Raw genomic sequence first — 144,179 nt, forward strand, 5'->3', positions numbered from 1 at the left:
AAAAGTCATGACAACAATATTATCATCTCTGTAATTAGCACTTGTGTGATCCTCTAAGATAAACTGATTTAAGATCACTACTTGGTGTTATGTTGACATTTTCTGTTTATTTGCTTAGTATTTTTGGAAGGAGTCTCCAGTGCCAGTGCTTTTGTCACATGATAGATTTAAGGGCAGGCTGCTTTATTAATAGTGTAAACAAACAAATACCAAGACAAAGAAACTTTGAGAGGATTAGCATAACCCTAAACATAGTGTCAACAATCCAGAAAGACAAAAGCAAGACAGTGAATGAGGTTCATGATGTGACTTCAATCCTAGTATTAATACTCATTACCAGAATACATGGCACAGTCACATGACAACAATCATGGGCAATCACGGCTCTCATGGAAAACATAGTCCAATGGCAAATTTCCCCTACAGCTTAGTAAGAATCTACAATAAAGCTGTAATCGTTTATAGGTTTTTCTCACATTTTCTGCCACAGGAAAGTTTTCAGGATGCTGTGGTTTGTGGTTTTGATGTACGTAGTGGTGTATTTTGGATTTTTTACTTCAAGTGAAAATTATCTGTCTGTAGTGTCTCTGGGTTTCCCCTTAACAGACTTAAAAAAAAAATTGTTATTTTATAAAATTTCGTTTTATTTTTTTCAGACACCTGACAGCCATATGATGTTCATCCCCAAAGAGTTACCACAAAGTTGGAGACCAGCAATTTTACCGGATGTCTTTGAAAATAGTAGCATGAAATTGTCCCTTCAATTAAACTAGGATACCAAAACATATTCCAGCATGACAATAACCCCTTGCACAAAGCCAGGTCCATGAAGAACTGCTTTACATGTAATAGAATAGAAGATCTCTCACTTAAGAGCTCCAATCCTATTGAACACCACTGGGATGATTTGAAATGCTCACTGCACACCAGGCCTCCTCACCTCACCTACATCAGTACCTGACCTTACCAACACCCTTGTGGCTGAATGAGCACAAATCTCCACAGAATCTAGTGGAACATCTTCTCAGAAGAGTGGAGGTTATTCAAACAGCAAATGAGGAAAAGTGTGAAATGGGATGTTATAAAAGCACATAAAATCGCATGATCAGGTGTCCACAAACTTTTGTCCATATACTGTATATATACACTAGTTGAGTGTTGGCTTGACTTGCTTTTTGACTGTCTGCCTTATGCTAATAGCCACTCTCCCAAGGCCTTGTCTGTTTTTTTTTGTTTTTTTTTAAGATTGTATTCAAATTGTTGCCGGATCATTGCAAATAACTCTTACTTGTCCTGATTTGTTGACAGTTAAATAAAAAGATTTGCGTGAAGGTATTCAGATTCACAGCTCTGTGGAAAAGCCTCTAGAGGAGCAGACCACAGAGTGTATTCACAGATAAATGTGCCTTAGGTAAGACATTCCTTCAGTTTTGGATGGGTCCATACGGTACACAATGTTTTCCCTTACAATAGATTTGGATAAAGAAGATGGTTGATAACCTGGAACCATTGGCCATTATGATGGAGGATCATCATTTGTTCAGCTTCATCCCATGTGGAACAGCCGGATTTAAAACTCGAATATAACTCTTGTGTAACTCATGCGTTGCATGGAACCTTCACAGACTAAATTATGTGTAAATGCACTTGACTTATTTTACAACCACTGGCAATACTTCTGCTTTAGAAACTCAGTCAATCCTTTCTGACCATTCACAGTTTATAGAAATATCCATTTCAGGATTCTCTTGATTTTTGGACCATGGCATTGAAATGCCAGTGATCTACCAGTCGCTTCAGCAGGACCACTCTGAACAAGAAGTGATTTGTTCTTGGGCTCGACCATCCTTACGTATGTTTCCGTATGTTTCCTGGTTACTATAGTAAATGAAACGTTGGCCTGAAAAATATCCACCAAAGAACTGCAAAACAGATTATGTGGTCGAGGTGATGAACACTGAAGCCGTTTAAGCACGCAGACTTCCAGACACATGTTTTGTGCTCCAAATAAATTTTTTGTGTAATATTGGGGAAAGTCTACGAGGACATCCTGTGTAGTATGTTTTACTCGAGCTAATTGGTTTTCCTGACGTTTTAAGTCTTTAAGTCGAATGTTCACTCGCTTACAGGCTTTCAGGATTCTGCCAATGATTTCAATAAGAACAATGTGTTAATCGATTGCAGCCAGTAAAATATGATGGTCGGCAAAACAGGAGACAAACAGAGTGTAATGTGACATGAGATGTCTGGAGTGGAGCATCCATGTTGGACAAAAACATGAATCCTCACCATGAACTTTAGCATATCAGATATGCATATGGCTGGTTTTATTATTATTATTATTTATTTGTTTATTTTTTTTACCTCGGGGAAAAGACTGAAGAAAGACCTTCTCAGCATTAAGAGAAATAATGAGTATTGTTAGGAAGGAGGGACTAAACATAATTCCTTTCACAAAATGGACTAATGAAACGATGAAATGTTTCTAAATGGTCAACTTTTTTTTCCAAATAATGTGTTAACTCTTATCCAAGAGTGGCATCCATTGTTGTTTTTATTATTGTTGTTATTATTATTTTATCATTATTATTATTATTATTATTATTTTATTTTTTACATCATAGAATAAAACTAGATTACGTCTTTGAGACTTATCTTTCCAGCCACCTTTATGGAATCATCTGGAGAACAGACAAACACAGAAATGTATCTTTGTGATAATAAAGCATTGAAAGAAAAGAAAAAGGGGGTCAAGACAACGGCTATCTCACACATTTTAAGCGTGTATATGTCTGTCGGATATGACAGTTGTAGTTTGCTTCTATTGTTTGATGCAGGGATTAAAACCATTTGTGGTTCTTCCCCAGATTTACCACAACGCTCAAGAAAAACAACTGTATAGGTTGTCTTGTGATGCAGTGGCATGAAATCTTTCCAAAACCTGTTCCACAAAGCCAGCTTCATGAAGATATGGTTTACATGGTTTGGATTGGAAGATCTTAAATGGCCTGATATTGAACCCTATTGAACATTTTTGGAATGAATTAGAACACTGACAGCACCCCAGGCCTCTTCACTTCATCTTCATTAGTACCTGACTTTACACTCTCGTGGCTGAATTAATCTCCACAAATCTCCACTAGTACAGTCCAAAATCTAGTGAAAAGCATAGGAAATAATAAAAAAGGAAACTTGAATGGCTTGGAGCTATTTTGCCTTTACAAAGCCTTGCTAATTAAGGACTATCACGCACTTCTGACATCTTTGCTATGGCCTCATGGTCGAGTGGTTTTGGCTCTTTCTGGATGATGATGTGATAGTGGCCACATCAGAGTAACTATAACCCAACTAAAGGGCCTTAAAGCCATGTGGTATCCAGCATTCACTTAATGTTAGATAGAAATAAACGAACCGCCATCGGATGAAATTTGGATTCAATTTAATACAGAAGCCCATGGAACTTTTATGAAGATTTATTAATATTCAGGAAGACCTGCAAACCAGGATAGGAATAATGAGCATGGTTGGGACCATACAGTAGGTTTTTGGGTATTTTCCCAGTGGTGGATGAAGTAGACAAAACATGTAGTTGAGTTAAAGGATAGATAAACTCTGTAAAATAAGACTCCAGTAAAAGTAAAAGTGTCCCTTTAAACTTCCACTTGAGTAAAAGTACCAAAGTATTTGCTTAAAATGTACTGAAGTATCCAAGGTAATATTATTTATTATGACTATAATATGATATAATTTTTATCACAGGACTCTTTACAACTCAGTTTATGCGAAAAGACTCGAATGTGACTCTCAGCACACTGATCTATTAATAGTATCATATTAATGACTCAAACACTGATTGATTTCTATAACAATTATTATGAACCCGAAATCTTTTTTTTTCCAACTATTACATTTTTTTTTTTTTCCGAAATCAGTTCACTTGTGTTGTGGCGAGTTCGAGTCTGGAGTTTCATCATTATTTATTCCTCTTTAAATGTTCTGCTTGATGTTAAACTGATGCGCCAATCAAAACAAGTGTAAAACAGAGCGTGCGCTCGACCCTGATTGGTGATTTGCTGCTTGTTTTACCAGTTAAATTTTTATCCTCAAAAATAAAAAGTAACGACTGATTTCACAAAATGTAGTTAAGTAAAAAAAATACGATATTTAACTTAGAAATTTAGTGAAGTTACAGTAAAAGTCTCCCTAAATGGAAATATTCAGTAAAGTACAGATACACGAATATAGCTACGTAACAACATTTACTTTATTATTGTCCACCACTGTTCTATTGCATTCACAAAATGGACCAATAAAACCATGAAATGTTTCTAAATGGTCAACTTTCTTTTCTATTAACGTATGTTAACTGTACGTCTCTCGTCTTAGCTAAATCAGACATACTATGATAGATTTTATTCTGCATTTTTACCTGAATGAATTCTCAGTTTTTCTCATGGGATTGAATTTCAAGCAGGAAAAATGTTTCAAGACGAGAACACCAAGACAAATCTCTAATAATTTCAGTTTGGCGTAAACACGGGGGTTAATCTTAGATAATAGTTTTTCATCGACTGCTGATTCAAAGGTCAAATGAGCCCTATGGGAATTTTGTTATTTGTGTGCATGAATTTTTATAAAAATATCAACTAATAGCAGCGTATTCCAGTGTTAAATAGAGGGGCTCCAAAACAAATTGTATAAAGGTTATTAAGTCTGTATGAGTTTTTAACATTTTAGACTTAACCTACGTACAGTATCTGGTTCCTTCATTAGATAATCAAACAGTCAAACTAGAAGAACTTCTAATAATGTGATTCTATACTGTGCTTCTCCGGCTTTCCTTCACTTGCGATATAGTTAAAAAGTAAAGGTTAATGGAAAAATATAGATGCACAGTTGAGTCACTGGTGTTAAATGCACTCCTACATAGTTCACTGAGATCACAGAGTGGGCTTCTAGAGGAGATCATTCATTACTTCGTGCTGCAAAATTAGCTGTCTGCTTTAGACAAGCTCTCTGCACAGCACACGTCTATAATAAGAATATATTGCGTGTGACATCAGCTCCGTTCACGACCCGTAACCACGCATGCATATGATCTCAACATCCTGACGAAAGATATTCTGAAGACAATATGAAAGATAATGTACTGGATTTGATCGTGTTTATTGTTTCTGGAAGTGTCTATAGGTGTGTGTATAGAGCTTTAAGCTGAAGGTTTTGTGGCTGTGTTTGTCTTTGTGTTCGAAAAAAAGCCGTGGTGATGCAGCGTCTAGTGTATAGCACGGGTCAGCTGTGATTGTGATTCTGGTGTCTCATGGCATCTGAGTGTTTGTTGTTTGTTGGATGAGTCACTGGCTAAGTTTCATTTAAGAAACGTCTCCGAAAGAACAGAACAATTCCTGCCCTTAGCCCCCTTATTAAAGCACATATGCTTACTTTGCAAAAGTGGATACGGCTAATTGGGATTCTTTTGATACTTGGGACTTGTTTATGGGGCAGTTTACAGCTGCAAATGACACACTTTTAGCCTTGGAATGCTAAAAAAAAACATCATTAGGCTTAGTTGACATGTTGTTACATTGGAACATGTTGGAGACAAGTGATTTTGTTTTTTTGTGGGTTTTTGTTTTTGGACAAACACCTTAAGGAATTTACTCACAGGTACTCAAATATAATTCAGGTCCTGCTATTTTATATAAAGAATAAAACATGCCAGGGTGTACTCATATAAATGATCAAAGTGTTACCAGCCCAAAATAAATACTGTACTATGAGTTCCAGTTTCATCTTATTCTGTTTATACCACAGTAATTAGGCATTTTGCAGTTTATAAAATGTTTTCTTTTTACATTTTTGCTTACAAAAAAAACTACATTTTCATGTAGTGGCAGCTACATTAGTTTTCTCACTTATCTTTTTTTTTTATTTTATTTTATAGTCTATAGCCTGTCATGTTACAAAGAACCTGGGGTGGTGGAACGGTTCGGTAATTTGGGCGTGATGATCGCCGGAGAACGTTCCACATGATCTCACTTCCACACCCACCCAACTCACCAGATTTGTCTCCTGTGGACTTCGCCCTCTTCACAAAGATGAAGATCGAGCTTGAAGGTTTGCCATTTTTACACCTTTGCCGAGATCCTATTCAAGAAGGACACATTGCCGAGGACACATCCAAGATGTGGCAGGAACGCTGGGAACACTGTATTGCTGTACAAGGGGACTGTTTTGAAGGTGAGAGTGTGTAAATGTAGATAAATGAAGTACATTCTTAGTACTTTTCTAGCCAGTCGCTAAACTTTTTTTAAAACCACCATGTAGTCTTGGAGCAGCATTTTCAAAACTGGATCACAACAACCTTATTACTTTACTCAATTATAAAGTTTTTATTTTTAGCATTTTACTTATTGTATTGTTGTCCTTGAAAGTATTGTTCAATTGTTTTTCTTGCAAAAAAGTAAAAAAATTTCTTGCAAAAAAGTGAGCAACCTAAAATTAATTGAGGAAAAAATTGTGGGAGGAGAAAATTTTAGCCCTTCTAGCATTAGAAAATGTCCAGGGTTGAGCAAAGATCCATCAAAATGTATTTTTAAATTAAATGCCAAATACCGTAACTTTAAGTGTATTAAAATTATCTACTAAATACAGAAGCTACACCAAAATTAACTACTGTATTATTGTATTTTAAAAATACAAAAAAATGCTTTTACAAGGCAGCATGAAATTATTTCGCAAACCTTCCATTAATTGGTCTATTTGAACTCTTTTCCATTACACCGACTCAGATGACTAATTAAACAATAATTGTTAGCAACAGCATGCAATAAATCTGATATATGCAACCAGTTAACAGATCAAATATTCACATACAATATCCCTGTGAAGGCAAGTTTTAAAGTAATCAACAGTTTAATGTTTAACAGTTTGCAAATGACTCATATTTGTATCGTAATTTATTTAATTGGTGTTTGGTAACGAAGGGCTGCTTTACATCAGCAACACCAACTCAATAACAAACAAGTCGTTCATAATAAAACTGATGGCACCTGCATTCAGAGCAACTAGTTTATAACTAATGAATCATTTGATTGTAATCATAAATATAATAATATATTATGTGTCAGACAGTCATTCATGTAATGGTGTGCAAAATCTTTATTCTACTAAACAGCTACTTCAATTAGGGTACAATATTCAGCAGCCAAATATTTATGTATCAATCGTTGATTTGACTATTTGAAAGCTGGCAGCCTGCAGGTTTCTTACCTTCACCACCTTCTTCCATATGGATAAATTTTCTGTTCTGACAACAAGTCTGGGCAAAATACCGAGTAAGCACCAATCAGAGGCTGCGTTTTTCTGATGTCGTCATGTAAAATTTGTACAAAATATTTTACAGTATTTTAAAACTTCAAAAATACAAAACACAAGTGTTTTGATACAAAAAACAAAGCCATTTTCATCAACCCTCTCAAATTAAAATTACAAAATAGTATTTTATATTTGAAATACGTATTTGTAATACATGTATCATCAATACTGGCCATCCCTGCAGATGGCAATGAGTAGGATTTAAGAGCTCTTTCGGGAATGTTGTCCGATTAGTTTATTCCTGCTGAAAAATGCAGCTCGGTCTGACCGGCTGCCAAAAACACAGGCCGAGCTGGTCAAGCTGGTAGACCAGCTGGTAAGTGAAAGAAAATAATTTTTGAATCTACAAAAGCTACAGTGGAGTAAGTTATTTTTAAGTGACACTACGGGAAATTGAAAATCTCAAAACATTATTGATGTATGTATCATGACCAGTAAGAAATAATCCGATCCAAATCATTGGCAGCATCAGTTTTTTACAACTAAGTGTACATCATATTTGCCCTTTAATAAATAATCAATAGAAATAACCCCAGGTATTAAACCCAAACCTGTTCGAGCATGACAATGCCCCTGTGCACAGAGTCAGTTCCATAAAGATATGCTTTACATGGTTTGGAGTGGAAGATCTCCTGCTATCCTGCTTCTGACCTCAACCTTCGGGATGAATGTGAACACTGACTGCACCTCAGGCCTCCTCATTTCACCTTCATCAGTACCTGAATTTACTAAAACCCTTGTTTCTCAATGAGCACAAATCTCTACAAGCACATGGCAAAATCTAGTGGAACGTCTTCTCAGAAGTGTAGAGAAAATTATAAGAGCAAATTTGGTCTAAATGTGGAATCCGATGCTCAAAAAGCACAAACGGTACTTATGACCAGGTGTCTGCAAACCTTTGAAAATATAGTGTACACATTTTCTTTAGTTCCATTATTAACCGTTTTGAGCAGAAAAGCATCTCAGAACTTGCAATCTTTCAAGGAGAATGAGCTACAGTAAGATGTTTCTCACCGAAATCGTACAGGTGTCTAAAGCAAAAAGATCAGATCAAGTTTTTGCCCCACTTTTGTATAGATACTTCCCTTGTGTGAGCAGTTCTAAAGATACACCTCAGGGCTCCCTCCATAAGGAACTGTAAAAACAGATTTCTTCTGAGGATGTGGTTCGTGTGTGAGCCAGAGGGTATATTCAGGGAACAGATGAATCACTAGAAACAGAGACTTGGTCCTCAAAAAGGCCACGAGGGCTGTGGGCAGCAAATCTGAGGGGGAACATGTTTCGTTAATTAAAAGTGTGTCTCAGGCGAATCATTACTATTTCTGTCCCTATTTACTGATTTTTACTGCACTTTATTTATTTATTTATTTTATTTATTTAATTTTTTTGTGTTCAGCGTTATGACCAATCTTCCCAGTGTGACGTGTGAAAAACGGTGGTGTTCTCCATCAACACCTTCATTACTTCGCCTGCGTGATGCGTCCGCCCACCTGCCAGGCCTCGGTGAGTGACTCTGATTGGTGAGGAACAGGCCATGTGTGGGCGCAGAGGTGTCATTCTCATATTAGTGGCTCTCACACTGTGTGTACCTACACCCCGTGGACTATTCCATCACTCACAGAGGATGATGATGATGATGATATTGATGCCCACTTTGAGTGGTGATTTTATTCATATTCTATGAATAACATTAAACCAGAGATTGAAGTTACAAGCAGTTTTTCTCTGTCATAGATCCGTCACACACACTCTCATAATGAAGACATGCGTTATGTAAAGTCACGCACTACCGCACACGCACACACACACACACACACACACACACACACACACACACACACACACACACACATGCATAATACACTATACACAAATTTCAAACTCTTGCACACACACACATACACTCAAATATTTGTACGCACAATACTCATAATAAAAACAGGAAATTTGTTTGCGTGCACACACACACACACACACACACACACACACATACACACACACACATACACACACCTGCTCTAACTTTAATATTCACTAATTTTTCTCATTAATCAAACAAGTGTATGCTTTGGTCCACAGTGGTTCACACTGTCATAACTTCACATCCAGACTCAGATGTGCTACTGATCAGCACTTTTACGGATCATAAATATAGTTTATATTTTATTAGAACTGATAATAGACCACGAAATTGGCAACTTTACCCGGCATTGTGCCAGGGGGTGGCAACAGCACAACAGCCCCTTTGCAGTGTGTCCTGATGAATAATGTGTTATATATATATATATAATTTTGTACAGTTGTACATACATTGTACATCTCCCATAATATAAATTGTATATTGTAAATATCCTACATTCTCTACACATTTTGCACATATTGTACCTTACGCACATCCTGCACTAATATAACTTCTCTTATTTTTTTATTTTTATGTTTATTGTTTATAGGTTTATATATATTACATGATGTCCATATACTTGCATATTTATATCATACAATTGCTATCTATCTATCTATCTATCTATCTATCTATCTATCTATCTATCTATCTATCTATCTATCTATCTATCTATCTATCTATCTATCTATCTATCTATCTATCTATCTATCTATCTATCTAGTAGTATAGTAGATAAATCTGTCATCAGTCTTCTGAGGTTTTTATATCTTTTTTTCTCCACACTAAAAAGGCTTTTAATTTCCTCAACTGACCACAACCTTCCTTTTACCCCACAGTTGTAAAACTTGAAACAGGACATTACGTGTTGTTCATCCATTGTTCATTATGTCATTCGCCTCAGGGGCAGATAGCTCTTACAGATGATGCTGTCCACAGCACCAAGTCTCTTTGAAATAAAACCCAGAAAGGAATGTTCAGGTGGGCCAGACTCCGGCTCTCTTCAGAACTGCAAGCTGGGTTTGAAAACTCACACTCGACCAACATGCAAAATCTGGGGGAAGATTTATGTGTGAAAATCAAATAAACGATTTTTCATAACATTCCTCAGGTTCTCCAGTTCACAAAGTATCTGTATCAAGGAAACCTTCCTGAGTGCCTGGATTGATTGGGTGTAGAGTAGAAACCTTAACAAAGACAAGTTCAGGAAAATAAATACTAAACATAGGTCAAGTTTGCCACCATATGTGTGTGTGTGTGTGTGTGTGTGTGTGTGTGTGTGTGTGTGTGTGTGTGTGTGTGTGTGTGTGTGTGTGTGTGTGTGTCAGAACAAAACAAACATTAGGTTGAAGACCAACTGAGCTTCAAAATAAAATATGAACCCTGGTTATATAATTAGTATAAGTATATACTAATTATATAATAAGTATTTTGCATCAGGGAATCTATGATTCTGGGTCTTAGTCAAAGCTATCAGTTGGTGTGAATGGTGTGAATGTGCAAGTGTTTTTTTAGGACCAAATCATTCAGGACCAGTTCTTCTGTAGGTAAATATGTAGACACCAAACCATCACACCCAAACTCTTCAAAGTGTTTCTCCTCAGTGGAACTAAGAGACACATTTCCTCTTCCAGCATCACAATGCTTCTGTACACAAAGCGACAGTGTGTAAAGTTTGGAGTAGATGAGTTTGTGTGGTCTGCGCAGACCAGTTCTCATCACCTGAACACCTCTGGGGTAAATATGGTGGGGGAGAACTGATGTAAGACTTTCTGAGAGCTCTGAGTCGGCTTTGTTTCGTTAAAAAAGCAAATACACAACCCATACACTGCCCAGTTCAGGGTTCTGAGAACCTACCCCCAGGGCTGGAGAAGTGGTGTTCACAGCCGAGTTCCTGGTAATCAGCTGGCACTAGCGTCTTGTGTGCTCACCAGCTGCAGAATGAAGGGTTGGAAAGCATGTACATGTGATGGGAATTTATCTCATATTAGAAAATTATGATTAAAATTGGTGGCCATGCATTTTAGTAATTCAATATTTTTTCATTATTTCTATTGTTTCTATTTTATAACGGAGAGATGACTAGGATTAAAGTTTATGCTTTGAATGCTTCTTTCCTATGTCTAGTGTTGTATAAAACATTTCAATTCCACCTGTTCTCCATCAATTTTTTCATTACATCTGTATCAATCATCTATATAACCTAAGAGGATATAAACAACAGCTGGGAGGGTCAAAGATGTGGAACCTAGCCATTTTAAAGACCATTAGAACACACTTTAATCATACACACATTCCTAAAACTACGCATCACTCGTTCATTCCTCGTGCTTCTTTCCAGCAGCACGAACATCCTGAGCGTTCTTTACTGAAGACATCTTTAACCCACAAACACAGTAATTACTGCACTGCACAGTGAGCTCCAAAAGTGTCCAGGTGCCGTGATTGATCGCTAACGTCCGCCAGTTTAGGGAGGTATCCCACAATGCAACTGGGAGCTCTACTCGGTCCATGGACATAGTTCTTTAATAATTCCCTGAATTCCCATCTGGAGCTATTGGCAGGAGATGTTCACTCTTCAAGATGTGGTAAATGTTGATCAAACGTGTGATGGATGCAGAGTTCTTATAAACAAGCTGCCTTCTTAATGTTCTTGGTGCTGTTTATTGCTCAACACTTCATAAATCAGGTTCATTAAAAGACACTCGTATTTTATTTTCACAATTACAAGGGAATTAAAATAAGGCAAAACCTAATACCTACAATGAATAACTGTCATTAATACACTAAATAGACAAAAGTATTGGGACACCTGACACCTGCTGCCACATAAATAAAGGTACACAAAATGTAGAAGACGTCTTTAGATGTAGTAGCATTACATTTTCATTTTACGTGAACTAGGAGACCCAAACATGTTCCATAATCACACAAGGCCCTGTGCACAAATTCAGTTCAATACAAATAAAAATGAATTGTGTGAACCAGTGATGACTGTGTGTGTGAAAAACCTGCTGAGATGGCATGAGGAAAACCCTTGAAAGGAACCAGACCCAAGTGGGGGCCCATCTTCATCTGGGGGTCACCAAATGTCCATTTATTACAGTTCATCTTTGTTGCATCTTTGGTGTGCAGTGATAAGTAATTAAATGCAACTTGTAATCCTGAATGGTATGCTTTACATGGATTAGAGTCGAAGATCTTGAGTGGTTGAAGTGGATCGCTGACTTTTGCGACTGAATGAGCCCAGATCTCCACAAGCACACTCCAAAATCAAGTGGAACATCTTCCCAGAAGAGTGTAGGTTATTATAACAGCAAATGGAAACTAAATGTTGAATGGGATGTTAAAAAAGCACAAATAACCTTTTGTTCATATAGTTTATGATACATTACAGTTTTACTAGTGGTCCTAAAAAAAGGGACAAAATTAGTATCTTGTGATGAAAAATGCCGTCTGTTCGGGTCACTGCACAAAAGTAAGCACTAATTCGACCCTTCTGAAGTGAACACATATGATGACGTGAGCACCAGCAAAGAAGGGGTTCATGCCCTGGAGGTCACCTTGATGTTGCAGTCAGCGTGTTGCCCGTTGGCAGCAGTATGCCACATGAAAAAGCTTCTTACCCCAAAGAACCTCATTTGATGCCTCTCTGAATCATTCCAGGGAGGAGGAGAGCAACAGGAGCCACATCAGATCAAGGAGAATACAAACACACCATGAAACCAACGGCCACAGGGCAGGCTTTAGTTGTGGCTGTCCAATCAGACGCTTCTGATCCAAACCATTAAAATGGTGCTAAGCAATAAAAACTACACAGGAGGAAAATACATCAAGTAAATCATTTACAGGCTCATAATTAAAAAGTACTAATTCCCCAGAATAATAAGTGCAATACCCCAGATTTCCTTTGAAGTGGACTCCAGGTGTGCGGCGAGCTGTATATTTCCTGCATATGATGGAACCTGGGGTAACAAGAGAACGAGGAATGGGACAACCTGGGAAAACCCTCACATCTCAAAGTTTGGAATTTTCTCATATGTTCCACAAATTACACTTAAAGTTGGAGTCTTACTTATGTATATACATCTAAATCTAGCTGCAGTATGGTGTTGAGCTCTATAGCAGAAGATCTTCTACTGCAACCCATTTCATCATGGAGCTGGCTTTTGTGCACAGAGGTATTGTCAAGCTGGAACAGTTCAACTGAAGTATATATTAAATGCTCCCATTTCCAAAGACATTCTATACAATTGTGTGAGTTCAACTTTTACAGTTTGGTGAAAAACCACATATGGCTGGAAAAGTCAGGTACTTTTGTTAATATAGTGTATGAGTATTAGAGCAAAATAATTATTGTAATTAAACCAATCCAAAAAATCAGCACGTTATTCCCCATACCCCTAAATAAAAAAATGAGTAAAATAAAGAGAAATAAATAAATTGCGTAAAAACAATAAATGAATTAATCATTGTTAAAGATCGCGTGAAAATAAAGGATTTGAAGATCAAATGATAATGCATGAATATTAGATTATATTATTTACAAAAAAAATGTGATAAATGAAACACTTAAAAATGAAACAAAATAAAATAAAATCTGAATAAAAAGGACATTTAATAAAATTAAATTAAATCACTTTAATTGAAATATGGATTATTTTTAAAGATACTTGAAAAATAAAGAAAAATGTAGCATCAGTAAAATCAAATGGTGCAATAAATAAATTATGCGTGAATATTAAGAGAAAAAAAAACTTTAATCAAAATAAATAATTAAAATAATAGTCAAAATAAAAACTTGTAAATAAAAAATTTTAAAGGTCACATGATAAAAAATATAACACCCCCCCCCCACACACACACACACAAAAACCCAAATAAAAAGAAAAAAATGTGAAACATCACGTGACGTGCCTTAAAACACCATGTGATTCTTTTATAAGAGCCTTTATATATTTATTACTCTTTTTCATCAAATAAAGAAAAGTCTTTGAAAGTGCAGAGTTTGCAATTTAATCACAGACTGTAGGCCATATATGCTGTAACGTATTCTCAGGTCCAAATTTACCCGGAAACTCAGATGGATGTTGACTTTCTCAGGCCTTTTCTGTGCAGCATATGTAAAAACTGCCAAATCTGACCATCAGACATGTGGTTTCAGTCAGGCCAAAGTATGCGCATTGTCCGTGTTTTTTATTTTTTTTTTGAAGCACTATCCTGAGCGGAAATGTCATTTCCATCCCAAATCCATCCACCATTCTTCTTCCACAGGACAATAAAATTCTTCAGCTTGTATGATTAAATTTCCCATTCCAGAGAAATACTTTAATAGGGTTTCTATTTTTTCTTAAGGTGCAGTCTGTGTTTTTAAAGTGAGGGGAGTACGAGTGTTATCCCTGACATATCATTTACTCTTTAACCCTACACTGAAATTGCCCCTTACAGCAGTCTGTAAGCAAAATAACCAGATGAAACATGTTTGTAAGCTTTAACTACTTTGTTTGTACAGTAATAATATATATCAGGTGTGAGCCAATGTGGGCCTTAATTAGGAAAAGTATGTACTGCTGTCTCGTGACTTTCTGACAGAGTGAGCTGATTTACTGCACTTTGGGATTTTAATTTTTAATGTGAAAAATCATTTTATCATTTTGTATTCCATGGCAAAAAAAAACAAAACATGACAGTCCAATCATTATAATAGGGGGCGTCAGGTGAACAATGTGTAATGTAAACCACCTATAAAAGATATAAAAGATGAACTAATGAATGAGAATTAATTTGTAATTAAGGTACAAAACAAATCACTTGTAAAATCACACAAGAAAATGACTGAATTTGTCGGCAAAACTCATAACAGAACTCATATTAATAACTTATTATACTCTCTAAATGTGACAAAGCAAATTGTGTCTAAAAACCACATGGAGCACATGGAACCTTCCCATTTCACGGCATTATCCACGTCAAATTCACGACTTTCCTATAAGGTCACAACACACTATCTGAGTGTTAATGTTTAGTTTCCTGAACAACTCAACAGTGTCAGTCAGACGACCCGTGAAACTTAAAAGACTGGTGAATGTATCTGAACATCTGTATGCCTAAACAAAATGTGGTATTCATGAGAACTGGTGAGCATCGACAGCCTCTGTGAACTTTCTGACAGCAAAATACTTTCCGTCATATCGCTGTAGAAAACCTGTTTTGTGTTGGAAATCAAGCATGTGAGCGCTTTTAAAACAAATAAGAATGCCACCTTGTGGTTAAAATAAAGCACTGGGTTTTGGGTTTTTAAACTTTTGAAAAGTTGTGAAAAGCGATTTTTTTATTTGAATTCAGAAGCGAAATGAGAATCATCTTCATTGATTTATTGGTTCATATATAATATTAGCGATGGACACTAATGGAAAGTGTATTTAAAGGTTTGGCAACTCTGTAAAACTCTTACTTCATTAAAAGTTGGAGTATTTAGCAAGTTCATTTGCGCAACCTATAATAAATCTTGTTAATATGCAAAACTTAAACAGATGATATATTCAACAAGCCAATTTACAAAACCTTCGCTAGTTAGCTAAAGTAGCAAGCTAATTCACGAAACCAGACTAAACAGTACAAACAGTAACTGACTAGCTGATTTTACAATAAAAAAACATTTACAGTATTCAGCTAGCTAGCTAATAAAATATTGGACATAACCTGACTTAAGTAGTTGTTATAACAAGCTAATGTACAAAACCTGTGAAATAAAACCAGCTAGCTGATGTTGTAACAAAGTAATTTCCGAAACGTAGTTTGCTAATTTCATGTGTAATTTGCAACAAAAACCTAACTAGCAAGTCAATTTAACAAGCTAATTTATAACTAGTTTAATTAAAACACGCCGAAACCTAACAAGCAAAACTTAATGTGAATTGAAGGTGAATTTTATAATCTCACTGCATAAGGAGTACAAGTTTTTTTTTATTATCATGAATCAGTATCATGAAAATTTACTTTAGTATGAGTAAAATATTTGATATTAGACTAGCATTACATTTTTGCTAAATTAATATATTATCACATAATATCATGGACATTCCACAGATTTTTTTATGTAATGAACTGTAATAAACTATTCCATCCTGTAACAGGGTTTTAGTTAGCCAATAAAATCTCTTAATGCTTATAAACATTTCTGTGACGCAGATAAATATAAATGTTCGAACACTATTATTTGGATGCACCATGTTTTTCATCAGTGTTCACCTGGAGAAGGAAGAGAAAAGTGGAAAACAATGCGCAGTGAACTCTAACACCATCTGCGAGTTTGGTTTACAGGGAGGTTTGGTTTACTTTGACTACAGGGAGTCATAGAGGAGAGAAAACTCCAGAGCTAAAAGTGCAGCTGACACAAGAACTATGAGGTCGGCCATTTAAGGACTCGGGTGTGTGATCTGTTTCCTGCAAGAGAGGAAATTACAGGTCTGTTTGGAATGTCAATGATGTGGCTTTATTTTGCTTTATTCTTAAGATGTCTTTCCCATAAGGTGCTGCTGTGGATAATGATGAGGATGATGATGATGATGATGATGATGAAGAGGACGTGGTGGTGACTATAGTTTAATGGGTTAAGCTTAAAATGTCTACTGATTTGATTAAATAATTTATCTAAGATTTCTGACACTATTCAGAGAATCGCAATAAATTCTGGTCACGAACATGAATCTATTGTTTTGTGTTCGTGGACACGAATTTCCGTCACTCCGCACGACTGCCTTCGTCTGGCTCCGTCTCCATTGCAATGGAAGCAGAGAATCATGGGTAATGCTGACAGAAATGCAAATGGTCATCTTTTCTCCCCATCTTTATCAGAGAATAAGGCAGAAAATATATGGTAAGGGTTAGGGTTAGGTTCAGGGTAAGAGTTGGGGTTATACTGTAATAAATGTGTGTGTCTCTAATTAACGCAGTCTCCTTAATTAACTGGGAGAATATATTTAATGTGTTTTGACCAGCTAATGTATTTCAATTAGTTTACCGAATATAAAGCAATAAAAACAAGGATAAAAAAAACTCCTGCTTAAATGTTGAGTAATAGTGAATGAAGATGAAAAAAATCAATAACAAGCGAGAAATAAAAAACAATACAGTGTCTGTGGTATCCAGTGGCAGAAAGAAAAATTTGGCCGTGGCACCAAAAATGCTTTCTATTAAATGCATTATAGAGAAATTCATCTTCTGTGACACGAAATAAAGAGGGAAATTCGTGTTTATGAACATGAATCAATAGACGTGTGACTACATCACGAAATGCCGTGAGACCGGGCTGACAGTGTAGTCCACATTTTTGAGATTGCATTATAAATGTTTTTACCAAATATATGATTTTATTTTAACAGAATTTTAAGGACATTGAACAAATAATGAAAATGTTCAGTGTACAGCAATATTATACAACAAACATTTTCCTTCTATGGCGCCCAGAGAACTTTTTCCTGAAAAATTAAAAACAAAGTCACATGTGCACTGATTAAACTGTCATACAAGCATTTTAGTTCCAATTCATTCCAGCTGCTTTATATGATCATAAATGGCATGATCAATGGTGTAGTCACCATTTGAGTTTATTGAGTGAGAAAAAGCTTGGTCACATGGATGTTAAAGGTTCTTCACAAAACCATACACTTTTATAAAGATCCATTTATAAAACAGTGAAGGTCAGAAGTTTTTGTGCAAACTTCTTGTGTTCATGCTCAACATTCACATTTACATTTCCGGCATTTAGTAGAGGCCCTTATCCAGAGCGATGTACAACTGAGCAGTTGAAAGATAAGGGCCTTGCTAAAGGGCCCCACATTGGGAGCTGGTGATGGTGGGATTTTAATTTGTGACCTTCCAATCCAGAGTCCAATGCCTTAAACACTCATGTTGTTCCTGATAATATCATTTTTAAAATAAAGTATTTTGCATTTAACACGCGAATCAAAAATTATATACATCGCTTTCAGACATTTGGACCCCATCTGTATGTGCCACGTTGACGTTTTGGATCCATAATTTGGAAGATGAGAGAAATTTACTTATATAAATATCAGCTGAAAAAGATGTATATTTACTACTATATATAAGTTCAATTATTAATGAACAAGTTCGATTATAATTCCTTGACAAAAATAAATGTAAAAAATAAAATGCTTGCAATCAACTTTGAGCAGTCGTTCATGGAATTACGATTTATGAAAGGCGTCTCCAGTGTCAGTTCTTTGTAACAGTCAGATGTAAAGCTACATTTTTCCAACACAAGAAAAAAAAAGAGACCACTTTGCGCTTTCTCAGGTGCAGAAAAAGAAACAAAAAGAAAAACCTCTTACTATCTTGTTTTTCAACTCTTGATCACATTGCATTATATAACATCATGTTAATTGTTTTCCTCCAACAGCACACCCCCCGTCGTGTTTCATACCGCACTTATTGAACAATACTGGCTTCGGATGTAAAGTATAAAGTGACAAATGTTTTTCATTCATCATAACTGCTGAAATAAAAACAGGTCATTTTTCTGAATAAGAGAGGTCATTAAATCTGCAGTGTGCGGGCCAAGCACCGGGGGAGAACGGAAAACATCCACTGATCCTACAATGGAATAAAGTGTGTGTGTGTGTGTGTGTGTGTGTGTGTGTGTGTGTGTGTGTGTGTGTGTGTGTGTGTGTGTGTGTGTCTGGAATATGACATACAAGCATCTGATCCAAGACGTCTGCAGCTTTACCAAAGGCAGTTGGACAACGTTTGAGGGCTTGTCATACTCCAAAACATCTGCTGAACATCTTGCACACACACACACACACACACACACACACACACACACACACACACACTCTATATTCCTGCTGAGTTATTGCTCCTACTAATACCAGCTGGAATCATTGTTTTTATTTATTTCATCCATGTTTCAGAAAGGAAATGTCGATAATTTGAAAGAAAAAAAAAATAGTTTTTTTAATTTTTATTTTTGTATATATGCCCTGGGCGTTTGAGTAACACAAACCAGCCATGACCAGAGTGTATCAGACACTTTGCTACCACAAGAACCATCGACCTTTTAATAAAATAATGAACGCCGCCTGTGCCAGTGAAGTGGTCATGATTGAAAAGTCAGAGCTGACAGGATATAAGGATGTGAGAGGGGGATTTTTCTTTCCCGTCTAAAGCCAAACCCAGAGTCTTGGAAAACCGAATCCTCTCCACAGAGAACGTGAAGGAAGGAAGAAAATAAACCCATACAGGAAGAGATTCAGCTCTGAGTCTCGCTGAGTTACTCGCTTTCATCCGGACATGGATGAATTATGAAGGAATATGAAGCCTGAAAATGTCTTCTTCTTCAAGAAATTGTGTAGAAACATGATCCAGGTTTAGCTTTTTTTTTTTTTTTTTTTTTTTTTTTGCTCTCAGCTTTAATTTTCGTGCACAGAGTTGTTACATTAATGCTACTTGGATTTCAACTGAAAGTGGGCGTGGTCTGTACTGAAAAATAAAGCAGGGCTGCTGAACAAAAACAAAACATTTCATACCAACATAAAGCAAATTAAAGCACATTTTCAAGCATCTAACAGTTCCTCAGACTCAGCTACATTACTCAAGTTCAACAAGCTTTTTTTTTTGTGTGTGTTTCTTTATATTGGACATTTGAACCATTTTTGTTGTGTTAATGCTGGATGTTCTTATCCTTGCCTCATTTCTCCCCCCTCACAGATCCCACACCTGCGAGGCGAGGACAAGAACAAATGCAGTTCCCATGGCTTCATGGCCAGATCTATAAATCTCTCTCCGTCTCTGGCTCTCGTCCCGACTTCTCTGGTTCAACAGTGCAGGTACGGCAGCTCGGATACGTTTCCATGTGGTTTCTCTACAAAGACTATTCGTGTTGTCCAAAAGCCCTCATCCCTAGAAATGCTAAAAAGGAAAACTTGACATTATAACCATCACGGGACAGGCAGAGCTCTGGTATAATATAAGAACACGGCTGTAATATTGTATATGGGTTCCGCTACATTTAGAAAGTTCTCATTAGATTTACTGTGGGTTCCTAATTTGAGCAGAAAGTAGAAAGTTGCTCTGGGAAACAGCTGGAGGTGAAGTGATGCTTATTGTAGAGGTATGTTTGAAGTTATGGTTGGACTGAATATTATTTTTGGTATCAAAGTTTTAAGAAATAAGCCAGAAAATTGCAACATAGGGACACTAAAATACTGACACTTGTGTAATAACCTATCCAGTAGCTGTACTTTTTGCTAAAAGAAATGAAATTGTAGCACAAATCACATTCGCAAGACATGTTATCACCGGATATATAGGGTTTATGGGATTACAAGCATTACCACCCTAAAGCTGTTTTTTTTTCAGCATCTTCCAAAGTGTTTTATTTCTCTTGTACCACATTCATTTGGCAACACAGAAACACATTTTTTGATTCAATAAAGATTGAAATTACATTTTTCTTTACAGTCAAATTATAAAGTTACCTTTCATTCGGTAAAAAGTTTGTGAAACAGGTTTATGGCCCCCAGACATCATGTCGCTACAAACAGTAGTTTCCTCACAAGTTTAACTAATAAGTCAAACAATACAATTTATTACTACGAAATCATAAAGCACATAATCTTAAGGTTTTCCAATTACACCGGAGACTCTATCCAATAAGATTAAACAACCAATTTCCTTACAGCAAACATTTTCCAACAATCCAACAGAAGTGAGTGCACCCGTCACATATTAGCAATCATTTGAAAAATGGCTGGAAAACTAAATTTAATTAGCACCATTATTAATGGTCGTAAAAAGGTCTTAAAGTCGACTTGGTGAAACCAACAGAAACCCTGGACTCACAAACTAACTCCAAAGTATTTGCTATTGAATGGGTGACAATACCAAGTTTACTTTTTATATTGACTTGTTATTGATTCCTGTTATAGATATCATTAACTCCATTTGTACCTTTTAAGGATCGCCTGACCTGGTTCTGTTCTTGTTTGGTTCTTGAGTAAGACATCCATCTTTCCTCCTGTTTTTTGACACCGTTTGTTCTGACAAGACGTAAAGAATTGGACATGCTTTTAGATTTCTTCATCAATAACCCTGCATTTGCATCCAAACCCTTGTCTGTAATACAATCTCTATTTTAACAAGATATTCATGTCATTGTTTTTTTTACAATGTGCCACTCCATGAGTCCACAGAGTTCAAGCTGAATAAAAAAGAACCCATATTCAGGTATTCAGGACTTCCTGTGGTGATACCTGTCTGTTAAACTACTCTATCCTCGACTCAGCACGTGCTCTTTGTTCTTGGAGTCCGATTCATTGATCTTTCTTTGAAAGCGAAGCTCCCAAAATGGAAGCACTTTAACTCAGATGACTCTTATTTACCCCTTCATTCCCATCACTTCCTTTATGGTTTACATTGGCAGGATCACGGTGAGGACTGAAGAGAAGCAGATCCTGTGGAAGATCTGAGGTCTGAAGATCCATAACAGGACTATGTTCTCGCCTGTGCCACATCACTTTCATGTCAGTTTAGCCTTGCTTCTGCTTCTGCTTTTGCTTCTTGTTTGCTTGTTTTGTTTTGAGATATAAAAAAGTGTACACTTAGCCATTGAATATAGGAACAAAGGAGCCGCATTTGGGGAACATCCGGGTTTACACACTCTGACCAGAGCTCACATAGTGGAGATGTGGCAGAATCGGGCCGTCACGACTCGGTCAATTAGAGCTGGAACAGTCTGAGCGGGCCCAGATCTTATTGTTGTGCTCGAAATTCTTTCTTTAATTGCTGTTTTTGTGTTTGTGTGTGGATGAGTCTATAGATTTGTGTGTGGCCTCGCATGGAAGCACTTGATTGTGTGTATTTATAGAGGTTTTATATAAACAATGTGGCCGATTTGGGAACACTGAAAAGCACAGTGTCCGGAGAAAGTGCAGCTTATCAATGACTATGACAATGATCGTTTACAGTTAAATCATAGTTAAATAATGTAGTGTAAATGTATTTTATAACGATTAATAAATTACTATACTATTACTATACTACTAGACTACTATACTATTACTATAACTATAAAAAGCTTTTACCAGGTGACTCGAGGAAGCAAAACATTTTGGAACTTGAAGTTGTTCACCCTGGTTCACAATGGTTGCAAACAATTATGCACTATAAGGACATATTATTAGAGGGACAGCGCATTTAGGATGTTTTAAAGACAAGTTGAGGGAGGCATGATTGAGATGGTTTGGACATGTGCAGAAGAGGGACATGCGGTGTATCATTAGGAGAATGCTGTTGATGGAGCCACCAGGAAGGAGGAAAAGTGGAAAGGAGGTTTATGGATGTGGTGAGGGAAAACATGCAGGTAGTTGGTTTGAAAGTGGCAGATGTAGAGGACAGGGGGGTATGGAGACGGATGATCCGCTGTGGCGACCCCTAATGGAAGCAGCTGAAAGAACAAGAAGGACAAAGTATGTGGACTGTTAACGATAAGGTTGCTATGTGCTTTTTTAACATCCCATCCAACATTGCTAATCCTAGATTTTGCTAATGTGTGCTTGTGGAGATTTGTGCTCATCCAGACACAAGGGTGTTAGTAAAGTCAGGTACTGATGTAGGTGAGGTGAGGAGGCCTGGGGTACAATTCCAATTCATCCCAAAGGTGTTCAGTGGCCTGCTATAGAGCTCTGACCTCAATCTTATTGATTTTCCACTCCAACCCGTCTAAACCGTCTTCATGGACCTGACTTTGTGTACAGGGGCATTGTCATGCTGGAACATGTCTCCAAGTTTGTGGTGAAAGTTTGAGGAAGAATTACATATGGCTGGAAAAGTCAGTTGTCTCATTACTGGATTTGATTCGTATAACTAGACAAATATATGATTGACGTTCTTATAACTCAAACATTCAATTTATTCAAGCCATTTGCAATTTTTCTTCCTCTGGTTTTCTTTCTCCGGCTACTTTTCTTCACCTGCCATTTGTTTGACACCTGTTCTTACTCTTGCATCAGTACAGCTGGAATGTTTATCAGCCCAAAATGACCTTACTACTGCTGCAGGAGAAAACAAAAAAAATATATAACATTTTGGAAAAGTTGCAAACGGTTGAGGACAACATGTTGAAGCATCTCCAAGGGCTTTGTGTGTAGAACAGCCAATAAAACTGCCATCACTTATTACGATCACCGTGAGTTCTTCATGAGGTCAGGTTGCACTCTCGGTCAGGCCGAATCAAACTGTCGCAGCACATGAAGGAAAATTGGAAAAGTGGATGCTTTGGGGATGTTCTGCTCCCTGCTGGTGTGCTGATCGACCTTCCATCTCATCATCTGTTCTTCAGAGCTCTTTTTATGCAGTCGGTAATAAACAAGAGGAGATTAGATTTCTGCCTGTTTCTTTTGAGAATTCCTTCGTTCAAACGGTCTACACAGGAATGAGTGGGAAATGAAGAACAGCAGAGAGTGATTGCAAGTTAGAAGGCGCCACATGCTTGTAAAAACAAAACTGAGGACGAATTCTTGAAAAGTATTTGCAGTGTAACATCAAAGAATGTGTATATGCTGCGTAACATCCCACTTTGAGTGCTGACTGTCTGCAGCCACTGTTAATCAACTCAAATTCTCAGACTTTAAGGATATTGTGAAGGAAAACAACCTTCTTGTTGCTATAGCAATGTTAATCTCATCTGCAACACCGATCATAATAAATTATTTACAATTATGGCATTTGGCACCTGCGCTAATTCAGAGCCATTTTCATTTATGTCATTTATACAACTGAGAAGTTAAGGGTTAAGGGCCCTGTTCAAGACCCCTGAGGTAGGAGCTTAGTGGTGCTGTGATTTCATGACCTTCTGATGAAGAACGCAGTGTCATATCCACTGATCAACCACTTCCCCAGTAGCGAAGATAAGTATGCTAACACTGCGCTACCACCAGCATACTAGCAAGCTGAGATACCGCTTCCACTGGAATCTCAGATCTAATAAGCAGGCTAGGTTCATATCTTATCTGTTAAGGACATGTGGTAAAAGAGTTGTCATGGTTGAAAATGAAGCTTCAATCTCCTCAATTATCTAATAAAAATAAAAATCCAGTCATTACATGTCATTACAAATTAATTGATAAATTAAAGGTTTCAGTCTTTTCTTAAATAAAACTCCACAATTGTATACGATTTAAATAATTACTAATAAATAAATAAATAATAAAAAATGACTGAATTTATACTTATTAGATGTGTTGAAATACGACTTCATAGAAATGAAAAATTAACTCAAGTACAAAAGATTTTCAGGTACTACATTGTAAATATTGCTATTATTGTTAGTAGTAGTAGTGATATTATTTTATTATTATAATATATCATAATTTACCACATAATGTTTAAAATGCAAAATAACTGATTATATTATACAATTTTATATATATATATATTTATATATATTTATATATATATATATATATATATATATATATATATATATATATATATATATATATATATATATATATATAGTTATTAAGTTAGTTATTTATGAGTGTTTATATACAAATCTTTGGTTACACTCTACTAAAAATTTTGTCATTTTGACTACAGTGTAAATGAGAAGTATAATAATTTACATTTGCTTTACATTTCTTAGACTTCTGTCTCTAATTTGCCTATTTTTCATGTCATTTTTTCACCCTGATTTAACTCATGTATCAGCAAACATTTCACAAACGTATTAATCTATAATAACTGTTACAAATGCAATCTCTTACCAGCAGTATTGCTAATTATCCATCATTTATAAGTTGTGTCCATTTGTGCAAAGCATTATGGGTAATATTCAATTTTTGGTATGCTTCTCATGCCCCTTTTAGCACGGTCATGTCAGTACCGATGCAGAAAAAGTGGACGCCCCGTTCGTCTGTCAGATAACTCCTACAAGACATGTCCAAGGTAAACAGGGTGTGGGTGAATACAAACTTCCACAAGAGGCGTGTTTCTGTCATGCACTCGACAAAACCCCTCTAATTTCCGTCCAACAGAAACAGCCTCAGCCTGTCGGAGCGGGTAATGAGGAAGGTGAACGCGTACGTACAGGATAAACCCAGCAGACGTAATCTCTACCCTGTCTAATACGACATGAAGATTACGCCCAGGACACTGAGAAACGAACTGTTCGGAAGACAAGAGTGTGTAAGATAAAGTATTCATTCTAAAAAAGGATTTTTGAAGAAAAAAGTTGTTCATATGTATGCATATGTCTCTCAAAAACCATAAAAGACGAGGCCCGGTATAGTTTTTACAAAGCTTAAGGCATCAATAAATATAACAGTGGAACTTTTTAGGATTTTCAACTGTTCTGTGAATCATTTCACTAAACATTTAGTGAAATATGGACCTGCTATGTGGTCTAGTGGATGCCACTTTTACTCCCCCAGATGTACATAAAACTTGTAATAGTGATGGGAAGATCGGATTATTTTAGTGACTCGGCTCTTAGAAAATCGTCGATCAATAAATCTTTTTTTAGAGTCAATTAGTTAATTCCGTTCCTTTGTTTAAAAACAATATTAATTGTTTCAATATCAATAAGCAGATCCAACAACACGTCAACTCAAGTCGAGTTTATTTCTAAAGCGCTTTTCACAACAGACATTGTCTCAAAGCAGCTTTACAGAAATCAACAGTCAAGGTGAATGATGTGTATTTATCCCTGATGAGCAGCCGTGGCGACTGTGGCAAGGAAAAACTCCCTTAGATGTAATGAGGAAGAAACCTTGAGAGGAACCAGACTCAAAAGGAGAACCCATCAAATGACAATGCAGCTAAGGACAAATTATGATCATCTTCAGATTTATTTATTGAGAAACACTCAAAGCACTTTCCTACATCGCTCTGGAATGAGTAGCTTCACTTCTCATATCTTCCGGTCCGTGTCGTTTGTTCTTTTGTCACATGACTCACATAATTATTTTAACAGTAATGTCAAGATTCGTCCCAAAACAACTGCTCTATTGAGCATGAGATAAACTACTGGATTCTGTTAACTGTACATAACCTACAGAGATTTTGCGATGCTTGAACGGATCACTTTTCTAAATGACTCGTTCTTCTGAGTCAAAATGAACGATTCGTTCGTGAACTCATCACTAACTTGTAAAGGTTGGAGGTGGTAGCTAAGTGTTTAAGGCATTAGACTTTGGGTCCAAGGGTCATGAGTTTAAATCCCAACCACACCTATCTGTCACTGCTGGGCCCCTGAGCAAGGCCCTTAACCCCATACCTGCTCAGTATGTACATTTAAATGGTATGGATTTAGTAAAGCTTTTACTGAAACTTCATATGTGGTTCACTATAACACCTCCTTGTTTCAGATGTTTAATTTGAATGATTAATCAGCTTTAATAGGAACTAGAATAGGAACCAGACTCTGGCTATAGTTACTGGTGTGTGTGTGTGTGTGTGTGTGTGTGTGTAGTTCTGGCCACCTGGTGCTTTCTGAGAACACAAAGGGTTACGAAAAACTGCTTTTCCTCCGTTTTAAGCAAGAACGAGGTTTATTTTTGGAAAGGCCTTTCCATGTTTTAGTGCACCAACGCATTAATCATTCGTCCGTATGCACCGTACAAAAGCGGCCGACTTACTCACGAGCAATAAAAAAACAATTACAAACCCACAGGGTTTTCTGCATGTAAAAACACAGCGTCCTTTGTTTTCTTGACATCAGCATGTGATTAACTAAAACATGAGCTGCTGTTGGTTGACGGGCACAAAAGAGATGAAATATTAGGCAATACCACTGAGTTATTATGTACAACAATTATATGAAGAATGACAGCAATAATAAGAACAAAAAAATGCTTGTTGGTCCTTTTTGTGCTCAGTAATTATTTTGGGGATTTCTTAAAATTTCATGTAATGTTGAGGATTTGTTCCCTCAATGCTCAAAAGACAAAAGATGTGTCCGAGTAAATGGATAGAACCATTTGTCTAGCATACGCATTTATTTCTATTTGTTTGAATTTGAAGAGGTTATGACGTCTTTATCTTTCTATTAGCTAAATGTTATTACGACATTTACAAAACAAAAAGGTAATGATTATTCAGCTACTGAATTCTGGATTCTGATTGGTCAGAAGATTCATTTTCTATTACAGCAGCTATGATATGTTATTGTGTACGAGTTATTATATTGTTTATACATGTTATGATGCATTTTTTATTTAATTAAAGTCAGGCATATTTTTTATTGGAATAGTGCTTTCCTTCAGTTGAACTTGGAAACACAAACCATTAAGCAAATCATGAAGATCTGAGTTACATGGTTTGGAGAGGAAGACCTTTAGCTATAGAGCGCTGATCTCAACCCCACTGAACACCCTTGGGATAAATGTGAACGCTGACTGCACCACAGGTCTTCTCACCTTCTCACCTACATTAGTAACTGACTTCATGGGCAAAAAAAAATGTCTAAAGGCACACTCCAAAATCTAGTGGAACATCTTCCCAGAAGAGTGAGGGAATTATAAGAGGGACTAAGTGTGAAATGCGATGCTCAAACGGCACATACCGCACGTATGACCAGGTGTCTGCAAACATTTGGCAATATTGTATATAAAACAGGAGACTTCAGGAAAGTTCATTGATAAGGCAGATCAAATATGGATGTTCATGTTATGACATATTGTACTGTTTTCCCGAGTTGAAGCATTGAACCGACTCATCTTTAAGGTCATTTGGATCACAGGGTCATTTCTCTGTTTTGCTTTTCCACCTTGGAAAAAAAATGCTGTAAGTCTCCCCAATTGAATTCGCAATAGAGCTGTAGTTCAACCTCGGCTGAAGTGGGAGCGTTCGACTTCCTCCTCGGTTTGGCTAAATGATGCGTGGAGGAGAAATATTTAGCACCTTGAAAGGTCCTAAATCTCGAGCTGTCTCACGTTTGCTTCACATGTTCGTGAGTTGTTTTGCATAATAGCTACATCCATCAACTCGCTTTCTGTCCGTCAGGGAACCGTCTGAGGAAGAGGTCCTGAGCTCCACGGCTGGATCGTCATCGGCATCTGTCCGATTAAGACGAATATTTCCTTATAATGAGATTATGACATTCCTGTGTCTGATCCCCGAACAGATGTGTTTGCGCTGTGCCAGACATATGGAGATGAAATACACACCTTTGGAGTATTAAGGGAAATGAGTGCGACGTTTCCTTAATCAGTTTTCTCCACACAGCTTGAAAGGTTCGGCGCACAGCCTTCGGTGTCCTTGATGATATAATTACTGAGTAATTACACAAGCATTAAGAGTTAAGTAAGGAATAAAACAGTTGGGGGTGGGGTGGTGGGGGGGGTTCTGCTATAGGAAAATAATTAATGATGGAGTGGTGTGATGGAGCAGAGTCACTTTTTCCACCATGAAGGTAATTATATTCGTTATTTCCCTGGAGTGTTTTATTACACTTATACAACAGGGATTCTCAGCAATTACATTTGTTTATGGGCCGAAGAATGAGGAGTTGTATGTTATACATTTACGGTTCAATTTAATGCTGAAGAGCATCTGCAGAACAAGTTCCTGTTATTGGTTCTATAAACAGAACACAGCAAGACCTTCTCTCAGAATAACTGACTTACCTTTTAATTTATTCCAGTCCACAAATATGAATTAAATTATTCCAAATAATGTATTCTCTCTGTTTCATCACATTTCTCTCTGATGTGCTGTGTCTTGAAGCACAGTTTCAGTTTGAGCTTTTATCCAATCAGATTTGGATAAAGAACTGGAAACATTTCAGACTGCTGCTTTAACCAATCAGATTTCGACTTGCTGTCTCTGAGGCCCTCTAGCGTCCAAACACGTCTGCATTTTCACGTCATTTGATTATATGGTCAGAGAGCCACTAGTCAGAGCTCGCAAACCGCATCTGCTACAAACTGTACAAGTTTAATATATAAATTTTAATATATTCATGTGGATTTATTTGCTGTTTTTTTTTTTCATTCCACAATGAAGAATGAAGAAACTGATTTGGTCACAGATACTCTGTCATTTGCAAGATGGACTTTTCCAAAAAACCTGGACATCGTGAGGAAAAGTTGGCAAAACTGTTCAAAACAGTTGTTAAGCTTTTTAATGAACTGTTCATTCTTCGGCGCCTTTTATTGTCGTAATCGTTGCTACTGTTTACTTTGTACTTCTTTTTTTGCATATGTAAAATATTTGCACTATTTTTTAAATACCAATATAATATAATGATATACATCATTATGTTATACATTTTCTCGTATCTTCTCTTCTCTTTTTTCATCATATAATTTTATATTTTTATAATTATTGACCTTGAATTCATGCACAATATCTGAGCGGCCGGTCGGGTTTTCATTTTACTGCAAGTGAATTCTGTATTTAATTGTGTTTGTGACAAATAAAAATCTTGAATCTCTTTTGCTTTTTCTTTCCTGCACAAAAACACACAATTTGCCATCATTTCAAACCCCCAGGAAAACAAAAATGCAGGGAAAAAGTGCACAAAAATGCATTTAAGGTTAATATCTGCTAGAGATAACGTATGCGGGAGGTGCTGCTGTGGCTCCAGTGAAAGGAGACGTGTTGAATTGTGTTCATTGGGTTTCTTGCTTTAGTGATGACGTTCATTCTCAATGTATAAGATTCCTGTGTGTGATGCGGCGCATTGTTCTACTGCGTTTCTCTCTAATATTGTTGATTTCTATAGATGTGGATTTATAATGATAGTATTAAGAGGTGGACTGGTTCAGGTAAAACATTACTGTTAGCCGAGGAGTGAAGTGCACGACCCGGTACTGATAAATAGTCATATATTGGCCGGTCTTTCTGGACAGTGTTCATGTTCCTGCAGACACTGAAGACTCTTTCCAAGAATGTTGCTTAAACAATACTTGATCATATTATGAAATATCAGTTATACATGTTCTAATTTAAGAAATCAATAAAAGTGTGTTTGCAACAAGGAATCAGTGAATCTCACTTCAATCTGCCCAAAAGGAAAACGTGTGAAACACAGTGCTGAGTGTGAATAGCATGAGAGCAACGACGCATAAAGCCTGGTCACAAGATCTGATTATTTATTAGAGCATGACTGTGCCCAGACTCTACCCAGTTCTCTGTGCACACACACACACACACACACACACACACACACACAAATTGTTTTACGGATGGGACACTGGCTCAGGTTCATTTGATGTTTGTGTTGTATTAAAAATAAGTGAATAAAACAATGCAGTAAATAGCAAAACGCAAGAAACGGATAAAAAGCGAAAGGCCATTAGATGTTATGAAAAAAGACAGAAATTACAGAAAAATGAAAAAAGACAGAAATTACAGAAAAATTGACTCCTGGTCATATTCACATCTCCAGTTTTCTCAGTTTACCCTCCATTCAAATAAACCTCAGAATTTATAATCATAACTAAAAAGATAAACAACATGGAATTTCTACAAGGACGTGAGGAAGGTGCTCTTAAACCTGAGTTTGGTTTATAAAGTCACACCAACATGGCAGCTGATCCTCACAACCCTGTAAAATAGTGTAACGTTAAACCTCTAACATTGACCACATTCGCTCGCTGTAGTTTCTGTTAGTCTGCATCATGAACTTTGTAGGTCACTCCGGTTGTTTGTCCGTTTACGTACAAATTGATAATAAATAAGTGATTTATTTTTGTCAAATTCACGATGGAACGTGAGTAGGGTTGCAAAGGGGTGGAACATTTGGTGTAAATCATATGGCGTGACCTTCAGATGACCAGATTTCAACCCAACTGGGAGCATTCTGATGACCAGTGTTAAGTTCTGTTGGAGTATTAGGTGTCTTTCTTGTGTTTGGCAAACCCTGTTCGACTGGAAACCAAGAGAAACAGGAAAGAGGTCACTGCCTGGAACACTGATGAGATGGTAAAGCTTGTCTGTGCTGTCCATTGTTTAGACAATCAGCCCGTAATATCTTACACCTTCTTTTCTGTCCCATAAACCCCTGTGTCACATCTACAAGGAAGCCATGACAAAGCACAAATCTGAGCTGAATTGTGTCAGTGCTTTGTTTTGGGGTATTTGTGCATTTGTGGCACTGGTCATGGTCATGGTTCATGGTCATTCTCTTTTATTGAGTACAGTGATGGGAGAGAAGCTGACCTTCATATGAATAAGAACAAAATTGAATTGGGTCACTTGAGAGAGAGAGAGAGAGAGAGAGAGAGAGAGAGAGAGAGAGAGAGAGAGAGAGAGAGAGAGAGAGAGAGAGAGAGAGAGAGAGAAGATGCTTATATTGATATACAGTTAAAGCATTTTTTATGATGGGGTTTATAAGCTGCAAAATACAAATCATTCAGGGGTCCTCAGAGGTTTTTATTTTTAGTGGTGGACGAAGAACAGAAACCATGTAGTTGAGTTAAAGTAGAGATACATTCTGTAAAATGTGACTCCAGTAAAAGTAAAAGTGTCCCCTTAAACACACTCATTTGAGTAAAAGTACAAAAGTATTTGCTTTTAAATGTACTGGAGTTTATCCCAGACTGAAATTGTCATTTTTGTCACAAGACTCTTTACTTAATCAGTTTATGTGACTCGAATGTTATTCTTAACATGCCGATCTGTTAAAAGAACAATATTAATGAGTCAAAACACTAAATGATTTCTGATGCAATTATCATGAGACCAAAACCTTTGTTTCAACTAATTCAAAAAGCAATCCATAAAGATCTGGTTTACATCATGTGGAGAGGAAGATCTCCTGTTATAGAGCGCTGATCTCAACACTACTGAACACCTTTGGGATGAATATGAACACTGACTGCACCCCAGTCCTCCTCAGCTTCTCACCTACATCAATACCTGACTTTACTAACACCCTTATAGCTGATGAACACAAATGTCCACAAACACACTCCAAAATCTAGTAGAACATCTGCCCAGAAGAGTGGAGGGGAATAGACGAGCAAATGAAGGTTACTTTCTGCCATATTTCGCTTTTAAATGAGAAAAAACTACACAAGATCAATGCTGTTAACTAGCATTCATGCTAAGGACATTATTTATATGTGATTATTGTTTGTTTAAAGGTAGAGCAAGATTTGATTAGATGTTTTTTGGGGTATTAAAGCAAAGATGGTGGTAGCTTAGTGGTTAAAGAATTGAACTTGGGATGAAGCTCATGAGTTCAAGATCAAATTCATGGGCCCATGAACAAGGCCTTTAACCACTCCACTGCACAATTATATAAATTATATTAATGAGAAAAACGTAAGTCGCTCTGGTTAAGGGGGTTTGACAAATGCCCTAAATATACATTTAAAGAAAACCAGTTATTGACTATTTTAACTAAACTCACTGAAAATAATCAAATATTTTAAAACGTGAACAACAGTGGTTCCTAGTGGCGAGTATGTGGTATTGCATTAGGAATTTATTTTTATTGTATTTTTGCAACACATTTTTCTTGTTAATCATTTTGATAAAATCCAGTAAAATATTTTTGCAAATTTAAATCCCGTAGCATGGACAGAATTCAGTGTCTGATTAAAGCACAAAGGTGTGAATAGGTTGAGGTGAGAATAAGAGCCCAGGTCTGTGGCGTTCCTCTTCCTGTCTGGAGGTGATAATGGGCCTGTTAACTTTCTTCCAACAAAGAATTTTTCGAGGTGCTACCGAAATTGTGTGTGGGGTTTAATTTTCTTAACTGCTGAAACTTTTCCCAATGATTGATTTATTGAGGACATTAAATAAATAATAATAAACTATTAATTTCCCCACTTTTGGAGATAAAGTTATTTGGTCGTTTGTGAGGTTTTCTCATAGAGAGATGTTGTCAAACTTACTTGTATCTGTACCTGTTAACTGCTGCTGCACGTTTTAAACATTCATAGGACCACAAACAATTTTGAATCGTTTTTCCTCCTACAGCTGTTTTGGGGAGATTGGAAGAAACTAGGGAACATGGAGGAAACTCACAAATGACAGAAACCTGAGCCGATGAAGAAGTAAAAAAGTTTTGAGTTTTACATACTGTATATGTACTGTGTGTAGTATAGTGTGAAAAAGGGCTTTCAGTATCCTTAAACCATAATCTTTTAACTACATAAAGAATTATATTTAGTTTGATTTTCTAAATATACTCTTAATACCCTTGAGGACTCATGCCTGATTTATTTGCAGCGTAGAAACCAATTAGTAATAATACATAATCTCTATATTTACCTGTTATCTGTTGCTACATGTTTATTTTACTGGCTACAGATAGAAATAAAAAAAAGTATTATTTAATTTATTTGTATTTACATTTTAGACTAAAACTTACTCTGAGAAGGTGCAACACACAAGTACAGTAGTCTATAATTTTATTTATTTATTCTGTATTTATTCTTTTACATTTTATCTAAAAAAAAAAAAAAGAAATGTACAGTTTGGTGCCTCTTTTCTTAAGACTGCAAACAAATATACTTGTTACTGTAAAATTAATTTAGCTTATAAATAAATGTTAATGTAAATATGTTTTAATATACACTTTACTCTTTTGTAAAGAAATATGTTAATAGATTAATTTGGTACATTAATATAAAGCCAGACTTCCGCTACCCACAATGCCGTGCGGTTTCCTCGGTGTCATTTTTTTTTTTTTTTTTTTAAAAGATGTGCAGGTGAGATGTGGGGAGTTTTTGCCTTTACGCCGGGAATGTGGTCTGTGCAGGACGTGTTCTTATGGAAAGACGGCGTGGAGATGTTCTAGAAATTTACAAATACCATTTGGAGCCATTTGGATCGACTGAGGAGCGCAGAAAATAAGAACGTTTAGAACGCGGTTGGGCTGCGGAACTGATTTTACTCTTGGTTTATGTTTAGGACGGACACTTTTTGTTGTTGTACTGTATTGTAGTACAGTATCATTCGCGACAAACCCGGAAGTGTAGGAATACAGTGGGGAAAATTTTTTTATTTTTTAATTTTTCTTTATCTATTGTCTAAATGCATTTTATGGGAATTAACTGTTGAATTTGATTCGATACAGTTTTAGAAAAGATATATACGCGCTGTAATAGCATTTAGCATCACAGAACATCCAGCTAATTGTTATTGTTTCCTGTTCCGGGTCAGCGCAGTTTGTTTTCGGTCCTAAAACGGCGTGTTTCTTTATTAGACTCGTTGAGCTTTTTTGTGTGATTAAATCCGTTTTAAAGCAATTTCATCAGACACAATGCAGCGACCACATTTCCGATCCCAGCATCCATCAGGCGGTCAGAGAGGCGGAGGATTCCGGACGCCATCGCCCGCTTTGGATAGGACAGGGGGATGCAGGTTTCCCTCGCCGCCCTGGGCTTTCCAAAACGGGCCGTATGGACCCAGATTCGGGTCGTATGGCGGCTCTCCTGGAACACACACACCGCCCAGAGAGTTTAGTGGTAATAGAGGAGGAGGAGGAGGAGGTGGTGGTGGTGGAGGGATATATAACCGTAAATCCGCGGGACAAACACCGGGCGGATCGAACGGTAGTCCTAATTACAGACACTCGCCTTATCAGAGTCCCGGAGCGCACAGCGGATATCAGGTAGAGACCCGGAGCCTGAACCAGGCTTTTTAATCATTCTCGGAGAAACAGGGCACCAAACTCTAAACATTTCACAGTGATTATTTTCACTGTTTTGATTTGAATTCTGTAGGATGTAGAAGTGATGCTCTTGTAAAAGTATTCATACAATTCACGACACTAAAGAAGTACAGATCAGTACAATTTCCCCTTTTTTCGATATCAAACATACACTTATTAGTGTGTACGGTATGTACCGTCTACAATAATATCGTAATTGTTGTTGTAACGACATTATCGCACAACCCAAAACAACACACACCGACGCGTGCGTCACGTGATGAAGTCTAGTAGTTTAGATTTAGTGCGTTTTTTTAAATTCCGTTTTATATAAATGCTTTTAAATGATCACAAAATTCAACATATGCCAGAAAATGTGTACATTTTATAACATTTCATATAATTAATTATCACACACAGGGCATTTTTTTTCTCTCCAGAATTCAGCTATTAATACATTTTATATTATAAAATATTGAATTCATTTGCTTGGCCAAAAGGTCTTGTTATTCTTATTGACCAATTAAATGTAAGAATTGAAAGAATATAAAGTAGTCTCGCTGTTCACGGTTGTTCATAACACACTCAGCAAAATATCGTCTAATTATCGTTAAAAACAATTCGATTTTTTGTTCACAACCCTATAATTTGTACAACTCACGCAGAATCCTTTTTATTTATGTATTTATTTGTTTATTTATTACATGAAAAGATTCAAGCGATGTAAATTGTCTCCTAAAGGGTTCCTCGTGGACGTCGACGCCATACGGCAGGGAGAGAAGCTCGAACGATACGGATAGATATTACAAAGCGTCCATGCTTCAGGACCCATGGGCAAACCTCCAGCCCGTTTCAGTGACCCAGACCCGGTCCAAATGCAGCTTCCAGCAGGCCACACACACAGGCAGGACAGGGAGGTACTACAACAAAACCCCAAACGCTTAAAACTAAGTTTTTCTTTCCTCCTTTTTTTTTTTTTTTTTTTTTTTGGAAGAGTTTTGGCCAAACACGGCTCGTAGTTTGGACAACAAAAAAAAAAAAAAAAGATGGACACGCCAGCATCAATTACACTTCCAACATTTACTGTCTTTTATATCTCCTGGAAATCTAGATCCTGTTGTATTTTTGGTACATGCTAATTAGAATCCGGACCAGCGCATACACACATTCTGACACGTTACAATACACCAGATCTGTTAGATCCCCATTGTATTGTTTACACCACACACAGTACAAACTGAATCATATCCGAGCTTCCTCATGAGGGAATGATCCGGGATAGTTATTAACGAGGTAACGATTCTCCTGGATGATTAGCTGGAGTCTGATGGACGTGTCGCTGTGTGTAAGGAACATCCAGAGGTCTGATCTACCTCGGACCCCATGCTGTTAACCAACTCAACCAGCACAAACTTTTCTAGGAATTTTATTGTAAGTTTGTACAGTCTGTAATATTTTTGGGGGCTTTTGTTTTTAGTTTGAGTTCAGATGTCTTGTTTTATTAAGAAAGAAAAATTTAGGAATGAATTATTTTTTTTTAACACTCAGGATTTTCTAAACGTGAACGCCCCTTGAGTTTATTCGGGGGTTCATTTAAACCCTTTGGTGTTTTCAATCTGATTATAATTTAATGAATTGTTTAACTTGGAAGTGTCTTTTTGCTCCACAGAAAAAAAAAAAAGCAGACTGTCAATTTTATATCCTTAGATGTTTTTTAAAAAAGTGAGACCCGATTGCTTTCTGTATTTTTCATCATTTAATTTTTTTTATCCTTTCAGCATTGATAAATGTTAATATTTCAGTTACTCAAATCGTCTGACTTCTTTGTGGAAACAATCTGATCATTTTGGGGGGAAAAAAAAACCAACCCAGAATTCTTCATTATAAAAAACACAGCCGAATATTTGCACTAGACGGATATGCAAGAACGACACCAGCCACAAAACTTAATCATATAAACTCTTGTATTTTAATATATTGGCTCCGGGTTAACAGACGCTTTAGTTAACATCACATTTCAGAACAGAAAGTACCCAAGGGCTTCAGCAGAGCACACAGCGTTTCAGCGTCATTACCCCGTGTACCAGCGATCGCAGAGTGAAGTTAGGTATTACGCTAAAAAAAAGAATCCACAGGTTACGGGAACGATCCAGGACTGTTAGTGCATCCGAGTTAGCACGAACGATCGTTCAAATAAAAGCCGAGGTGCACATCGTGTTATAATTATATATCACACAGATAATTCATTCTAAACCACATCAGGCTGTAAAGGATGTCACCACATCTGCAGCACTTTCCTTCATTTCCTTCCTTCTTTAAAAATAAATAAAAAAATTATAATAAATGTTAATGCACTGAGAACTTTGAGAGCTTGTGAACGATTTGAGAAAAGAAAGAAAACAGCCCTTTCTAATGATATAAATAGAGAGAATATGGTTTTTAAATATAAATCATGAACAGAGGAAGTCTGATGTTGGCTGTTGGGGAAGAAGGAAAAATGTCTGATTGTTCAAACGGAACTGTGCAAAAGTCACTTAATCAAATTTAATTTTTTTGTGGTTTCATGACATGAAATTTTAGTAAAAAAAAAAAAAAAAAGAAAAGGCGAACCACTGTGTTAGAATCTCACCAGATACTGGAGCATTTTAAAAGCATAGACTGCCCACATTTTTTTTCCCTGCTCTTCACAATCTCTCTTTTTTTTAAGGAATATTTCCTCCATATTATTTTGTGTTCACCTCAGACTCATGCACAGTCCCGTGTCTCATAGCCAAACTGGAAACGACTTTCCCTTGAGCTCCTCGCTACAGATTTAGAAACCCATCGTGTTTCAGAACAAATTTTCTATTCGTTTTTGAGTTGATAATGATTCTGTGATTGTGATTTCGAGACCCACAGGTTTAGTGTTTAACTGATATATTGAATGTAATGAAGTTTACACCCATGGGGTCTCTGCCTTCAATCAAACGAGGCACTTCTTCCTCTTTATCCTCACTCTGAGTGTGCTGAGGTAAATAACGCTTCTGAATCGAAAGCTAGTGTTTGAATTGGGGGGGGGGGGGGGTGAAGTAGTGTCACATATAAAAGTGGTTTGGTGATTTAAGCCAAGGCACTCGTTTAATCACTTGCTTGAAAAGCTTGTTTTTTCCCCGGAGTTTTTTTACGATTATAAGGAGAAAGGGGTTCGTAATAAATCGAGAAATTTTTCAAAATGGAAATTGAGGGGCTTTTTTTTTGCCTTCAGTGATTGGATTTAAGGATCTTGGCAGAACAGCAAGGCCACATTTTTACTTCAATTGCATCCTTCCTGTTTATACTACAGACATGTTGCAAAAAACATGTTCCGGAAACAAGTTCAGGGAAAAAAAAATCGCGTTTTTTCTCTCTAGTATTTTTGTTGTCGGCACATCGTTAGAAAATTAAACTACTATCCATAAACTGATTATATTCCGGCATTGATCCAAACATGGATAAAGTATATTTCAGCAATAGATTCCATAACAGTAATGAATAGACCTGCTGGCTCAGGTGCTGTTGAGTTCTATTTGATTTGGTTTTTTACCCCTAGAAAAGTGTTGCTCTGTAGGACGCCGTTTTAGTGCCATGTTTAATTTTTTTTCTAAGATTACAAGAATATATTTGTAGCAATATGAGAATAAAGTGGTAATATTTTGTATGCTGTTTTGCATAAAATATATATAGAGGATTTGGTTAAATCCTACTGTAGGTTAGGATTTAGCAATAAGAAAATCTTTTCCTTTGGTGCTTCAGAGTTATAATCAGTAAACTGACACTGCGGTGGTTCTGTAGGAAACTTAATTTATTCAGAAGAAAACCAGACAGACGTTGAGGAAATTGCCTCTTTTGTGCAGTCTGACTTCAAGGATATTGTTGGTTACAGCTGCGTGCTATTCAATGAGTTTGTTGTTTCTCAAACGATTGTGAGGACGATGATGGAGAAATCCACCTCGAAGGAGTGGAACACCGCACGCTCGGCGCCTGACTTTATTCTCGTATTGCTACAACTTTAATCTCAAATTTTTTTTATCAGTGTATTTAGCGCTATTTATTTAAAATAAAAATCCGCACTGTAACCATAAAAATAACACCAGGTCCTATTTAGCATCAGCTACGTAGAGCTCAGGTGCCGGGGTAGTGGTGGGACTCTGTGTGATATGACTGACTGCACACAGAGTCTAAAATAGACGTGCCGGAATTTTACAAAGGAAATATTTCCTATTCTGTTTAATGTTATTTCCTCCTGTTTTTTTTCCCCTTTTGTTTGCCCCCTAACCTGTGACCTGGTCAAAATCGGTCATGTTTAAAACCCGTTCACATTCTTTCTACTTTGCATCCACTTCTTGTAGGAATAAACCAAAAATGTGCACTAACTGTTAGGAAAACCAGCCTGAAAGTTTTTTTTTTTTTAATGCTATAACTCTAGTAGTGACTATGTATATTTAAATAAGGAAATCGCTTCGTATCATTCCCGAGTACACACGTACATACCTGATTCTCTGTCCCTTGAGGGAAGGTCAAACAAAATGAGCTGTAATCAGACAGATATTGAAAATAGGAGGACGTGACATCACGGTGCGAAAAAAAAGAGTCAATCATTATAAAATACAACATCTCTCCCGAATCCTCTTCATTAAGCTCTTCCTTTTATTTTTCCCGTTCTCCTTGCCTTCCTCCATTTTCCTGGCTCTGATTCCTCGCATGAGGTCGAAAAACACCTGCAAGGACGCGCAAAAAGATGTTTAATATCAGAGGTCGGAGCATCTAATGCACCAAACCGCATAAAATCGCATAAATACATCGGCTCCCCCGATTTCTAAATATATCGCTATTGGTCAGAGGAAAAATCCATGTTGGTGCGACCTCTAATTAAATGAAATCCGCGAACCTTGTCGACGTTGGCCCGGGTTTTGGCGGAGGTCTCCACGTAGCTGACGCCCCACTGATCGGCTCGGTTTTTGGCTTCCTCCGCTCCCACCTGCCTCCGGTCCTCCAGGTCGGACTTATTTCCGACCAGCAGGAAGGGCACGTTTTCGTCTTCCTTCACTCGAAGGATTTGCTCTCTGCAACAAGGATGCACAGGATCATTCAGAGCATTACACGATCTGCTAAAGAACAAAGGAAAAGGCTTTTTTTATGTATTAGGTTTTCAAACTCTCGGGTGTTTTCCGAACCTGAAGTCTGCGGTGGCAGCGAAAGACTCTGATTCGGTGATTGAGAACACGCAGAGGAAGCCCTCTCCGCTACGGAAGTAGTTATCCCGAATAGCAGCGTAGTCTTCTTGCCCTGCTGTGTCCAGAATATCGATCTGCACCTCCTCTCCATCCAGTACCACTTTCTTCCTGTAGCTGTCGGCTTTAGTAGGCTCGTAGTCTTCCACAAACTGAGAGAGATTAAATACGAGAAATAAGTAGAGAAGCCAGAGTTTTCTACAAAAGCACAAGCTTGTGCACTCTATTCCTCACACATTAAACACAATATGTGGCTAAAAGTATGTAGGCACCTAACGATAACATGCATATCTGCTTGTTTGTTATTCCATTCCAGATTTATCTCCCTTTCTCTGTTAGAAGCTCCACCTTTCTGTAAAGCTGTACATTAGATTTTAGTGTGTGGCACACAAACATTATTGAGATCAAGCCCCCATGTTGTATCAGGTCTGGGGTTCAGTCGGTGTCTCAGGTAAATCCCAAAGGTGTTCACCAGGGTTGAGGTTAGGGTTTGTGCAGGACACGAATTCTTCCACTCCAGTTTGTCATTTTGTGCTTTATCGTGTTGGAGCAGATTTCAGCCTCTTACTTGCAGTGAAGTGGAATTTATAATGAATTTATTATCCGGGGTAAATATTAGTGTCCACATACTTTTTGTCATATAGAGCCTTAAAGCCACGTTAAACACTGTGTGGTTCAACATACAACATCGTTCAAATAAATAACGGCACGTATCTGCCAGAATAAAATCCTACCTCGTCGTACATGAACTGAAGCGTCAGCGCGGATTTGCCCACTCCGCCGCTGCCCACCATTATCACTTTGTGGAGGGCAAGAGAGTTTGGCGTTTTAGGTTTATTAGCTGCCATATTCCCCCCCAAAAAAAACCCAAAACAAAGAACCGGAGGAGGTCAATCGGAGAGAAGGTGGAGTTTACTGGGGCTGGGGAAGGAGATCTAAAGAAAGGGAGAAATAAACACCAAATAAACACTGTTTACACTGCATTGTGGGAACTCGATGACATGCGGCTCACGACGTGTCAGGCACTAAACAATACCACTTCTAATACAATCACTGACATCATGCAGTAAAACAGAGACACACAGCTGATTCAGGAGGAAGTGTGTGTGTGTGTGTGTGTGTGTGTGTGTGTGTCTCTCTCTCCTGGTTTATGTACCCACAGCTATTCCGTTTCATTTCATTTCGTTTGTCCGTTTAATTTGAACTTGAACTTGATTTACTAAAATGTTCTCACTCTTAATGAAGATGAAGAGAATTTCAGCTGGCGCTCTGTGAAATGTGATTACGCCTCTTCACACACGCACAGTTTTGTCCGCAAGGTCATTAAGTGAGATTTCACAAAACACAAAATCTGCCTTCAGAGGTTAAAAAAAATTAAATAAAATTAGGGATAATGTTTATTCCAGCTGTTTTATCCCGGTCATTCTATCCAGCTGCCGGATGCTGGTGGTGTGTGTTGTGAAAAATAAATCCGCCTGGAGGACTTCTGTTCGTTTCATTAGATGGACACGACACTTTTTTGCAAATCCAACAGTCTTGTTTCTCAACCTGCACGTCTGTGTTTGTGAATCGTTTTTCTAAACCGCTGAAATTCTGTAATTCGAGTTCGACGCCGGCAGCACGCAGATGTTGCACAGATGTGCCACTGAATCAAGATTTTTCTTCATCCCAACCGAACAGAGTCTGAAACGTCACCCACCAGCTGAGAAAACGTACAATAAACTCAGAACCCGATTTCACCTCATCTGTGAATTCACATTTTGAGTCTGAACACTGCAATGAGTCAAAAAAAAAAGTCTGGTTAGAAAAATGCCAGACATATAAGTTATACAAGGAAAATCATTTTTTCCGTTTTCTTTTTTAATATTAGTTAAGGACGTAAAGCCATCCAGACTGCTGTTCACTCTGGATCACTATCTTCACCAATGATTGGCTAGTGTTAGTGTGATTGTTGGAGGCATTTCCTGTTTAACCGACAAACGATTGGAAAACAGAGAAGACAAAATTACAACCCATGTTTGACATTATTTCTGAATTGTATAATATTGTAGGTGGGACACTACTGATTCTGGACAGAAAAATGTAAAAGACGCTGAAGTGCAGAATGATGTCAAAATTATTTGGGTAATAAAATTGACTGACTGAAATTAAATGTGTCTTCATCAACACTACCACATACGATGTCAAAATAGTTGCAATTGACAATATTGTGTGGGACAAACGGTTAACGAATGCATTTCAAATTGTGTCCTCTGATACAACCTACAAACTACCGTCAAGACGTTCCGTACTTTATATTAGTTTCTCTTAGAAACTGGTTAAATATGAAATGAGATCAGTTTAACGGTTTCTGTAAATTATGACCACTGTGGTGTAAAGGACAGGCGTATGTTCAGTGGTAATAAAAACATGGCCATTGAAGTGAAAGGCTTGTGTTCAATAATAAAACAAATGTCGGTTATTGTAGCCTAAGTGATGGCACTGTTTTCCAAAAAAAAAACAAACATTGTCATGGCCAATGAAGCCGAAGTGAGAGGCTTGTGTTCAATAATAAATAGTGATAAAATCTGCTTTTTCTAATGTCGGTTCGAAGTTCATCTAACATGATTATTTTAAAATGATTTTCTTTTCTATTTACCTGCCAATATTTGTCATTAAATTAAGATTAATTTCATTTAATTAATTCTCTCTCTCTCATATATATATATATATATATGTACACACATTTTGTACAGACCACTGCAGAAATGTAATTATTTCTGGGATCTGTTTGTACAGATATATATCCACTATAAACATCCTCTACCAAGCATGTACACATGTAACATGTTCCTCATCATACATCACATTCGATTTAATACATGTATTAATCATCATGTGATCTCCAAAGAACTCCAGCTTGGAATGAAGGGCGTGTGGTACAGGTATATTCTCAATCCCAGACATGGGCGAGACATGGATTTTTATGATCCTGAATGTGGGATCACAGCAGGTATAAAATGGCGTCAAGTGCTGATATTATTTCAGCTGTGTTTGCAGTTTGCCATGATGTATATGTGTGTTTGTTTGTGTGTCTGTGGCTTGGGTGTGGTGCTGGTATTGTATTGTATTCACTGGCCTAAGCCTAAAGCCACTGATCATGACCCTGATCATGGAAATGTTATTTCTTCACAGCAGCAACGTAAAAGAAATGTAATCCTATAAACACAAGCATGTTGTGTAATATATAATATTTACACACACACAAAACTCCATTGAACCATAATTTCGGCTTTATTATTGCTCTATATGGCTAGCTTGTCTTGACTAGCCGTCTAACTAGCTAGTTATTACCTATACAAAACCGCTATACTTGCTTACTTTCATTGTAAAGTTTAGTCATTAAGAATAAAATTAATGACTATGTGTCGTAATTAACGTTGTTTTTATTCAGTTTATGATAAAAATGTATATATCGAGTTAGAACCAGGGTTAGCTTACCGAGTGTTACACCGATGATGTCCGGGCAGAACCGCTGCTGTTCCCGCCGGTGAGTTTCTCCTTTTATATCAGAAATAAGATGACTCAGGGAAGCCCAGATCTGCTTCCTCAACCCCGTTTTTAGAGTTTCATCCGACCTTAAAACCCGTCCCCGCTCCGTACCGTGAGCTAACACCCTAAAATAAAGGTCTTTTCCCTCAAAACCTGACGGCTGCGTCCAAATTTCTCAAGGACTACACAACCAGATCTCCTCAAATACCGCTTAAAATAAGACTTACTCAAAGCATATAAGATCTATAAAGTGTGGGAAAAATTCCAAATGATAACATGTCCTGATTTCCCCCTCTCTGCGCTCTCAAACAAGTCTGACATCTTTGTTTTGGCTGGGAGTTGATCCCCAAAAAAGGAATCGACTCACTTATTACCAATCAATTAGCAATGGGAGTCGACTCCTGTATTGTGGAATCGATTCAGTACGAGCTTTGCGGAAAGGGACATTTTCAAGAGACATTCAATGCAGAGTTTTCACAGCACTTTAATTTTTTCACATTTTGTTGTTACAGCCTTATTTCAAAATTTATTCAATTCATTGTTTTCCTCAAAATTCTGCAAACAAAACCCCATAATGACAACATGAATGAAGTTTGTTTGAAATCTTTGCAAATGTATTAAAAATAAAATACGAAGAATATCACGTTCATAAGTATGGCACACACCTGTCTATATGAGGTCCCACAGTTAACAGTGCATGTCGGGGCGCAAACCAAACCATGAAGTCCAAAAAATAGTTTGGAGAAGATCTGGGGAAGGGTACAGAAAGATTTCTGCAGCATTGAAGGTTGAAATGAGCACAGTGGCCTCCATCATACGTAAATAGTAGAAGTTTGGAACAACCAGAACTTCCTACAACGGGCTGCACAGCTAAACTGAGCGATTGGGGAGAAGGGCCTTAGTCAGGGAGGTGAACAAGAACCTGATGGTCACTCTGAAAGAGCTCCAGCATTTTTCTGTGGAGAGCGGAGAACCTTCCAGAACAACAACCAACCAAGATAACTAAGGAGTGGCTACAGGATGACTCTGTGAATGTCCTCGAGTGGCCCAGCCAGAACCCAGTCTTGAACCCGATTAAACATCTCTGGAGAGATCTAAAAACCGGTGTGAACCGGATGCGGAATGAACTTTTGAAAATTAATTTTTTGTTTTCTTTTTTTACATGTTTATATGTTGTTCTTTAAAGAGCACTGGAGTGAGGATACTCAGAGCAGGTGGTTGAGTTTTCGATTCGTTTACAGACATTACACGTTACAAGAATGCATTTTTTTGGAGAAAAAAAAACAAAATTTTTTTCACATTTTTTATTTTAACTTACTTAAACTTTACTGCAAGGATTTTATTGTACAAACTTCCACACACAGACACACACACAAGCCATCTTTTTAATGGATGCTTATTTCAATTTTGGCCAGACAAAAAAAAAAAAAACAAAAAAAAAACAAAAGAAAAATAGCCAACCATACAGATCGCAAAACAAATATCCGACCATTTTTTTTCTCAGAATACAAACACAGTGTACAATATTTGTGGTTCAATGTTTGACTATATTTCCACCACAATCGTGTCATTTGGTTTGTCTGCAGTCTTTACAGCCAGAGACTGAGGCACTGAGTTCGGGGAAAAAAAAAAATATCACGCTGAAAGAAAAAAATAAAAATTTTCAACGCAGCATAGATGCTGTCTGTATTAGCAGCCCAGCTGTGAAACATCTGCACAGCTGTATGAAAACGTGAACGAAAAAGTCTCTTGCAGATGTTTTTTCGAGTAAATCAGGCATCGTTTAAAGTGCTACCGTAGCTCCGCGCACTTCTGACGCATTCGGCCGTTCGAGTTTGTGCTATTAGGATATCTGTGTGTAATGTTTTCGGGTCCATCATATGGGCGTGGCTCTCCATTCTTTGCCCTCCGTCAGCGCTCGAGGTTGATGGATAAACACGCTGTAGCGTACGCCTTGGTTAGCGGCAGCGCGAACGAATCCGCTGTTAGCGGTCATGGTGACGGCGCGAAGAGTATCACCCGTACCGAATATCATGAGCGACCTGTGGTTGACTTTGGAGCTGGCTACGAGGCGCAGTGTGCGCTCCGAGGGCTGATCGGGTACCAAGGTGAGCCTGGCGAGGAGCTTTTCGGCTCGTTCGCGTTCGCCCGGGCCGCCCAGAGTATCGAGAATGGTGCGAAAGTCCTGCACGGCGGAGTGGCAGGCGAAAAGCTCCTTCCTCTCCATGAAGGCTTCTAGTTTGGGCAGCACCTTATCCTGGCGCTCCTGAGCAGCCTGCTCAGTCAGGACGTACTCCCTGAAAGTAAAGTGGCAGTTCCCGTGACTCAGAGAGGACGCGTATGTGATGAGCGTGGTGATGTCGAGGTTTACGCGCGGACACTCTGCGACTTTGACGTCGGTAGGGAACGCCAGGCTCGCTACGACGGTGTCTCGGTCCACGCGGGTGTGCGCGAGTTGCACTTCGTCGTCATCCTCTTCGTCGGCGTCCTCTGGAGTCTGCTCGTCCTGAGGGAAATCGCATTCCTCTTCGTCCTCGTCTTCATCCTCGTCTGATGTGACAACCATGTTCACGGCGACGATGTCGCCTTTAACCGAGATGCCCATCTCTTTAAGTCGGTTGGCCATCGGACTGGAAACGCCGTTATAGAAGGCGAAGATGATGTGCGGGTTGCTATACTGGATGGGCTGCTGGCAACTGGCCTCCAGGTAATCCTCCGCCTGCCGGATCACGCTTTTGTCGCCGTACTGCCCTCTGCCCTGCCATATGTTGTGCAACGCCTCGGCTTTGCGCCCGATGGCCTTAACCCACGTGTGCCCTCCGTTCGCCACCACATCCACCACCAGCGTCTGCTTCCGTCCATCCTGACCCTCGTACGCGAACACGTGCAAAACGCTGATGACGTTTTCGAGGCTTTCTGCCGACTCCACGACGGCTTTCAGGTGAGTCAGGTTGGTGCTCTGCAGGTGAGACTCTTTGATCGCGACTTGTCCGGCTTTCACTCTCTGCAGGAATTTGAGCTCGGCACGGAGTTTGCTGCACAGTTTGGCACGGCCTTCCACTTCCTGGTTCTGGTGGCTGCACAGTAGGTCCACTCGCTTCAGAAGGTCCTCAGCTGTTTTGATGCCCTCTTGGAGCATCGGGCTGGTGGCCATCGCTGTGACTTCACTCCTAAAACAAGGAGAGGAACCATAACGTAAGGCCATGATCAGCACCAGGACTTAACCGAGCCCTACATTCATCTTTTACAAGCTAAGTACTTACTATTACTGCCTACTTTTGCACAAATTACAATATTGTACTGCATGTTGCATTTTTTTTTTGCTAAATTATCTTCACATTTGCACCTTAGTCAATACACTTTAATAAGAAGGAACGAATGCATAAGGTATAACACTTAACACATTTGTATTTTTACACTAATATTAAAAGTACTAGTACGAATTTTTTTCGAAAACGAGAGAAGCCGGCGATGTGGGAAGACCGTTTATAGCTGCTATAACAAATATATTAAAGAAAATATATCAGATAATAATAAAGTGGTGGTTAGAAACAGTGCAAATGTATTTAGATGTGCAAAAGAGAAATACAAATTATATGGAATGTCATACCTAATTACACATCCCTTTTGCATTATTTTTTAACCACCACTTTATTATTATTAAATATATTTTCTTTTACTCTTATGTTAGATTTATAGTCCCTTTTATCTACTGCACGATTTTCTAATCAAGTTTACATTTCATTGCAAGTTATATTATGTCTGAGGTGCTATCAAAACGTTTCGAGACTAATGGTGTAACTGATGCTATTCTGAAAACGTGCGTAACCACGTTTGCGATTTCATCATGGACAGCAAGTTAGAACAGAAGAACATCACTAGAGTTCAGGAAGACCTCCGACATGCTCCATCCCAGAAAAGGATAAAAACATTCAGCAACCCTTGCATGATGATCGTCGGAGAACAATTCATACGATCTCACTTCCGCACCCACCATGTTCACCAGATTCGGCTCCTGCGGACTTCATGCTCTTTTCCCCGAAGATGAAGATCCGACTCAAAGGTTGCTGTTTTGACACCGTTGTAAAGATCCGGCACGAATCACAGAAGGTGCTTGACACGCTTCGAAAAGAAGACTTCCAGGAGATAATTCCAGAAGAACGGTAAGAGCGCCGTATTGCTGTGCAAGGGGACTATTTTGAAGGTGATTGTGTGTAAACAAAGATAAATAAAAAGTTCTTGCTTGTGTGCTTTGAGTCGCCAAACTTTTTGATACCACCTCGTAAATATTTAACGAAAAAAAAACATCTCGACTTGAATCTTAACATGGACATTAAATGGAACACCAAAGAGATTAAAGTGTACACTTTTTAATTTCATTCCTCTGAACGTATTAGTTTTTTTGGGAAATTGCGATGGTACAAGAGGAACCTTCAGGATGATTAAGAGTGATTCTGGTGCTGCATGAGAATGATGGTTTTTACTCCTGGTTCATTGTACACTTGGTTTCCTTCTGGAATTTTGGGTGAATTTATAAAACAGTTGCAGTTAAACAGAGGAAGTGACAACAGAACACGTCATTGGATAAACACACGGATGACGTCACAACTGTAAATCTCATCTGGTGTAAATAAGACGTCAGAAAAGGCGCCACGTGAGCAAAATAAATAAATAAAAAACACTGATTACCGCCCATTAAAATGTGCTACAGTCAGAAAGACGAACTTTATATCATGAAAGTGTGAAGGAAATATTAAATAATTCTGCCTGATATGAAACACTTACAGCGCCGGGGTTTAAGTTATTAGCGGTCCTCCTCTTCTTCCTCTTCTTCTTTTACGCCGTTTCCTATGCAGCAGCTTTCGTCGCTGCAAATTCTTCTTCGTCGACCTCGGAACCGTTCCTGCTGCGTTATTGACGGGGTTTTTATCGTGTACTGCCCCCTGCGTTTTAGACGGGACATTACAGCTGCCAAACAAACATTAAGAATGGTATTTACATTTTTACTTCATAAAAAATACATAGAATATGAAAATAGTTAGTTAAAGACAAGAAAAGAAGCAAAAATTCTTTTAAAGAAATCTTTAAAATTGATCCACCAATGTACCATCAGTTATTGGGGCAAGTGTTCCCACATTCAGGTAAAATTAAATTTACCAGGAAATCAGCCTATTAAACTGTGGACTAGACCAAGTCCAAGACGACCATGACAGAGAAAGCAGAATTTGGTTAATCTGGTTTAAAGGGCAATTTTAGTTTAGGATTAGGCTAAATCTCTTTCTGGGAAACTGTCCTTTTTTTCTATAAATTTAAAATATTGTCTCAACACACACACACACACACACACACACACACACACACACACACACACACACACACACACACACACACACACACTGTAATAATGAAGATCTTCCATGAACATAGATATAATTTCTTATACCTATATTACAACCAAACCTAACTCCGAACTTAGTATATACTTATATATAAATGTATACTTAAATATCTATTATTATTATTATTATTATTATTATTATTATTATTATTATTATTATTATTATTATTATTATTATTAATTTATTCTCTGAAGTTGACACAATGCATCTCCATTTATACATTAAAGAGCAAAGATAAAACTTCCCTGTCCCTAATGATTGATCCAGTGGTGAGACTGTGGTGAGGAAAAACTCCCTGAGATGGCATGAGGAAGAAACCTTGAGAGGAACCAGACCCTCAAATCCAAAACTGTTCATGCAAACTGTGGTCCTGAGCTATTTTAGCAGACTGTTGATGTTATGGAATATTACAGTCCAAATCCGTCCTCAAAGTTGATGGATCTTTATGCTGTTAAGGAGGAACCATCCCCAGCAGTACAAAGTGGTCTCCAATTGAAGAGAACTTCATCTAGATGTAGGAGGTCGGGATGAATCGAGTAGATCAGAAGAGATCTAAGCAAAAGATGAATTGTTTACAACATTTTTGAGTACATGTGGAAAAGGTGGTGGTGGATAATAAGGATGGACCCTAAAGTACAATATGTTTAAAAGTGGTGGTGTGTGATGTATCTACCGGTGTCTTCCTCTTCTACGACTCTGTTCATCATACAAAAAAAGCAGTGTCTGGTCACTCAGTCATATATCTTGGGATCACTGCATCATCTGGACCTTCTGAGAGAATGTTTTCGAAGAAGGGGAAAAAAAATCAACATTTTCTAGCATTTTCTGGCTCTTCAGGGATCAGTTGCTGTTCATTTTGTTCCAGCAGGCCAGCAGACACACACACACACACACACACACACACACACACACACACTCAGACAGAGAGAGAGAGAGAGAGAGAGAGAGATCAGGACTTGTGACACTGCATGAAGGAGTTGGTGTTGGATCTATAAATCTATAATGATCAAATTTTATGAGTTTCAACTTCAACTGAGGTTTTCTCCTAAGGGAGTTGTTCCTTGCCACATTCGGCCCAGGCTGTTCATCACACATACATAATGCACTTCTATTTACAATTTTTGTTCCATGAATTCTTAAATTTTCTAAAGCTGATTTGAGACAATGTCCATTGTGCAAAGCACCGATAAACTTAAACTGCCTGAGATCTCCATGTCCTGAAGATCATTTAGACTCTGAATAATTTATTGATCCCATTGGGGTGAAAAATCAATAAGTATACACTGAACTAAAACGAGTGAATTAATTTAAACTCATAATACGCATATCCATAAACACTAAATATTACATGCACCTGCACTTAATTGGGATCTTTTGTACTTTTACTGTATTTTATTTATTAATTTTTTTTATAATTTTTTTTTACCAGGAAAGATGCATCAGGTGTGTATCCTCGTCATGGTGAATTCTATATAACACCACCTTAACGTTCATTTACGTGCATTTGAAACGTTCAAGTCCTTACATATAAAATACGTTATGTCCTAGACTAGTGTAGGGCCGCTCTTTTTTTTTTTGCGTGTAAAATGGCACACACACGCCGCACGAGAGCGGTGCACAGTCCGTTCAGAGCTTGTGCGCCCCCCCCCCCTTTCGTGCACGCGCTTTGGCAAGAACAGGAGCGAGTGCGCGCTCCCGGATCAAGAAGTATCTTCCATGTACAGTTCTTTCTTTCTTTCCATCATCTGTCTTTTCTGTGATTTTTTTTCGCACGATTACGCGCGTGCTTGGTCGAAAAAATAAGGATTTTTTCTTTGGTCCCAGCATGGAGAACGTGAGAAGACTTTGAGTGTTAAAGGCGAAAGGTTGGAGAATAAAAGAGCGCAAGGAAAAGAAAAAAAGGAGACGCCGAGGTTTTGGAGGACCGTTATGTCCCGTGCGGAGATTTATTAACGCGCGAGCCCCCGGAGGACTTTGGAGTATATTTCTTCTCCTCGGTTTTCTACGGTTCTCTCGCTCTCTCTTTTTTTCTTTAACTTTTGAACTCTTTTTGGTCCATGTTTTTGGTGTGCATGGGTCATCGGTGAGATCGCGCGCGCTCCGCGGGATGGGAGCGAGTCAGGGCAAGCAGAGTGGGAGTGAAGGTGAGTGGAGACGCAGCGCGAGCGTCCAGGCGTGCGTGCGTGCGTGCATTTCTTTCCTTCATTTTTGTTTTTCTTTCTTTGACATGTCATGTCAGACAGTCTTTTCCTCTTTCTTTCTTTCTTTCTTTCTTGCTAGGACAATGTCAATTAGCCTTTTCTTTCTTTCTTTCTTTCTTTCTTTCTTTCTTTCTTTCTTTCTTTCTTTCTTGCTAGGACAATGTCAATTAGCCTTTTCTTTCTTTCTTTCTTTCTTTCTTTCTTTCTTGCTAGGACAATGTCAATTAGCCTTTTCTTTCTTTCTTTCTTTCTTTCTTTCTTTCTTTCTTTCTTTCTTTCTTGCTAGGACAATGTCAATTAGCCTTTTCTTTCTTTCTTTCTTTCTTTCTTTCTTTCTTTCTTTCTTGCTAGGACAATGTCAATAAGCCTTTTCTTTCTTTCTTTCTTTCTTTCTTTCTTTCTTTCTTTCTTTCTTTCTTTCTTTCTTTCTTTCTTGCTAGGACAATGTCAATTAGCCTTTTCTTTCTTTCTTTCTTTCTTTCTTTCTTTCTTTCTTTCTTTCTTTCTTTCTTTCTTTCTTTCTTTCTTTCTTTCTTTCTTTCTTTCTTTCTTTCTTTCTTTCTTTCTTTCTTATAGGTGTGTGCTGTGGTCTGCACTGCTCAGCCTCCCATTACTCCTTCTTGTCTCACATATTGATGCTGCACGTGTGCGCCCCCCCCCCCTCCTCACGTGACGTGTCCTCTCTGTCTATCATCTACAAATAAATTGCTGTCCTCTTGCAATTATGTTCATAATCCATTCATTTCAAACTAATTTTGTTGGCACTCATATGGGTACTTTTAGTAGTAGTAGTTTACATGAAAAACTGGTTCTCATGATGTCTACATGCTTCACAGCTTCATAGTTGTGACCTGGGGATACTCTTCTTCTTGGAGTTCATCAGGGTGCCTCAGTGTCAGTGTGGGATTCTTCTAGGTTCTCTGTTTTCCTCCAAACTCCCCAAAACATGGCAGTATGTTCAGGAATTCCTCACACCTTAACCAGGCCTTTCCAAGATTTCAGATCCTCCATGATCCATCCTTTACCAGACCGGAATAAAATAGCCAGAATATTATTGTAACCTATAATTAAACCCAATATATCACAGGGCTGCAAAAAGGTTGATCCAGTTGGATGTTAGATGGATATGTGTATTTATGGTTTCCTGTTAGAAAAAGGTAGAAGAAACGAAGGAGCGCAAACCACTAAACCTGCTTTGAGACATTGTCTATTGTGAAAACCGCTATAGAAATAAACTTGAACATACAGCGGAATGAAGTCAAATCAACCAGCCGATGCGTCTTATTTCAGCTAACATCATCATCGCAAAGCTGCGTCATGTTTCAGGTTTTGGTATTTATTTGCTGACGTGCACATTTTCCCATTTCTTGCTGAATTAAAGGATAGACACCACAGCGCTGGGCAGGAAGGCAGAGGGAACTTGTTTGCATGCTTGAATCAGAACTCTGGCACTGTTCTACTTTAGGAACCCCCGTGTCCGACCGCACTGCAATCCAAAAAGTAACATGAACTCTCTGATGATTCAGATCGGGAATGTTAAATCCAGTCTATTCCTCTCACACACATACATTCGCGACAGACAGAATACAGTCATGTGCTATTTACTTACTGTAATGCAACATCTGTAAAGCAAATTTAAAGATCATCCTCATTAAATATGACAATTAATTGGTTAATCACATCGTTTGCTCTGTCTGGGATTGTATCGTGTCTAGTATACATTGGAAACATTTCTGAAAGTTGAACTTTTTTTTCAATAGGCGCCTTTTTATAAATCTTTAAGCGTTTTATGTGGAACGCTTTATTTGTAATGTAAGTATTGCGCATGTTAGAGCAACAGGAAAAATGCGGCATACTATTCACAGAGTCACAGAGATGTTCAACGTGACACATGGCGATACTGCAACGAGTCGTTTGAGGTGTTTCTCGGCACGTTCACTTCAAGAAAGAAGAACATCACTGGAAGACAACTAGAGATCAGTAAGACAGATCAATCCCTGAAAATGCTGAAATCATTCAGCAACTTGCGCATGATGATCGTCGGAGAACAATCCACATGATCTCACTTCCGCACCCACCCTACTCACCAGATTTGGCTCCGGCGGACTTCGCCCTTTTCCAGAAGATGAAGATGCGACTCGAAACCTTTTGATACCACCTCGTTGACCTATCGATTTCTTAAAAAAACCTTACAAATAAATATTAGCATACAGTATGTGCTGGACTTCCTGTATTTTTTTAAAATAAATGGACTTGAATTGCTGAAGCAGAGACGCAAAAATAATTTTGAGCAAACAAAATACAAATTGAAACATGGAGTATGTAGAAGTATCAAAGACCCTTCCTTCAGGAGTACTGTAGAGCATAGATTTTCCTGGATCAGGTGTGTTAGAACCTGAACTGAAATTAATCCAGGCCTCCATCATTAGGTCGAGTGCAAACCTGACTGGTCCTCATGTTTAGTTGAGTAACCACAGCCAGGCCTTGACTCATTAAAAACTAATGTACTGATGACTGGCATTCTGGCCATGATGGTGTTTGGAAGGTTTCATAATGATCAGCGCTTGTGCCAGAGACCTCTCGTCCCCCGAAGGAGACGTTGGCCGTGTTTCGGAGACTTGCGGTGTGCCCAGGAACGGCATGATTTTTGGGAAGGTTCAACGGTTGGCTCGCGTTTTAAACCTGGCACTGCAATAAATTTCCACAGAGATGGTAGAACGGCTGTGGAATTTTCACATCTATCTTTCCACAATTTTGCGGCTCTCGAGCAGATGTGCCGTTTTAAACACCCTCGAACGGGACGGATTACTTTGACATATTTTATTCATCTGGCCATTTTTTTTTAGTTTAGAACGTTTTTGATCAGTTTAGAAATTAGGAAACAATCCAAGGGTTCAGTTCTGTTCAAAAGCCTAAAGGAGGAGAAGACGACGACACTGAAACACGCTAGTGTGTATATATTAGCGATTCTGATGCTAATCTGTAGGTTGGTTTTGCGTTGTATTTATTCACGTGAGAAGTTGGTGATTGAGTGACGTGTAAATCTCACAGGATACATGGTTTCATTGTTCACTCCTAAAAAGACTATTCACAAGCAACATTTAACACCGTATTTATGAGAAATACACAAAGCAGTCATAAACATTTTGGCCTTTTAAAGCTGCTATAACATTGTAATCATTGGCAAGTTGGGGTTGAAATAAGTGGAATAAAACGTCATTATGTGCTGGACACACACACACACACACACACACACACACACACACACACACACACACACACACACACTATGAACAGAGTTATTGGGACACCTGACTTTTCCAGCCGTATATGGTTCTTTTACCACAAACTTGGAGTCAGACAATTCTATAGGATGTGGTCGCATTGCATTTTTAAACTTGGAGACCCAAACTTGTTCAAGCATGACAATGCCACTGTGCACAAAGCCTACGCAGCTCCATGAAGATCTGCTTTAGATGGGATGTGGAAGATCTCCTGCTTTAGAGCTCCAACCCTATTGAACATGAATGAATGTGAACGCTGACTGCATTCCAGGCCTCCTCACCTTCTCACCAATGAAATCTCACAAATCTAGACAAAATCTAGTGGAACATCTTCCCAGAAGAGTGGAGCTTATTATAAGAGCAAATGGGGACTAAATGTGGAATGGAATGTTCAAGAAGCACATACCAATCTTATGGTCAGGTGTCCACAAACTTTTGTCCATATAATGTATGTTATACAGTATATAAAAGTAATGATTTACCAACAACTCCATGCACTTTGTTGGACTGCTTTGTTACAGAGCTCTTACCGGAGACTCGTTCCACTAATGTAAAAGTGTTATAAAATAACTGTAAATAAGCTGTTACTATAGAAATGGTCACGCATTAGAACAAGTAAATTAATATATTAAACCTGGGATCAGAGTTAAATTTAGAGCTGCTATCAAAGTTGCTGTTATGGAAAATTAACACCTGATTAGATGAACACAGCGCTGTGGTCTAATAACCAATCGTCTCTGAACTGGGCACTTTTTGAGCAAGGAGGTGAGGTGGAGGTGAGAATAAAGTCAAAAGTCAAAATCTAACACTTTAAAAGGTCAACTGATTTCAAATTAAATATTAAAAGCTGTTGAAAATCATGCGTGAGGTCGTTCAGGGCGTCCTCCTTTCCAGATCGTTTCATTAGTCATACTTTCATTTAGAGACAGAATGAGGTCACTGGCTCAGTCACACTTCTGCTATTTGCATCTACAACCGTCTGGTCATTTGTTCGGAACTTTAGCCGCATAGCATGGATTTTTCTCCAGCTGATCAGACCTCTCTGTTGCAGCTTCCTTTTAGACATGGCAGCTGCATCCAAAGCACATTGGCATTCTATAATCCGCTAAAAGGAAAGCGATCCTTCCAGCTGATTTCCCTGTCGACAGGTGGAGACCGAAGCGGATCACCTCTCGGACCATGAGGATGACTCGCTTCTCTTTACTTCTGCCAAATGTGACAGAAAAAGAGTTTTGTGAGCCATGAATGAAACAGTCTGGAGATAGAAAGTTTTTTCCACCCCACAAATCAAAGCTTATTTAGCTCTGGTACTGAAACTAGTGATGGAAAGATCAGATCATTTTAGTGACTTGGTGAATCTTGTTTGACCAAATGAAATAATTTTTTAGTTTATTTCTGATCAAAGGAAAGAAATTAACTGAATTTTTTTTTCATTTGGTTAAACAAGATTCACCAAGTCACTAAAATGATCTGATCTTCCCATCAATAGTTTCAATACCAGAGCTTAATAACTAAAAACCAACTTTAACTGTAGTTACAATTATTTATTTATATATATATATATATATATATATAAACTGCATAGCGTATACGGGAGTCACGTGACAAAAGAACGAAGAACTCTGACTAGAAGGGTGTAGAGAGAGAACCCACTCAATTCTGTTCCTGTACAGAACCTACAGAGATTTTCTAATGCTTTGCTCATGCGCGTCCTGTAGAAAATAAACGATTCGTTATGTAACAGTGTGTAATTATGTGCACAGAGGTTTATAAAGTTTTTGGAAAGAGTCTCCAGTCTTTTAGTGCTTTCGTTTGTTTGTTTGTTAGTTTGTTTTTTTCTATAAAACACAGTGATTTTTTTTGTCTTTGTCTGGGAACGATGGAATTTTTACAGCTGCTGTAACGTAAGTGATAAAAGGAGGTAAATGGATATTCAAATATTATCAATTACAACAATTAATGAATTAAAAGTATAGATTTAAAATTGTAATCATCGGCTCTGCTGGTATAAGAGGGATAAAACTTGATGTGATGTACTGTGCATGTATATGATGTGTACAGTGTCTCACAAAAGTTAGTGCACCCCTCACATTTCAGCAACCAATGTGAACAATAATTTAGAAATGAAACTTGGAGATATTTTAAAATAGTTAATGTGCAGCTTGTGTAGCAGTACAGATTTACTGTCCTCTAAAAAAAAAAAACTCAACATACAGTCATTATTGTCTAAATAACTGCCAACAAGTGAGTCCACCCTAAATGATAACAGCTGTACACGGTGTAATCATGCAAAGCCTCACGTCGTATTCATCATGTTCACGTTATTGTCTGCTTGACAAGACCACACAAATTTGTGTGTCTTGTATTAAAGCAGTTACAGTTTAGTGCTTTGAGTCGATACTCTCATATTGACCACTGGATGTTCAACATGGCATCTAATGACTCTTTGAGGATTTGAGAATTAGAATTGTTGCTCTCCACGAAGATGCCTAGGCTTTGAGAAGATCGGTAACACCCTGAAACTGAGTTACAGTACAGTGGCCAAGGGTCATACAGAGGTTTTCCAAGATGAGCTCCACTCAGAACTTCACTCCTTAGTCATGAAGACTTTCTCAGGGAGGAAAACCTACTGCTTTGTTACAGTGCTTTGACACTGGAGGCTCCTTCCAAAAATGTAAACCAAAACCTACTTGCAAAAATATTCCTGACTATAGAAATGATATTAAACAATTTCTATCAAAGCTGCTGAACCACCTTTTGACCATTTCGAATGCAGTATTCAACAACACTGTGGTCTAATAACAAATATGGACTACGATATTTACTGAAGAAATAAAAGGACACCTGGCTTTGCTGTGTTTATAATAAATTCAATTTTTGACACCGCCTTCTTATCCTTTTGTGCCGTGACCCAAACCTGAACCTAACAAGGAACTCTTAGATCATCTATGGGAATGAACTCAGAACTTATCCAGAATCCATCATCACAACGTTTTTTTTTTTGCAGGCAATTAATCTCACTTACAGTGAAGCTCGCATTCTTCTCGGACGATACACAATAAACAATAGCGCTGATGCAACCTGACGCTATGTTAAAGCGGGCGTGTTGGAACTCTGCGACGAGCTCCACAAAACTCCACAAAATTGAGATCAGTGGAAAAGTATTTACAGAAAAACAAGCTGGTTTACACGACGCAGCACGCCGGAGCGACCTTGTATGGTAAAATAAAGCACTCTATTCATGTTTCGTTTGAAGGAAATGCTGTAAACACTTCACGATCTGTGCGTTTTCTAAGATAATCACCGGTGTGAATGTGTAAGGTCTCGTTTTGTAGCAGTGAAACTTTGAAGCACCACGTCAGTGGAAGATGATTAATCAGTTCCAGCTCATGGGATGGTTCTGAAATGCTGTTTGAGTCAAAGTTTCGATGTTAGGAACCAAAAAAAGATCTGGATTATTAGCAGAGTTCTAAAAAATGTAGGCAGAACGATGGTTACTATGTTTATGTAAACATTATTGAGGGAGGCGAGAGCATTCTAGGCTACTGTTTATCCAAACATGATTTTTCCTCATTCTCTCTCTCTCTCTCTCTCTCTCTCTCTCTCTCTCTCTCTCTCTCTCTCTCTAGTTCCAGTTCTTGTCTTTCTATCTTTGTATAATTTATTATGATGATGATGACTTAACACATTCTATGCCATATTTCGAGCTCGCCTTGCCCTCACATGCGCCTCTGATTTCAGGGAAGGGCAGTTCCAGCATTTCCTCCGACCTGAGCTCAAGTACAGATCAGACGTCGACCAAAGCTCCGAAGAATGTAGCTACCAGTGAAGGTAGGGCATCTGGTCCTCATTAGCTGTCACTGGCTTGCTTCTACTCCTCCTCCTTCTTCTCGTCCTTCCCCCCATTTCTTCTTTTTTCAACTTATTCGACTATTTTTGGAAGAAAAAAAAAAATCCAAGGCCTTTTTTTTTTTGTAGCTGCTTTGTGATGCAAACAAAGTGACTGATGGACAAAGAGTTGTTTTTAAGGACTTTGTTTGCTTTAACGATTCTGGAAATGTCTCAGTTAGAAAAAAATAAAAACGAAACTGCTCGGCTTTATTAGATCTGGTTTAAATTCTAAGTTGAAATCCAGCTGTGATGGATCAGTATTTTGAACACGAGTGTGACTGGTAAGAAAGCTGTTGGCATTAATGGCTTTTATTTTGTCCGCTCCGAAACAATAACATGCTGGTGCATGTGGACGGGACACTGGGAGGCTGGAGAGGAGCTGCAGGGGGTAAAGTGTGTGTGTGTGTGTGTGTGTGTGTATGGACTGTGGAAGGATTGTTCTCCAGGGAGGCCCAGTTCGGAGCCAGGCTGTGGTGTGTTTATGTGTGTGTGGTTGCAGGACCCGGCCTAGTCTCCCCGCAGTAATGGCAGAGTAGCGCTATGGCCTTGGAGACGCTGACCCGTCCCTGCGCATTCTTGCATCAGAGAAGGAAGAGAAAACACTTTATCTTGCGTCCTGTGGTATTGTGCGATCCGGATACGCTGGGGTGTGTACACATGCACCATGTGTCAGTCATCAGGGTTCAAGAATTAACATACAAGTGATTCAGCTACAATTATCGAGGATATCATCCAACAAAGACGCACATGCTAGTGGCAGTGAGTGGTAGAAAGCAGGATAAAAATGATAGAAAGGTAGCCGCTTGTGTAAAGCGAATAATTATAATTGTAAAATGCGTGTTTTTCAATGTATCTCTGCACATCCTTTGGTCTGTAAGTAAAAGAAAAACAAGGAAAAAAAGGTATAATATGGCCAGAGGTCTGTGATGTTTCTTAATTTACAGACCTTATAGCTCTCTTTTGTAAGCACTTCCTGTACATTTTTGATCACATGACCTCTGTTTTTATATTTTTGCATTTGAAACTTTCACCACATCAGTTAAACACACAGGGTTTCATACGCCAAGTTTCTGGTCCTGGTGGGATTTGCAAACGTCTAGAGGGGCAAATACTTTGACTCTGATGTCTCATGAAACACATGCATAAAAAAAAAGAAGAGAAAAGAAGAGTCTGTTTCTTTTCATGCGACTTTAAGCTGTGCAGCTTAACAACTTTGCAGCTCATACATTTGTGCAGAAAAAGTTCGGGGAAATTCAGCTTGATATGCATTTTATTTTGTTTCACAATGTCTAATTTGATTCTTTGAAAGTTAACAAGATGATAAAAACACCAGCAATTAAATTAAAACACTGTCTCAAAAGCTGATCGGAGTCGTGCGGTATTTATCTTTAATGGAACATTGGGTCATATTGCAAATAATAATAATATGCAAGTGATATTAGATATTTAGGATATGTATAAACAGTTCATTTAGAATCTACATTCTGAGCAAATTCATTCAGATTGGACGAGATCGTTACACGCTGTCTCTGATTGGCCGACACATGGTTAAATCAGACTCTGGTGAGTGTTTCAAATGGATGACAGAATGTTGATGCATTATCATGCTTACTGTCCATCAACCTATTGCTCTTACTCAAATAAAGACAAGGTGTGTTTATTTGGCAGACAAACAAACCGTCCATCATAGCCAGTGCTGAGAGAGTGACGTGTTTATACCGATAAATCATAGAAAAAAGCAGGTCTGTGTAAGGAGTCCCTGTGGCATCTCTTCCAAAGTGGTAGTTCAGTGCTTAAGGCGATGGACTTGGACATTGAACGTCCCTCAAGCAATGCGCTTATCCCTCACCTGCTCAGTTGTAAGTCTCTCTGGATGTGAGCATCTGCCAAATGCTGTAAATCTAAATCTCTGTGGTGAAGATCTGGTTTTCAAGTAAAAAGGAAAAAAAAAAAAAAAAAAAAAAATTGATGTTGAAGACTGTTGTAGGACATATTTCTGGGAGTTTGAATGGGTGATATACAATTAAACATGCGTGAGCTCTAAAATATAATTATATATATGTTTATATTACTTGCCGTACAAATTTATTTGCACGTGTCAATTTGCACCTCTTGTGGATGCTAAACTTTCTATCTATCTATCTATCTGTCTGTCTGTCTGTCTGTCTGTCTGTCTGTCTGTCTGTCTGCCTGTCTATCTATCTATCTATCTATCTATCTATCTATCTATCTATCTATCTATCTATCTATCTATCTATCTATCTATCTATCTATCTATCATGAAGTTTTCGTGCATTTTTTTAATTATTTATCAGGAAGTTTTTCTAAAATCTGGCAACCCTTGTTAACAGAACTTTGTGCAGTAGATGTGAATTTCACACCCGCCAGCCAGTCGTGTTTGGCTACTGCTGCATGGTCGTGCTGGTCAGTACCAATCTGTTTCTGCTCCGCTTCACTCCTGACTTCAATCACGTTAAAACTCCCATCCAACCCCTCTGTGTCTGCAGAGCGAAATATTGCTTTATAAGCACCAACACTGCTACCCAAACAGCTCTGGTGCCAATGAGTGTAAAATGAGAAACACTTGTTGGTGTACTCGCTCGCCTGAAAGCCACTCCGTCCGTATCGGACAGACGAAAACAGATATCTTGACGAGTTGTAAATAAAAGGACGAGGCTTAGTGCAATAAGGATAAACAACCCATGTGGAAAATGTAGAGTTTGTTGCTCTTGTGTGTGCGACTCGAGAAACCTTCTGTTTATTAATACGAGAGAAAGAGACAGACTTTTTTTTTTTTTTTTAAGTGTGTCTGCTGCTTCTGCTGGAAAAATCCGAGAGCTTGTATGCATTCGAGGTGACTCACTGATCCTAAGCAACACGCTGAGCAAAACTCGCTACTGTGGGATGATATTTGCTTATACAATGCGTAAGGAAAGAATTTTCCCTTATATGAGAATGATCACGCCTTTTTTAAACCACAGCAACTAATTTTTCATCATTTTTATACCAGAAAGAAAAATCACAGTTTGTAGTTCTGCATAAATGTTGAGGAATGTTCAACATGTTCCTGTTCTCACTTACGTTATAGCAGCTATAAACACCCTATTTCTCTTTATCCTGGAGATCAGATGGAAAGAAAAAACACCTTATAAATGTACGAGGTGGTTATCAAAAAGTATTGAGACTAATAGTGCTAAACGCTGCTGATTCTGACCACGTGATCACGTCTGCGATTTCATCATGGACAGCAAGTTAGAGCAAAAAGCGAACACGAAATTCTGCGTGAAACTGGGCGAATCCGCCACAGAGACGTTTGACGATGCTGCGATGAGAAATTCGTGGACAAGTGGAAAGAAGACTCCCATGACACATTCCAGAAGCGGCAGGAACGCTGGCAGCGTTGTTTTGCTGTGGAAGGGGACTATTTTGAAGTTGACAGTGTGTTAATGTAGATTTTCACAAAAAGTAAACTCTGACACTGGAGACTCGGAATTTTCAGGAATTTCTCCCTTCAAGTGAAATTCTTGAAGCTGGGTATAAAACGCTAAAGAATCCATAGCGCTAGTGTTAGCCGCTAGCCACTTCTTGGTTCGCTGCTAACGCTAGCGATATGCATTCTGTAGTATTTTCATGCGTGCGCAAAACAAATCTTATTTCCGGTACGGACTGAGTAGCACTAACTTTCTGGGCATGTTGTTACTATAGAAACAAATACATATTATAACCAGTGCATTCATTTATACTTTGATTGGCAGCTGCAGAAAATTCAACACCTTCTGATCAGATTTGAGATGTCAGCAATGCTTTGGTATAATGTTTAAGAAGAAAATGAAGTGCAAACAGGCATTTGTTTTACTTATACTACGTATATGTTACAATTGTCCCACAGTATGTTTTAGGCAGCTTAAGCAATGATTGTAAAAGGCAGGGTCATGCCCAGCAGGCAGTTGTGCCATCTGATAGCCTGCTTGAGAGCGTGGGACAGTTTGGCTTTTTAGCTTTTGAAGATAGCATTGTTCCAAGATTGAGGCCTTTCCCACCATTTCCTTAGCGATAACCTCTCAAGGATGTTGTGAAAGTGATTCGGAGGAGGGGGACAAGTTTATACCATGAGCTGCTGTAAAAAGCTCGGAGACTTCCTAAATGTCGTCCAAGTAAATTAAAATGATTAGAAAGCCCTTTATTATTAGCACTAAGGGTAAAAACAAGTCCAGTTTAGGATCGGATGGTATGATGGAAGAATAAATAAATACATTTATTATTTAATAAATAAATAAATACATATTTAATATCTAATTTCTAATAATTCATATTAAAATAAGGGGGTTGAAAAAAAAATTCAATATTTACTTCTTTTTTTTAAAAATAGATTTGTATAGATTTTTTGTGCACATTTATTAACCTTTTACATTCTATTGGGTTTTTTTGTGAATTTTTAAGTACAACACTACTAGTTCATTATTGAGCCTGAGTATCTTGATAGCTGCATGGTAGAACTTGCTATTAACATAAGACCTGATTAATTAAACCATACAGAGTATTATTGCACGTGTTTAGAGAAGCAGCAGGTATTTTTGCTCGCACACATTTTTATGTTCTCTGCCAGGCTGCCTTCAAAACTCCATACTCAATCTGGGTAATTTTATCAGATGCAGTTAGCTCGATGCTGGAAGCGATCATTCGCTCCATACTAGTAACATCTTTAAGCAATATGTAACTGTAAAACAAGACTCAAACAATGCACCTAAATCCTTACAAACATTTCTGAATATTCAGAATCAGATTCTGATTATTGATAAAGAATATAGACGGGACCGTCTCTGTCGGTGTTAGCAGATAAGATTTTGGTGTGAGCTCGCAACCTGATTGGCTTGGAGGACAGAATGAAAGTGAGATATATATATATTTATTACTAAACATACACATCTGTATCTGAATATTTGTATTTGAAATAAAACCAGGTGATTCAGGCATGGCCTAAACAGATTTATTTATTATTTTTTAAATATGAACATCACCCAAAGCCATTGGAAAACCATTGGTTGTAGTTGGCTTGTGAATTCTGACTGACAGTTCCTCAACCTCAGCTACATCATTCAAGTTACTAAATCAGTAGAGAAGCTGAAGTTCAGCTAATTCTTAGTTTAGAATACATTTTGTATAATAGATTTGTGGATGCTGCATGCCTATTGTGGATGCTTTGCAGCATTTTCTATTGTAAAGTGTAAAAAATTTCAGGTTTTCATCTTCACATAATAGCTACCGAAGGTGGAAGTGAATCCTCCCCCTTCTGCATGCAGTCGCCCACAATTCTCTAGTTCTGTTTTGATTGACAGGGCACAATAAGAGTGTGCCACGCCACCAGGAGAGCATGATGCTGTTTTGAAATCCTAGCCACAGTTATATACACTGATAATACATAAATTTTAAAACACACTTTACTACAAAACCATTGAGAATTGTGCATTACAGAAGAAACTTAATACTTTATATTACAGTGTACACTTGAGATCAGACAAATAGCTATTTTTGCTACCCCAGTTTAACACGCTTTCCGTTCATTATGTCTGTTTCAATGTGCAGTGGACATGTTTTTATAACATGAAAAGCTATAATAATAATTTTAAAAAAAAACGTCGCTCACGGTAATGACAGTTTTATTAGTCGGCAGTTGTGGTTGGTCATCCGGGTGACCGCTTGTTGTTTGGAAGCAAAACGTGTATCATAGTGTCGATGCATATACATGATATAACCGGACTGAGAGCAGTATTTAAGGCTCTGTACAAAGCTTCTGGGCCTCTCAGTCAGCTCTCGGTGATTGAGCTCGTGTGTGTGTGTACGTCAGACGAGTGGAATTCACTCTCCCTCGCTGAGCAGATTTAAAGGGAGCACAAGCTGCCTCCCCATAGGAGAAGCGCTCATTATGGGCCTTTATTAGATTTGAGAAGAGCTCGACTCTCAGTGTAGCACAAGTACAAAATGTTTAAGTTTGTGTGTTTCTCCAAAATGTACTGAACGTTGCTTCACTCTGAGCTTCTTAATGTAATCTGAGCTCTACGTCTGGAGCTTGCTAGAGAGGGGGAGTTAGGGTTGAACTGTAGTTCACTCAAAACACACACACACACACACACACACACACACACATACATACACACACACTTGGATGCTGCAAGAGGCAGCAAGGGGTTTAACATGCACACACAAACTTATCGGACATTTCAACTATCTGCACATATGGTCTAATTGTTTTTATTAACGTATTCACTGAGAGAATTTCTGAAAATGATCAGGAAATAAAATACATTTTTAGCATGATTTCTTGTTAGAGGTCTCAGTTTTCTTCCTCCTGTCAAGTTTTACACTGCAGATTTATTAGACAAAGCCTTTCATTTGACTTTTCAGAGTTCGCTTTACCCAAACATCCTATAGTGTTATTGGAAGTTAGTTGAGGATATTAAAAAGGTCCCCCCCCCCCCCAAAAAAAAAAAAAAAACCCTTGTTCCATTAAAGGAGCAAAATGTATTATTTGTCGCCTGGCAAAGATAATTTTGTTTATTTGAAGTACTAGCCAAGCTCCTCCACTGAGTATAATCCTGTTTTTGTGAGCTTTGGTTACACAACTCCACAATGCCGTAATGCTCCTGGAACAAGGCAGGAACTTTCTCTTGAGAGGGCACAGAACACGTATAAAGCAACGTGTTTCCTTTATGCATTCCTTCATGTTTTATTGCTTTGCTAGATTTATGATGTCAAAACTTGTGTGACCGTATGACGAAGAGTGGATTTGTGCTATAAAAAGGACACTTTGGCGCTTTTTTTTTAGCTTTCATGACCAGACGTGTTCTGTACTGTACTGTACATGAACATGGATGTAGTTACAAATGAGTATAGGTGATAAACCAGTATGGGGAAATCTTAACTTAAAAATCAAGTAATTGAGAAAATTAGGGCACCTCCAAAGAGGTTTGCTATCCTTTTGAAGATTTTTCTTCTTATCGAAAGAAATCCCTAGTAATCATATCATGTCTCCAACTTGACCTTATGAAGTGTGCTGTAGAAGATGATGCAACTTGTGCAGCAAAAACAGGCTTTAATTGAATTACAACAACACAGCAATGAAAATCCTTCAGGCATGCTAATGGAAATGAGCTTCATCATAGCCAGGATTTCTCATTAAATATGAGATTGACATAATTTCCAGGGCTGGCACGAGGAGAGGAGCTTTTTTTTAATCAGTTTGTAGGTTGTAGGTCAAGCAGAAGTATTACTGAGCAAATGTCTTGAATTTAAACTATTTAAATAATCTCTCAATATGCCATTCTTGAGGCGCTCACTTGGACGTGATGGGATTTAAACCGCAGCTACATATGATCAAGCTGTACAAGCGTCTCAAATTCTCTTGATTGCATAATGACAGTGAAGGCAAACTACCTCATCATCTCATCAAGCTGCACCAATTTTCTGTTCTTTTAAAAAAATAAATAAAAGCTAAAGAGCACTTGGTCTAGGGATTGTTCTGGAAAAAGACAAACTCTAGAGTCAATCCACGGTATGCCGATTTCCCCCTTTAAGCGGTCCTAATTAGTGATTTATTGCCTGAAAACCACAGCTGAGGGAATGTTACCATGGTGGTCATGGTTCTGAAATAGATTCCCTGCCTTTTGCTCGAGACGATCGGCATAACCGATTAAACTCCTGAGTGCACCTCTTTCCTCTGTCCTCTTTCTGCATAACACAATTAAGCTTCATTTTCACATGCATATGGAAAACGTGGCCTAATATCGGGCAGACTTTGGGAATGCCGGCTCTACTTTAGTATTCTGCGGGTTTCGGATAAGGCCCCGATCGCTTTTATATTATCAGGGTTTCTGGCAAGCTAGGTCTGAACGAATTTTCTTTGGCTCCACGTGCCATTTGTTTTGGAAAAGAATCATGGGTAAAGAGGTATGCAGTGCAATTCGATAGGCTCTGTGAGGTTCCACCCAGAACACTGGCTCAACACTGTGCTTTGAATAAAAATTGTGTTGTGTTTGAATAAACGCTGCATCGCAAACTCATCCATGAGTCGTTCAGAAGAAGGTCAGTGTCAGATGTATGAGTGCAGGACTTTTTTTGGGGGGGTATTTTTCTGCACGAGTGTAGAGAGGTTGCAAATTGGAGGTACGGTGGCCAATTCTTAACCAAACCCCAGGAAGATTCATGCTTGTATGATTCATGACACAAGTCCATGCAAACTGCACTGTACTGACCTGTGTGGGATTTTGAAACCCCTGAAATGATCCCCCCAGAATGAAACCTGGCTGTATCTGAATTCCTCCTAATGTTTTCTTTTTAGAGTTTTCTGTCTCCTGGGCCTTGTTTTCCAAGAGGTACAGTGTTTTATCAATTACAGCTGAGCTGTACGGTTTCATGATGGAAGTATGACGGTTATTCCTCATGCGAGCAGATTTCTTTTTGCCGCCGCTGTTCAGTCCGTATTCCACGGGTGTTGAAAGCCATCCAACTGAAGAAGGAAACCGTGTTATTTTCAAAGGGAAACAGTTAAAATGTTTAAGTGCTGGCGTTTCAATGACTTCAAACTCTATTGGCTTGTTTAGCCAAACGCTTTGGACACTCTCCAGTGGTGCAGATTCAGGTAAAACCACTTCTGTCCTAATACAACAAATTGTTGATGCTTCCTTGAGGAAACAGGTGGAAGGAAGAGACCAATAAATGACTACAGCAGGGGTGAGAAGGTCCCAAACACCAGCAGAGCACATCACCTGTGAACATTAACGCTCTCAACAGCTTTAAGGTTCTGTACAATGTTGGCTGAATAACGAGAAAAACGCAACATTGTAGTGGTCATTTGCAGCACAATGAGTAGAGACGGCAGATGCTACAACTATAATATTGTTTAAATATTTTCCAATATACAGATTTTTGTTTGTTTCACTAGATAGAATACCATGAAGGCAGTTTTCTAGCTAGTAGAATAACGTCTAATAACTAGCTTGTGAATTATTCCAGCTTTGATAAATAAATATGGTGCATTTGGGTACAAAATTGTTTTATTTCTTTGCATGTTTGAAAAGGAAACTACATTTTCTTTTAGAGCAACTTCTTCATTTAAAGGCATGACAAACTTTACTATAGCCCCCCCCCAAACAAAATGCACCTGGATGGTAGAAGTGATATTGGTGAAATGAGGTGGAAGGACATAAATACAAGTGTGATCATATAATCTAAATCTTGGCACTGAAAAAGGTCTGGCTAATAGGTAAACACAGGTCAAATCAAAATCATAAACAAGAACTTGCAGCAACTAAAAAATGCAGCAAAATCAACGGTGAGTGAAGTGCAATAAAAACACAAAACTAAATGAGGTTTAACAGGAAACAGGTGAGTTTTATAGGCAGGCGAGTGAGTGATAATATCTGGACTGGAATATGGATTTCTCAGGGATTTGGATTTCTCCAATTTGAGATTCTCAAGGCTTTGGATTTAGCATTTAGACCTCCTAATTAATTTTATTTGTATTGCATTGAGTAACAGTGAACATATTGTGGGTCGAAATTCATACGTTAGTCCATATAACTATATATTTACCACTAATCGTCGAGCCAGAGGTGACAGTGATGAAGGAAAAACTGGTAATGGATGATATGAGGAACAAACCTTGAGAGGAACCAGCCTCCAAAGAGAACCCATCCAAATCTGGGTGAATCTGAATATTCATTTATTACAGTTCCATTCAGTCATTGTTGAGGTTTTCATGTCTTGAATTCAAAACTGTTTATAGCAATTGCAGCAACAAATGATTTCAAATTGAATAGAACTTCATTCAAAAAGTAGGACATGAGGATGAATCTAGCAGGTCTGGGGAGCAGAAGGAAACACAATCATTGGTACGTCAGAAACATGTTTAGCTTGACAAAGTGAGAGAGAGAGAGAGAGAGAGAGAGAGAGAGAGAGAGAGAGAGAAACAAGAAAGAGATGTTTCTATAGACATTTTATTAAAAGTTGTTTAGGACAGAAAATGATACAATGACATACGTTTCCTAAAAAGAGAACCAACGGGGAACTAAGATGAGCCAAAGAATTGTTTGAGGCAGTCGTGTGGAATTGTTGCTTGATTGTGATTCAGGACGTCTCAATAAAAATGCCTCTTGTTACCTTGTTCTTGTTAGTGTCATTATAGAGTGAGGAGTGTTTGATAGGATGAACCTTTAAATGTTGTCATATTAGTCAACTTTGTTGAATTGTGTGTCATTTTTTTTTTAATGCCTAGATAAGGGATCACAGATTCTTTCTTTCTTTTTTCTTTCTTTTTATTAAAGCCTTAGCAAATCCTTTATATTAGAAAGTCTATAGTGAAGATGCATTAATTAATATTGCATGTATCTCAAAGCCAGGGATTTAGTCAGGATGCAACATTTCCATGAGAAACTCGGTACGCATGCTACAATGCGTAAGTCGTAAAGTACATATTGTTCCTGGAACATTTAGGAACGAGTCTCATTGGAATCTTGGAACACAGCAATTTATAGATTTTTATTTTTTTTGTTATAGTTTATACTTTTGTCATTTTTATTGAGCTGGGTTTTTTTTGTGGTTTCTCTGGCACTTTAGCCGTCTGTGCAGCCGTTTGTGTTCTATTCAGAATCAGTAAAAGATTTTCCCGCTGGGAACGAGAGCCGAAGTCTGTCATTGTTAAATAAGCGATGGAAACGTACCATTCATAACATTCTCATGCACTTTTACATACGGTAAAGCGAGTTTGTGTGTGAGAATCTCGATCCTAAAAATACTGGCATGCAAGGATTCAGTCACTCAAAAAATTTATTGGACGAATACTATATCATTTAAATGTAGACAAGCCTAATACGATGTGACGCCTTGTAAAAAAATGTTGAATCCGTATTATAACTGCTTAGGGAAAAAGAGGCTTAGTTAGGTCAAACCCAACTGGAAGCAAGAAAGTGTGCACTTTTTTGAAATGATATTGACATGCTCCATCCATCCATCCATCCATACATCCATCCATTCATCCCTCAGTCTATTCAGGATTTTAATAGACCCTAAGGCTCAGGAGCTTTTGGGTTTGGAAAGTCTAGTAGTGGTCAGGATTCGGTCCTTGGTGTGGTTGTGGCTTGAATTTTCCCCTTAATTGTTTATTTTGTTTCGCATTTGTGTTATTTAAGTGGACACAATGATTGGCTCGTTTCTGAAGTGGATACTACAATAAATATGTAAATGGGAAATAATCATTGTTTGGATTTCAGTTCCATTAGGGTTGAGTTTATGATATTTTACGACAGATTTTCTTATGATATTTGTAGGTAAATACTTTTTTGCCATTTTAGATACTTGTTATAGCAGCATTTGCATTCCAAGGTTTTGATCCATTTCTTTTTCAGATTGGTTAGTCAACCATGTTTGGCTAAAAAGATATCAATAGGGCCGTATATTGGCAAAAATCTAGCGATAAGATTGCGATGCGTATCATGATAAAGGGGTTGTAAACAGGTGGATATTAACGCTAACGCTAGTGGTGCGCCCTTATGCTAGTACTTCCTGTCACTGTTTAAGTTCAGAGATAAAAGACTGCTATCCATCTAGTGGTTGGGATTTAAACTCAAAATGAAACAACTGGAATGAATCTTGTATGATTTTATTTTTTTTTTTATAATGATTTTGCGATTTTTAAAAAAATTGATACAGTATCGTCATAAAAAAAAATAATATTTTTCGATACTCACATTTATCGATATTTTCTTACACACAAGTAAAAGTTCTTTCAGGATTAGGTCTTCTTTAAAGCTAACCGCTTCTCAAAGCTATATAATACCTATTGTGCAACAATCAGTTTATTAGCCAGATAAAAATGCTGTCTTTGCTAGCTTTGAAATAGCAACAACAAAAAAATAATTGAATCTCCTTCCAACTCTTGAATTCAACCTGTTATGTTATGGCTCTGAAAATCCATATTTGCTTTTATGTCAATGTCGTTCCCCTGTTCCACAATGATGTGCGGTCTAGTTTTGAAGAATTTCCACAGTCTTTCACGTGCTTCTGTTTCTGTTCAGAATGCATCCAGCTGCTGTCATCTCTAGTCACCTCATCAATAAAGACGAATGATCGGGTTTCACTGGCAGCGCTACACGTTCATGTTCAGCAGATGAGGTGGTTTTCTTTGGATTGTGAACAGCCCCTTCTTTTCCGTCCATACTTTCCTCGATCCATCACTCTGGTAGTAGTTAATCTTCATCTCAGCTGTCTGTAAGACGGTGTCCAAGAACTCGGCCAGATTTTAGATACGATGCACTGCATGAGTTCTAAGGTTGAGCAGTTTACTGTATCTTGTGTAAAGTTTTCCAAAAAATGAGGACTATTATCCAAAGCATAACGTTGTGACGGTTATTTCATAATTCCAACTCGTCTGTGGGTCTCTTACATCCACACGTTTTAATATGCAACTCAAATCAAAATAAGTGTTTGAGATATATGAGTTATAATGTGGTTACCTGTCTCTGTAGACTCTGTATACACACTGATTACATTTGTGTATCTAGAAAAAGTAAAACAAATAGTTTTGTAGATATTTTAAATGTTAGAATTCATGTTTAGATTTTTATAATAGTTTAAATTGTTCTAGTTTTGGGTCTCAGGTTTGTTTAATGACTGTAGTCTAGAACGGATATGTCTGTATCTTGCTCTACAGTAGCAGCTTGTTAGCTTCAAACATTGTTTATTGATGTGTTTTCTTCTGTGTGTCATCCAGCACACTTTTTTGGTGAATAAATGGATGGATTTTCTTTATTTAATCTTGAAAGAGGGTGAAGTTTATGAAATTATGTGACATTTAAGATGAGCATTTTACCAACTGAGTTGATCATTTTTTCTTTACACTTTTAGGACTATCAATCATTAATACCTATTATGAAGTAGCAACGTATTTGTAAATAACCCTAGCATTGTAGCTGCAAGTCTGCTATACAGATGATGTACCAGTCATTTCCCTGATTCAATGCCTCACATTGTAAGGACTTCCTTTGGACCTTGTCCATGTCCTTGGATAACTCCGAAAATAACCCTGCATTTCATTGCCAAGCATGTCACCAGCCTTGAGGTGGTGAGGCAAATTATTTATTTTATTTCACATTTTTGTTATTCAAGTAGACACAATTATTAAAATTGAGTGAAATTGTGAGCAACCAGTACCATCAGAACACCGCTGTTAGAGCCTGGACAAGTTTTAATATAAGGAATGGAAATGTTTAAATGACCTCCCAATGATGTGATTAGTTTCCATATACTACACCCATATATAAAACTCACTGGCCTTGAACGTATTAGCTTGTGGTGAACCCTTTTGAGGTTATGCCGGTGTATTTTCTCTTTGGTACATCTACACCACATCCTAGGGAGTGTTTCGGATTTGTTCGTTCATTTTTTCTTTTGTTCTTGATTGGAATTATTCTTCCGTCATCCAACTACTGTGGTCTTCTCTCTGCTTCTGCTGTCTTTTTTGCAACGGATGATCTCAGCATCGCGTTCCTATTTCTTTAGAATGCACCATTTTCCTGCCATTTACACTTTTTAGGTTCTGATGTTGACAGATGACAGCAGCAGACTTCAGCAGCGAGCGAAAGCAAACGGCACATCTGGAATCGACTCTGGAGATTTCGCTCGCGTTCTCGTGGACGGATGGAGTAACGATGCAGGAACACGCAGCTGTCGAACGAAGCGACTGACCGCACAAGTGTCCACTTACATCAACCCGAGCACGAGAATATTCAGACGAATTCGAACGGGCAAGGTTGAAGCAAGCTGGATTTTGTTCCAGTTCGTACGAATGTCACAGGACGTTAGGATGAAACGATTCCTCACATCGAATCCAATCCCAGACCTGAGGAATTATGCGTAGTCATGGGAACAGTAGGGAGTACAAACAGTCTAATGTCATTGGTAGAAAATACTTCCACATGACAAACGTTTTCCTACTTGGTTAATGTTTGGTGCGGAAAAAAACAAAACGCTGATCATTCTGGAATGTTTAAAATGCATCGCTAATAAATATAATTGATGCTAATAATACATCTCTGGAATGTTGATTCCTTTTTTATTATTTTTTTTTTTTTTTACCTGGCATTGGATCATGACATTGTGTGGGAAAATTTCGAGCTGGAAGATCGAATAAAGATGACAGCAATTTCCGAACAATTACTTATATGAGAATATGGGGAAGCAGGGAAAAGTGGGCAGGGTTTCTACTAGGTGTTGTGTAATCTCAGAAAGAAGAAAACACAGTTGAAGGTCATTCCCAGAGGTGAACATTAATAAAATGCATTACTTACATTACATGTTACTGTAATTGAGTACTTTCTTGTGCACTTCTAGTTTTTAAAGTAGTTTTTAAAATCTGTAATTGTACTTTTACTTAAGTATGTTTTGTTCGAAGTATTGTACTTACCTACATTTTAAATCATATCTGTTACTAAGTAAAATAAAAAATGTAATAAAAAAAGTGCAAAGGGGAAAAAAATCGCACCAGGGAAATGACTGCACTCATTGACTGATTGGCGGAGCACAAACGCGCTAAACTCACAAGAAAGAAAGATGGAGACAGATAAGACAGACGCCAGTGATGCTGACCCAGCTGAAGGCAAATCTAAAGTTGTTCAATGTGTGCGCTCAATGTCTGAATTCTGAATCTGCTTTAGCGATTTCTCTCTTTATCATAAAATTATAACAGGAGATTTTTTTTTTTTTGCTGCCAACCTGCATAACGTTCATTAGTTTAAAGTTAAGGATTGTAGAGTTTTTTTTTAATTATTATTTAATTTGATAATATGTGAAGGTGTTCCTTCAATTAACAACAGAGATTTTTATCCTTTTTAAACTACACTAGAAATAATTTAACTCTGTTAAATTTTACTCTGTAGTAATTTTTTAATACTCTTGCTATTTCAGGCCATTCCATGTTTTCTATATCTACTAACTCAACTGGGAAATTGGGGAGAAAATAAAGCTCTTTTGATGTATTTTTTTGAGTGCTGAAGCATACCAGCATAATCCTGTGCTACAATTCAGAGCTACTCAAAATGCTTGATTATGGCAGAGATGCTAAAATTCTTTGGATGCTTTCTAACTTTTCGACTGAATCGATTTGTGCAAAGTTGAAAGCAGAATAATGTTCTGAAAGTCTATGTAGTGCAGAAATTCCAGAACACTTGGTTACAACATGAGGGCTTTTGTCTGTGTTGTGGTTTCCTGCTACGTTATAACAGAGAGGAGCTGAACAGGAAGTAAGTGGGCAGCTTGTTCCATTGTGCCTGGCCGGATCCTGCGACGTAATCGTTTTCCTTGAGGAGGCCACCGCTACTCTGCGCTGCGTCACAAGCTGCTCATTATCTTTGATGTCAGATTGCCGTGAAATCAATCGCAGCCAACAATCACTCCATACAAAGGCAAGCGATGACTGAAATGACAGCAGAAGCGTTGCCACTAAGGGATGGCTAGATGATGAGCTTTACATGGAATTTAATAAAACTAAAGAAGGACTATTTGAGGTCACAGGGTTATAGATTTTAACGGTGCTGAATTCAAGATCACAGGAACCATTGTGAGCTCTCAGGTTCTAGAGTTTGTGTCGTTGCAGGGCTTTGAATGAAGAGATTCATTGTTGTGCCTGATGTTTTTAGATTAGAATGCAGATGTAAAAAAAAAAAAAAAAAAAAAAAAAAAAGGAATGGAACTAAATATAAATATATTATATGAATTGATGATCAGTTAAAAATAATGGTCACATGCATGTCGAAAAACTTGACATTATACTTCTTGCATCCTTCAGTAGTGAAATCACCATTTAAACCACATTAATTCAATGTTTCTTCTTCTTTCCAATTTTTTTTTGTAGGGGGATTTTCTTCATTTTCTTAAATATGTGTTTAATTTGAGGCACAAATCGGGACACTCAGGCTTCAGACTGTTTCTCCAGATCCTTTCTGCTTTATACATCACGAGCGAGACTCTCCTGAACCCAAGGAGAAGGGAAAAGGAGGGGAAAAGCAGGGCGGGTAGGGACATGGAAACCCCTTTCTTTTGCCTCCTTTACTGTGGCAAAGCCCAAGTTTATGGACCAGATGTTTGAATATTTCCTTTATGATGTTCTTGATTTAATAAAAGGAATCCTGGTCTCGAAGGAATGAGTCATTGAACAGTCAGGGGATCTCTGACATTTATAGTGACACCACTGTTAAAATTTTTTTTTCCCTGTCATAATTAGCTAGAACACGGAAACTTTAAGGATTAGCCTGGAAAGGGAATTCTGATCTTTCAATATGCTGTAATGAACAAATACAGATAGAAAAGTAAACTAATACTTTTCTACTCCCTATACTATTAAACTCTGCTTTGCAGCCTTGATCACTTCGACACCTGCAATGTTTTTAAGCCTGACCAGAAATTACACTCTAGTTCATAATATTCGCACGCTTTACATTAGCAGGGTTTTTTTCAGAACATGAACTAGCTGAAATACTTTTGATTGATATATAAAACAGACTGCTTTAAAGAAATATATAGTGGCGTTTGTGACCTGCTATCTTGTGATAATTAGCTTGCTAGCCTAGCTTGTTCGGCGACCTAACACTATTTAAAGAGAACCTTAAATCAGAATCTTCCTTTTTAGCTTATGCTAATGATAAGATTGATCTCATTTAACAAGATCATTTAACTAGAATCATTTCTGGAGCTAATGGTAGTCAAAAACACTATGAGCGTGACATTTTCAAAACACCAGTCAGATTACTGTTAATCAAAGAAGGATTTTGATGGGTTTTTTTTTTTTTTTATATAAGGTAATGTTTGAAGACACTTGGACAGACAAGTATGTGGTTAGTCAAATCTTGGTCTTGGTGCTAGTCAAAAACTAGCAATCCTAGCTTGTTAGAACAACCAACAACCTTAAAGCAAACTTGTTAGCACTTTTCTAAGATTAGCTTCATCCTGTTTGACCAGAAACCACCTTGTATCTAATGGTAATCGCAAGCTCTAAGCTAGCATAACTTTTATATTACATGTTATTAGTTCTATTACAACTAATTATACGATATAAAAAAATAATAATAAGTTTGAGGTACAAACAGAGAAATATGCTTTTAATCATGTTCGTAGTCTAGGGAATACAGTCAAAGTAGTAACTTTGACTTGCTAGGTAGCAATAATTACAATTCTAATCTTAGCTAAATCAAATATTCAGAGATCCTTTTAACTCAAACCGACTTTTTTTTTACTTATTAGGTTTACATTTAACCAGAAACCACACTGTAGCTAATGACAATCATGTGCTATCGGTTAGCGTGACTTTTCCACAGTATGAACTAGTCACACTAGGTTTAATTTACTGTTAGCAGCAGCGGTAAGTTCCTACAAACTATTCCGTTCAGGGTTTTTTTTTTTTCTTTTTTTTCTTCTTTCACTCGGAGAGCAACAATCTAGCTACTGTAGCTCTGAAGATTTACTGCTGCGTTGCCAGAGAATATAAAGAGTTCTTGATTTGTTTTGATGCGTTCCCCTGCGTGATGATTGACTTTTACATTTTCAAGTATTTAACACAGGCTTGTCGTAAACACATCTGCCGTAGCGAGTGTTTGCATGGCTGGCGTTGTCAGAGCAGAGATGTCTGTGAGCGATTTGTCCATGTGGGTCTGCTAACGGCCACTCGAGCGCAGCTGCTCCCAGGCGCATTAGCACAAGCTGCCGCCCTGCACGAGGAGAAAGACTTTTGCATGAGAAGCTCTAAAGGTATTTTAATCAAAGCAAGATGCCTTTCTGGAAGCTGTGCAGGGGAAAACAATGCAGGACTAGTGTGTTTGTCAGACTAGAGCAGGTCTGTTAACAGCTCCATATGCTGTGAATGCAAACCTTTCACCTTGGAGTCCATCGTTTGGTGTTTAGTTTTACTTCCCACACACAGTAGTGCTGGTTTGGGTTCTGTTAAACTCCTCAACTGCTCGGCACCATTTGTGTTCATCAGAATGCATGGATTCGTCGTGTTTTGGCCCCTGGCACTGAAATGTGACAGGTTCTCCAGGTCTTGGAGGGAGATCGGGTTACTGTCTGCCGCCCCAAAGTCAGAGCCGGGGTCAGACTGAGACAGTGTGTCTTCATGTATCTTGTATCCTGCTTGTTTTAGTTGAAAAAAAAGGATGATAAATACCAGAGCACTTTCACAAGAGATTATCAACACGTACAGACGGCCATTGTGTTTTGTTTTCTGACCTCTTTAAAACCAAAACAGGCCATAAATTCAATTGGAGACCTGGATGGATGGTTTCACCTAAACAGCCCAAGGATTCATGTTACTGAGCAATTTAAGAATTTTGATGATGGATTTGGACTGTAATTAATATCAACAGTCTGCTACAATGTGCTCAGGACCACAGTTTGCATGAACATTTCTGTATTTAAGCGTCCATCGCTGAACAGTTCACCTCAACGATTATGGAACTGTAATGAATGGACATTCAGTGCCACCCAGATTTCTCTAACTAAACTTCTACATTCTTTTATACAAGTTTATAACGGCTTTATCTGTCCATTGTTAAAATTGCTTTACAAATAAAAATGAACTGAATTGAATTAAATTGAATTGAAATGAATTCTGGTTGCCTGATCATAGTAGCACTGGCCATGTGACATCATTAGTCTTTTTCTCACTTTTGTATTAATGTCCAACTTGCTTTTAGCTACTAATTGGTGAAACACAATTATATGAATGCTAGCAACTTGCCTACTCATTTAAAATTCATGTTGACTACATTGCTTGCAGTGGCCTGATTTGGATTACGTAATATAATGTACAATTAGCATTAGCTTGCTAACAAACTGGTATTAAACACAATAACAATACAATAATGTAGAAAGCCATCTTTCTAGCAAACTTGGTCCTATTAAGTTAACAGGTAATGAAAGCTATTGTTAGCTTGCTCAGAAGGTAGTGGTGTGAATCACATTAGTTAACATGAACCAGCTTGCTAACAACCTTCTCTACAAGTTCGCCTGCAAATGCTTAGCTATCTTGGGAACTGCTAAAATGCTTTGCTAATGTTGCTAAACTGTTATGTTGTGCAGGTGGTGTGTTATGTTTTATGCTAGGTGGTATATTAAGCAGAGATAAAGAACATGTGTGTGCATCATCAAGTTTGCATTTAACGAAAGTGCTTGCTAGGTTGCTAGCTTAGCTGTGAGTTAAGGTCACATGACCAAATTAGCACACATTTTGTACTAAATACAAAAACAATCACAAATGTGGGAACCTCTGTGTGTATGCGTGTGTGATTGTGACCTTTATTTCACCTACAGTCCAAACGTTCAGCGGTAGACTTACTCTGGGCTCCAGTCGACTTACTTGTTCTTCAGAGATTTTCTGCTCAGATTGTGTTAAAGAGTCCGAGTTTAAGATAAACGTGCGTATTTTGGAGCAATTTTACCAGAAATTCTCCTGAGATGAAACGACTTTAAGTGTTCTGTGTATTTTCTTGTATTTTTTCCTGTATTTCTGTGGTAAAAATGCTGAATCTGCGTTACATCAATGTCATCTGCAAAAGAGATGGCTCAGTGACTGGACGTTTTCTTGGCGTAGCTGCCGAGGAACGTTATACGAAACAGGCTAAATTGACTAAATGGCATTCCATACATTCCGTACTGAAAAGCGAAGCAGTCGTCAGTACGAACTCATCGCTTATCTTGATAAGAAAGGAGTTGGAATAGATCATTCTGATATCCATCGATCTATGCTAGGCCTGTAGGGATTATCAGCTTGAACATATATCATGATAGAGAGGATGTCTATATGGTACAATTAGTAATGATTGGTAGCTATGTTTAACTATATTTAAAAGACAACTTTTATCAAATATGACTCTTTACAATCATGTTAACTACATTGATTAGAAGAATATTTCTAATGAAAGACTACTGAATTTTGTCTTTTGATGGTACTGATAAATCATACATCAGTCTAATCAGGGTACTGACTTTACTGTGTTAAAATACTGGATTGTGATTGGCTGGAAGTTCAGTTGTGAGTTCAGACTGCCGATCACACGTAGTTTTCATTCACTTAAATAATCAGCATTCTAAATAAATGTTCTTTATTTCTGTTTTTTAATTATTCTTTAGCTACTTTTTAGTTTTACTTTTACGCTCCACTCGACTACATTTGGGATTCAATATCTGTACTTTTTACTCCACCAACGTAACCGTTTTCAGACATAGTGCAGATGCGGAAAATGAAAGTGTGGATGTTGAGCGTTTTTAGAAGAAAAAAAACGCCATTTTCACATTTACATATGAACCTTCCATTAAAGCAGACAGAATTCACGATTTCATTATATATCGTACAACCACATGGCAAAACAAGTCGAGTTTTACAGCAAAATATCTAAAATCGCAAGCTACATGAAGCATTTTTGATTCATTACGGGACGCTAACATAAAAGGGAAAAAGCTAGTCATGTTTAGTGTCTTGTAATTATAGTTTTAGTAGACCGTATTAAGAAATGAAGTGTGAAATGTTTAAAACAACACCAGGACAGTAGGGATGGCTAAGTTTTTTTCCCCTGCTGTGCTGGTATTTTGAGCCAGAGAGCAAAGAGGTTGATGCAATGAGCCGAGCCAAAATGACATCACACTGGCTTTTGCATGAGCTATGTAGAGCTGGGAATGTGAAACTTCATTTGTCCAAGACAGATTAAGTGTGCTGCTACAAAAAGGCAACTTAGTGCTGGTTTACGCCTCTGAAATGGGTCGAGCGATGAGAAGGTTTTAAGGAAAATGTTTCCTTTTCTCCACCCTGCAGTCGGATGTAGATTACATGGAAGGGTTAACATTTAGGGGAACGGGATCCAAATACGGGTGGCATGTCTGAATTCTTCATCATACCTGTCTGGAATACTAATTTACAGCCTATAATGCATTGCAGACAGGCTTCGGGGAGCACGATAAAACCAGACGCCTAATGAGAAATCTTTTTTTTTTTTTTTTTACCGTTTAAGGTTTTTAAGAGTCCTTTGAGTCAGACTCAGTGAGCAAGTGATTGGTTCTTAATCGAATTGGTTGTTTTATCGACAAATGAAGTTTCACATTGATTCACAAGAAGTGAATCAATTTCTGTATTTTGGTTTGTTTTTGAACCATAGGACAGAGCTTTAGTACTGCACTTACTGTATGATCTAATGTAGATTGATAACCAAACAATTGTAAAAATAACCAATTTAAAATTGTAAACTAGCTATTTATATAAATTGTATTAATTAATAATGTTTTCATTCTTAAAGATTTTTTCATTTCATAATAAATTCTTTTATGCCAACAATCACTTGACGAATTTTGTAAACAAAAGAAACAAAAAATTGTATAAAATTGTATAAAAATATTAATAAAATTATTTCCTTTACTAGCCCTTGAAACCTCATGTGGACTAACATACAGTGAAACGGTTTGCAGTGAACGACAACTTTTTCTTTTTTTTTACATTTTTCGTACTTTTATTATCAGAATTCTGACCTTAATGCGGTTTCGATGCTTTTGCTACACAATTAAACACGATAGGCTGTTATATTTTATGACGCAATAACACCTGCCTGTCTCATATTGAACGCAAACTCAGATTTTCCACTAAGCCATTCCGCTTTAAAATGATTCCAAGCACTATCCAGATGCTCATACAGCTTTAGACCAGGCTCTTGTGTGATGCAGGCTGCTTGTTGAACAAGTCAGAACTTTACATGTGTTTAAGGTCATTAGGGGCCCAACGGTAGCACCGAGGTTGCTTGGGCCACTGAAAGCCGATTAGTAGATTCCTAATGACAAGCTCTTGTCAGCATTTATTCAGTGAGGTGAATTAGGGTCAATCCTAAGGGGCTCAATGCTACAACTTGTTCCAAACACTATATTCTCTACAATGTTTATGCTTTGGTTCTTCAACCTTGCTTTGTTTTTAATGCCAGAACGGACTAGCGTGCTGAAAATAAAGGCAACTGAATCCTCTTTTAGGGTAAAAAAAAATCAACCATGGTGTAATTGCATTTTAGTGGTTCCTTCAAAAGCTGTGGCCTGGTGGTGCTTTTCAGAAAGAGTGGTGTTGTATAGCATGTGAGGGTGAAGCTACAGCCACCACATCCACTCTCCTCCAGCACCAGCAGTGGTGGCACTAAGGATTCGTCTGCCAGCTGCAGGATGTATTCACAGCATGTCGTCCCACACACTGGCTACAATACACACCTTGTATAATTGCATCCTGACTTACACTCCAAACTATACCTTAAGTTCATTCCTCAAGTACATTTTTAAAGTCGTGTAGTTTTGTATGTCAGCCACTAAAGCAACGTGTTATATCATAATGTATTTAACATTTCTGGTCATGTTCTGGTTTTTAAATTTCGACGTGATGGTCTTGTTTCTTATCTCTAGTCCTGTTAAAACAGCATAGCAAGATCTGCTGTTTTTATAGCGATGTGGTTTCCATATGGGGGACGCTCGGTGGCACTGAACTGGAAACCCAGCTGCCAACATCCCCACGTGCCACACGATGGGAAACACTACTCATTGAGACAAAACAAGCGTCCTCTCTAAATCCGAACGCTTTCCAGCTTTATTATTATAACTCGGGGACAAAACACATCTGCCGCAGAGAACAATATTGTGGCTACGTGCATGGAAATAGCAGTTTATATAGCGCTTGAGATGCAGCTACAAGTAAATGCTAGGTTCTACGATCGCTACCGGGAATTATATTTATTGCATTATTCATTAGTCATTTTTTTAGTCATTAGACTACTTTTTTGTTTTCAGAAGTGGGATCTGCAAAATGATTTAGTTCCTGTTATAGCGCTTGTAAAGAGTCGCTCTTTGTCCAGACTCTCTTTTTTTATCTTGAACAATAATGAGCAACACAAAGAATTTACCCGTGCTGCAAATTGTACTGGTGTTCGTGACTCATCCCAAATATCGTCCCAGAGAGCTTCTCTGTATTAAAAATGTTGTGTTGTTCTCCATCAAAAAAAAAAAAAGGTCTTAATTATTAAAACTAAATAAAAACGATTTAATAAAGAGATTAAGTAGAGATTAAGTATTAAGATTAAGTTCCCACCATTATACTGGAATGCAGTGTGTATTATAAGGGTTTAAAAAAATTCAGGTAAAGCCTGGGTCAGTGTGTCCAGCTGTGGAGACGTGAACAGAGTGGACAGGCCAGGCAGGCTCAGGAAACGTAATGCCGGTCTGTGGAGATTAATGTTGGTGTGTATGGCTTCCGTACAGCCCACAATGAAACGGTGGCATTTCCTGAAATCTAAGCCATTAGTACACGATGAAGCCCAGCAAGTAGGTGGTGAAGACAGCTAATAGATTTACTGAGGAAATGACTTGAGAAGACAAAAGCCAACATTGGCTTGAATTATTTCAACAACTTGTCTCTTGTACATAATGAATTTCAGAGGGTTGAAACTCATGCTCCCACTCTTTTACTCTGGGACTTAAGCCTTGTCTTTTTGGGGCGTAACTGGGTCCTGAGCAGCCTGACAGCCTGAAAGAAGAAGCACCAGATGCTCTTGTACCGTCGGCCAGATGGCAAAGGAGTAAAATTTCAGTCCTAGTTGTGAAAAAGGGTGTCCACAATCGGCCATAATAACATTAACAAATAACAATAACATTAAAGCCATAATAAATTAGAGTACTTTAAATACTTAAGTGCATTTGAAGGAAAAAGTCTTGGTACTTTTACTCAAGGCTGAAGCGTCTGTGGTCATTGATAAATTGGACAGAGGCCAGGATGATGCTCTCAGCCAGTTTTAAGTAAAGTAAATGTAGAAACCCACAACAAAAGTTCCAAACAACCCTTGGCGAGTATGTCGGCGTTGCACACAGGCTCTTTTTGTGGCATTATTGGAATTTGAAATTGTTATCTTCGGATGATAGACCAAACACCATTTTGCTGCATCACTAGCCCATGATTTCAGTTTTAAATCTGATCTATAAACATAAACATACACTTTTTGGTTTTAAAGAAGGGTTTCTAAGATAAACAAAGAAATTCTGAGAATCGTGTAAATTAGGAAAAAGAGGAGGTAAGCAAGACTTCTGATAAAGATGGAGAAATCGAAGGAGTAGGTAAACGAGACCTTAAATGCAAAGGAGGAATCTTTTGGGAAATATCTAAATTTTTAGGGTAGAAGAGAAGAGAATTTTTGGCTTCTCACATGCGACTGCTGACATGGTGCCATTGTGGTTTGAGGAGTGCCTCTATGAAGAGCTCTTTTGAGACGTGCTGAGTGACTGCAATAAAGCTTTTTTGTCCTTCTCATCCATGGCTGGAGGATATTTTTTATCTGCTTATTAATTTGTTATTCAAAGTTATAATTTTAACAGTTGTCGAGTGACTAAACAAAGATGAACTCTGCGAATGTGTCAGCTCAGAAACGACACAATATATTGCCAAAAGTTTTCAGGCACCTGGTCATAAGTACGGTATGTGCGTTTTGAGCATCAAATTTCGTCCCAATTTTCTCTTAGAATTCCCTTTACTCTTCTGGGAAGATGTTCCACAAAATTTTGGATTGTGCTTGTGGACATTTGTGTGTTAGTAAAGTCAGGGACTGATGTAGAAGGTGAGGAGGCCTGGTGTGCAGTCATCGTTCACATTCATCCCAAAGGTGTTCAGTAGGGTTTGGATCAGAGCTCTATAGCAGGCCACTCAAGATCTTTCTCTCCAAACATTGTAAACCATATCTTCATATAGTTTGCTTTATGCACACAGGCATTGCAATCCTGAAACAGGTTTGGGTTTCCAAGTTTAAGTGATTATACCTCATCCAAAGGCGTCCTGTACAATTGTGTGCTTACAGCTTTGTGGAAGCATTGGAGAAGAACCACATATGGCAGGTAAGGTTAGATGTTTGCAAACTTTTGGTAATATAGTGTACATCAGTCTCTGAGTTTTTATGGCAGATTATATTAGAATTTGGTCAGGTGGCATTTTTTTCGTACTCTCTTTTACTTGAGAACAGTTGTCTAGTGGATTTCAAGTTATTTGAACGGCTGCAATGAAAAAGCAAAGTACTTGGTCATTGGAAAGGGCGGTGGATCCATCCAGGTTTCTTTTTCAAAGTCATTCATCAAAGAGGAAAACTTGACAGTTACAGTCCCATGGTGTTATATTGTAGTTTGTGATGGCCTAATAACCTGCTACATATGGTATTTATCTTTGGCATCTAGAAAGCTATCAAGTTGTTTTGCATTTTTTTCTGAGTGCTTGAGGTTCATTGGTTTTTTTGTGAGAGCCTGTGTTTGTAACCCATGCAGTTACTAATATAGTGTGTTATAGATATAGTTTGTCAAGCATGTACAGTTCTCTGTGATCATAATACATCTCTGCATCTTAATCTCGTTTTCTTCCTTTCTCCTCAGACTCGGATGTGAGCATGCGCACTCTGAGTACGCCCAGTCCTGCTCTCATCCTCACTCGTTCTTCACCTGCTTTCTTTAATGGCTCCTCATTGTCCTTTGCTCCAGAGACTGTTGGTCTCACTTACCCTCAGCGTGGAATGTGCCAATCCAAAGACCACCATCAGGGGGCACCCATTGACATGCTGCCTGACCATGCCTTTCTGCAGATCTTCGCACATCTGCCCACTAACCAGCTGTGTCGATGTGCCAGAGTATGCCGCCGATGGTACAACCTGGCATGGGACCCACGGCTCTGGAGGACAGTGCGTCTGACGGGCGATGTGGCACACGTGGACCGGGCTTTGCGGGTACTTACGCGTCGTCTATGTCAGGATACCCCCAATGTATGTTTATCCGTGGAGATGGTGGTGTTGAATGGCTGCCGCAGACTTACTGATCGTGGCCTTTACACGGTAGCACAGTGCTGCCCCGAGCTACGACGCCTCGATCTGGCCGGCTGCTACAACGTGTCCAATGAAGCTGTGTTTGAGGTGGTCTCACGATGTCCTAACCTGGAGCACCTTGATGTCTCAGGTAAAAAAAAATAAATAATTATTGCATTGCTTTTTGTGTCATATAATTATTTCATTGTCCTTGTATTACTTTGAGGATAAGCTTCCTTGGTCTTTGAAATTAAAATAAACTGCTTAGCCACTGTGTCTGCACTTGTAGGAGTGAATGTATCCATCAAACACACATCACACATGCCCATGGGACTCGTTTGATGTGTCTGTAGTCCTTGATGTTTTTCTGTGGCCAGAAATTACATGTTCTAAGAGTTTGGGGATTTACAGATGTCTTCCTAGAGGAAAGTTACTTACGCAAGAAAAAAGCAGGGTATGTGGGTAATCAGCTTCCCACAGAGAGAACAAAACAACCGAAAAATGTATGCTGTAACTCTCTAAAATGATAAAAGGCTGTGTTTAGAAGTTAAATCCTCACATAATTCTTTTAATTTAAGAGAATTACATTTATTAACCAGCTTGCTTTCAGGTTCCTTATGCCTTCTCTTGGATGAATTTAAAATTCCTTGAAGCTGATAAGGAATGTAACCATGTAAAGCCAGTAATATTTCACAAACTCATTATACTCCATCCACCCTGTGGATATACTTACCTCACTGTCTGTGTGGATCCGAGGCATGTACAACTTCAACAAAAAACATAACTCAACCCAAATACCAAGGCCCAAACACAGCCAGTCATAAACACTGACTAAAAATGGAACAACACATCTTTACTCGAATGCAGATTTACGACAAGAAACTTCACTTGAGTTTGTCTTATATATATATTTTAAATGTAGTCAAATACAGCATTTCCTGAACACTACTGAACCTGAATATGGCGTGAGTCAAATATTGCCTGACTCAAAAACCACCAGATCCACTTATCAGCTGACTCAAATACTACCAGATCCAAATATCAGCTGACTCAAATACTACCAGATCCACATATCACCTGACTCAAATACTACCAAATTCAAATATCAGCTGACTCAAATACTACCAGATCCACATATCAGCTGACTCAAATACTACCAGATCCAAATATCAGCTGACTTAAATACTACCAGGTCCACCTATCAGCTGACTTAAATACTACCAGGTCCACCTATCAGCTGACTCAAATACTACCAGATCCAAATATCACCTGACTCAAATAGTACCAGATTCAAATATCAGCGGACTCAAATACTACCAGATCCACATATCACCTGACTCAAATACTACCAGATCCAAATATCAGCTGACTCAAATACTACCAGGTCCACCTATCAGCTGACATAAATACTACCAGATCCACATATCAGTCTACTCAAATACTACCGGGTACAAATATTGCCTGACTCAAATAGTACCAGGTCTAAATATCACCTGACTAAAATACTCCCTGTCTCAAATATAGCATAAGTCAAACACTATCTTGCTCAAATACTATGATCTAATCACTAATGATGTAATGATCTAAACACTGCACAAAATTCAGCTGGACCCAAACACATCCTGAGCCAAGCATTGCTTAACCCAAACAGAATCTGACTCAAGTATAAAAACAGAGCCAAACAGTTACTGCTCCATTTCCTGCTCATCACGTAGAACAGCTGCAGGGGTCTTTCTTACTGATAGATTATTCTGGAATATGGCTGACTTCCTCTCAGAGCTGGAAAATATATTAATAGCTCTTTCCGTCCGGCATTCTCTATTCTCTGAAAGGAAAATAAACCTCTTCACGACCATGACCTCTGACCTTAAGGTGCTTCGGGATTGTCTGTTCTGCTCATTAAGGAAAATGACATTCAAATTTTCTCACATGAATGATTTTGCAATGATGAGAAATTAACATTTTCCCCCACCAACACTGGCTGCAGCATGTAGCAGAACAATTCTTTTATTTATTGTATTATGTGGTTTGGATGATATCCTCCAGCCCATTTTTCATTTGCAGACCTGAAACACTATCTGATGGATACAAATGTAGTTTATAATCAGGTCTGAAATTTTGATAATCTTCCTGCTTCTTTTTCAAACCTTTTCCTGGTGTTTTATTCCAGACTTCCTGCACTTCCTGTTGCAGTGTGAGGAACAAATGGCGTAATTTGCACGATTTCCAGGGATTTCAAGCAACATGGCGCCCTCTGTTATATAACAGCATTTTTGTATTCTAACCTGCTTTATTTCTGAGACCCCCCCATATATCTTCACATCCTAACCTACAAAAAATAACTCCTTTCAGATGTTTGTTTTCTTTACCGAATGCTTTAACACAGAGTTAACCCTTTGGTGAGCTCCATACAATCCACTCCTGACTGAACCTTTCTACGCAGACAGATTTCATTCGGTAAATTGAACTGAAACGATGCAGAGGTGGCTGCTGTCTCAGAACGCATGTATTACATTAAAGCTTTCCAACAATAGCCCCCAGGGATTTGTGTAAGCAGGAACGACTCAAACAGAAACATCTGGAATATTCTGACCTGATTATGAAAGCTAATTCAAGCCTGAACAAACCCAGATTGCAGAAGAGGTGGGATCTATTGCTTCCTTTCTAACAAAATTCGTCTGACACACACATACAAAAAAAAAAACCCTGTAAGGAGGGTGAAGTGTTCCATTACATTAAGCTGCTCCAATAAGCCATTACGATGATTTGTCAATTAATCAGAATGATGAAATAATTACAGAATGCTTTCGGTGTGTTACTGTTTTTTGCCTTTTTATGGGTCAAAGTGTTGCTTTCTGATGCTCATGCTATTTTCTGGTTCAAGATATTGCTTGAATAGTGGTTTTAAAAAGTTTGCACAATTCAGATTTAGTAAATATGTTACCTTTAAATTTAGAAACAAGAAATGTACTCCTGTTTAGTCATTCAGAAAAAAGGCTACAAAAATCGGCTAACTCAAATACATCCAGATCCAAATATCAGCTGACTCAAAGGTTACAAAATCTGAATATCGACTGATTCAAATAAAACCAGATTCAAATATCACCTGACTCAAATACAACCTGATCCAACACTGGCCTGAATCACATTACACATGTCACAAATTTGGCTTGAATCAAATACTACCTGACCCAAATTTGCCTGAACCATACACTAGCCACACACTGAAAGATTTATGATCAAACTCTTGATGTCACCCAAATAAGGATGGTTCCCCTTTTGAGTCTGGTTCCTCTCAAGGTTTCTTCCTCATAACATCTAAGGGAGTTTTTCCTTGCCACAGTCACCACGGCTGCTCATCAGGGATAAATACACATCATTCACCTTGACTGTTAAATTCTGTAAAGCTGCTTTGAGACAATGTCTGTTGTAAAAAGCGCAATACAAATAAACTTGACTTGACTTGACTTGACTAGCCCAAATTTTTGTCAAAGATTTGTCAATTATGTTCCAAAAGGTTGCACAATTTCGATTTTGATCAATTTGTTACCCTAAAATTTAGAAACACCTAACCCAAATATAGTCCGAGCCAAACACTATCTGCCTCAAATCTGGACCAATTCGAACCTAATCTGACCACAATTTCAGTGCATGATTAGTGTGTGCTTTATAAGAGAAAAGACATAAATTAAAGACAGAAGTTAGAGTCTATAGGCAGCATGTTAGCAGCAAAAAACTGGTAAAAAGCCAGATAAGACAAAGGCTTTGAATTTACAAATATAAAAATGCCTGATGAGACGGAACACAGAAACAGCAGGCTACACATACTGTAGACTAAATAACTGAGTGGTGAACACAAAACAGGTGCACACAGTTAAGTAACAAGCTACTGACAAGACAGGGGCAGAGACTGAACCTGAAAACAAAAGCGCATACAAAACCGAAACCATGCACAAGTCATATTTGGTGGCCAGAAATTAAGTTCATAAAACCGTCTTTCTGTGCACGTGTCCTTAAAGTTTTAAAGGACCAAATGCCAACAAGAGACCAGTAGAACTCCTTAATGAATTTATTTATTAAATTCTCAAATGATCTCTGTTTCGTCCTTGTGTGTAGGCTGCTCAAAGGTGACGTGCATCAGTCTGACGCGAGAAGCCTCCATCAAACTCTCCCCGCTGCACGGCCAGCAGATCTCCATCCGCTACCTGGACATGAGCGATTGCTTCGCGCTGGAGGACGAGGGCCTGCACATCATCGCGGCTCACTGCACGCAGCTCACACACCTGTACCTCCGGCGGTGCGTACGCCTAACCGACGAGGGTCTGCGCTTCCTGGTGATCTACTGCCCTGCAGTGCGCGAGCTGAGCGTCAGCGACTGCCGCTTCATCAGCGACTTCGGGCTGCGTGAGATCGCCAAGCTGGAGAGTCACCTACGCTACCTGAGCATAGCGCACTGCGGCCGCATCACTGACGTCGGAGTGCGCTACATTGCCAAGTACTGTTCCAGGCTACGTTATCTAAACGCCCGAGGCTGTGAGGGCCTCACGGACCACGGCATCGAGCATCTGGCCAAGAGCTGTCTCAAGCTCAAGAGCCTGGACATCGGCAAGTGCCCTCTGGTGTCAGACGCCGGACTGGAGGTACTCGCGCTCAACTGCTTCAATCTGAAGCGCCTGAGCCTGAAAGCATGCGAAAGCATCACGGGCCGTGGGCTGCAGGTGGTGGCGGCTAACTGTTTCGACCTGCAGCTGCTTAACGTGCAGGACTGCGACGCGTCGCTCGACGCGCTGCGCTTTGTCAAGCGACACTGCAAGCGCTGCATCATCGAACACACCAACCCCGCCTTTTTCTGAGAGCTACAATCTAACAGTGTAAAACTCAGAGAACGCATCCATTCGGCTGCAGCTGTGATGACAATCTCATAACCATAATGCTAATAATGCGATTTCTATTCATTGGTATCAATTCGAGCACTTTTGAGTTGTATTCCAGTAAGGTCTGTTTACACTAAGACAACACGACGATCCACACGGACGTGCAATTCAAATATATTTACAGCTAAGTGCCAAAATCTCAATGGCATCTTTATTAATGTCACTGTAGACTTATGGATTTGTGTTGTTGTTGGTGCTTACTGTATCCAGACCTTAAAAAAGAGAGAATATATATATATATATATATTTCCTTCTTCAATCAAATGTAGTCCATCAACGAAGATATGTCGGTTTCTGGTATTTAGCTATCAGGCTAAATTAGCTAACGATTGCAAAATCTGTGTAAATAAGATCAAATGTGCAATTAAGTTTAAAAGGTTCTGCGGTTTATGACGCAATGTGATTTAAATTCGCTAAAAATTGCGGCGGCCATTTTGTAATCATTCTTTCCTCAAAGCCCCGCCCCCTAGTGCTTAAAGACAGAATTACAGCAGAAAGGTTACAACTTCTACATTTTATACTACATGTATTTATTTCAAGTTAATAATTCATCAATCTTATAAAGATTTGAAAATGTATGAATGGACAAACACAATGAAGTTTAAAAGCTAGTGTACCAGTGTACTGGTGTATCTTATCAACTACATAAACAGCAACTGTGCAAAGTGTGGAAAGTCTTTTATCGTGTTTGAGCGACACATACATCTTCCTTTTGTTTCTACGCATTAAACATATGTAGCGGTATAAAGATTTTGACCAAACAAATCTATAAATGTCCAGATGTTTCTACTTTATTTTTATTAAAAATTCCTCCCTTAGTATGAAGAACAGCTTTACACACTCTCAGCGTCCTGACACATTTTCTCCAAACGTTCAGCTAAAATACTTTGCCCTGCCTCTTGTACAACTCGGAAGATGTTCTTTACATTTCTTTCTTGTGATCCAGTTGATCCCAGTGCAGTTCAATAGGATTTTGGTGCGGGGACTGGGCAGATCGTATCACTCCAGACGTACAATTCAGGTTTTCATCGTCTTGTTGTACGGTGAACTAGTGATGGAAAGATCGGATCATTTCAGTGACTGTGCTCTTTAAACCTTGATCATCCAAATGAATCTCTTTTGAGTCATTTAGTTCACCTTCATTAGCGTATGTGGTAGTCAAGTGATAAAAGAAGGAACGACTCGGACTGGAGGAGTTGAGAGATGAACATCCTGTACATAACCCACAGAGATTACACGATGCTTCGCTCGTGTGCGTCCAGTTAAAAATAAACAAATCACTCTTTGAGACGACTCGTTCTTCTGAGTCACATCGAAGACTCGTTTGAAATAAACGAATCGTTCATGAACGACTCATTACGATGGAAGTATGTTGCATATGGAAGTATGTTGGTTCAGGATTCCTTTCAGTTTTCATTAAATTTCCACCTCCATGTGTGAGTGTGGTGGTGAGGGAGTCTGATCACATCTTCTCTCTTCTTCTCTGTCCTACACAAGTTCTTCAGTTAGAGACAAAAATGTCCAGTTTGGTTTTCACACAACTTTCATCCACTTTACAATTCTTGTGTTTTTTCCTTGAATTCGTTGCATAGAAACAAAAGAAACATGCGTCTCGCAAAACCCCGACTACATTTTCCACACTTTTCACAGCACTGTAAAGAAGAAGGAAACAGAAATTGGGTACAGTCTTTTTTTTTTTTTAAACACTTAAAACACATTTTACTGTATATGTTTTCTTTTAAACCAAGGACTCGTTTTTATGTGTTTAGCCCATATTTATGCTTCGTCTGTATTTTCTCTGATCTTCCCCCCTTACACTTCTTACACTTCTTTAATCATAACACAGCGATCGTGTGCACAGAAGTGTAGTTTGTATTCCGGAAAAGGGAACGAATGTCAAAGGGAATGAACACTTTTCTTTTCATTGGAGCGTAATTTATGCTACGTTACACGCTGTTTACACACATTTGTGTCGAATACACGGCCGTTCATTTTTACCGCGCAGATGCGACACGATCGTTCGATGAAATGTCGCTAATGAAGTAACAGATGCAGACTGTTGGATGTTCGGATGACTTTGTAGCAGTATTACACTTTCATATCACAATAACTTGTTTTTTGTTTTTTTTTCCGTTTATAATAACGCTTTACCAGTTCACACCATTTTCACCAGTTGCTCCTCAACGGAATGTTTGTTTTTAGGTGCTGAATGTAACTCTGAAATAAAGATACCAAAGCCATATTAAAAAACAAACAAACAAACAAACAAAAACCCCTAATCATGTGTCTTGTGTATTTTATTTTGTTTCTGTACAGTCAGGTTCATAAAGATTCGAACATCGTTAAAAGAGTTATTTTGAATCTGTCTGCTACAGTTTACCAGACAGACAGACAGACAGACAGACAGACAGACAGACAAATATATAAGCAGTTACAGGTACACACAGGTTTTGGAATGACAGCCCTTTATATACAATATATAGCCAAAATTAGTGGACACCTGCCAATAGAATATAAATGCTCATTAAACACATAATTATAAATATTTGCTTGATTAATAACCTTCAGTCTTAAATAATATTAGCTGAAAAAGTCAGATTATTATTATTATTATTAAATTGCATGCGTATTATATTTTGTACACTTTTACATATCAGGGATATACATAGCGCCCCCTGGTGTCAAATTACACTATTTCTCCTACTACTTTTTTATATTTTATTTTGTTTTTATTTTTGTTCTATATAAATATATAATATATGTAGAAGCGAAATATTTTAATGTGCGTGTATATACATACATCTAAAAAGATGCTTCGCGTTTTAAAAACTCAATTTAATAAAAAAATAAATAAGATTGTTGTATTAGCGCATTTGTCCGCAAGAGGGAGCGCTGCCTTTTTATCATCACGCAGCTTTTATTTCACCGCCGAAGAAGAGCACAGAGCCGCTGACTTCCTGTATTCCTTTGGTCGGTTAGTGATTTTTACTTTTTCCTGTTTCTACTTAAATATGTTTATTATTCGAATAATTTGAAGACGTTATGATTATTATGTGTTGCTGAAGTTTGTGTCAAAGTTTATTACTAATCTATAATCCAGAATGAATGAGTTTAATGAAGAGATTGAGTGTCATTTATCAGATAGATAGATAGACAGACAGACAGACAGACAGACAGACGGACCGACAGACAGACAGACAGACAGACAGACAGATAGACAGATAGATAGGTAGATAGACAGGCATGCCGATGGATATATGGATGGATGGATAGATAGACAGACAGACAGACAGACAGACAGACAGACAGATATGCCGATGGATGGATGGATGGATGGATGGATGGATAAATAGATAGATAGACAGACAGATAGGCAGGCATGCTGATGGATGGATGGATGGATGGATGGATGGATAGATAGATAGATAGATAGATAGATAGATAGATAGATAGATAGATAGATAGATAGATAGACAGACAGACAGACAGACAGACAGATAGGCAGGCATGCTGATGGATGGATGGATGGATGGATGGATGGATAGATAGATAGATAGACAGACAGACAGACAGATAGGCAGGCAGGCATGCCGATGGATGGATGGATGGATGGATGGATGGATAGAAAGAAAAATAGGCAGACCGATAGATAGATAGACAGTATTTGTTATTAAGATGAATTCAGTGGTTATTAGGGTTAATTAAAGGTCATGTCATTCACACAAGCATGGAACCGGTTTGTGTCACAGTTCAAGCAAAAGGAACTAAATTTCATTCTTCCACATCCAAAGACGTCCTTTAGAACTTCCTCCAAGTTTGTGAGGAAGAACAACATCCAGCTGGACCAGTCAGGTGTCTGAATACTTTTGGCCACACAGTGTATTTCTATCTTCTCTCACGGTTAGTTGTGGATGAAAGGATGGCGAAAGAGAACGAGCTGAAGGAGTCCATCACAGGTTTCTTGATTAGCAGCTGAGCAGCTTCTTATAGACGTGTTTCTTGGTTCCAGCCGGTGTTTGAGCTCTGATCTGTTCTCCATGTGATTCTGTGTGTTTCACTGCAGGTCTCTAAGAGACTATTTACATTGAGGAGAGATGACTGACCTCTGGCAGGAAGCCATAGACCACGCTGTGGCTGTGGCCAGGAAAGCAGGAGAGGTCTCTCTCTCTCTCTCTCTCTCTCTCTCTCTCTCTCTCTCTCTCTCTCTCTCTCTCTGTGGTTTTTTTTCCACCATCATCACCTTCTCCTCCTGATGATGTGTGTTGTTTCCGTAGATCGTACGTGAGGCTCTGCAGAACGAGAGGAAGGTGATGTGTAAAAGCACGTCGGTCGACCTGGTGACTCAAACCGACCAGAAAGTGGAGCAGCTCATTATCGCTTCAGTCAGAGAGAAGTTTCCTTCCCACAGGTACCATAATAACAATCCAGTGGTTCTCAAAGTGTGGGGCGCGGCCCTCTAGTGGGGGAATAAAGACATGACAGGTGGGGCGCAATGAACGCGGGATTTATAGAATTTGTTTTCAATAATCTTCATTTATGATTTTCTTTATTTTTAATTAAGTTTAAACACTCAAAGCAACTACAAAAACAATTAGGTCTTTACAATAAAACAACATTTAAACACTACACTTTTATTTTCTCTATTTTTGAACTTGATCAAAAAGTGGGGAATGGCAGAAAAAAGAGAACTTCTGACAATCAATTAATCAATCAGACCACACCCACTGACAATCTGTTTTTTATATTCTTTTGCATTATTGTGATACTTATTTAATTAGTATATGAAAGTAAAAAAGGAATAAAAAGGGAAAAGTAAACTGAAGAACAATTATTTTAAATCCCTTTTGTGTGTGTGTGTGTGGGGTTCAGTTTTATCGGTGAGGAGTCCGTAGCTGATGGTCAGCCCTGTGTTCTGTCTGAAAACCCGACCTGGATCATCGACCCGGTGGACGGAACCACCAACTTCGTACACGGGTCAGTTCATCACCTGTGCAAGTAAAATCCCGGCCACGCCTTCAAACAAACAAACAAACATGAATGGTGTTGGTGTTTCCTGCAGATATCCATTCGTGGCTGTGTGTATCGGCTTTGCGGTGGAGAAGACGGTAAGAGACTTCACACTGCTGCCTCACACCTACGCTCTTCTTCACACTCTGGTGTTAACTCTGTGTGTGTGTGCTGCAGTTAGAGTTCGGCGTGGTGTACAGCTGTATTGAGGATAAGATGTACACGGCGCGCAGGGGGAAAGGAGCGTTCTGTAACGGAGAACCTCTTCAAGTCTCTCAGCAGAAAGGTTCTTCTGGAATAAGTTCTTTTATTTCCAGCTGTTGAGAAGTAGCGAGACAGATGTTGACCTCCGATATCTGTTTCAGACATTAATCAGTGCATCATCGCCACGGAGTTCGGCTCGAACCGAGACCCTGCTGTCGTCGACAAGATCTTCTCCAACATGAGGAACATCTTGTGTCTGCCAGTGCATGGGTACACACATACACACACACACACACACACACAGGGAGAGGGAGAGAAGAGAATGGATAGGAGAGAGAGGTGATAGAAAGGAAAGAAAAGAAGTATGAGAAAATAAGAAAAAATGAAATTGGGAGGAAATAAAAAAGAAATGGAAATTACACTATTGCTCACTTCTACTGTCTTGGTGTAATCATCTCTCTCTCTCTCTCTCTCGCTCTGCATTGTCCCATGTCTCTCCATAAGAGTACGCGGTGTGGGTTCTGCTGCGTTGAACATGTGTCTGGTGGCGGCCGGTTCCGTGGAGGCGTACTACGAGATCGGGATCCACTGCTGGGACGTAGCGGCCGCGGCGGTCATCGTGGAGGAGGCGGGAGGAGTTCTCCGGGATTTAGAAGGTGAGAGGAGATAAACACGCGACTCACCACGACCGTCACCTCGTCAGTCGGACAGCAACGCTCATACTAGCGTGTGTTTAACCTGCAGGTGGACCCATGGACCTGATGTCCAGAAGAATCCTAGCGGCGAACAACCAGACCATCGGCGAGAGAGTCATCACAGAGGTCGAGGTGTTTCCTGCCGAGCGAGACGATGCCCCTTCACAGACCAAATGACCAGATCCGTCTTAAAGAATTTATACGTCGCGTTTTTACATTCGGTTTCAAAAAAAGCTTTTGCGGTGTCTGTAGCCATAAGTAATGGCACCCCAATGATTTATTTTAGTTTTTAATTCCAGAAATTTACTTTGTTTCTGAGATGTATATTTATTCCACCATGTTCCAAATGTTTAGTGATATATATGTGTGTATGTGTGTGTGTATATATATATATATATACACACACATACACACACACATATATATATATATATATATATATATATATATATATATATGTGTGTTGAAAATTCAATCCAGGTAGAACAACATGCTAGAAAAATATTTTATTATTCCAGTTATTTACAATAACGGCTGTGTTTACTGTTCACTTCACAATCAATAAAAACACCATTCCTGCTCTCTCAATCAGAACAGTGTAACACGAGGGTTATTCACATTGAGCGCAAAGAAAAAGACGTGGAGACGCAGAAACATGGTCAGGGTTTTTAAGTGTGGATGTGCAGAGTGAGGAATGAACACGGCATGGTTTAGACTCACACTTCTATCCGAGGAAAAAAACCACACGAGTGAGAGCGTATCTTTACGTTATTCAGTGCAGTGTGTTAGTTCTGTCTCGGTTCTGTACCCCGACTCCATTTATTATGCGCGAGATCTTTTTGGGAAAAAAAAAATCGCCGTTGGTTTGTTTTTTTTCCTACTCTTCAAATTCATTATTTTCTTATAACAATGAACTTTTTCCTTTTATATCGTACCACAGCAACGATTTCTTTTATTGTACTTCTTATCCGTTTAAAGTTACATGTAGCATGGTTCCTACAAAAGACTAAATTTTTTTATTTATTTTTTTTTTAGTTAAAGAAAATGCAGCTTATTGTGTAAACATGAAATCGGGAAACGTGTAAATTCGTCTGGTATTAACATCTCCGTTACAAAATCCTGACTCCTTCAAAAAAAGTAAAACAAAACAGAATTTCTTCAAATTGGACAAAACCCTTAATAAAATTGCTTCGTACCTGTTTTTATTATTATTTTTTTATTATAAAAGGCCACTGATTGGTCCGTCTTACTTCCTGTTTGTGTTGCGTCAGTGAAAAGAATAAAACCTACGTGATACGTAACAAAACACGTGAAATAAATTAAATGTTAATAATTAAATGCAAATGATAAAACTGGCTTCAGCTATTATCTGCTACGCGCTGGATAAAACGTATCTATAGTCACGCAAAACATCGATCCAGAGAAGGAGAAATAAACGCGGGATGAAAACGAAGCTCGGGGTCGGACGCGGAGTTTCCGACTGGAGTATAAAGTGCTTGTGAATGCTGTGAGCCGAAAACCAAAGTGACTGCAAATGTTTACACGCTTCATTGAAGTCTGAGGGAAAGCTGGAGGTGCTGAAGTTCAAAACTAACATCAACACCTGATAGAAAAACGTTTCAGAAGCGTACCTGCTAACGGATCAAAAACGTAGCGAATGCGAGTTTGATTTAAAGTCTCGACTCAGTCGTTGAGCAGCAGCAGCATTTGCGAGTCTTCAGATTTGGATCTGCTGGGGTTCAGCACCGTGTACCAGGGAGCGCCGGCGAGCATCGGCGACGAGGGAGAAGGTGACGGTGTGGGCGGAGCAGCCGGGTTTGACCTTGAGGTGACGCCTGGAATCAAACCCACCCTCTCGATCAGCATCTGATAAAACAAGAGACGCTTTAATAACTGGGTTATTACACACCGCACTGACACGTATGCTACTTTCTATATTGGGATCATTTGCACAATTATAACTCATATAAGGGTCAGAATTCCTGTGCTGTTTACTGTTCTTGATGTGAGCATCCATGTTGTGACATCACTTGTCGAACCTGAGAGTTGAGGAGACGTTCAGAGTTCCTGAAAATAATTTTTTTGTGGTTCGAATCAGGAAAAACAAGTTACAGGTTCAATTTCGATAGTTTGGGTTTTTTTTATTAATTAAAAGCAGTTTATTATTATTATAAAAAATGTTAGGTTTATGAGGGACCTTAGATTGTAACTAAGTATTCGGTACACTTGTACACCAAACCGAAAGTCTTATATATATATATATATATATATATATATATATATATAAATATAAATTACATTTTCTCAATATCCATAAATCCAATTGAAATGTAATTGAATAAAAAAAAAAATTGCCCCAGGTCACTCAGTACCGATATCATGAATCAGGTCTAAATCAGTAGCGAATTCAGCACTTTTGGATCAATCAACGTTCCTCAATTAATAATATTTCCCTGTTGTTGTTCCTGATTCATGTCCAATTTATTTATCGCTATAAATCTATGGTAAACTGATAAATCTCCTGATTCTGTCTGACCTGTCTGAGGCGTGCTGTGTAGATCTTGTCTGACTCCAGGGCTTGTTTTTCCAGAACGGGGATTTTCCAGCGGTCCAGCTCTGCACGCAGTTCGGGTCCGTCGTACAGAACCACCGGATCGAGCCGGTTCTGGTTGATCAGCTCCACCAGACACTCCTTATAATGAAGCCTGGAGCAGAGAGTCAAAAGGGAAAGATTTTTTAACACTGCAGATAATCAACACAGGCTTTTAATGAACACATTCTTAATGAATTCTTAATGAATGACATAAGCAGCTGCTGGTCACGTCGGTACAGAACATTTTTCAGTATTGACTTCCTGTGCATAGGAACGATTTTTGAACAGGAAGTGAAGATGTCCCGTACGTGCAGTAACCCTTATATTCTTGGAAAGCTGGACGTCCACACGATTCTTCTTTCACGCTGCCCGGCTCCTTGTGCTCCATCACTGCACACACACCTACAACAGACAGAGTTAAGCTCAGGCCATGTACACACACTTAATTGTACAGTCTCAGCTGCCATGTCTGGGTAAAACATAATGATGTCATTCAATCATCCCAGACAGATTTGATCGAAACTGTGTTTATGTCTGCAGGGGACGGGAACCTTTTTTTCGACAAAAGCGAAATTGAAAAAAAAATATATATATATTACTACTATAAAAAAAACAATAACAAAAACCTTTATTTATGTCCATGTACGACTCAAAAATAAACAAATATGAAGAATCTCATTTTGAGCAGGTGCATGAAGAACAAAGCACATTTTAAAACGCTGAATTTTTTTCAAAAAAGTAAACAAATATTTTACAATAATAAAATAAATTGATTCGAGTTTTTTGTCCGTTTAAATACTGATTTCAAAGCTGCTCTGATCTCATGGAAGCTTTTAAAGTTTCAGCAGCGATACCTTTTGGACACTTTTGTCCTTCGTCATCCCTTCGTCTGGACACGAACGGATGGGACACGCCATGGTGCTGAAAAGAGAAGATAAGCAGGCAGTCAGACAGTAGGGGTGCAACGGATCGCAGTCGATCAGTGAATGGGACGTGTTAATCAGTATATATAATATATTGTGCAAATTGACACATGCAGATAAATATGCATATATGTACAGCATTTAATATAGAAGTGGAAATGTGTACAGCAAATAAATATAATGACTATGGCAGTGAAAATGTGCTGGTAAACCAATAATATAAAATATAGGGTTATATTAGTGCAGGATGTGTGTGAGGCACAATATGTGTAGAGAATGTGGGATGTTACTAGTTAATAGTGCGAGGTTGATGGTAATATATATATATATATATATATATATATATATATATATATATATATATATATATATATATATAATTATATATTAACAATGGCCTGTGCATGTACAGATTATTATTAGTACAGTATTAATCTGACCTGCAGTAGGCTGCGTAGTCTGGACACACTCCAGTCTCTGAGGTGGTACAGGCAGTCCCTGGGGTGATGGGCATGTAAACCCTTAGCAGCACAATCAGCAGAGAAATCACATGCCTGCACGTGTTGGAAAAAAAAACAGAAAAAAAAAAAAAGTTTTTTAATTATGCAGTTAATTTCTGCGTAAACTGTCGAATGATGGAGATCGAGGGACTCACAGAGCCCATCCTGAACGGCTGACTGCAGCCTCCGCAGAACTCGTGCTGGCATTGAGTGCACTTAAAATGTAAACAGCCTCCTTTAGACAGAAAGAACCGGAACTTGCATTTGGGGCAATCTGTAAAATACGAAACAAAATGCTCAGAAAATGTGTGGTGTGTGAGTAATGTGAATAATCTGGAATGATATCAGGTTACGGTATCAGACCTATCTTGTTCCTGCTGAGGAGGAGCTCCAGACGTGAGTTTTGGAACTCGGGGCTGTTGAGCTGCAGCCACTCTTTAAACTTCTCACAGGAAATTCCTTCGTGCTGGGAAGCCCACTGAGGACAGAAGGGGTCAGTATGGGCTGATTGATTTTATACAGCGGTTCTGATTGTAGTGTAGCTACTATGAGTTATAATATGTCATTGTTTCTATAATCAGAGCGAATTTGCAAGAACTTGTGTGAAGCCTAATCATATCGCATAATCTAAGCCTAATCATGTCGCTAAAAAATGAACGGTCTGAACAATGTATATATTTTTAGAGCTTACACTTTCTGAACATTTCCCAAGTAGGATACATTCTTTTTAAGATGATTTTGGTGCTTGGACATCTTACATTTATGGCATTTGCCCTTATCCAGAGTGATTATATTCATCTCATTCATACACTGAGCAGCTGTAGGGTTAAGGGCCTTGTTTAGGGGCCCAGGAGTGGCAGCTTGTTATGGCTGGGATTTGAACTCACAACCTTCAGCTCAAGCGTATAATGCCTTAACCAGTAAGCTACAACCACCACTCTTGACGATGTGGGTCATAATTTATCATCTCTGGCTACACAACACCGACCCCTGGGGTTCTCCGGACCACTTTTTACACAATTTTATATTTGTAGAAATGTTACATACAGGGCTTTTGCATTTAAAGCATGTACTCTTCCTGCAGCTTGGGCAGTCCATCCTCAGTCGGTCCGCTTCATGTAGAAGTCCGAATGAACACTGTGGAGAACGGCGAGTTAATCTTTACCAAAACACAGCCAATCATTTCCACCATAAGCCAGCGTGCGATAGGTTTATTCAACTCCCTGCTGAATACGTGCTGAATATATTAGCATCTGTTAATGAACTGCATGCGGGTTCTTACATGAGCACACCAGCGGAAGTTGGGCATCTCCTGCAGAGCCCGGTCCCTCAGCTTCCTCTGGAACAGCTCATGGGTCTGTGTGTCTAAATAATGCCTGATCTGTAAATGAATTTGGAAGTCATTAAATGCGTCCTGGCATTCGTATCAAATGGTATGGCGTGGCACTGGTTAGAAAATAAGTACGTGTCAGATAGAGAACCAAAAACCAGAGTCTGGATTTATGCATGATTAGGATTTTATCTTAAATAAAATAAAAATACAAAGACGGATTCTTTTTTCAATAGAAATTTAAGGTAAACAGCTATAAATACGACAAATATAGAACAAGATGATTTAGGCCATGACGATTGATCTAATTATCTAATATGATAAAAATTGATTATAATGTAAACCACGTGACCGCGTGTGTCTGACCTGCGTGTCGAGCAGGCTGAAGTACTCCATGGACTCCTCCCTGTGTCCAGCCGCTCGCACGTCCGGCTCATTACACAGCGGACACACGGCGTAGTCGATGCTCTTCTCTTTGATGACGGACGAGAAGTAGGCCTTGAAGCAGCATTCGCAGAACGTGCACAAGCAGTGGGTCATGGTGATCATCTGAGAACGAGGATGAGGATTCTAACAGCAGTGTTTCAGGTAAGATAAAAACGTCCTATTGTAACTTGTGTTAAAATGCATAATGTTTTAAATGCTTTACAAATAGCTTAAACATAAATAACAGGCTTTACACAGTTTGTTTAGTATGTTGATACCCACACAGAACAGTGATGTGGTTTCAGACTTTCTGAAATCTATAAACATGACAAACATTATCACATTATATAGACAGAAAACGCAGTGTTCTCTGACCTTACTGAAGGACACCTGCTCCTGGCAGATGGGGCAGTCGTGAGAAAGGTATTTGAGAGCAGACGGGATGTCTCTGCACGCCTGAACCGCCTCCAGCACATCTGCGGGGGTGAAAGTGCAACCCTCCTGACTCAGGATGATGTTGAACATCTCGGCTTTCTCGCCCTGGATGCACTCTGGGACGTGGACCTGCTGAGGAAGAGCTCAGGGGTTTGGAGGGAACACAGGGGGGAGGATCTGAAAGGGTCTGGTGTGATTTAAACGTTCACTTACTTGTGCACTATTGAAGTTCTGCAGCTGGATGAGAATTTGATGCTCGTCCATGGCGATGATCCTGTTTGGCTCTTTCAGGACATAAGCTGCATCTGAGTCAAAAACATTCAGGGAAAAAAGATAGTGTTTTCTAAATCTGTAAAAATACACTGAACAACAACAACAACAACAAAAAAAAAATAAAAAAAAAGAATTCTGACTTTTTTAACATGCTTTTTTTTTCTTTTTTTTTTTACAATCACTTTTTAAACTTATTTTTTATATATATATATATATATATATATATATATATATATATATATATATATATATATATATATATATTTTTTTTTTTTATTAAATATAATTTCCTCCATTCTCTGTCAATATGCATTTTATTTCTAGAATTACTGGACATATTTACACTTTTTATTATTATTTAAGTAATAACTACATTTGCATTGTCTTAGTGATTAAATTAATCAATAACACTTTTTAATTAATAATCAATGAATTATACACAATATAAAAAAAAAATAATACATTATTTTACATAGATTTGTGTTTCCATTTTTCTAGAATCTCATTGTTGTTTAATTTTACAAAAAAAATGTCTAGGCACTTTCTTCTTCTTCTTTTTATTATTATTATTATTATTATTATATAAAATGTCTTCATATGTTTGATGATTTACTGAAACCTGATGATTTACTGATTACTGAACGATTCTCAAAAACTCAGATGTTTTTTTTTTTTTTACCTCTGCAGTTCCTGAAGGTGACCACCGCCTGGTCTGGCTGAACTGAAGGGTAAGTGACGGTCACTACCTCACCACCTCTGTTCTGCTTCCTCTGGAAGTATATGGTCAGTTTGTTCTTCATCCTCTGAGGGGAAACACCCACGGGCAGATGACTCACCAAGACTCGATGTCTGTTATCAAGTAACCTCGGCAGAGGCAAAGAACCCTCTACGTGCCCCTCGTCATGCTCCTGACTCTGCCTCCACGCCTGAGGGATGTCTGGAAGGGAACAGATTGTCCATTTATTCACAAATTGCTATAAGTAAAAGAAAACTTTGTATTGGTATGTATTTTTAATAAAAAGTGTAGAATTATATCAGCCCAGTGTTTAAGAGAGCGTGACTGGTTGTGCCGTCTGAGTGGGAAGAATATAGATACTCTCTCTCTCTCTTTCATTGGTCAATCACAGCAAAACGAGCCAATCACAGATGTCTGTGAGGTCGTGTATGTGGAAGAGGGCAGATAGACACTTATAGTTAGCTAATAGTTAAAGAAAATCCTTTTGGTACCCTTGTCTTTGAATTCAGCCTGGTACATGTTAACTATCCGTTCCAGACGAAGGCTTTTAAACAGGTTGCTGATGTCCTCTGGATCGGTGGAGTTCATATTTGGGGCTGAAAATAGCAAAAAACAAAACAAAGAAATAAGCCACAGGTATGACCCTAGTTCATAAATTGTTATATACCCGTTATATTTAATTCTGGAAGTCACTTCAAGGAGTAAAGTCTTTTTTTACCAGTGATGAACGGGTTAGTTGGGTTTTTCTGGAGGCTCTGCGCTCCGAACGTAATCTGGAAATCCATCAGCTCCTGCGTGTACGACCTCTTGGCCCCGCTCAGCTCTCCTTCACCATCCTGAGACTGACTCCCCTTCACACATTTAGGATCTGGAATCACATTACGGAGAAAATGAGAACGCTGCCCGACTGCAGTGTGCTGTAACTGAATAACCGAATAAGGATCGTCTCTGAGTGCCGAGATTATAAATAGTCTAATCTGGTGAAGGCCATACAGAATAGCGAGATCTTACAGCTGTGGGCCGACTGGTTCATAGACGACGTGGACATTTCAGGGTGAGAGAACTTCCTGTGCACGAAGTTCCCACTGCGGAAAAAAAGAGGAGTTGATATGAACTTTTATTACGTAATATTCATGATAAATTAGTGTTGTTATGGTTATTACGATGAGCGCGGGGGTTTTGTAATAATATGAGGAGTAGGAGGGGGAATGAAGAGTTCATCAAAAAAATGTTTTAATAAAATGCAATTTCCCAAACTGGCTCGTAGAGTCCATGACGTAGTAGTCCAGTAATAGAGCAGTCTGAATTTTCTCTCTACCCCAGAGTGCAGACGTGAGCATTTTAATCAAACAAATCGAATACACACTAAACGAAAATCTACTAAACGTCCAAATCTGTGCAAAATTGTCTGCGCTATCAAGTTTAATTACGTCCGCATGGAGAGCTGTAAGCTTTGTGGACACCTGACTAAATGGTTATAATCTCCACTCTTCTGGGAAGATATTCCACTAGATTTTGAAGTGTGCTTGAGGAGATTTGTGCTCATACTGATGTTGGTGAGAAGGTGAGGAGGCCTTGAGTGCAGTTCCAATTCATCCCAAAGATGCTCAATAGGGTTGGAGGTCTATAGCAGATCTTCCACTCCAACCCATGTAAAGCACATCTTCATGTCACTGGCTTAATGCATTAGAGATGGTAGAATTCACGGATTCCCATTGGTGCATCGGCATAAAAGTTAACGATGTGATGCATCGATTTTAAAAAAGTGTGCATTGGATACATGCACACATTTGCATCAGTAAAAATGATTTATTGATATATAATTATTAGTAGATGCGCTTTAATTAAAAAGTGATCAATAATTTGTGACCGATATTTGATATGTAGAGCGATTTTTCCTCGCACTGCTGCTGCTACGTGAATAGATGTGATAGATCATGTGATAGATCATGTGATGTAAAGTAGCTACGCTAAAATAATCAGACTCCTGTTGGTTCCACAGACCTTCCGGGGGTCAGATCAGGTGTGCGATGGTCCGGCTGATCCACGAGAGATTGCTGCTTCATGTTAGAGGCCAGATTTGGAGATTTGTTCGGACGGGTGGAGAAAAGCGGTGACTCGCGCTGAAACGCAGCGACCATCTCCTCCAGGACGATGGACAGGTTGGACCAACCCTGTGAATCAAAGAATATGAGGTTTAATGTTATATTAAAATGTCAAATTGTACAATTCACAGCTAAGAAAATCAATTCTAATGATACTTTAGAAAATGTAATTTAGAAGTTCTTAGGAAGGATTTGGACACCTGACGTTTCCAGCCATATGTGGTTCTTCTCCAAACTGTTACCACAAAGTTGGAGGCCCATAACTGTATAGGGTGTTTTCCCATCACTTACACTAGAAGACTCAAACCTGTTCAAGCATCACAATACCAGCTCCATGAAGATATCATTTCCAGGGGTTGGAGTGGACGATCTCCTGCTAAAGATCTCCAACCCTATTCAACACCCCTGGGATAAATGTTTCATGCTGACTGCACCCCAGAGCCTCCTCACCTCACCTCACCTCACCTCACCTCACCTCACCTCACCTCACCATACCATACCATCAGTACCTGACTTTGCTAACACCCTTGTGGCTGGACAAGCACAAATCCCCAGTACACTCCAAAACCCAGTGGAACATCTTCCCAGAAAAGTGGAGGCTATAATATAATATAATATCATAAGACTGTGTTAATGAGAATCTGTCACTCATCATGCCCCCTGAGCCGGAGGTGTAGTAATAACGGTGTGGTTCACCTGCTTCCAGTTGCTGAGGCAGTGCAGGAGGACGTGACCCTGAGCGTCCACGCTGCTGCTCTTGCTGTTGATCACCATGCTGTTTAGTGGGCACACCAGGCAGCGTGGAGGATTCTGAGGATGAGTTTCGTGGAGCCAGATGCACACCGGGATGTTGTAATATACCCCTTAGGGACCAACACACACACACACACACACACACACACACACACACATACACACATACACACAATTCTGTGCTGCTTTGTTTTTAATCTCTGAATTATGTGCCTGAAGCACGCTGAGGTTTTACCTTCGTAAAGCAGGGGGACGGTGCCACGCAGATGGACCAGCTTCTTCCTGTCTTTATTGGGGTAATCTAAATAAAAATTTGATATAATAAATAAAAACCAGGCATGTTGATAACAATGTAATAATCTAATAACAGCTTTATATACAATACAGCGCACGGTGCGCTTTAATACGTACAGCACTAAGATACTTACAGTAATAATCCACGTAGAGGTGCAGGTCAGGAAACGCCACTGTGACCTCTTTGACCTCTGCCAGGACTTCATCTGGGAAGCAGTAGTTACACTGTGCACAAACACGGACACACAGCTTATGATAAAACTCGGAAAAACGGCGAGATTTAAGAAATCGGTTTTGCTGTACAGGCGATATTTAACACCCTTTCATTGTAAATAAATAAATATATATACCAAATTTGTGACGCTTGGTGAATATAACACCGCAGCGAATGACGATTGCCAATCAGCAATTCGTCAAATGTAAACTAGCGAGCGCAAAAAAAAATATATAAAAAAAACCGCAAAACTGCTTTACAAATTTTACAAAAAGCTAGTGAGCGTAAACTTTACGAACCCGGAATTATCGACTGCCAACACTTGGAATAATACTAAAGATGACAAACTTTAAGGACTGTAAAAATTCAGAGAGACGGCAACTGTAGCAAAATGTAAACTTTACACATGACCTAATTAATGACTGTAAACGTTTAAAATAGTGATTTATGCCTGTACACATTATGGATAATATTTACAAAGAATTTGTAACTGTAAAGTGACTGTAAACATTCCAAGACGTGCTTAACGACAGTAAACTTTACAAAATGTTTAACGACTGTAAACGTGACAAACAACACCGGCTACAAATGTAGCGAGCATGAACTTTACGAACAGTGCCTTAAGCGACAGTACATTTTACAACTACTTTACATATAATGCAAACTCATGATAGATGTCTGACTGTAAACTTTATATATATTTAGTGCTTAGCAACCACAAACTTTACAAATAATGTTTACTGAGGTGACTAATTAGATGAGCCTGAAATGTACAAGTAATATTTGGCAGATTTAAAGTTTACAAATTGTGAATTATGACGAGACATTTACTACATTTTGATTTTACACTTTCCGACCAAGGCTTCGAGAGTGTAAATTTTACAACTAATATTGATTTACTATAAAGTTTTATAAGATAGTGCTAGCTAGAGTTCCGTGTGATTTATGCGGATGATATTTTTTATGCGAGTTCCTGCGAGTGTTGGAGTGTAAAGTATTACTCTAAAGTATTACATTATATTAAACCTGTAAAACGAATGGATTCTAACCCTCTTATTCTGCCCTGTTCTTTAAAATCGACTTTTTGTGTCAATCAGGATTACTTGTGTGCAGCGTTCAAACTGGAAAATCTCGATTTGGAAGGCAGGTGCGTCACTGGCAGGAGACGTGAGTAAACGTGTTTACAGGAAAATGACGTGACTTTCAGTTTTTTTTTTATTATTGTTGTTTTTTGTACACATCTATGTTAAAGTACAAGAACGAAAAAAGTACAGATAGAAAAAGGTTAAAAGGGGGGTATAAACTTTTGCACTCACTTAACACTGGGGTAAAACATATTAATGTAAATGTAAGTGCCTATGAACGTGAGTTAGATGATTATAATGCTCTTATAGATGTTACTTATGCTCAGGATTGTAACTGATCTTTTTTTTTGGAAGGGGGGGCCGCTGCCACCCTGTGCCACCCCTTAGGCCACGCCCACTGTAACGCCAACTGTTAGTAAACACACACAAAATGACTTTTTTTTGCAAAAACGACTTGTCTAAGAGAATAAAGCAGGTTTATTCGGAGTGTGTGGATTTTGTCATGAATAAGAAACACGGCTGATGATCTGTGGTGATGTTTGACAGCTAAGCCGCTAGCTAGCAGCAGACCGCGTACCTCTGCTAGCGTTTGAAACTCCAGCTCGGAAGTCACCCGCGTCATCCTGAAGCCCCAGGGATCTTCCCGAAACGACGTGAAAGCAGCCCACACCGCTGTCAGGTTCTCTCCAGGTCGAGGTCCACATCCACAAGTTCCTTCATAGCGCTAAGTTTTACCGGAAACCTCCGACTTTTGGTTCGCTGTTCCGCCGCCGGGAGGGGGGAAGGGGGGGGGGGGGCGTGCAGCCCTACTTGCGTACTACGCAGTATGTGACGTTTTGACTCTGCGCACTATTTACCCGCACTCACAAAGTGCGGAAGTACGCATGGGAAACGCGATCTCTCGCTGTCCGTCGTACGCAGAGCGCAGATCTGCAAATCATCAGTCAATGAAATGCGCGGAGTAACTTCCGGGTACATTCAGTGTGAGATTAGTGGTGATGAGCGGCGGCGGAATAAACACGCCCATTACAACTGGAATGGGGATTTGGGCCATAATATTAATTTTGCCAATAATAATAATAATAATAATAATAATAATAATAATAATAATAATAATAATAATAATATAAACCCATACAATCCACAAATTCCAAACAAGTTCTTTATATAAATGTTTTGCTTTTTTTTTCTGTAACAATCAAATTCACATGAATATTAAGCCAATAAATAAATACAATTAATAAAATAATCACTGCATTATGTATTTATTTGTTTATTATTGAATGAATGCATGAATGAAATTATTTATTGTCACTAAAAAAAAAAAATCAGAATATAATTATTAAGCTATCCTCCAATTTCTTATTCATCTTTCTATTTTTATTATTTATGCACAAAATGTAAATTAATGTTTAGACAAATGTAATAAATTAACAGATGTAAAAAAAAAACCCTGTTTTTTTTTCTATTTGTTATTATGTGATGATATTACATATTACATGGTAAAGAGTAAAAGAAAAACTACCCCGGCATAAGATATAAATAAAGACAAATATATATTTTAAAATATATATTATATAAATATCAGTAAAAATATAAGTATATATAAAGATATATACTATAATAGATTCAGACACCAGGGGGCAGTCGAGGTCTTAACATCAATCTACGGGTTATTACCCTGCGGTCCGAGGCATCCGAGGCTCCCAGCTCTTTATTGGCATAGTTGATGGCACATAAAGTTGATGGGGGTTAAATGTGGCGTGGAGGCCATCAGCCACGTACATAACTTGTGTATAATTCACAGCATTTTCTCTTTTCATTCTGGAAAACCAGAACAAAGCCCCGGGGCTCAGAAAGCAACATATACGAGAAAAGGCCTACAGATTTATACATCACCTATAGTTTCCCCTAGAGAGCAAAAAAGATCAGATAAAAAAAAAAAGAAAAGATCATTGTCCTGGAAACCCGAGTAATCGTACACATGTGCGGTGTTCTTGGGTTTCAGCAGAGATATTAGCAGGAAAAGTGACTCAGTGTGCTGCCAAGATAATGATTCTCAAGTTTATCTGCACGAGACAGGGCCCTTAAACATTCCTCATCCGAGACGTGCAACAGAGATTCCATTTATAGCGGTGATATGAATTACTGTTATAATTATTATCCACATCGATACAGCGCTCGATAGATCAGCACCTATATCTCATCATGTGTCCGCGTTTTTTCATCGAAATGAAGGGATCCTTCACTAAATATGATACTTGAATGAATCTCTCAGTCTCCTCTGGAATCAAATATAAAGTGATAAGTAATAAAAAAATTTCATCTGGAAGAAAAGCACAATTAGGAGTTTTCACTTCCGCACAGTACGATACCAAATACGGGCTCAGTCCATATCCAATTTTTCTTTCTTTCTAATTGACATGTGACCTTCTTTATTTAGAATCTATAGAAAGCAATCTTTTTTTTTCGTTCTTTCATTCTTTCATTCTTTCTTTCTTTCTTTCTTTCTTTCTTTCTTTCTTTCTTTCTTTCTTTCTTTCTTTCTTTAATATTGGAATGTTCTTTCTTTCTTTCTTTCTTTCTTTCTTTCTTTCTTTCTTTCTTTCTTTCTTTTTTTCTTTCTTTCTTTCTTTCTTTCTTTCTTTCTTTCTTTCTTTCTTTCTTTCTTTCTTTAATATTTGAATTTTCTTTAAAATTTAAAATTAATCATCTGTTTTTTTTTTTTAAATCATTGTCTTGAGTGAAATCATCTGATCATTAGAGCCCTAGAAATGGTGAAATCACATCTGCTTTTTCTTTCAACTCGACTTAACTCCACTCCACTCCACTCCACTCCACTCCACTCCACTCCACTCCACTCAACTCAACTCAACTCAACCAAACTCAACTCAACTCCACTCCACTCCACTCAACTCAACTCAACTCAGGCTTTATTGTCATTCTGCACATACACAGTACACAAAAGAACGCAGGGTCATTACTAACTAACAAGGTGCATAAAGAGTAAACAACAACAGTAAACATTAAACATAACAGATTTCAGGTGTGATAAATATGAACGTAAGAAATTATTTATTTACATATTTGAAAATAACCACCACCACCTTCACCCAAACCTGCGTACAGAGCATTAAAAAAATATATAAATAAAGAAATAAATAATTATTTAGCTCTTTTTTTAATGCTTTGACGAAAAGAAAACCCCAAAATGGTGGCAGTGCTGTTTAACATGGCCTGCTAAAACTGAAAAAAAGAACACGTGAAAGCAGCCATTGCATTGCCATCTAGCATGATCCATACGGCCGTTTGATGATAATACTAACGTGGAAAATGTCACGCTAACCGTCTATACTCACCTTTCATGTATCGTTATTCTCATTAGCTTTTCAAAAGACTTCGATAACCTCTGAAATTCATGGCTCGACTTCCTTTTAAAGACGTGAGGGATTTGAGATGATACGTCACTCGTTGTGAGTTCAGTCACGTGAATCCCACGCTGCAGTTTTGTAATTAAGTATTTTATTTCTCATGTTTACACCCCATCCATCATTCTCTTGCTGCTTTGAAAAGCATATTGCATCAGATCACGAAAGGCTTCGGGGGAAGTTCCGTTCCTTGATTCTGTAGTGGTGTGAGCCTGATCTCCTGGGCATCTGAGGTCCCATCTAATAAGTTTCATATGACTAATAAAGCAGCAGAGCAGCCCTTAAGACCACATCACGGATAAGATCACTAGACTTGCTCGTGGCTTATGGTGCTTAATGTTCTCCTCTGAGCGTGTTGAAGCTCGTGGCATTGTCACATGTACTGTATTGTTGGTGGAAAAAATCCAGTGGATCCACCACAGGACGAACGCACCGGACTTAAACCTCGCCAACGCCGGAGTTGAAAAGTATCGACACTGATTTTTAGAGTACATACTGTATGCTGCTAAGGTGCTTCATGCTTTCTGTCAAGAATGAACTCAGAACGGCGGGATGACGAAATGATGCAACCGAAAAGAAACCCGACGTTGGCGCTCGTGTAGTTTTGAGGATCGTTTGACATGTAATTTTTTTTTCTTTTGGAACAAACACAAGAATATAAAGAAACATCTGATGACATTTACAGATGCCCAGGCAAATGTTAGAAAGTACTCAGAAGTGCAATCGATTCCTGTATCGATTTAAGTTAGCAAGGGGAGAAAGCCCTGTGATCAGCTCAAATGCTAGATGAAAACAAAGAAATGAGAAACAAGGCAATGCACAAGTTGGAATTTATTTATTTTTTTGTCTTTTCCTAGGTGACATTCTCTCTCTCTTTCTCTCACTCTGTTTTTTCTCTCTCTCAATACAGTTTTATTCGTATAGTGAGTTGAATAGTGAACGTTATCACAAAACAGATTTAGATAAATGAAGAGATTAAGAATCTAGATTTTAAAGGTATAAAATTGTCTCTGTAACTTGATCCCTGTTTGTTTATACCTTAACATTTGCTACATTCGTTTCGGGTCTGGAAAAAAGGTGTATATTGTGCATCTTAAGGAAGTTTTTAATGAGACCTTTTTCAATGCAATGCACTTTACAGGTAGCACCAAGTTAACAAGCCAAGTGTGCCAGACAGATTCTCCTGGCAGGATGGGAAATATCAGCAGGGATGGCCGGGTCTCCTCAGGCACACCCTGGAAACAAGTCTGTGAACAGGAACAGCGATATACAGTAATATTTATTACTAAATTATTGTTCAGGCACAATATTGTTGTGTCACATTCAAAATCTGGGAAAACCTTGTGAACTACTATATATAAATATATATATATATATATACTAATCAGCAATACATTTTGAGAACCTGCCCAATATTGTGTTGGTCCCCTTTTGCTGATAAAACAGTCATGACAGGAGCTCGTCTGTTGGATCGTACCACACGGACCAGCCTTCACTCCCCACGTGCATCATTGAGCCTCGGCCGCCAACGACCCTGTCGCCGGTTCACCACTGTTCCTTCCTTGGAGCACTTTTGATAGATACTGACCACTGCAGACCAGGAACATCCCACAAGAGCTGCAGTTTTGGAGACGCTCTGACCCAGACGTCTAGACACAATTTGTAAAACTCAGTCAAATCCTTACGCTCAACATCAGAGACGCTGTTTACCTTCCAACCAATCAGATTCAGAATCCAGTTTCGGAATTTAGTTGATCCTGAGTTGATCTGGTATTTGGATTTGACACCAACATGGGTGTGGTCTAATTTAAATATTGTTTAACAAATTGCCAAACCTGTGAATAAATTAGCTACCCAGTTCCATCCAGCATGACCCTGACCAGGCTGTTACCAAGGATGAATAAATAAATGCTCTACATGCATCAGAGCATGTGGTCTTTGTTTATCCATATTTTGTTTTTGGTGCACCTCAAGAGATTTAAGAAGATAGTCTTTACATTTTTTTGACAAAAACAAACCCTGAGTAGTGAATTAAATTTGTATCAGAACACATTCTGTTCTTTTTAAATAATGTTATTCATACAGAATCCATCTTACTCTGGTCAGGACAAGCAATATTTAGACAAAACCCTGTACTGGAAATTTGCCAGAGTCTATCAGTTGTAGAAACACAAACACTTACTTTTATTCTTGTGTGCATGTGGGGGTGGAAAGGGAATGAGATGGCAGATAAAGAGGAGAAACAATGTCTCAAAAAGCCAGAGGTCAAATTGCCAGTAACAATCAGCGAAAAAAAAAAGAGCTAAGGCCATTATAAAGCACAATATACAGGATCTGAAGCAAAGTATATAGGAGAGCAAATGTCTTTCTGCCAGACAGAGCTACACTGGGTCAGTGGAGGTTACAGGGAGCAGGAGAAGACAAAAAATAGGGTAAACTGTTTGAGTCACTCACCGCATGTAATAAAGAAACAGGGCATGGGGATCTGCCGAGCCGATACTGTCAACGTAGGGAGATAGTAAAACATACTACTGCACAGTAAAGGGAAGATTTAATAGCCACACGGAAATCATAGGGATTTTACACCCGATTATGGTGAGAGGATGAATGCAGGTAATAAATATCACTTTCAGGTTTTTTTATTTGTTAGATATTTATTAATTTGATAACTTTTTTAAACACCAAACGTGTGTTTTGACTGCCTTGGAATCCAGAAAGTGGTACCATAGTGAGCTATCTAGCTAATGCTAGTCGTGCATGAAGGGAGAATACTTCATGTTCTGAAGTTAAACTATCATCCAGGTCTAAACATTGGTAGACAAACTAAATACTATTGAATACCATAATAAATAAATACACACAAAATGGCTACAGCTCTTTTAAAGAAAGAAAGAAAGAAAGAAAGAAAGTAGGAAAGAAAGAAAGAAAGGCGCTTTTATACATGTAACACGTACTCTACGGCATAGTCAAATTTTTTCTTCGAATATTTCAGTGATGTTAGGAAGCTGGGGTCATAGCGCAGGGTCAGCCATGATACAGCAACCCCCCCTCCTGGAGCACATGCAGTTAAGGGCCTTGCTTAAGGGGCCCAAGAGTGGCAGCCTGGTGATTCCCGGGGCCCGAATAATAGTTATCAGAATCCTGTTATTGGGAAAAAGGGTCATCAGTGATCGTTTTAGGGACCAAAGATTTTCTGTTAAGGGAAACACTTGGAATAATGGTAATCACTGATTTGTCAATGGGAACAAAATTGATTAGTGATTGGTTCTTGAGGAAGGGAAACAATGGTGATCAGTGACTGGATCTTGAGTACAATGGTGATCAGTGATTGGTGCTTGGAAACATTGGCAATCAGTGAGAAGTCATTGGAAACTCTAGTGAATTGGTCATTGGGAACCACTCTGTTATAACCAAGCAAGAGAGTCAAAATACTGATCCCATCTGACCCTGATTCCGTCAGCAAACCAGAATTTAAACAGGTGAAATATTTTCGCTGTATTTTTCCACAAAGTTTTGGGAAAAAACTCTAACCTCGCCTGTCACCTGAACTTTAACTGTTTGTGACTTCAAACCCAACTCCTCGATTCTTGCTCTTTTTCAGTTGTGACACTGTGATGACTGAGGACTTAAAAACACACTTTACAGAATCTCAGGCAGCTCTTTTGCTACAACATGGCAGTCTGAATCACAGCTATTGGAATTTCTTTTTATTTCTTCTGCAAGAAAGCTTTGTGGAGTCTCTCAGTGTGAAGTGTGCATCACCTGACTGGAGTATAATAGCTCACTCTATCGATGGCGTGCAAGTGTGTGTCTAGCGCACGTTGTGCCACTGCCCTACTTCCAGACAATAGAAGCACACTTCATTACCCTGGCACTCGGTGCACTTTACTCTGGAGGCGGTGAAGAATCATCAGGCTCACAAAAATGGAGAGCAATCGCCCCAGCTGCGTTTTTAAAGCCGCGAGAGAGAGATCAACATATTGTAAGAGGTACCGTGGCTTTTCCTGTGCCGCTTCTTGGTCTGGCAGCACAAACCCTGATGGGGAGTTCAAAGCGACCAGCGTTGCTTGACAGCCCATTTAAAAACCTCAGCGAGGCTTAGCGGTGGAGACATTAATAGTAGCTAAGTGCCTTTGTCAAATACACACACATGCGCGCTTCTCCACATGAAAGTCGGGGCGTGATGCACACTCTGCCTGAAAGGATATGAATGTCCCATGGACCTTTAAATTACTGCGAACATAAGTCTTAGACTGAAGTGCAAAATGAAGCTAATGGCCTTGACCGTAGAAATGTAATTAAAACCTGATATTGGGTGGAGGGCTTTTGGCAGCCGGCACGGAACCGTGATGTCGGAGCTTACCAGATGGAAGAAGAAAAAAAAAACCTCAAACTAATAAAAAGCAGAAAAAAGAGAACCACATGAAAAAAATCATCATTGCTGTTTCATTCCTTTCGCATGAAGCAGATTTAACCAACAATTCACCCCATTAGTTATTATTTCTGCCATATTTCTTCATTTGAAAACAGAGGCTAAATCAAACCCCGTGTCCAGAAAAGCGAGTTCAAGCCTGCGTATCCAGGCCTGACTTGGTACACGTTTGTGTGTTTATCCAACAACAGTGTGTTTTATTGAGCCTTTGATCCAAAGGAGGACTTGTCAGATCCACTCAAGTCCAGCACAGGGTTGTACGTAATGGGGTTTGTCATCTGCTAATGATTGCGCACAGTCGTGATCCGCCAGAGGTTCAGAAGAACCGTGCAAACAGAGAGGAGATCCATAATGATTTGCAGCCTGGTAATGAGAGCTGGTGGGCAGCCCTGGTCTGCGCTCGCTGCTCTCACCGTGGGGGTGGATGGAGGAGTGGAGACGCCCTGGTGAAACTCCGGACTGCCACAGTGCATTTAGCATCAGGCCCTCAGCAGCAGTCCATCTGCAGCCGTGCTTTAACACTTGCAGCACAGTATCTCGGAAAGTGTGCTGTTTTATACCATAAAGCCCTGCGGCACGCCGTCGTTTTGAGTTGACCTGGTTTCCTTAACACTAACTTCCTGTTTCCTGGCTCTCTGATCACATCTGCTCTGGATTAGTACCATAAACCTGTCATCGACATCTCTGTTTCTTCCTCTCGACTATTGCAAAGAACTCATGCAAAGGCTTCATGCTATGATTTCATGGAATGCATAAATTGGTTCCAGAATGTTTTTTTCTTGATAAGTTTAGTGCTTTCTGCAGGTCGGGCAGATTTGTTTATTTCTCCATTTAGACGCAATAATATATTCCAAATAAGTCTTGATAATTATTTACCAAGTATAATGACTGGTAATTGAGCTAGAACACTAAACTCTGCAGTTCAGTAGCACAGCCAGGCTTATTATTACCTTCCTACACCCTGTTCCTCAACATTAAGAAGTGTGGGGCAAGAGAAACAGTAATTGTTTGTTGGGAGCAAAAGTGATCTGTGACTGGTCATTGAAAATAAAGGTGATTAGTGATTGGTTGATGGGAAAAAGAGTGATCTGTGATTGGTTGGTCGGAACAAAGATGATCAGTGATTGTTGGAAATATAAAGGTGATCAGTGATTGGTTGTTGGGAATATAAAGGTGATCAGTGATTGGTCAATGGAAATAAAGGTGATCAGTGATTGGTCATTAGAATTAAAGGTGATCAGTGATTGATTACTGGGAAAAGATGTGAGCAGTGATTGGTTGATAGGAACATATGTGATCAGTAATTGGTTGTTGTGGAAAAAATGTGATCAGTGATTGATTGATTAAAGGTGATCATTTGTTTGTTATTAAGAACAATAATATGATCGAAAACTTTCCAGCAGCTGTGGCCTTATAGAGTGCGGGACAATTTCTAACATCCTATATTTAACATTTTAATATTTAACAAGTGTTACTCTAACAGCTTAAACATTCCAAGAAGATTTTAACTATGCCCTTTGGAAAAAATGGTCACTAAAATATTTTAATATTAGTGATTAATTCCTCAAGTTTTGTGCTTTCTGGAAGTCAGATTTGTTATTTTAATATTTAATCCCAAATCTTAATCATTAATAAATATTTAACAAGTGTTACTGAATGGTAATTGGGGTTAAACAATAAACTCTACAGTTCAGTAGCTCTGATAGACTGATTATGAACTTCCTACACCCTGTTTCTTAACCTGAAGAAGTCTGGGACAAGGGGAACACAAAAAGTGTTAGCTCTGTTCTACCTCTCTTCTATGATATCTCTTTTCTTTTAGCTCTCCTTATACTGTTAGTTCCTCAAGTTCCTAACTGGATATTGTCTTTTTAATAAAATATACTCCTAAATTTCTGGAATCATTCCTTATTTCTGGACATTTTTCATAGAACTTCTGCTCATTCTATCTGCCAATGATTGGAATAATTTTGAACAGAATATCACGTCATTTATTGTATTGTATTTATTTATAACACTGTTTGTGGAAGCTTGTCTTTTGACCACAATACAGCTTTACCATAAAAAGTTGCAAAGAGACTCCTTCCAATACACTTTTTGGACTGACCAATCAGAATTAAGCATCGAAATGAGCATGATGGTCATAAAAAGGTTATTATAAGTAGCTTGTGTATAGAAATACAGATTGATGATTTTGATGATACAGTGTGTAAGGTGGAGTCGATACAAGCAGAGAATACGCCTGCTGTTTACAAACCTTTTAGTATTACGATGCGTAACTGACATCGGACCAACTCTGCGATCTTTATGTGAGAGACGAGAGCGGTTTTATGAAGTGAAGTTCGCAATAAATGGCCTATTTTATCTCTGTCTGATTTTTTTTTTATCACCGTTATTTGTTTCAGAGACGAGCCCGTTTTTCTGTGAAGCCCTTCCAGCAATTTCAGGATGAAAGGAATATAGATGCATCGCAATAACCATGCGTTCACCTTAGAAATCATGTAGAAATGCTTTGTTTAAAAGAAAGCGCTTATAGTTTAGGAATTCCCCTATGGCCTATAAATTCTAAAAACCATAATGGACATCGATTGGAGGCATTTAAGCGTTTTATCACCTCATTGTTTCTGCACGTCTATTGCATAGCAGAAATCCCCCTCGCTCCAACTCTCTATAGGTCTACTTAATCCATTCTCCTTGTGCAGAGTGAGAAGGGTGGATTGATTTTGTAATCCATTTTAATTGGAGACGCTTTACCTCCTTAGGCTTTTGCACCTCTGTCTTCATCACACATCTCTCTTCACTCCGGGCCCGAGAAGGAAAAGGTTAACCGGGCGGATATATGGACCAGACTCTTGTGTTTCGAATGCTTAATGCCTCCAAAGTAAGACATGGACATAAGAGAGACTGGGGGTCCGAAGACGGAGCGGTCGGAAGCTATTGATTAGATTTCAGGAAGTCTGATTGTGTCTGATAATTTGTTGGAGGTAGAACGGCGCCGGCTCAGCACTCTTGTTTAGAATCAGATTTATCTTGTGTATTTGATTGTGCCCGGGTCAGCTTCGAATGGCCCGTGTTAAAGTGCTGAAACAAACTACGCAAATCATTGGTTTATTGAAAAGATATTTGTGCAGGTAAATATCAGCCAAAGCGTAATGCTATATGAAAGGCAATGCAGTGGACTGTTTTATCGATCCCTTTATTTATTTATGTATTTCCAGATTTCGAAACGGCTCTACATATCAAGGTGACATTTATCGAGGCAAAAAAGAGAGCAAAGTAAATCCTAAACTGCTGTCAAGTTGATGATCCACCATAGAGACCAGTATTTAATGGAATTCGAGTACTCCTGGGACCTAAAGACGTGCATTTTGGAATATATTTGCATTTACTTTTTTAGACATTTGGCAGACTCACTTATCCAGAGCAACATACATTTACTCAAATGTTTAAACATGCTATGAAATCATCTCATATGATCTATTGTGCAGTAATTTGGGGACAGGCTTCCCAATCATTTGTTAACCCTGTAATATTGCGTAATAATTTTTTGAGAATTGCATTCCACATTTAGTATTAATTCGCTCTTATAATTCCCTTCACTCAATGTTAAATATGTGTTTAGGTATGTCATTGTGCTATTGTTAATTATTAGACACAACATATACATATAGAATTATTTGTATACACTCGTTTATTTGAACTCTGTTTCTTTGTGATGATTTGTTTTTGTTATTTGGCTGTTTTGACCTGATGTTAAAACCTAACCAGGGACGAAGGCTACAAACTAGCTTTGTGCTATATGCCCAATGTACACGCCATTGGTTGCCAGTTTGTTACAATGTTACAATGTCTAGTGTGACCACTGTTCCTGCCCCTCCCCCCTTCATGGATCTTTCCACTTCGTCCAGGAATGCCTCTGGATAGTGTTCTCTTCGACTGGAGGCCACTCTGTGCAACTTGGGACGGTTTCTCATCAACGCCTTGGGTGGTTCCATGAAATTCTGGTGTAAGAACGGGCGCTTTGAGGATGGATTTGGACTGTAGCTAATGTCAACAGTCTGCTACATTGACTCAGGACTTCTTTTCGCTTCTGATCATTATCACTGTACCCAGCAACATCGTATATCCGCTATAAATGGACACTTGGTGCAATCCAGATGAGGATGGTTTCCTCTTGAGTCTGGTTCCTCTCAAGGTTTCTTCCTTATGCCATCTCGGGGAGTTTCTCCTTGCCACAGTCGCCACCGGCTCGCTCATCAGGGACAAAAATACTTATAAAGAACATATTCACTTTTAATCACCACATTTTCTGTGTAAAGCTGCTTTGAGACAATGTTCATTGTTAAAAGTGCAATACAAATAAAAATTAATTGAATTGAATAGTGTATTGTCTAAATAAAATGTATACAACTGAACATGTGAAGGTTAAGGGCCCTGCCCAAGAGCCCAGCAGCAGAGGCTTGGAGCTGTTTTTTTTTTTTTTATCTCATCACCTTCTGGTCAGAAGTGTAATGTCCTGACCAATGAGCTCCACTTCCAACAAAACATAGTAGTGCAAAATCCTGCAGTCCAGACCATTCAAAAACATAACTGTTGAGCAGGTAGAATCCTGTATCAGACACATATGGGACAACATTGCTTTCACAAAACTTTAGCTACTGGTCTCCTCAGTTCGCAGATGTATACGGACAGAAGACGTGATACTACACAGCGGGAAACACGGCCCTGTTGCAAATTAAATTAAATTAAATCAAATTAAAAACAACACTGTTTTAAGGAAAAAACAAGGTTGTTTTGAATGTGATTATACCGTACACATTACATTTCTCTTCTCCAACTTCCCCTGATGGTCACTCTGCTACAATATAGATTCTGTTTTTATTTACATTTTGAAATTTGGGTTGTACAAATGATTGAAGCTTGGTTTTGCATAGCCCCAATTTTCTCCATTGGGAAGTCAGTCACTGTATCGTGTCATAATACTTCTTTGTATTACAATGGACGCTGATACAAAGCAGCATCATAGATAGAATTTTTTTATCCCTAATGAGCAAGCCAATGGAGACCAGCATGGAGGAATAAAACACCCTGAAATTACAAGAAACTTTGAAGAAGAACTGAAATCTCGAAGGAAGCAATTCTGTTCAGGATGATATAGAATTTAGGATGGTGGGATTATAAATCATGACAGTGTACAGGTGTGGGAAAGTAAAGACAGGCAGGAAGTGAGTTAAAGGTATGAGCAAATTGAAAATAATGGTGTTGGGATGAACAGAGAAGATGCGAGTTTCTTTAAGAAGTTATGCAAAACAGCAGGGCCAAAAGAAAGTTCTTCTGTTGGTGGATTTTAATGGAATCATAAATTCACGAAGCTGGCATTTTGAGTTTAAATATGTATGTATAAATATGTATGTGTACGAATGGAAGTAGTGCTTAGCCGTGATTAATGGCTGAAAACAACAATAACTTCAAGGATTCATGGGAAATGGAGGAAAAAATAGTGTTCTACAATCGTGCCGAGCTTTAAGCATGTTAAAATGCACACAATGTTCACGTTGAAACAATATTTGATGAAAGCAGAATGAATATTGGAACAGACAACGTGAGCTTAAGTCTTAAGGTAAGTGACTGGAAAGTTATTAGTACAAATCGCAAGCTTTTTTTCTCTCGAACAGAACAAACCACAAAAAGAAATAAAAATGCAAGCTATTTTTATGAATACAAAGAGCACACTGTGATCAGAGCGCTCCAGGATTGGACAGGATCAGAGGAACCGAGACGGTGTTTCTGCCTCTCTTATGTTCTTATGTTAGAAAAACCCTGTGTGGAAATCCAGTCACGTATCTTTAAAAAAAGGTATATTCGGCAGGCTTGCAGAGCACGCTCTGTATTGCAACATAAAAAAAAAACATGAGGGGAAACGTGCACCACAAAGATCCAGATGTTTTACATGTCCCTGCTTCTGATGTGGATTAGACGAGATCAGTCGGAATGAGGACTGAGATCTTCGGATTGCAAGTTGATGATCAAAGACGTTGGTGACGTGTGGAGAAATCCTGCAAAGGCTTAACACTCGGGTTGGGAAATAGGATCCGAGACTTTGGTACTCGGAGCGTCGGCTCTGCTTCCAGTTCGCTATCTGAGATACTAATTGGTCAGTGTGTGTGGAGAGGTCTTCAGGACAGGTCACATTTTTTTTTTTTCACTTGGGGTTCTAACAAAGACCAGCACTAGATAGAAAGTCTCCCGATTGTCAGTTATGGGGCATCATTTATCCCGAACGACATACCAACCTGATCTCAGACAAAACTCTACAATTTTATAGTGGTTCATTTACATAAGATTTCTCTTAAGGGTTTTTTTGTTTTTAATGTAAGTTGGAAAAGTTATAGACTCTCAACTGATGATATGGAAAACATTTTGAAGAAGGCAAATAAAAAAAAGAGAGAACTTTTTGCCTTTCCTCGTGAACCATCTCCAGCCATGTAGCAAGGTTCTGGTCTGATGATCTGTTTGTAGCTAAATAGACGTCATAAATGCATGTAGCTGACACATGGTGCGTGATAAACCACAAGAGAAAATCTGCAATCGAAGATAAACTGGTTCATGCTTATTTAAAATGATTAAAATAAATATTTTTATGGCATCCAGACCACAGTTCAATATTTGACAACCCCCATTTGGTTGTTCTTTTATAAAACTCAGTCAGCTCAGACACTACCCCTTGCCCCTGACCCTTATTTTAACCAACTATCATTTTCATAACACAAGTTACTCTGAACTTGCCTCCTGAGGCTGTACAGACTGTGATGTTGATGCACTTACAGATAAAGAAAAGAAAGTGTGAGATCACAAAGTCACACATTTGACTTCTGAGAGCATAAGGATATATTTAAGGTTTGAAGCTCAACATGTGTTAAGGGAAATGAAACACTTTGGTCGGGTAAATTCTTCAGCCTTCGTGCAGAATCATGTGACTATTTTTTTCTCTCCCACATGTGGAACTAGAAGCTAAAAAGTGTTCTCTTCAATTATCATGAATGCCTTTGCACTGTAAAAACTGGAGCAGGAATGAATTAGAAGCTCCATACCACGTTTCATACTCACTGCTGCTCGCCTTCTTTATATTTTTCATGTTTAATGATGTTGAGTTATGCACAAATTAGATGTAATGCTGCAGAATATATGAGCGCAATAAGCTGTAGATGCATTCACATGATGGTACTTACGATGATCTACTTTGCAATTTCTACACTTAGCAGTTATTAATGGTGTCCTGTTTATCCTGACACTGCACCTGAAATTCCTCGTGTTTTAGCGTTACGTTACTGGCGTCTCTCCAATCCTTTTCTATTTATAATCAGCGATGCAATATAAGATATTTAAAACAAAGTCGCCTACTTTTTGGTTGCAAATTTTATAGTGTTATTTACTTAACAAAAGTTAAGATTTGACATTCTTTATTGATCCTGGTCAGGCCACACCCACTTCTGTGAGGTAACACTTCCTTTAATGGTAACGCTAAGTACAGGACAACACTCATTTCACAGAGACTTGCATTTACAAAGGCCACACCCACCTCACTGTCACAGAGATAGGCATGTACAAAGGCCACACCCACTTAATTAAGACTAAAATGTAACTAAACCACACCCATTTCAAAGGCCATGCCCATTTTCTTTTTTGAGATTTGCATTTATGCCTAATTTACAGACTGATATGTACAATGCCCACGCCCACTTTACTGTCACAGAAATTTGCATTTTAATGTTCACACCCACTTCATTGACACTGAGATGTAACAAGACCGCACCCATTTGACAGAGATTTGCATTCAAAAAGGCCACACCCATCTCATTGAGACTGACATTCACAAAGGCCACACCCACTTTATTGTGCCTGAAATGTAATAAGACCACACCCATTTCACAGAGATTTACATTCACAAAGGCCACGCCCATTTCACAATCAGATATGTACAAAGTCCACGTCCACTTCACTGTCACAGAGACATGCATTTACTAAGGCTACACCCATTTCACAGAGATTTGCATTTTTAAAGGTCACACCCATTTGACAGAGACTGGCATGTACAAAGGCCACATCCATTTCACTGTCACAGAGAGTTGTATTTACAAAGGCCACAACCACTTCATTGAGACTTAAAGGTAACAAAGACACGCCCATTTCACAGAGATTTACATGTACAAAGGCCACGCCCATTTCACAGCAACTCTGGCACACCCACTCTGCGGAAAAACTACAAGGTAACAAGGACACACCCATTTCATTGTCACAGAAACGGATAGGTATCAAAGTCACAATCTATGGCACTAATATGTTTACGCCGTCTATTGCGTTGACTTTACTTCATGCAGAAGGAATAACAAATTTTAATGAACAAACTTAAAAAAAAAAAAGTCTTAGAAAAGCGTTCCTGCTCTCAGCCACACTCTTGAACTACTTTGTGTCCTCTGAACAAAAACAGTCTCCTTTCTGCCCTTCTAATCTCCTACATCATTTCTGTCAAATAATAAACATGTAAGAATGGAATAAATATCAACTCCTCCTTCCCTGGGGTTGTAATCTGCTGAGTGTTGTATTAATTTAATAAATCTGTCCACGACTCCCACACACACACACACACACACACACACACACACTCCGCAGTCGTGCTGACTCAGTCCAGCGCTCTCGCTCTCTTCGCACTATCGCCCTGCATGACCTGGCGTTGAGGAGATTTAGGACCTCGTGACTTTGAACGAGCGCCGGCCGCGTTTCAATAACACTCGGCAGGTTCGTCTAGGCCTCCCTCTCCTCCTCCCTGCACGGGGAGTCCGGATCACTGTGTAGCGGATTTAAAGCTCACACAGCATGGGAGTGTGTGAGAGCACGAGGCAGTGCAGATGAATAGGTTTCCATTTTTATTTTTCTCCACCATCCAGAGGGATGACTTCGCATTTCTTTAACAGATGGTGGTGCAGACACTGCATTTACTCATGCGTGTGATGAATCGGCTATTTTTCAAAATGTAGCTTATTTAGTATTTACGCCCCAGAAGCAGGCTCGCGCCTTGAATTCAGTCTCGAAACAGCGCCAAGGTCAAATAAATATGTATGAGCTACACAGTGCCGATCTGACAGAAGTTAGCAAGAATGAGCTACATGCTAAGAAGGACTTTGTACGTTTGGCACTCTTTCTTCGGACTCTATAACGTGGCTGACCTCAGGAAGGGCAGACATTAAACAGCTGTAATGCAGTCCACATCTGTACAGCGAATTAAACAGGTAGATATCTACGTAGCTAGCTGACATGATGAGCAGCAATTCCGAGGTGGTATCACAAAGTTTTGAGACTAGATCTGTGTACAAGAAAGTACTTTATTTATTTACGTTTACACACGATCACCTTCAAAAAAGTCCCCTTGCACAGCGGCATAGCGCTCCCAGCGTTCCTGCTACTTTTTGGAATGTGTCCTGGTCGAAGCGTGTCAAAAGCACCTCCTGCGATTCGCGCTTTGTGGTGGATCTTTATTTTCCGTGAAGAGGGCGAAGTGAACAGGAGCAAAATGTGGTGAGTAGGGTGGGTGCGGAAAGTGAGATCACGCTGTTTCCTGCGGGAAACTCACGTGACAGTGTGCTCTAACTTGCTGTCCATGACGAAATCGCAGACGTGGTAACGCACATGTTCAGAACAGCACCAGTTGCACAGTTACCGATGTACACAGGACGATGTTTTTTAGCACAATAACTTATGAAGGTCGGTGCTCCCTGTGACTGTGCATGTAGCCTTGTGCTGCCATCTGTTGGTGTGTTAAAAGTCTCCAAACTTTTGATACCATCTTGTATATGGGTTTGAAAACAAAATCAATGTAAGTATTATTCATAAAATGTTTAATGCTATAAACATGAAAAATTATGTCATGGCTCAATAATAAAAAAAAAAAAAAGAAAAAAAAAAAATTTTAATAACTCGTAAAAAAATGAAAAAATATTACATTTTCTGCTCTATTATAACTTTGTAGATTGGATGCTAAATTGGATATTAGATTGGAAATATTGTGCAACTTAGGGCATTGATCGTGTTTGGTTTTATGATGTTGTGTTTTTTTTTTTGAGTGAGCTATGAAACAAAAAAATGTTTTCTCCTGTTTCTACTTTCAATAAAGAAAAAAAAAAAAGAAAAAAAATGCAGTGGACCCAAATGGACCAATTATTTTCATTTCTGTTATATTGTTTGAATTATAAATCAACACTTAAACTTTTTTATATATTATATTATATTATAAAAACAATGATCTATTATAATATATTGTATTTTATTATAAAAAAACAATTATCTAATGTATATCATAATACTATATTACATTCTATTAAAAAAACTATTATCTATTATATCATATTATATTACTTTATATTATATTATATTATAATATATTAAATTATATTAGATTATATTTAAAAAACAACAATTAATTATTCGATTTCCACAGCTCATATTTCTCCTCCACTTTATTCCTAATATATTGCTGTGTGAATATTCTTATCCGTAATTAAGAAATAAATCTGTTTAATTTGTATTCATTTATCAGCGCGGATTCTGTCTTCATTATTACGCAGTTTGTAAAATAAAACATCATACTATTTTCTTTTTTTATTATTACAGCGTACACAATTTCCATACCGAACTGTATTTTTTTCCTGTTTCTGTTCAAACTGAGGTTTTTAACCACAATAAACTTTTTTACCGATCAGCTCATCCTACGTTTTTTTTTCTTCAGAGAAACATCTGGTGAATCGACGTTCAAGACTTGTGTAGGTGGACATACAGTTTAACAGCATGACAGCTTATTATACTTAGATCACAGCTATAATAGAAATAATTTGACGGGTAGAATTCAGTGGTTGACTTGTTTAGGTTTCGTGTCAAACCGCTTGGATTTTCTGACGTGTATAATAATTGTCTGAGCTGATTGAAATGTCTGACAAGCAGCACGTGCGCTTCAAGAGCGGAAAAACTTGGCTGGAAGACTACTAGACTTCAGAAAGACCTTCAACGAAGACCTTCAACCCACGAAAATGAAACCATTCAGCAACTCGTGCATGATGATCCATGAACAATCCACAGCTTCAGCACCCACCCTACTCGCCAAATTTGGCTTCTGCGAACTTCCTCTGCTTCCTGAAAATCCGACTCAAAGGTCGCCGTTTTGACACCATTGCGAAGATCTGGCACGCATCGCAGAAGGAGCTGGACATGCGTCGAAAAAAAGACTTCGAGAAGATAATTCCAGAAGTTGCAGGAACGCTGGGAGCGCTGTACCGCTGTTCGAAGGGTACTATTTTGAAGGTGATAGTGTGTAACTGTAGATAAATAAAGCACTTTCTTGTTAACAGATCTAGTCTCCAAACTTTTTGATACCACCTCATAAAATACCTTTGTGGACACCTAACTATAAGTTTGGTATTTGTACATTCCATTCCACATTTAATCCCTATTTGCTCTTATAATAGCCTCCAGTGTTCCTACTAGATGTTCTACTGGATTTTGTGGAGATCCACAAGGGTGTTAGTAAAGTCAGGAACTGATGTAGGTGAGAAGGTGAGGCCTGGGGTGCAGTCAGGTTGGAGCTCTATAGCAGGAGATATTTTGCTCCAGATGTTCACGGCGCTGGTTCTGTGCACTTCGTGTCATGCTGGAGATACAGGTTTGAGTCTCCTAGTTCAAGTGAAGGGAAAATTAAATTCTACAGCATCTGAAGACGTCCGATATGATGTGTCTCCAAGTTTGTGGTAACAGTTTGAGGAAGAACCAGATACGTCTGGAAAAATCAGGCGCCCCAATGCTTTTCTTCCATATAGCGGAGTATGGTATTATAAATATATTTTATGAATTCATCATGAATATTCGCATTATTATGAGCGTTATGGACTTTTATGGTAATTCACCTGAATGTGCATAAACGCCTGAGAGGACTCACCATAATTATTACTGAATAACAACTTTATTCAAATGAAGTCAAGCAGATTCAAAATGTTGTTTATTTCCCTGACGTGTTTGTGGCTGTGGAAAAAATATCTTTTCCGAAAAGACAAGAAAATGAACCCACAATAGAACCAGCAGGCCATTTTGCGGCCGATAGGATAAATAAAAAAATGCCCTCCAGATATCCGCCCGAAGCTAAAACTTTTCCCACTCAGTCTCAGGAGAGGCGCAACGCCGTCCTGACGGAAGTGACTTTAGAATTCTGTCTCTGTGACTTCTCAATTTGTTCACAGGAAGCAAAGCAGCCTGTGACAGAGATTTGGGTATGAAAGCGACTCGCAGCACCTCGGCAGACGCGTTCAGCAAGCAGCAGTTCTTCCTGTCTGTGACGAAACCCCCTGCCGAGCACGAACACTCCGACAGAGGCTCATCACCGAGTTCAGCTCCTGGAACCCAGACGCTCTGGATGCAGCTGCAGCTCGTTTCTTTCTTTTCTTTTTTTCCCAAGCAGAACATCCAGAAACATAAATCACAGAGAGGTAGAGCATAAAGAACTGTACTAACAAATTACTTTTATTTCTCTCCCTCTCTGTCTTCCTCTGTCTCTCATATTCTCTCTCTCCCAATTTCCTTCGCTCTCTCTCTTTCTAGCTCCCTCTCTCCCCCATTTTAGCTCTTTCTCTTTCCTTGTCTCCTCCTCCCTTTCTCTCTTCCTTGCTCTCTTTCTTTCTATCTCTCTCTCCCTATCTCATGTGCTCTCTCTCTCTTTCTCTCTCTCCTGCATTCTTGCTTTCTCCCCTGCTGTTTCTCTTTCTATCTCTTTTTCTCTTCCCCTCTCCCTCTCTTTCTTTCTCTCTACTTCCGCCTCTTTCTGCTCCTCGCTCCCTTGTTTTCTCTTGCCTCTCTTCCTTGCAATCTTTCCTTTTCCCTCTCTCTTCTTTCTCTCTCTATCTTTCAGTCTCCCTCATTCTCCCACACTCTCGTTCTTTCTTTCTGACAAAATGCATAGCACAGTTTTATACGCTTGTCGGGTTTAAAGGTTCACTGTAGAGATGCTTTAAGTGATTGCTTTTCTGTCTAGACAAACGTCTGACCCACCAAAGGTGATAAAGTTTTAAACCCAACATGTTGATCGCATTATATGGGTGTGTATATATTTTTTTAATGTAGGAAAACATCTTTTAAAACTGTGTGCCTCAAACTACAGGTATGGGAAAAAAACACACACTGCTGGAAACATCGTATATATCTTATATTTATGTTTTGTGTATATTATATTTGTTTTATTTCAGGTACAGACCCTGGGTCTGAATAAGGCGAGAATAAGAGCGTTATGAAACCCTCATGCTGCGATCCATAATTCATAGTTATAACCCATATGGAAATGGACTGTATTGTGATATGCGGTTAATATATTCCTGAATATAAATAGAAAATAAAAGAGGAGGAGTGTGTGCCTCACTTCAAACAGTGTGTGTGTGTGTGTGTGTGTGTGTGTGTGTGTGTGTGTTCATGTGTGGGTGTGTGTGTAACCCCTGCACGCTTCAAACGCACAGAGACTCTTTATGATGCATACATTAAGATCAAGCAGCTTAGAATAAAAGAAGACAAACAAACAAACAAATAAATAGTAATATAACGACACACCGACTTTGGTCAGAATGCGATTTATTTTATTTAAAGTTATTATATTTTATATATTTTTTATTTACCTTTTTTTTCCTATTCAAGACAGATCTCCGTTCTGCTGAACCCCTGAGCCGTCTTTCATATTTATTTTTTTGCATTCCACGTTATATTTTTGAACCGTGCCATTTCTGACGCTGCAGCAGAAGCACCAGAGCTTCGAGGCGTCGACTTGAAAAGAAGACACGCTCCGAGGTCGCAACAGGCGTTTAAGCTGTTCAGAAATATCACACGCAGGCGCCGAGGCATCAGAGAAGAATGCCAAAGGTGACGAAGAGTCTGTCTCCACCCTAGGGGGGAAAAAAACAAACGCAAATTATAAAAAAAAAAAAAAAAAAAAAACACGATGTTCTGTAGGCTTCAGAGAAAGAACCAGATTAAAGATAAAGATTCTGCCTGGATGGAGAGGAAAAATGAAGGGTGGGACAGGACTAATAAGGGAAATAAGAGAAAGTTTGAATGATGATTGTTTAAAATTAGATTACGGAAATAAATCAACTCAATCATTACCTCTTCGTAGCGTCTGGGATCGGCGAGGAGCTTCAGATTCCTCTTGAGCGGCCTGGTGGAGAACGGATTCCCCTGCAGAAATGTCACTTCATGCTCTTCTTGTTGTTGGCAGATGAGTTTTTTGACCTGAGCAGATGCGTCTTTCTGATCTGGCTGTGGAAAATGGTAGCTCAGTGGTTCTGGTGATGGACTTCAGATCAGATTATGAGTTCAAATCCCAGCACCACCTCTTAACTGGCATCGCTGGGCCCTTGAGCAAGGCCCTTAATCCTCAACTGCTCACTTGTATAATGAGATAATTGGAAGAACTTCTGCCAAATGCCATACATGTAAATGGAATTGGGGCGTGTCTATAAAATGGTTGAATTTGGAATACAAACGAGCCTCTAGGCCCCAACCATAGCTTAAAACTTTATAAAAAATGATCATGATGCTTAATAAATAAATAAATACAATTTAAAAAACTGTTGCTCCTTTAACGAAATTGGTTTAAAGATCTCTTTATTTTTTTTCGTCCCAAATTTTATACCCAAACTGTTAGATCATGCGTCCACCTTCGTCATAAATAGAAGCAAAGAAGCACCTTCATATTTTTTATTTTTTATTTGATATATTACAGCATATAGTAATAAACACAAATTAATGTGTTAATGTAAATTAGTTTTAATGGCAGTAATTTTATTAAGGTTTAATTAATGCAGCGCGCATTTGGGTTTGACCATTTTTATTAAAAACATAAAGAAATAAATATATGAGGTGAAATCCAAACCTTTAACATAACACATATTTATTCACAATGTCCTTTTTTTTACTCAAATATACACAAAAAATTAACTCGAACCGAAAGGTTGCCGGAGGCTTTCAGTCACTTTAGAACGGCCCACCGTCTTACAGAGTCAGTGAAACTGGAAGTTAGGCTGCCAGTTAAATAGGGGTTGACAGATAATCAAAGAAATTAGCACCAGGTGCCAGATTAACACCAATAACTGGGAGGTATCTGAAAGTGTTCTCTAATTTTGATCAGTGTGTTTTCTGCAAAATAATGTTTTTTTTTTTTTTAATGCCTTAGTTATTTTGTGGAAAAGGTGTTCTGGTAGCATGGTATAGACAGGACAAAAACTCCTTCAACTGTTGAGCAGTGAGGATGACATTATTTCAGAATTGTTCAATTGTTTATAAATTGTTCTCTAATTTTGATCGCCAGTGTGTGTATATATATATATATATATAATATAAGATATTGTGTTGTGTTGCGTATTGCACTAAATGTACAATAGAGAAGCGGATGTAATTGCAAGGTGAGAGCATTTATTCTGAACCAAAGAAATCCAGGTTAAGGTCGGGCGATTGACAAACAACAATAAGAGACATAAAAAAACATGAAACTTAAACGATATCAGAAAACCAAGAAAACGTGTAACATGAATAAAAGCGGCTCTGCAATCTAGAGAGAGGCAAGAACAGTTACTTCGCAAAAAGGAGATTTATATGGAAAGATTATGTAAAAAATTCATACGGAAACAACTGTAGATATGAAAACACGTAAACAGACCAACCAATAACATCGAGAGAGTGGACTCATAAATACCTGGGTGTTCAACTGAACAACAAACTGGACCTGACAGATAATACAGAGGCAGTTTATAAGAACGGACAGAGCAGGATTCTTCCTGCTGGGGAGAATAAGATCTTTTAGAAGCACTAATGAAGACCTTGTATGATCTTCTATGGTGTGGTTTGCTGGTGCTGCAGCATCTCGACTACAGACAGGAAGAGATTGGACAAGTTGATCGGAAAGTCCAGCTCAGTCCTGGGGATGTAGCTAAGTGGTCATCATTGCTGGAGAACAACTTTCACCTCCTGTATGAAACAGTTGCATCTCTGAGCAGCTCCTCCAGTGAGATTCTAATTGTTTGAAGGAGTGAAAATGTAACGAAGGTCTTTTCTTCCTGCTGCTATTAGAATTAACAATTAGAGCTGCTCCCAGTGAATCAGTCCCCATAGTGCTCACTGTTAATACTGATTATTAAACTGTGCAATAACAATCATTTCAACTGTGCAATAACCGAATGCAGATTGTTTGTTGTTTAATAGTGTAACTACTATTATTGTTATTTTTTTCTACTTGTGTATACTGTACTCTTTGTATGGTGTGTCTGCTTCATATTTGCATGTTTTTGTTGCTGTAACATAAAAACTTCCACACTGTGGGACGAATAACGGTTTATCTTATTTTTTAACAGGACAGGGGTGGAGATGTGACATGGGAAACCCACAAGGGACACCAAACACAGGCACATTGCTATATAAACACAGAAAGAAGGGAAGATGCAGGAGGATAATCCTGGTCACACCGCCGCACCTTCTCTTCATTTATCCCATCTCAAGTTTCAACCGATTCATAAGAACGAGTCGCACTGCACTTTCGGGACTTTTCAGCGTCTCCGGGGACTGCACAACCCACTTTTTTTGAGGGAAGAGGAATAAAAAGCGAGCGGTGTTTACGGTGCGGTGTTATGATGATGAACGAGTGATATTGCACATAATTTTCCATTTACGCTTGGCAAAGAAAACGCCGCTTGGCACCGAGCGGAGGCCTGATTGCCAAGACGAATATTTTGCGATAAAGAACTTACATTAAAATCTGACAGTCTGTTACGGTGTTTGTCGTTGCAGTAAAACATCACGATTGAGCAGTTCATAACCAAAGCTGCCAAATTCCAATTGATTTGGAAATAGAAGCTACTCGGCTACACCTTTGGAGCAACGCAAATTCCATGGAAATAAACCCGGGGTTTAGTTTACAACTTAAAACTGACAAATTAAAAGAGCATTAGGCGACATTTGTCAGTATTGAGTATCGTTAGTGGCTAATGGCTATTTGGCTGCAGGGTTTTGTGTTACAGTAAAATGGAGGAAATTAGAGTTCACATAAACAGGAACTATCTTGACAATCTTTGATGATTATTATAAAAAAATGACCAAAAACTTGTAATGATTTATGCAAATTGTCAAAAAAGGCCATTATATTTATGAACATGTTCTGGTATTAGCATCGTTAGCATTGTAAAGTACACACTAATAATAACAATAATAATCGTCTGGCAAGAAAATCCACAAAATTACAAAATTAGATTATAGAAAACAGAATTGTAGAGTACAATCAATCTTTGATGTTATAGATGATTAAAATGTAAAAAAAAAAAAATACAAATTACAAGAGGAAATAAAAAAATTCTTTAAATTATTATTTTAAAATGATTAAAATCAGTATTTGTGGAAAAATAACTCAAATAACTAAAAATTTTTTATTAGTATTTTTTTGTTATGATTTGTAAAATTATAAATATAAATACAATATAAGATAAATAGAAAATAAAATAAATTTTAAAACAATAAATAAAAAATGTAAATCAATATAAATTATAATTTTTTTTAGCAAAATGTCAAGTTTTCCGATTGTCTCTAATTAGGATCCAAAGCATTTTGGTAACGCTTCAGGGAAAGAACCACAAATAGATTCAGGCGTCCCAATACCTTTGAACGAAACCCCTTTGGTTTCGTCTCATATCAGATGTCTGCTAATTATATTTGTGTTGTGTCTACTTTCTTTAGCTGTAACCTTGCTTTCTGTTGCTGTGTGGATCACCAGCTCGTTCGGATCGACTTGCACAGGAACACAGGAGTGTTTCAGCTGGGAGAAGAGGCAGGAAACATGGAGAGAGAAGGTTAGCCCATGAGTTCATCGCCGTGAGAGCCGTGACTAACAGGCACCGATCCCTTAAGGTGAAAGTCACAGGCCAGGCTGTGGAATGAAAGTGACAGGAGCGAGCACACCCGTAAATCTGCCTTTCGCTTTAATTAGTCTCAAAAGGTTTTGAGAGGGCGGCGGAGACGCGACACAACACAACACAAAGTAACGCAACGCAACACGACTGACCTTCTTCCTGCAGGTTCACATCCGGCGGTCAGGCACGATATCTGGTACAAGCACGCAACACTGTGGCTAACAAATGACACGCTATATTTCTTTATTCAAACAAAAGATTGCGGCTATTAAATTGATAATTTCCTGTTATCATTTTGAGTTTTGAAGCTGATTGGATTCTTTTCCCCCTGTTATAAAAAAAGGGCACAAAAGTAGAAAACAATAACAGTCTGCTAATCTGGCTAATGACGGATGACCGCTCACTGTGAACTCAAGCGCTTAATGCTAATTGATATCTACAAGCTTTCAAGTGTTGTTAGCAGCATTCCATTCATTTCAATGACGTATTAGCATTTTATCTTCAAAGCTACCACTTTGAGGTGGACAAAAAGTTTGGAAATGAGTTCAAAAGAGTAAGAGTTTACAAGAAAGTACTTTATTTATCTACATTTACACACTATCACATTCAAAGAAGTCCCCATGCACAGCAATACGGTGCTCCCAGTGTTCTCCTAGAATGTGAATGTTCTGGAAGTCTTCTTTTCAAAGCATGTCAAGCACCTTCTGCGATTTGCACCGGATCGGTGTAAAAGCTGTGAATTTGGAGCTGGATCTTCATCTTCCGAAAGAGGGCGAAGTCAGCAGGAGCCAAACCTGGCGAGTAGTGTGTGTGGAAGTGAGATCATGTTGTTTGTGGTGAGGGTGTGTGTGTGTATGTGTGGGGGGTGATCAGAATAGCACCAGTTCACAGCTCCTGAAATACACAGGATGACGTCTTTTGACTTATAAAGGTCGGTGCTCCCTGTGACTGTGCGTGCAACCGGTATAAAAAAAAAACTAGTCTCTATACTCTTTGATACCAGTTCCAATAACCAATAGTTTGTCTCTAGCTTCTAATGCTGAGACTGTTCAAGACAGATTTTTACCCTCCACCCTCCAAGCTCCACCTTGAAAAGTTCAATTGTTCGACTCTAAACTGTTTTCACTGACTGAAAATAAGTCCAAACCAGTACACATGAATACAGAACAAACATATCCGAGACGTTCAGTTGATTAGGGTCAAGACCATGTGCCGGTCTTTACAGCTTTACTTAAGGGTGCAACCTTCTTCCACAGCAAGTTCTATATTTTGCCTCAGAGTCTCCCAGCATGCACAGTCAGGGGCTGGGCACATGCTCTCTGCCTCCTCACAGGAGCAGGAAGGTGTCGAAGCAGCGTGTTAGCTCACCCCTGGTCCTCACAGCTGCAGAGGAAGAAGTAAGTCTGCTGAGGATCTTGAGCATGGGGGCAGCACCAACCTGCTAATCTCACCAGGGTCCCCGTGGTACGGTTGCTTAGTAACCCAGCGAGCACGGTAGCATGGCGGCCTCTAATTAGCCATTAGGATGAATCACATAGGCGAAAATTAGACACCAATCTAACACAATGCATTTGACTTTTGATCTTTGCGCAAAGAAGCGGATGTCGTTTATGCGCCCACTCCGTGTTGCATAAGCACACATGGGTGTCGAGGTTAATTGTAACTGACTGTATCAATACTTAAGCTATATTTAATATAAAATATTGTCAAGATTGTTTTCCACCCTCATTAAGACAAGCTTTACAGCTGAACATGGAGGGGGATAATAGGCTTACTGTATAAGCATTTCTTTCGATTCCTGTCTATAAATAAATCTCAGAAAAATGTTCATGACTTTTCCTGTTATTTCTTTCTCAGTTTCGCAGCTGAAACTTTCCAAATGCATGTGGAGTTGTGTTCAGAGCTTCAGTTTGTAATGGAAAAGTAGGTCAGGAGAGCTGCAGAAAAACATTTTTGGTTTCATAAAAACATCCTTGACATTTTTTCTTTCCAGGATGCCAGTCGTTTACAAATGATGGGCGGTAAAGTTTCACAAGGTACACGATGCCAATATTAACGTACACAGGGAAAGTTCTCCGAGTTCACAGTTCTTGAGGTCGTTAATAAGGTGTCTTCCAGCTTACCCCTCCTTTAAACATAAGCAGTCTTTTTACCCTGATATACACCAAACAGCTATTAGATTAAAGACAGAACTCTAATGGTGTGTAGTTCCACCTTGTGCTAGTGAAACAGCTCTGATCTTTCGAGGAGCAGTTGCAGCTTGGTGGTGCTGGGATTTAAACCTAAAACCTTCTGATCACAAGGCCAATGTCATAAATACTGATCTATGACTTCTTTATTATAGCCAACATTTCCAAAAGCTCATCTCTGTCTTCAAATGCTAAGACTTTTTAAGCCAGACTTTTAGCCTAAAGAAGCTCTACTTTGAAAGGTTCCTAATTTCCCAAAAACATGACCAAAATGATTACATTACATTACATACAAAAACATTACAAATGAATACAGAACCCTGAATCGACCATATCTAAAACATTTGACTGAGTATAGGACGTTCGACTTTATAAGAGCTTAAAAGGTGTGCTCTGGTATCTGGAACCAAGTCTTGTGAACCTCCATGGATCAGACTTGGGTTTGGGAAATTTGGTGGCCAAGCCAAGACGCCTAATGCTTGTCATGATCTTCAAACCATTGCTGTTTTTGCAGTGTGGCTGTGCGGGGTGTTTTATCCTACTGAAAAAAGGCACAGGAGCAAGCTGTGCTGCTCTGGACCTTCTGACTCCTTGAATTTAGAATCAGCATGACCTTCAACAGGAGTTTGTGCTACAGAAGCTCTTTTGTGAGGTCGGATCAGACAGGTTGGCATTTGCTCTCCACCTGCATCAGAGAGCCCTGAGAGTCCATGACCTTGACACTGGTTCACTGGTTGTCCTGTCTTGGACCACTTTTGGTAAGTATAGGTAGTCCCTGACTTATGATGGAGATGTGTTCTAATGACCCCATCGTAGTTTATCATTTAAATATCATTAGTTGAGACATGGCCTAGCCTACGCAGAAGTCTTAAATAATCAGTTTGTGTTAGTAAACTGTTCATAATTTAACAAATTACAGTATATCATATAGCAAAACAGAGCAATTTACACTAATGTAACATATACATTTTACAGTATGTATGTATGTGGCAGCAGGCGTGTGGACAAGCGGCGGTTTGGGAGTCGAGGGTGAAGCCAGACACAGTCAGTTTCAGTGTTCAGTGACGCTGAAAATCTTTTTAATTTTGTCATATCACTATCATCATCGTAAGATAAAAAATCGGACCATCGTAACTCGAGGACTACCTGTACTAACTCCTGCTTCCTGGGATAAAGACCTGCCGTGTTGGATGCTCTGATCCAGTTGCCTAGAAAAGTTTGTCCATGTCAAAGTTTCTCAAATCTTTACACTCCTCAATTTTCCTGCTTCTCACACTATGAGAACTGAATGTTAGCACCTGATAATATCCCAAACCATCACAGGTAGAGGTTGATCGATTGATCTGGCTGATTGTTGGTATTTTTTAAATTAATCGACCAAATTAGCCTGATTATTCGGCAGGCGCATGGGATACATCAAACCGTGTGTGTACATGGGCCAAAAAAATCGCCATCTTATATCGGCCATCGGCATCGGCCAGAGAAAAAACCATATTGGTCGACCTTTAATCGCAGGTGCCATCGTAATGATAAAATCAGTGTAATTCAATTCACCTGTCAGTGATTTTAATGTTAACACTGATTGTGGATAAACCCCGGGGTAGAAAATACAGACTGAAGACCACAGATGACCTTTTTCTTGACTTTGCTGAGAGAAATTGGCTAAATCTATATTCTTTTTGGAAAAATCATTGTTTTGATAGAGACAAGTTGCAAAAAAGTATAATAAAAATGTTTTATAATATAAGGATGCAAGTGGCAGGTTTCAGAGCTAAAAATCTAAATTTGTCAAAATATAAACATGGCCCTAGAGGCACTCATGCGATTAGGAAAATATGTTTTTCTTATTTAATTAGCAATGTTTTGGCACTCGGTTGTCCATAGAAAAGCAAACGGAGTCTAATGTATTAGACTATTCATGTATTTTCCTGACCGTAGATCAGCAAAAATACCTACATACAGTACATATACTGTACCCAATGAGATTTGCTTTGGCTACATTTTTTTGATAGATTTTTTTAAACACAATCATTGAGGTAAAGAGACTTTATCTGGGGTCTAGAGCTATTTAACCTAAAGCTTTAGTCTCAGCTATTTCCTATTATCTTTTCTCTCAATATTGAGCGGTTTAACCGCAGAGAACACGACTAGGTGAAGAAAAAAAAAACCAAAGAGAGATAAATAATCTGAGAAAACGAAACGGAGCATTACTTGAAAGATGATACACTACTTCGTGATGGTGTTTGTGCGAGTGTGTGACCGCTCCACCCTGTTATTTGAATATCACACCATGGTGTTCACATTGTCTAGAGACACAGTTATACACACTCTATCACGCTGCTATTGTGTGCCAGGGATTAAAACAGTGGGAAATTACAAGAGTTCTCCCTCTTTCTCTCTCTTTCCAGCTATTTTTTTGGTTTGTTTTTCCTCTCGGCTGACGATTTGTCTCTTTTACGATCCTAAAACTAGATGCAAATATAACTGCTATACATTAGCGATGGTAAAATTCAGTGATTCTCATCCGTGTGTCGGCATGAAAGTTAACGATGTGATGCATCGAATTAAAAAAGTGTGCATCGCATACCAGTTTGTATCGTAATGCATCATTTGTTTTTGCCAACAATTTATATATAATTAATAATAACTAGACTTTTATTATTGAGAAAGTAACCAAAAATCTGTAAACATTTTATATGTAGATTGATTTCTCCTCCTGATTCTCTCAGCACCGCTGCTGCTACGTGAATATGACGTTTCACAAAACCACAGAAACCGAGGCGTGTCCTGAGTCACATAGAATATAAGGTGCGTTTACATGGAGCATTGAAGTCGAATTGAAATCAGATCGGAAAGTTGCTTAATATGTATTTTCAAAGTACTCTATCTTTGGCTATGGATCGAAAAATGAATCTAATTGGTCTCTATTATGGAGAGTCACATCCTTAATATACATAAAATACACTGTATACCACAAAACAGCATCATATCCTTGTAATCACAATGACAATAGTTTTCCTCATTCCATAATAAATGCTAAGTTTCACATCAGCACATTTTTTCATGTAGGGCATCCCTCAGGGCTCCATGTTCAGCCCTCTTCTGTACCCATTTTTCTAAGGGATGTTTCATGTCTTGATATGGCTTCTTCTACCTATAGTGTGTGCATGAAACAAAACAAAACAAAAAAACCCATCTCCTTCTTTTTATCAGAGACTGAGGATGCTCAGATCTCAGCAAGTCTAGCAGACGTCTCATCCTGAATAACATCTCATGACCTAAAGCCAAATCTAAACACAAGCTGAGCTGCTACATATTCCTGATTTATACATGAAAAGATATGTGCTTTCTTCTCTACATCATGAACACCACAATCCACCCTGAGATTGCTTTTTTTAATTCTTTCAATGATGCATTTTGCTCGGTTGTCTTTAGCAGATTACCCATAATGCTTTACCACCTGCTAACAGTGGTGCAGTGGGATTTTATTTCTCGCTTGATGTTTACCTTAAAAGAGCGATGCAGCGGAGCTTTATTCTTTTGGTCAGCCTAGCGCTCTCTCTTTTCATCATCTGTTCACTCTGTTCAACTTCCACTGTTTCGACTTTTATGCTAATACTGTCTCCGATTGCTAACTAGCATGTAGCATTTTGAGAGTAAAAACAGAGCTTGCATTATATGGATGATTTAATGGAACACATTTAGTTCCCATTTGCTGTTATAATAACTTCCACTCTTCCAATCTGTTCCACTCTCAACATTTCTTTTGTGCCGTACGACTTCGGCGTGTTTGGAGGTTGAGCTCGTTGAAGGTCTTCCTGATCTCTTGTCATCGCCCAGTGATTCTTCCGCTCTTGAAGCGTGTGCTGCACGAAACACCTTGTCGTATGTTAAATTTACGTCTTGTTAAAAGTCTCCGTGGCCCAGTTTAACACTAAAATTCATGTTTGTTCTTTGTTCTAACTTGCTGTCTGTGATGAAATCGCAGACGTCGGAACGCATGCGGTCAGAACAGCACCAGTTACACCATTAGTCTCTGTGTGTATATATAAAATATATAAATATAGGATATTTGGAAATAGCAAAACCAACCAATAAAATAAGACCAGAATCGACAGAAACATTTCAGTATAAATATATTTAATGGATTTTAGTATTTTACAGCTGATTCGAAATTCAGGGAGATGGAGGAATGCTATAATTATTTCAATGTTCATACACAAGGCTGCTTTACAAAGCTAAAAATACACCAGCAATGGTACAGTAAAACCACAAAACCCTTGACATGAGTACAGCTCTGGTTGACCTAGGAAAACATTCAAGACCCTGAGGCAAAAAACCCTCTCTTTTCTGTTGTCTCTAAGATAGAATGAACTTCTTGAATCATCATACAAGCAGATCTATCATAAATGATCATGACTGAAGGCTGATCTGAGTGGACCGAGTACATCAGATTAGATAGATAGATAGATAGATAGATAGATAGATAGATAGATAGATAGATAGATAGATAGATAGATAGATAGATAGATAGATAGATAGATTTGAAGAACTGAAGAATTTGTCGACCTCTGGCTCAATCACATTTGGCAAAAAGAACCCGAGCAAATAAAGAAATAATAAAAAAAAGGAAGCGACGAAAGATATGCAAAGAGGTAGAGAGGAGGAAACATAATGAAGCCGCAGGAGGAGTCTGGGGAACGAGTGTCGACACAGAAATGACAGGTGGACCTCCCATCGTCGGCGAGGAGGAGCAGGTAAGGCCGTGTGGGTGGGTGCAGCGCACACTGGGGACGCACCAGGCGTTTCATCTGCACTGACGTTTCGAGCCCACGTGAGCGGCATTAACACACAGAGCGACGTTCGAAAGGACAGGGAATTAGCGGCGAAAATGTTGCCTTTGAACCGCATGCATAGCGAATGCTTTCAGCGCAGCAGGATAAACATGTTATTATTAACTGCATAATATCAGATGCAAAGTACAGGTGAACTCAGCTGTGTCGGGGGTTCATTAAAAAAGTTTTGCTACCGAAACCAAAGTGTCAGAGACGTCCCCGATTCCAAAACATGTTGTTTCGCGAGAAGTTTGCTGCAATTAGCTCCTCGCTATTGTCAGTCTGGGGTACGGGAGCTGCCATGCTAATAAAGGTCACGGAGTTGTAGCAGAACGGCACATTCCCAGCATCTCTAGAAAAAGCGCTGTTGGTTTGATGAATGGTTCTTATTATAATTGCGACATTTGATATGTCTGCCCTAGAGTGCGCTTTATGTGCCGCTTGATTGGTCCAAGGTATCTTTTTAGGGACGAGAAGCCTGCCTTTGTTCCCCCGCAAAGAAAATTTTGGCCCTCATGCCAGGAGGCGCTGGCGCTATTCTGCAGTCTTTGCAATTTAATGGTTTGGTGAACACAGCTTGCTCTCTTTCTCGTACCTACCTGACAACTCGAATCTTTTATCGAGATAGAGACCTAGGTTTGCATGCAAAGCTTTCGGGGGGCTTGACAGCGAATTCTCATTTTGAGAAAAACCCTCCTCTGAGACACTTGTGCGATTGGGTGCCGGTCTTTTTTTGGGAGCCTAATATTGATTGAAGGCATCTGAAAAGCGACAGCTCATTAGCGTACCTCAGAAATGGGGTGCGTCGCTGAGAGAGGGCTCACGTCGAGGCATTTGTTTGCACGCAAAAGAAATGCGTAAAGCTAAAAAAAAAAACGTCTGCCGAAAAACACGTGGAGTGAAGCGCAGCATCAAAGCAGCAACGTGGAGGATATCTCTCGCAACATCTTCCATTAAACCCACAGCACTTAACCCATTTCTCCTCCGCTCATCTCGAAGCCGTCCCTCCATCACGCTCTCTGCTTATTGGAGCTGAACGTGATTCAATCAGCGCCGCTGATGAACAAAAAGTCGTTCTCTCTCGAATGGAGCCAAAGCAAAAAACAAAAAGGATGTAGCGAGTGAGAGCCAGACAGTGCACGTCTCTGAGTCACAATTCTTATACAAATATAACAATGTCAGCAGATATTTAAAAAATAAAACCAAACTGATTTTTATTATGATTATAAATACACCATGTGGACAAAAATGTCCACATTTTTAACCCTCATCTGGGAAGATGTTCCACTAGTTTATGTGCTCATTTATCCACAAGGGTGTGAGTAAAGTCAGGTACTGGTGTAGGGTGACCTTCCATTTCATAGGCTTGATGGAAGGAGATCTTCCACTCCAAACCATGTAAAGCAGATCTTCATGGAGCTGGTTTTGTGCACAGGGACATCGTCATGCTGGAACAGGTTTGGGTCTCCTAGTTTATTTTGGTGAAGAAAAATTCAAGTGTTCCAATACTTTTGTCTATAAATTGTATGAATGAAGCCAAAAATAACAAAGATGAATATTCCAGGAAATGTTCATCTTCCTGACTACTATAAATAACTTGAGAGCAATGTCATAAGTAATATTAATATCTTTGGTTCTGTATTTTCTATTCCTATTTTTTAGGGGTGGGGTTTAAGCAAAAGTCAGTATACTAGCTACAAATCTGGTTAACGTCAGCAGTGGACATTGAGGGAACGTAAATTTAATTTGCTACTGTACATTTGAGGAGACTTTTACTTTCACTTCAATACTTTACATAGTCAAATATTTGACTTTTTACTCAACTACATATTGAGAAATCAGTCGTTCCTCTTTATCCATGAGGATAAACACGTAACTGGTGAAGCACACAGGTCGAGCGTGTGCTCTGTTTTAAACTTGTTTTGATTGGCGCTTGGTGGTATTTACTTATCACCAACATACAGTTCAACATCAGTTCAACAGTTCAACATTATCTACAAGGTTTGTTTACTTCATCCATTACTGGCTCAGATACGAACTAAATATACATGATCAGGTAATCAGGTGCGTAACCCAACTCTGAATTTGAGGAACTTTCCCTTTATTTCTAGAAAATCCCATTCAGAAACTCTGTCCAGATTTTACACCGAGCACCAGGTTCCCCGTTAACTGGCTTTACTACTCGTCTGGCTGTGCGCCTTTGTGGCTTCCTTTGAATGAAGCTTTTTTTACGAGCATGCATTCACGGCATCGTCTTTTCTTTCCGTGTAACCAAATCGATATCGCCCACATACTGCACACGTTCTTAAAACTACAATCAGCATGCTGTTACAAGCTCGATTGAATGTGAATCTTACAGCATTAAATGTTTAGCCAATAAAGTATTACAGCGAGCGTGGATGGAAGCAGGAAAAAAACTAAAATCAATCCCAGATGAATAACAGCTGTAATAAGAGAGGAGCACGTGGTCCCGGGTGGATGAAATAAAGCTAAAAAATGGTCTGGAATGAAATGGCATGTGGCAAATCAAAGCCTGGGACACAAGAGCACAATCAGGGGGAGATCTTGAGGTGTTTCAGGCAGGACTTCACTCAAAATCTTCCAATCAGGAGTCTGGGAGAGCTGAGCGAAAAGTGGAGGCATGGGCTAGACGATGAGGAACGTTTATCTAAGCGCTCAATCAATACGTTTCCTTTTTCCCAGAATGAAGTGTAAAGAGAGAATAGAGACGATTCTTTTACGTATTTATTCACACTTTACTTCTACTCTCACTTGGTTGTGGACACCTGAGCATTAGATTGGTATGTGCTTTTTGAGCATCGTATTCCACATTTCGTTCCCATTTAATCCTATAATAAGCTGCACTCTTCTGGGAAGATGCTCTACTAGATTTTGTGGCGATTTGTGCTTATTTATCCATGAGGTTGTTAGTCAAGTCAGGTACTGATGTGGGTAAGAAGGTGAGGAGGTCTGGGGTGCAGTCAGCATTCACATTCACATTCATTTATGTTTAACAGATTTGGAGATCTATAGCACGAGATCTTTCACTCCTAAGCAGATCTTCATGGAGCTGGCTTTGTGCACATTAGCATTGTCATGCTGGAACAGGTTTGAGTCTTCTAGTTCAAGTGAAAGGAAGATTTCATGCTGCATCCGAATTATTTGCCTTCAACTTTGTGGTAACAATTTGGAGAAGATCCACATATGGGCGAAAAGTCCCAACGCTTATGTCCATATCAAATGTATTGATCCAAAATGCAGAAATTATCCCTGTAATGGAGAGTGATGACAGCTGAGAAGATCATCAGGGTCTCTCCTCCATCCATCAGAGACATTTACACCAAACACTACATCTGCAATAGCATGTGGACACACACACACACACACACACACACACACACACACACACACACACACATATGAACACCTTCATTGCAAAGTTTTTTTTTGCTGCTAAAACACGAAATATTATATAAACACAATTATTATATGGACAGTTTTCGTACCCCATTGTACCGTGTTCTGTTCGTTCTACTGAGTCTTTTTCTCCAGTGTTCTTTACATTGTTGCAAGGAAGAATGTATGAGGAGGCATCAAAAATGATCGAGACTGATGATGTAACTAGTACTATTCTGACCACGTGCATTCCCACGTCTGGGGCAAAATCGGACAAAGAGCTAACGTGAAATTTTTGAGCTGCACGTGCGCATCACGAGCGGAACAACTTCACCGCAAGACCCCACGAAAATAAACCGTTCGGCAACTCGTGCATGATGATTGTCGGGGAACAATCCACATGATCTCACTTCCACACCCCCCCTCACTACTCACCAGATTTGGGACTTCGCCCTCTTTTAGAAGATAAAGATGCAGCTTAAAGTTTGCAGTTTTAACATTGTTGCGAATCGCAGAAGGTGCTTGACACGCTTTGAAAAAAATAAGACTTTCAGGACACTTTTCCAGACGACCACTGGGAGCGCTGTATTACTGCACAAGGTGACTATTTTGACGGTGATCGTGTGGAAACGTAGATAAATAAAGTACTTTCTTGTAAACAGAGCGATTCTCCAAACTTCTTCATGCCACCTCGTGTATGGCGGAAATGACTATAAATCCACTTGATTTGTTTTATCCTCATTTTAAAGGCTTATGGCACAATAGTTCGCTTTTTATTCACAACTTTATGTAATAAAAGAAATATACAAAGAACAAAAGTGGCTCGATGTTCCTTTATTCCAATGTCAAATGGTAAAATGTTCTCTTGATGCTAGACTTTTCTGCTATTGTGCTACAAGTGGCCACTTCTGAGAAGTGAAAAAATGGCCGTTAAAATGTGTTGGGAAAAAAAGAAGAAGAAAAGAAAAAGCCTGTGTGTGTGTATGTGTGTGTGTGTGTGGTTAGTGTTACAGGTTCTTTTTTCCAATGTATCTGTATTTTATGTTTTTTATTCCTCCTGGATAAATACGAAATCTTCCCG

General features: G+C 38.6%; 7 protein-coding genes and 1 long non-coding RNA gene across 15 annotated transcripts; 5 read left to right on the forward strand and 3 right to left on the reverse strand.

Annotated features, from left to right (window-relative positions):
• Window positions 1-33,940: 33,940 nt before the first annotated feature.
• mplkip (M-phase specific PLK1 interacting protein) lies at window positions 33,941-36,002 on the forward strand. The gene is made up of 2 exons (XM_083524935.1): window positions 33,941-34,871; window positions 35,652-36,002. The coding sequence occupies exons 1-2, from the start codon at window positions 34,521-34,523 to the stop codon at window positions 35,853-35,855; spliced, it is 555 nt and encodes a 184-aa protein (XP_083381061.1). The 5' UTR covers window positions 33,941-34,520; the 3' UTR covers window positions 35,856-36,002.
• Window positions 36,003-36,856: 854 nt separating this feature from the next.
• Window positions 36,857-44,086, reverse strand: ralab (v-ral simian leukemia viral oncogene homolog Ab (ras related)). The gene is made up of 5 exons (XM_083524934.1): window positions 43,640-44,086; window positions 40,894-41,094; window positions 40,103-40,311; window positions 39,817-39,991; window positions 36,857-39,646 (listed from the first exon to the last, which is right to left on the reverse strand). Exons 2-5 carry the CDS (start codon window positions 41,005-41,007, stop codon window positions 39,527-39,529), a joined length of 618 nt encoding a protein of 205 aa, XP_083381060.1. The 5' UTR covers window positions 41,008-41,094; window positions 43,640-44,086; the 3' UTR covers window positions 36,857-39,526.
• Window positions 41,077-43,895, forward strand: LOC310717210. Its single transcript, XR_014530763.1, has 2 exons — window positions 41,077-42,591; window positions 42,627-43,895. It is a non-coding gene; the product is annotated as an uncharacterized lncRNA (long non-coding RNA).
• A 1,130-nt stretch (window positions 44,087-45,216) lies between the features above and the next one.
• On the reverse strand, window positions 45,217-48,591 carry cUnh7orf25 (chromosome Un C7orf25 homolog). 2 transcript variants are annotated; one of them, XM_083524932.1, is made up of 2 exons: window positions 48,476-48,591; window positions 45,217-46,860 (listed from the first exon to the last, which is right to left on the reverse strand). In XM_083524932.1, exon 2 carries the CDS (start codon window positions 46,842-46,844, stop codon window positions 45,567-45,569), a length of 1,278 nt encoding a protein of 425 aa, XP_083381058.1. In that variant the 5' UTR covers window positions 46,845-46,860; window positions 48,476-48,591; the 3' UTR covers window positions 45,217-45,566. The 2 variants fall into 2 exon arrangements, with proteins under 2 accessions (XP_083381058.1, XP_083381059.1); XM_083524933.1 differs by lacking the exon at window positions 48,476-48,591 and adding an exon at window positions 47,685-47,870.
• A 2,158-nt stretch (window positions 48,592-50,749) lies between these two features.
• fbxl7 (F-box and leucine-rich repeat protein 7) lies at window positions 50,750-91,546 on the forward strand. Of its 2 annotated transcripts, none has more exons than XM_083525880.1 (5): window positions 50,750-51,233; window positions 58,316-58,405; window positions 83,921-84,493; window positions 88,459-91,245; window positions 91,282-91,546. In XM_083525880.1, the coding sequence occupies exons 1-4, from the start codon at window positions 51,197-51,199 to the stop codon at window positions 89,193-89,195; spliced, it is 1,437 nt and encodes a 478-aa protein (XP_083382006.1). In that variant the 5' UTR covers window positions 50,750-51,196; the 3' UTR covers window positions 89,196-91,245; window positions 91,282-91,546. The 2 variants fall into 2 exon arrangements, with proteins under 2 accessions (XP_083382006.1, XP_083382007.1); XM_083525881.1 differs by lacking the exon at window positions 50,750-51,233 and adding an exon at window positions 57,426-57,794.
• Window positions 91,547-92,184: 638 nt separating this feature from the next.
• impa1 (inositol monophosphatase 1) lies at window positions 92,185-95,776 on the forward strand. 2 transcript variants are annotated; one of them, XM_083526088.1, is made up of 9 exons: window positions 92,185-92,250; window positions 93,340-93,433; window positions 93,551-93,684; window positions 94,146-94,250; window positions 94,336-94,381; window positions 94,461-94,569; window positions 94,649-94,757; window positions 94,992-95,143; window positions 95,232-95,776. In XM_083526088.1, the coding sequence occupies exons 2-9, from the start codon at window positions 93,371-93,373 to the stop codon at window positions 95,357-95,359; spliced, it is 846 nt and encodes a 281-aa protein (XP_083382214.1). In that variant the 5' UTR covers window positions 92,185-92,250; window positions 93,340-93,370; the 3' UTR covers window positions 95,360-95,776. The 2 variants fall into 2 exon arrangements, with proteins under 2 accessions (XP_083382214.1, XP_083382215.1); XM_083526089.1 differs by having other exon boundaries at window positions 92,223-92,246.
• On the reverse strand, window positions 95,674-107,800 carry LOC310717499 (uncharacterized protein). Of its 2 annotated transcripts, none has more exons than XM_083525637.1 (22): window positions 107,427-107,800; window positions 105,685-105,775; window positions 105,492-105,557; window positions 105,200-105,366; window positions 104,403-104,572; window positions 103,410-103,483; window positions 103,117-103,266; window positions 102,890-102,994; window positions 102,342-102,599; window positions 101,603-101,694; window positions 101,330-101,521; window positions 100,895-101,077; window positions 100,481-100,579; window positions 100,246-100,335; window positions 99,562-99,676; window positions 99,354-99,472; window positions 99,139-99,252; window positions 98,630-98,696; window positions 98,084-98,177; window positions 97,719-97,887; window positions 96,064-97,048; window positions 95,674-95,906 (listed from the first exon to the last, which is right to left on the reverse strand). In XM_083525637.1, exons 1-21 carry the CDS (start codon window positions 107,469-107,471, stop codon window positions 96,866-96,868), a joined length of 2,643 nt encoding a protein of 880 aa, XP_083381763.1. In that variant the 5' UTR covers window positions 107,472-107,800; the 3' UTR covers window positions 95,674-95,906; window positions 96,064-96,865. The 2 variants fall into 2 exon arrangements, with proteins under 2 accessions (XP_083381763.1, XP_083381764.1); XM_083525638.1 differs by having other exon boundaries at window positions 101,330-101,518; window positions 107,427-107,709.
• Window positions 107,801-126,620: 18,820 nt separating this feature from the next.
• LOC310717882 (uncharacterized protein) lies at window positions 126,621-131,753 on the forward strand. 4 transcript variants are annotated; one of them, XR_014530992.1, is made up of 3 exons: window positions 126,621-127,233; window positions 128,524-128,647; window positions 128,901-129,189. XR_014530992.1 is itself a non-coding variant. In XM_083526261.1 (3 exons), exons 1-3 carry the CDS (start codon window positions 127,020-127,022, stop codon window positions 131,150-131,152), a joined length of 405 nt encoding a protein of 134 aa, XP_083382387.1. In that variant the 5' UTR covers window positions 126,621-127,019; the 3' UTR covers window positions 131,153-131,753. The 4 variants fall into 4 exon arrangements, 1 of the variants encoding a protein (XP_083382387.1); XM_083526261.1 differs by lacking the exon at window positions 128,524-128,647 and adding an exon at window positions 131,134-131,753 and having other exon boundaries at window positions 128,901-129,072; XR_014530990.1 differs by lacking the exons at window positions 128,524-128,647; window positions 128,901-129,189 and adding an exon at window positions 131,134-131,753.
• Window positions 131,754-144,179: the final 12,426 nt, after the last annotated feature.

Source organism: Silurus aristotelis, assembly GCF_946808225.1.
Source record: "Silurus aristotelis genome assembly, chromosome: 22".
Classification (NCBI taxonomy): Eukaryota; Metazoa; Chordata; class Actinopteri; order Siluriformes; family Siluridae; genus Silurus; species Silurus aristotelis.

Excerpts from the sequence above, each read along its gene's own strand:
- LOC310717882 (XM_083526261.1), top strand. The coding sequence starts at position 127,020 with ATGAAAGCGACTCGCAGCACCTCGGCAGACGCGTTCAGCAAGCAGCAG. Across the intron at positions 127,234-128,900 it reads GAAACATAAATCACAGAGAG|CGTCTGGGATCGGCGAGGAG; the intron begins GTAGAGCATAAA and ends ACCTCTTCGTAG.
- LOC310717499 (XM_083525637.1), bottom strand. The coding sequence starts at position 107,471 with ATGACGCGGGTGACTTCCGAGCTGGAGTTTCAAACGCTAGCAGAG. Across the intron at positions 102,995-103,116 it reads AACTAACCCGTTCATCACTG|CCCCAAATATGAACTCCACC; the intron begins GTAAAAAAAGAC and ends TGCTATTTTCAG. Across the intron at positions 99,677-100,245 it reads GCTTTAAATGCAAAAGCCCT|TGGGCTTCCCAGCACGAAGG; the intron begins GTATGTAACATT and ends TTCTGTCCTCAG.
- mplkip (XM_083524935.1), top strand. The coding sequence starts at position 34,521 with ATGCAGCGACCACATTTCCGATCCCAGCATCCATCAGGCGGTCAGAGA. Across the intron at positions 34,872-35,651 it reads GAGCGCACAGCGGATATCAG|GGTTCCTCGTGGACGTCGAC; the intron begins GTAGAGACCCGG and ends TGTCTCCTAAAG.
- fbxl7 (XM_083525880.1), top strand. The coding sequence starts at position 51,197 with ATGGGAGCGAGTCAGGGCAAGCAGAGTGGGAGTGAAG. Across the intron at positions 51,234-58,315 it reads CAAGCAGAGTGGGAGTGAAG|GGAAGGGCAGTTCCAGCATT; the intron begins GTGAGTGGAGAC and ends CTCTGATTTCAG. Across the intron at positions 84,494-88,458 it reads GGAGCACCTTGATGTCTCAG|GCTGCTCAAAGGTGACGTGC; the intron begins GTAAAAAAAAAT and ends CCTTGTGTGTAG.
- ralab (XM_083524934.1), bottom strand. The coding sequence starts at position 41,007 with ATGGCAGCTAATAAACCTAAAACGCCAAACTCTCTTGCCCTCCACAAA. Across the intron at positions 40,312-40,893 it reads TTCAGTTCATGTACGACGAG|TTTGTGGAAGACTACGAGCC; the intron begins GTAGGATTTTAT and ends AATCTCTCTCAG. Across the intron at positions 39,647-39,816 it reads CCCGGGCCAACGTCGACAAG|GTGTTTTTCGACCTCATGCG; the intron begins GTTCGCGGATTT and ends GCGTCCTTGCAG.
- cUnh7orf25 (XM_083524932.1), bottom strand. The coding sequence starts at position 46,844 with ATGGCCACCAGCCCGATGCTCCAAGAGGGCATCAAAACAGCTGAGGAC.
- impa1 (XM_083526088.1), top strand. The coding sequence starts at position 93,371 with ATGACTGACCTCTGGCAGGAAGCCATAGACCACGCTGTGGCTGTGGCC. Across the intron at positions 93,685-94,145 it reads GAGAAGTTTCCTTCCCACAG|TTTTATCGGTGAGGAGTCCG; the intron begins GTACCATAATAA and ends TGTGGGGTTCAG. Across the intron at positions 94,758-94,991 it reads TTGTGTCTGCCAGTGCATGG|AGTACGCGGTGTGGGTTCTG; the intron begins GTACACACATAC and ends TCTCTCCATAAG.